The sequence below is a fragment of the Telopea speciosissima genome, chromosome 6, assembly GCF_018873765.1.
Source record: "Telopea speciosissima isolate NSW1024214 ecotype Mountain lineage chromosome 6, Tspe_v1, whole genome shotgun sequence".
In the NCBI taxonomy this organism is placed as follows: Eukaryota; Viridiplantae; Streptophyta; class Magnoliopsida; order Proteales; family Proteaceae; genus Telopea; species Telopea speciosissima.
Window position 1 is genome coordinate 6,275,723 of NC_057921.1, and position 144,179 is coordinate 6,419,901.

The window sequence follows — 144,179 nt, forward strand, 5'->3', positions numbered from 1 at the left end:
TATGGAATAGAATGCATGTTTCCCTAACAGTGGCATCAGAGTCATTAGGGTTTGCGGTTCGCACATGATGAATATTTTTTTTAATGAAGATCACAAAAAAAAATATTTTGAAAGATGCACAATCGGATCTCTTTCTCTCTTCTTTCTTTTTTTCTTTTTTTTTTTTTCCTTCCTTTCTGTTCTTCCCATTCGGTGAAACCCCATGGAAGTCGCGGCCCTTGGAGCACAGCGAGGCAGCAGCACGCGGCTGCTACCACGGCTGTGTGCAAGTGCTCGCAGGAGAGGGGAAAACGAAGGGAAGAAGGGGAGGGCCAGCCGCTTACAGCAGCGGCAGCAGCAGGCCTCGGCCCGTGGCTGCCGCGATTGCGTGCAAGTAGCAGGCTGGGGCAGCAGCCATTCTCGGCAGCACCAAGCACGGCTGCAGCAAGTTTAAAAAAAAAAACAAGAAGAAATGCAGGCTAAGGCAGCATCCATGCTCGGCAGCGCCAAGCATGACGCTACAACAGTTTAAAAGAAAAAGGGGGGAGCTGCAGCCTAGGCAGCAACACGTTTAAACCAAAACAAAGAAAAGAGAAGAAGAAAGAGGAAAAGAAAAAAAATAGTTTTATATTGTTTTTTTTTTTTTTTTTTTGGTTATAAAACAGATTGGATATATGATTGGTATTTTGGAAATATATGCATGATTTGGGGGTTTTTGGTTATAACAATATGCATGTGATATGGTTTTGGTTAGGTACAACTATATGCATATGCTTTATTTTTCTATGCATGCATTGGGATTTGTCAATGATATGTTATTTATGTGGTTCCTTTGTTAAAGAATATCATGTATTTATTGATTTGTTCTTGTGGCCCATAACAAATTTTTGGGATCTCCCCTGTAGGGTTTCTTGTTTTGGGGGTATTTTATTTATGTCATGTACAACCCCCCATTAGTGAGAAATCATTTTGTGAGATCCATGGGAGAAAAATGGGAGATAGGGTTTTACCCCAAATCGTTCCATATTTTTCCCATGTGTATTGGAGATCGCCCAGGGCCACTTTGTTAATAAAGAAACATATGATTCCCCCCATTGCGGTACAGACCTATTTGACGTTGCCATTAGGGTATCGCTGTCAAACACTCCATCCCATGCACACCATGTGTTTTATTATTTGTATATCTTCATGGAATGGATTTGGTACTTGTCAAGTGATGTGTTTTATTTGGATAGATGTGCGTTAGAGCTGGTACCTGGAAGTGATACAAAGTGCAGTGCTCGTCGATAGTTTGTAGTAGGGATCTTGAATGTAAAGAGCCGGTTGTATTTTTAATATTTTTTGAGAAGCCATGTAATGGGAGCTACTGCACTGCGTAGCACAACCACGTACCGACTCAGCATATCACTTCAAGTACCAATTTGGGTCTCTTATGTGAGTCCCTTACGCACCTGTATGTATGGCACATTAAATTGTGGTTAGGAGATGCCATTTTCTCCTATTTTTGTTCCAATCAATTAAAGTTATACGTCCCCAGACCTACACAATGTGAGATTTGATTACTAGCTTAGCGAAGTTTTCGGTCTCACCGTGTGGGGAAGGATACCATTAATTTTAATTAGGGTTTCTTGCACAAATTTTTTGGTTTATGGATGTATACTAAATGTCCTCCCTTACACATTGTAGTGATGGCCTCAAAAAGTGTCGTGCTGACCTTGACCAAGGCAACCAGTTGGATGACACCAACTATGACTTGTGGCACCGAAAGGCCAAGTTCTTGCTTAATGAGCAAGATTACCTTGAACACCTGACCACTGAAATGGCCCCACCCAAAGTGGGTACTACCGCCCGTCACCATCAAGAAAAAGAGGCTTACGACAACTGGTTTAAGAGAGATCATAGTACATGCTTTCTTATGTTAAGCACGATGCACGATGATCTTATCGGCGCATATGAGAAGTGCGAGACTGCCAAGTCCATGTGGGACCAGGTAGGGCTTGACTGTGTCGGTACATCCACGACCAGACTTAGGTCCACAATCTTGAAGTTTTAGATGTACCATAATGACCCCAAGCACACTATGGTTGAACACCTCAAGGTCGTGAAAGACATGATCCAAAAATTGGATGATGCTGGGGTACACCTTATCGATGAGCAGCAAGTACATGCCGTCATCAGGATGTTGCCTGATTCCTAGGGGCAAATGAAGATAGTTCTGACACATAACGACACTGTCAAGACATTTAATGACATTGCCGCTCATGTGGAACTAGAGGCGGAGAGCCTAGAGGCGACCCAATCACATGCCCTTATCGTCCAAGCGGGGTAGTGCAAGAATGGGTCTAAGCGCAAGAGATAGAGAAACACTGGGAATTAGGATCAAGCTCAAAAAGCTACGCCAACTGGGCGTAAGATCACCAAGCGCCGATGTGGCAAGCGAGGTGGAAAGAAAGATATCACCAATGTCAAGTGCTATAATTACCAGAAGATAAGGCACTTTGCTTGTGACTGCACTGAAGCAAAGCAGGTACCATTTCTGCTTGCCTCTCCTAGTACTTTTGTATGTACACACATTTTGGTTGCCCAAACCCAATTTGATTGGATTGTGGATACAGGTGCAACAAACCACATAGCGCAAGATCAAGGAGGGTTCGTAGATTATAGAAAGATTACGGATGGCGCCCAAAGTATCTACATGGGGAATGGCACAAGTGAAGCAGTTCGAGGAGTTGGTACCTACCAACTCACCTTGCGCACTGGGAGCATCTTGCTACTTTATGACGTGATATACGCACCAGAAATCTAGCATAATTTACTTTTCGTTACTGCATTATTGACTTTAGGATATTCCTTTATTTTTTATGGTGACTCTTTTGAGATACGATTGGACGGTAGTAGTTTTGGATATTGTAGACTCGAGAATGGTTTTGTTAAATTAGATTTAATAATTCCTATTGTTCCCTCTTCATCTTTTGTAATTGATTCTAATACTAGTCCTGATTCAATTACATGGCATGCTAGACTAGGACACATAGGTCGAGATAGGATGGGATGGCTAGCTCGAGAAGGCCTTCTTGGCTCACTCGCTAAAGTCAACCTATCAACATATGAGGCATGTTTAGTTGGTAAGGCCCACCGAAAGCCTTTTGGAAAGGCTAAACGGGCAACTCAGACCCTAGAGCTTGTCCATTCGGACATTTGCGGACCAATGAACGTGAAGGCACGTCATGGTGCTTCCTATTTTCTCACCTTTATCGATGATTATTCGCGATATGGTTATGTGTATCTAATCGCTCACGGCTACGAAGCGCTAGATTGCTTCAAAGGTATTGTAGCAGAGGTTGAGAATCAGTAAGGTAAGAGGTTAGAAACTCTGCGCACTGACCGAGGACGCGAGTATTTGTCCGATCAATTTAAAGAGATGTGTAAGAAAAAAGGAATCGCTAGGCAGCTGACTATTCCCCACACTTCACAACAAAATGGTGTAGCAGAGCGGAGGAATAGGACTCTTTTAGATATGGTTAGATCGATGATGGCGCAGGCCAACCTCCCAATATCTTTCTGAGAGGATGCTATGTTGACTCTGCCTACGTCCTTAACCGTGTGCCATCACAGTCAGTTCCCTCCACTCCCTATGAATTGTGGAAAGGCGCAAAGCCCACTTTGGGGCATATGCGACCATGGGGATGTGTAGGATATGTTCGTAGTACCTCCCATAAGTTTTGGAAACTTGGCCCTAGAGCTAAAAAGAGTATCTTTATAAGATATTCCGATACCTCGAAAGGCTATATAGTGTACGATGGACATCAAGATGGAGGAATGACAGAGAGTGAGTCCCACAATGTGGATTTTTTAGAGACCGACTTCCCTAGCATTAGTGACGCTAGCAGAGACCTTGATCTTTTTGAGATAGAGACTGATGAAAGCGTCTCACCTACTCTAGGCGAGGGTGAGGAATTAAACACATCAAGAGATCGCCAGAGAGGGTGAGAGTGATCATTAGCGCAGTGGAAGTGCGCTACCTAATGAAAGCGCATAATCCATGGGTCAAGAACCCTTTGCGCATAAAAGCGCATGTGGACACGTTCCCCGACGTCATTTTGAGATTGAAGGGGATGTTGCCCTTGTCTGTGTCCCAAGGGATGAGGATGAGCCAGCCTCAGTGAGTGAGGCGCTCTCTTCTCTAGCTAAGGAAATGTGGCAAGCTGCTATGGAAGATGAGTTGAGTTCTATGAGCAAGAACCAAGTCTGGGAGTTAGTTGATCTTCCACCTAGGCACAAGGCCATCGGGAACAAGTGGGTCCTGAAAGTCAAGCGAAAGGCAGATGGATCAATTGACAAATATAAGGCACGTCTTGTGGCGAAGGGATATACCCAAAAGGAGGGTATAGACTACGATGAGATGTTCTTTCCTGTGGTGAGAATGGCCTCAATACGCCTCATTCTAGCCATTGTCGCAAAGTTGGATTTGGAACTCTACCAAATGGATGTTAAAACTGCATTTCTCAATGGAGAACTGGACGAGGAGATCTTTATGGCTCAGCTTGTGGGCTTTGAGAAGAAGGGACATGAGCGTAAAGTATGCTGTCTCAAACATTCCATATATGACCTTAAGCAATCGTCCAGGCAGTGGCACATTAGATTTTACTATGCCATTACCACCTCAGGTTTTGACATGATTGAAGAAGACCAATGTGTGTATGTTAAACGGTCTAAGGCAGGGTTTCTTATCCTATCATTGTATATTGACGACATCTTGTTGGCTGGGAATGACATTGAAATGATTGTCGGGCCACTAAAGAGTGGCTGTCTTCCACGTTTGAGATGAAGGGTAGGGGTGTCAATGGGTCGGGTTGGGCCGGGCCTGCCTAAACCCTGACCCTGACCCTAGAGGCCTTAACCTAAACCCTGACCCTGACCCAACCCTGGCAGGGCCAAGAAACCCTCAACCCTGACCCGACCCTGTCAGGGTCGGGTTGGCCCTGATTGACCCTGACCCTGACCCTGATTTTTGTGTTTTAATCCCATGAAATTAATACTTGAAGCTAGATCAAGTAATGGGTTTCTAAGTTCCAACAACAATAATCCGAAAAGAAGAATAGAAGAAAAAATAGACATGGAAAAGAATCGAAACTCGGATAATTTAATAAATTCAGCAAACCAAATCAAATCAAAATGGTATGAAACTTCAATCAATGGGTTTGCGAGTAGGATAAAATTTTGATAACAAAACAGTAGTTTTCTGAGAAATCCTACTGTACAAAATTGAATTAATTGACCAATAGAAAAAGAAATTTATAGAGACTCAAAATGAAATCACAAAATATAGAAGCTGTTGATATGCAAATTAAGAGATAAGAGCAGGTCTTATCAAATGCAATAGAACTTGAGTCTAAGAAAAGTGTTGAAAATTGATTAGAAGATTCAGAGAGAAAAAAATAACTTTAGAGAGAAAAAAATTAGAGACTATTGAAGAAATGAGTTTAACTCTAAATAGCAGAAACAGATAAGCTAAACAAATCTGAAAATTGAAAGAACAGTATAGCCGCAGGGTAGTTGAGTTGAATTGATCTGACCTGATTCTCTGTTAGCAATATAGGTATAAGAATAGATAGGAAAGGAGACAGATACCGCAAGGGGGTTCTATAAACCGCCTTCAAAGCTGCAGATGTTCAACGACTTCAGACTTCAAAGCTCCTTCAAGTTCAACGATTCTTTCCTTTTGTTTTTCGATGTGGGGATAATTTGCAGAAATCGCAAAGTGGGAAGGCCGAAGGGAAAGAGAAGGGGTTTAGGCTGTTTAGGGTTCGACTCTCATTTTCATTTGGATTTGGAAAAGATTTGCAGCAAATAGAAGATGAAGGGAAAGAGATGGGGTTTCGGCCTTTAGGGTTCTCTTGTTCGAGAAGGGAACGAGCTTATGAGAATCGTGTTTGGAGAAGAATTGTAGCAAAGCAGAGCATGAAGGGAAAGAGATGGGGTTTGGAGAAGATTTGAAGCAAACGGCGGATGAAGTTAAAGAGAAGGGGTTGAGCATTTGTGAAATGTGAATCGATTTAGGGTTTTGAGTGTTTTGAGGTGTTTTTTTTTTATTGTCCATTTTTGAGTGTTATTATAATATAAATATCTATATATATATATATACTTATAATTAAAATATAGGGTCGGGCCGGGCCGGGCCGGACTAAGCCCGGGATCTAAACCCTGACCCGACCCGACCCTGCCAGGGCCATGCTATAACTAAACCCAAACCCGCCCTCAGGGTTGAAAAATTAGGGTCGGGTCCGGGCCGGGCTCAGGGCGGGTTCGGGCGGGTTCGGGCCAGCCGGGCTTTATTGACACCCCTAATGAAGGGCATGGGTGATGCCAACTTTGTGTTGGGCGTGAAGATTGTGAGGGATCACACTAGGAAACTTCTTAGTTTGTCTCAAGAGACTTACATAAAGAAAGTCCTAGAGTGGTTCCATATGAGCAACTCAAAACCCATTAACACTCCAATGGACAAAGCATGCATTTTGAGCTTAGACCAATGCCCTAAGAGTGATGAAGAGAGAAACCAAATGTCCAAAATACCCTATGCAGTGGTAGTAGACAGTTTGATGTATGCGATGATGTGCACGCATCCAGATATTTGTTTTACCGTTGGCATGGTGAGCCTTTACCAGAGTAACCCAAGGCCAGTTCATTGGCAGGCAATAAAGAGAATACTTCGATACCTACGTGGCACTGCAGACCTCTTGCTCACCTTCAGTGGTTCAAACTTGAGACTGAGAGGCTATAGTGATGCTGATTGGGCTAGTGATAGAGACGAGCGCAAGTCCACTTCGGGGTATACGTTTGTCCTAGGGGGCGGGGCTGTCACTTGGAGTAGCAAGAAACAGACCTGCATCGCCCTGTCCATGATGGAGCCGGAGTACGTCGCATGTTCGACAGCTGTACAGGAGGCCGTTTGGCTCAGGAGGTTCTTGCAGAGACTTAGCGTTTTGGCCCACTCAGACGATGCTATGCTTATACACTGTGATAACACGACAACGCTTACATTTGCGAAGGATCCCAAGTTCCATGGATGAGCCAAGCACATTGACATACGGTATTACTACATTCGAGATATGGTAGCGCGATGTGAAGTTGTTCTGCAGCATATCTCCATTGGCAATATGTTGGCTGATCCGTTGACTAAGCCCATTGCCATAGATGTTTTCCTAGTTCATGTTAGGAACTTGGGACTTAGGTAGATCTAATATGTATTTGCTTTGGGAACACTTTGTTTGTGATGGACATTTATCCGTATATCTCTTACATTTATTGATGAGCATATATTTGTTTGGGTAATCTTGTGTGTATACATTCATTGTTTGTAAAGATGTCACTAGGCATAGAATCGATCCACTCACACGGATGATTTGCCTTGGCGCTGGGGTGTAGCGAGCGAGATGAGCCCATGAGCATCTGTGCTCTATGGCCCTTTAGTTAGAGCTAAGATGAGACCTTTACTTGGTCCAACTTGGACGACACCACACTTCTAAGTAGCCTGTTAGAAGCCAGATGTGAGGTTCTAGGCAGAAACCATGAGGGTGACTACGCTAGAGACTCAGGTTAGGCGCTTAGAGTAGCGACTAGACTAAGATCTATATGGCATTTATTTATTGCGAGTGACATGCCCACCCTAGTGGGAGTTACGCCATAGCATGCACATCATACTGCATGTGCTCATGACGATGTAAATTCACCTAGAGGGGGGGTAAATAGGTGAAGCTAGTGGAAATAGTGCAAAATAAAATAATTGATAAAACAAAGCAAATAAATTACGAAAGTAACACAATCGTTTTATAGTGGTTCGGCCAAATATGCCTACATCCACTCCTCTCACCTTAGAGAGAATTCCACTAAGAAGAATCTTGAGAATGAGCAAGAGAACTCGTACAATTCTTGATTAGGAGCAAGATGACTCACACCACCAACTACTCTTGATTGACGAGCAAGAGGACTCAACACATTTAACTACTCTTGATTTCGAGCAAGAGGACTCACAACACATAATAAAAAGAACTTTACTAAGTAAGGATTACCTCAACCTTAGTGAATGTGTAGCTAACTTCCACTTTGAAGCTTCAATGCTAAGTGAATATAATTAGCTAGAGAGGGAAGTGAACTTGAATGCTTTGATGAATGAATGCTTCAACACTTTGAATGTTCAAGTTCGAATGCCTTTGTGATGCTTTTGATTAGTCTTAATTGATTGTCATTAGTTCAAATGAGCTTACCTATTTATAGGCAAAGGTGCTCAAAGCATCTAAGGTTCATTGCCATTTTAGGATATAATTCTATCCTAATCAGGTATGTCGTTTCTCAATTCGGTATGTCGGATCATGGAATCTATCCGTTGTCAAACGACTAATTTCCAACAGACATATTGCAATTCGGTATGTTGGATCTGATTCGATATGTCGGATTCTCAATTCAGTATGCCGGATCAGATGTAGCACATTCCAGTTGCTCTCTGTGAGCAAACCCTGAGATTGCAAATAAACAGGTCAAGATGGATTCGGCATGCCGGATTAGGATTCGGTATGCCGGATCAGTTGATTTTGCTGAAAATGGCAAAGTCCATGTTTGGACAAGTGTGGGGCCATTAGCTTAGGTTAGGTCCATGTAAAAACACCTCCTAGGGTCACTCTACATGTATACATGCATGAGTGTGTGCATTACAAATGGACTTAAACTTTAACTACATCTTAATACAAAAAACATTGAACACATGCTTATAAAAACTCTTGTATTTGAGATGCTTGATCATGGTCTTTGAACATAGTCCTTCGCTCAGTCTTTTTCTTCACACCATACTTTGATACTTTGTCTAGGTTCAATAATGTTGTGAAAGCTCCCCCTTACTTGATGCTTATTTCTTGTAAGGTCTCTATGCAGTAAAACACAAGTTAGTTCAACTAACTTATTTGTTATCATCAAAACCATATAAGGTGATGTGTGGATTTTATCCCAACAGACGATCGATAGTGAGAGTGACCGAATGGAGCCCTGCTTCGTCACTGTGTGAGCTACGTGGATTATATTAATCTCACAGTACCCTTATTTCCTGAGACAATGTCATGAAAAAAACACCCAGTGACGCTACTTTGACATTCTCCTTAGGACCATGGATGATGCGGTCCAGCGGGAAGCGATTGGGAAATCTATTGGGGATATTTGGATTGACATGAGGGGCTCATGGAAAACCATTGGACGTCACACCTTTGTTATGTGACTCATTCCCCAAGCGACGTGTCGTATTATGATCGACGCAGTTATGAGTATATTACATACCAAAGATTAACACTGCTCATCATGAGGGGTCGTGAGTGTTAGATCAGGTGTAAGTAGATCGTTTGGGGTATTTTGAGACTTTTGAGAGTGATGTACTATGTTGGCTAGATGGAAGTTTGATATACTACTCCTACCTTGTATCATATCGACAGGTCGCACACCCCATTACTTGTATAGAGGATAACGCAGAATGAGAGAAAATTGAATGCATAATTAAAATTATGCGCTCTATGTGGGCGAGTGGGAGATGTAGAACGATTGGGCCACGGGCCCGGTCTAGACCGCCCACAAGGGGCACTGACTAAACCCGCGCAAAAGGAAGAGAGAGGCGGTCGACTCCTCTTGCCTCTATCTAGCATGGAGAATCCCAGTGGGATTCAAACGTGTGGCTGGCCCAGGGTTTATGGCTTTATAAATAGACAGCCTAAAACCCTGGAGAGATTAGATCAGAAATAGAATCTCTCTTCCTCTCTTTCAAGTTATGTGTTTTTCCTAGGGTTTCCATTCAGTTGCCTATGGTTTTATGGTGTGGAGCGTGGAGAGAAGCATGTCGTGATCGTGAAGTGCTCGTAACTGCAAGCTGTGTTCGATCATCTCTTTCGCTGCGATTCCATTTGGTTCAGGTAATCCCTAAACCTCTTTGTATATGGAATAGAATGCATGTTTCCCTAACATCCCTTAAAAAAAATAAAACAATTGTTGGTGCCGCCTCCTCTACTCCTTGATTTCCCAAAAGAAATATTAGCGGGTGCCACATTGATGTACGGTGTATGGGAAACCATATGTCCTAGACCATGGTTTGAGGATTTGGTATCGGATAGGTCGATTCATATCAGTTTTGATGGAGACCAATACAGATTCTTGGTGGTACGAACAAGGGTAAAATTGTAAAAAAAATATTCTATTTTTCCAAATGAACAAGTGTAAATCTGTCCGATCTAGACTGATACGGACTAATCCGGATCCGAAATACCGATTACTAAAATCCTGACCCAGACACGAATTCTGCTCTCCTTTAGCCATGGCGGGAGCTGGAGGATCCAGCCCAGCCAAAACCCAGGTCCCGAGACACAACCTTCCTCAAATAACCGTGACTACTGAGAACCATTGAGCCGCTTAGGTTGGTTGATCGTGATGGTCCGATCGTTATTCTGTCCGGTCCAGACGGAACACTGATATAGAGTGTCTGCGGCATCCTCGTCTTGGTAGGTGTTCCAGAAATCGTCACCCCTCTCAGCAGTCTTCAGCCCGTTCAGTCAACGACCATCTTCCATTAAAGAAGTACGTAAGTTGCCTCTATCTGATTTCTCACCCTTTTGTGTGTGTATTTGTGTCGGAAAGAGAGAGAGAGAGAGAGAGGTGAGATTTTTTCTGCTTTGATTTTCCTCTCGTAATATGTAACCCAGTTATTTCATTGTCTCAGTTTATCTAATACACCCTGTTGGGTTGTTATTGCGGAGCCAAACCGACATGTCAAGAGGTATCTTTCTCATTTTTCTCTGTAAATTCAGTTTCTACCTTACTTTTCTGCTTATGGGTTATACTCTGAAGTCATTTTTATCCTTGACACTTTCTTTTCCGAGTCTATTTTTCATTTAACCATGGTTGATTCGTTTTTGTGGTTGGTCTAGTGGTAATTGTCCCATCGAAAGATTCATAGATTTACCATCACGAAATTGAGTCGGGGATTAATTTGGATCTCGTAGAGCTTAAATATTATTGTCTGATCTGGTTGTTTAAGTTGTAGGAAAAAATTCTTTTGTTTATTGGTTTGCTTAGACCTACAATGTGTTGGTGGAATATCTATCCATTATAGGGAGAAAGGAATGGTCTATGGGTTTGCTTCGCATTTGATGATATTTGGATTTCCTTAGTGTGTGTTTGTTGGTTTTTGTTTTTTTTTTTTTCCTAAGGGCTGGCTGGATGCATTCGGGCCTTTTTGGTTGTTTGCACTATATTTTATGTGCTCATTTTAGTAAAAATGAAGTCACCAATGAAGGGGCACCCAGGCACTGTAATCTTTTCTGAGATTAAGCAATACTGGAAACACTTTCTGCAATTGATTCCACCTTCCATAATTTGTAAGTCGATATGGATCGTCGAGAGACTATAATAACTATAGCATGCCAGAAACGGGGAGTTGAGGTGGTTAGACCTATACCCCGAAATGCTCCCAGCATAGGAGCCTATGGTTCCATTCTTGCTGGAGGGAGTTGCGCTCTTCTCGCTGTAGAAATTGTAGAAGACTTATAATAGCATTGAGGAGAAAATGTTATGTGAATAAGGCACTAGATAATCCCCATTTCAAGGTGGAATTAAAAATCTTAGACTTGTGTGCATAAGTTGTCAAGGCATCACCTTGGTGATAAGGTAGCACTTAAGACCCAAGGTGACTGCTCGTCATGCTTGTCAAGGTGCCCAGTTAAAAAAGGGTTGGGGGGGGGGGGAGGGTGAGAAAGTAGTAGCAGCAGAGTCAAAGAAGAAGATTGCGGCAGTGACCACACTTATTTGCAGCTGCCACTGTCACTGGGAGAAAGAGAGAAAGAGTTGTAGTTCCTTAACCAGGCTTATTGGAAAAAAAAGGTAACAGATGGATCAGATTACCCAATCTTCAGAAGACATTGTTGCCGGAAATTACTGTTGCTTCTGCAAGTCAGAGGGCTGTCGTCTCCAACTAAATAAAGTTAGTCTGGGGTCCCTGTACCGATTAAATTAGATCTCAAAAGGTGTTGACATTTATAAGCGTATCTCTTTTTTATTTACTCTCGAGTCCTTTTAATGTAATTCTAGATAGCTAGAATACCAATTAGAACCAATAACCAGGATTTGCTAAGGGTTGGAGGAATCGGCTAGGTCAAAATAGGTGATATTCTGAAATTAGGGTTAGGGTTAGATAGAATCTAGGGTTTGATGGTAGGGTTAGGTTAAGTTGGTGAAGGGAAGTCTTCCAGTAAAGGTCTTGAGATGTTTTATGGAGATTGACTATGTAAACAAAGATGAATCTTAAATTAGGGTTTGGGTTTCTGGGTTTTGGAAAGTGGAATGAGGGAAGATCTAGGGTTTAGAATGATCACCTAGGGCTGGGACCAGAATCGAGTTTCCCTTATGGTGAGAGGTAAAGATCGAATCTATAAAGGTGGGATTTTGATGAGTGGATTGGCTTGGACAGGATTTAGGGTATGGGGAATGAAGCTCGGGTATGGGGGAATGTTAGGGTTGGGTTTAGAGGACTAGGAGAAGAAGGGTTGGGGGATGGGGTTATGAACTTACTTGTTAATTTAGGGATCCTTGAACTTTGTAGCAGAAACCAACAACTGAATTGAATCTTCAAACTATTGGCTGTAGCAGAACTGAAGCAGCTTGAAAACTTGAATGCAGATCAATGGAGAGAGAGGCAGTGAAGGCTATCTCAGCCTGGGTATCTCACCCTCACAGCCTATCTCAGGACAATGACAATTGCAAAGCAACTCTCTATTCATTAAATCGTGGGGGGCTCTCAAGAGCTCTTACATATATAAACTCTAACTGTGACTCAAACATAACTAGGACTCATAACTGGACTAGGAATACTAACTAAAACCTCTAACTAGAATTCAAAATTGCACTAGGAATCCCATTTAGAATTACAATTCAATAAAAGACTAACTAAAAAAATAAAAAATAAAAATCCTAACTTCAGCCCACGATTTTGCTGCTGGCGTAGGGATTCCCCTACACCTACCGGATGGCTACTCCTGCTGGTTGAGGGAAGAATTCCTACACCTGCGGCTTGTTTTAGCTAACCAATTTACATCAACTCCCCCCCTCTTAAAAACATTTGTCTCCGACGAATGGATGAAAGACATGTAACGCTCATAGAGATCTGGATCAAGACGCTTGAAGTCGCAGGCGGGAATCCAGGCGCTGTCAGTATTAGTGCGACCCTTCCATTTGACAAGGAAAGAGTAATAACCATGACCACTGCGCATAGTAGTGAACTTGTTGACAAGCACATTTTCAATAATGTCATTCGTAGGAGTAGTGAACTGCGGCAGTCAGAGAGCATGTTCAGTGTCACCTTCGTCAGAATGGTGGCCGACATATAGAGTGAGATCAGCCACATTGAAGACATTACTAATCTTCATAGATGGAGGGAGTTCCAACATGTAGGCATTGGGCCCTATGCATTGCAGTGCTTTGAAAGGACCTAGCTTGCGGGGATGGAGCTTGTGGTTGGCGCCCGGAGGAAGTCGCTCAGGAGAAATGCGAACCATCACCAAATCACTTGGTTGAAATTCCACATACCGACGATGACGATCAGCCGTTGCCTTGTACCCATCATTACTAATAGCAATGCGTCGACAAACATCGACATGTACCTCTATAATGTGCCTAAAAAACTCATCAACTTCCACAGTAACACGAACATGAGGAGGAAGAGGAATCAAGTCCACAGGATGCTTAGGTTGCAAACCGAAAACTATCTCAAAAGGGGTAGGTCCAGTAGTGCGATTAACGGAGCTGTTGTATGCGAACTCTGCAATATCGAGGATAGAAGGCCAACCTCTCTCATGATCACAAACAAGGCATTGGAGGAGATTGCCTAAGCTGCGGTTAACCACCTCGGTCTGACCGTTGGTTTGAGGGTGAAAGGCTGTGGAGAACTTCAATTTTGTATTTGTCTTCATCCACAGGGTCTTCCAAAAATAACTAGTGAATTTCACATCACGATTAGAAACAATAGACTTTGGTAGTCCATGAATACGCACCACCTCTTTTGAAGAAGAGTTTGGCTATATGACTCGCATCAAATGTCTTCCGGCAGGAGATGAAATGAGCCATCTTCGAAAATCTGTCCACCACTACGAATATAGAATCATGGCGCTCCTGTGTAGATGGTGAACCCAGGACAAAGTCCATACTGATATGTAATCAGGGTGCATGTGGTACTGGTAAAGGTGTATAGAGACCTATATTCTGTCTATCGCCCTTAGCAAGCTGGCAAGCATGACAACGTTGGATTACCTGCTGTACATCGCGTTGTAAATGTGGCCAATAATATAAATCAGCAACTGTAGCATATGTTTTGCTAACCCCAAAATGTCCTCCCATTCAACCACCATGTAGTTCCCTAATGCGGTGCTGCCGAAGGGAAGTGTTAGGGATACATAATCGTGTCCCTAAGAAGAGGTATCCATCACGTAAAGAGTACTTCGCATCAGTTCCACCTTGCTGTAACTTGGCATGAACAGGTGAAAAATCAGAATCAGATGGGTATAAATTGTTGTCAAGGCGTCGCCTAGGCGTCCAGGCGGTTTTGTTGGGGCCTAGGTGACCTCCACTGTATTGCAAGGCGCCTTGCACTGGTTTTTATTGATATCGAACCCTGTATTGGCCCTTATTTATGCCAAATATCATTAAGTAAATGTTTTTCCCAGAGACTAGGCTATGATTTTAGCAATGGGATACGAATTAGCTAATCAAGCAATTAGCGTAGTAAAAGATGCTAGTGATTTACCAACAAACTAAAAGGTAGGAACGGCATCCATATTCCAATCTAGTGACACACATGTGAGTCTGAATTCTTCTCAATCATGTGTCGATACTGTGGCTATATTTGGTATTTCATTTACTTAAGATTATTCATAAATAAGCAAATACCCCCCTATTTGAATCCAATAAAAATAGTTAAAAAATCAAATTCTAAAAGGATAAAAAGTCAACCCCCTAGTTCAAGAACAAAAATTGGATTTTCGACGGTAGGTAAAATTTTCAACTTTCTAATGTTGGGGTTTTTCTCAAATCTAAAAATTCTTTAAATCTTAATATGTTAAAACATTGCTAAAAACCAAAAGTGCGGTAAAATATTCATTTGTTTTGATATCTAAAAAATATTTTCTTCAACGCGATTTTGACAGCATTCGAGCATACCAAATAAGGTTTAACTTCTTCCATATAAGCAATTTTGGATTTGTTGGAAAGCTGGTTTTGTGCTCTACCTAATACTAAAAGGCTCATGTAAAAATAAAATCATCTAACTAGTCAAACTTCTTAGAGAACAAGAACATTTCTCTAAATCGTGAACAATTTAATTACTTACAGATAAGATCATATTGTCTAAGAACAGTATAAACCAAATGTATGTTTGATTGTTTCAAACTTCCAATAGCATGCTTTTTCAGTTCTATTGTCTTCTAGTTCTATGTTGATTTTTGATGACTTGATGTGGCTTAATATTGATTTTTTATGACTTAATGTGACTTAATGTGGCTTCATGTTGATTTTTGATGACTTGAGAAGGCTTAATGTTGATTTTTGATGATATTGTAGCATACTAAATAATGTTATAAAAAGGGAAAATAAAAAATAACATTTGGGGGCGCCTTGTCGCCTAAGCGCTTAGACACCCCTCCAACGCCTTGGGTCGCTTTGCCGCCTTGACAACTATAACTCATCTCTAATGTGTTCAATGCTGGCACTGTGAGCAGTGGAGGTGGACATGATGTGTACTTTGCGACTTAATGCATCAGCGACCTGATTCTCTTCGCCTGCTTTGTACTTTAGAGCGAAATGGAACTCCTGGAGATAAGCAATCCATTTAACATGCCGGTTGCTTATGGATCAGTGAATATAAATACTTAAGGGCTTCATAATCAAAGTATAGTATAAATTCCTTGCCCACAAGGTAGTGTCTCCAATGCTTCAGGATCTGGATCATTGCATATAATTCCAGATCATAGGTAGAGTAACGTCACTTGGCTTCGTTTAGTTTTTCATTGTAAAAGGCAATGGGGTGACGATTGCATAAGAACTCTACCAATTCCAACGTGAAATGCATCTGTAGCCACCTCAAATATGATATCGAAGTTGGGTAGCCGTAGAACTGGTGCTTTACTCATCTTTTGCTCAATCAATGCAAAAGCTTTGGTGGCAGCTGGTGTCTAAGAGAATTTACCCTTGCCTTCCTTCATGCATTTAGTAATAGGTGCCATGATGCTACTGAAATTCCGAATGAAACACCGATAGAACGATGCTAAGCCGTGGAAACTCCTGACCTAGGTTAAGGTTTGTGGTACCGACCAATCAACTATGCTTTGTACCTTTGCCTGATCAGCTTCGACCCCTTTGGAAGATATAATAAATCCAAGGAAGATAACCTTAGGCAACATAAAAGAACACTTCTTGAGGTTGATGAAGAGTTTCTCTGTACGTAACACTCTTAACACATGCTTCAGGTGGTCAAGGTGCTCCTTAGTGGTGTGACTCTAGATAAGAATATCATCAAAATAAACTACCAGAAACTTGTCGATGAATGGACGGAGTACCTATGTCATCACCCGCATGGAAGTGCTTGGTGCATTTGTAAGGCTGAAAGGTATCACTTTCCATTCATATAGTCCGTCTTTTGTCTTGAATGTGGTCTTCCATTCATCTCCTGGACGGATCCTAATTTGATGGCATCCACTCTTCAAGTCAATCTTCGAATAGATGCAAGTACCAGTGAGTATGTCTAACATATCATCGAGGCGTGGGATAGGAAACTTGTACTTGACGGTGATCTTGTTGATTGCCCTGCTATCAATACACATCCGCCATGTGCCATCTTTCTTCGGAGTAAGTAGTGCTGCAGCAGCACATAGGCTCATGCTTTCAACAATAAATCCCTTGCGAAGTAGATCATCCACTTGCCTCTTGAGTTCGGCATGTTCAGTGGGGCTGAGGCGATAAGTGGGCAGATTAGGTAACACTGATCCTGGCACTAGGTCAATGGCATGCTGAATATCTCTCATTGGTGGCAGCTCGTCAGGAAGATCATTTGGTACTAGGTCTGAGAAGTCATTAAGTAGCTCCTTTATAGCCTTGGGATGAGTATCAGTAGTGACTGGCGACACTTCTTTCGTGACCAAAGCTAACACTGGTAGTAAGGAATTCTTGATGGGTTAAGGCAAGAAGTCGTGGCTCCATGAGTTTTGCCTTACTAGTACCTATATTAGTACGTGGTACTTTGCTGTTTGCTCCTTCTTTCATTGGCTGCTTCATGTCAATAATCTTCAAAATCTGTTGTCGCTTCAGTTGGGCAGCTCTAAGCCTTGGTTTCATCATTGGTATGTTGAGTGGATTGAGGACCAGTGGTTTCCCATTGAAGTCGAAGAAACACTGATTCTTTGTACCTCCCACCAATACATTGATATCATACAACCATGGCCTCCCAAGTAACACATCAGTCAGAATCATGGGAATTACATCACACCAAACATTTTCTTCATAACCAGAAATCTTAAGTGGTACTGAGCATTGCTGATTATCCTCTAAAGTATCACTATTGGGTAAAGATACCTTGTATGGTTGTGGGCGAGGTTCAGCTTTAAGCTTTCCTTCAATGACAAAGGCCTGAGAAACCACGTTGACACAACTTCCACTGTCCACTATCACTTGTGCTGTTGATGATCCCTTATCCATCAATGTATAGAAAATACAATGTCATCGCCAATCCTCCCCTTTAGATTCAGCAACCAGAATGCGTGTCACTACGTTCACCTCATATGTATAATCCTCAAGGGTATCATCATATTCTTCTCCCTCACGGGCAATATTAACAGCCCAATTGTCATTAAGCTGTGGCTCACATACTTGGACATCTGGATTAGCTTCCTTGGCTGCAATCACTGAGTTGGATTTTCCCCTTTGCGGGCAGAATTTTGCATAATGACCCTCTTGTTGGCAATGGAAACACTTGTTGGTGGACTGATTACCCATGGGTGCCTTACCTCTATCCTCTGTAGTTGGTGGAACTCGGTTAGGGAACCCACTTGGTCTATTAGAAGTAAAAGTCCTCCTAACATCACCAGATTATGGAGTGATCATTTGTGGGGCAGCTTTAATTAAATATCCATGGCTTTCTCAAAACAGTGATTCAAATAGTATATCTCAACCAATCCCATCTTATCCCTGACATCAACTCAATCCCAACTTGAAACGAGATATAAGCTGATCATCATTCTTATCTACACCAGTGCATGAAAGTAAATCATTAAATTTATCAATATATTTCTCAACAGTTAAAGTACCTTGCCGTATAGTATTGAGCTGATCATGCATGCGCCTCTGATAAGAAAGAGGCAGGTACTTCTCTTTGAGAATTTCTTTCATAGCTGCCCAAGTAACTGGTTCTATGTGACGACGGATCAATCTGTCTTCATGTGTATGCCACCAACCTCTAGCTCCTCCAGTTAGCTTGGTACTAGCCAGCTGCATCTTTCGGTCCTCAGACAACCGAAACCACTTGAAGTAATCATCTAAAGCACTAATCAGTCATGGAATGCAATATGGTCATGTTTTCCATTATACTCTTTGTTAGAATAATTAGTTCTACCTGATAGGGGTATACTTGTCCTTTTTTATGTTTATGTTTATTCTCCCTTAGCTGATTCTTGTGTAGGTATTCCTAGTCTGAACTGGCAAGGGTAGTTTTCCTATTCCTAGTAGGATTATTGTAACTCTTTGAATATAAATAAAGGGGCTTGGTGATCCATATTGTTCACTCAAGCATTCAGTTCTACAGGGCTTCTGACATGGTATCAGAGCAAATTCTGATCTAGGAAGGAGTTCTCAAAGTCTTTTTTTTATCTTTTTTTCTTCTTCCCCCCCTCCCACGGTTTCTGGTTTCTCCCTTCTCCACCATTCTCGGCTCCTCTCTTTCACTCAGGGCAGCACCTATGAGGTGATCTGATGGAGATTTAGATGCTGCCCTCAACTTCACCTCATTGAAGACTGAAGATTACAGGTGTGATCTACTGCCGGCAGATTCCCTCCACCATTGGAGATCGTGTTCTCCCAAAAGCTGAAGATCGATTTCTGTTTTTTCCTGGAGATTGGTTCCTGCTATTCCTGGTACACACCCCTTCCTATTTGAAGACTGCAGCATTGGATCAAGTCAAAGATAGATTCAGCTCTGCGATTTCTCTCCAAATAGTTTTTTGGCCCAATTTGCTGAAATTAGGGCTTCTTATTGGCTCATCAGAATCAACTCATATTTTGATGACTTGTTCTCTACTACAAGAGGGAACCTCGACCTCAGTTTCAGCCTAGTCTAACGGCTGGAATTTCTGGAAATTCAAAACCCATTTCTTTGCTCGATTCTGACAACTGCCCTACTAGGGTTTTTTATTTACTCATCAGAAGTTGCTGATTTTTTGAGGACTTATTCCATACTACCTGCAGAGAATTTGATCCAAGTTTGAGCCTATTCTGACAGTTCAATTTGTGGGAATTTCAAAACCCGTGTCTTCTACACTTTCGACATCATGTCTGATCTTACTTTAGCTGACTCAGATGGATCTGCTCGTCCAGAGTACCTTCCTTTTGCTTCTCCCACTAAACTAGATGGGACTAATTATTTGATGTGGTAAAGGTCTACCTCCCTTACTATTGTTGGCCGTGGCTATACAGGACACCTTACAGGTAGCCTTCCCAAACCTGTTGAAGGACCTGCCCTGACTCGGTGGTTATCTAATGACTCTATGGTAATGTCCTATCTTATACATTCTATGCATTCTTCCATTGCACCCGGTTATCTTCTCTTTGACACTGCTGCCCAGATATGGAAGGCCGCAAAGGATACCTATCCGAGGTTGGGAATGATGCTCAGGTATATGAGTTAAGAAAAAAAAATTCATGATACTAAACAAAATAAGTTGACTATCTCTCAATACTATGCTGAACTTCGCAAGTGCTGGCAAGAACTTGATCATTACTCTGATTATCAGCCCACTACTACCAATGACATTGCGGCGTACAGGAAGCATGTCGATAAAATTAGGGTTTATGATTTTTTGGCTGGCCTTAATGTTGAATACGATCCAATTAGGATTCAGATTCTCAGCAAGGATCCCTTCCCTACACTGGATCAGTCCTATGCATTGGTTCATATTGAAGATCGACGACGTGAAGCTATGCTTAATACTACACCTCCGGATCGATCAGCTCTACACACCGGGACTGGTTCTACTCCTATTGCTGGAAATTCTAAGTCCGAAAAGGCAGCAGCCAAATGTGATCATTGTGGTAAGTTGTGGTGCACTAAGGCCACATGTTGGAAGATACATGGAAAACCAGCTGACTTTGAAGCTAAGCATGCTGCCTAGAAATCGAAAAACAAAGCTAATCATACTGAGGCTGTCACTACTATTCCTCCTATTGACACTGGACTATCCAAGGATGAACTTCAGGGTTCCGTCATATGTTACAGGCTTCCGCTACTTCTACTACGACGACTCCTGCCAGTTCTTCTAACCCTCTAGGTTCAAATTTAGCCTACTCAGGTATTTCTTTTGCTGGTCATTGTGCATCGGTAGTCTCCTCCCTAGATCATAGACTCCGGTGTCACTGATCATATGACTGGATCCTCTAGCCTATTTCATCGTTATTCTCCTACTTTTGGTAAAGATAAAGTCCAAGTGGCTGATGGTTCTCTCTCTTCTGTCTCTGGGAAAGGATCTATCAGTTGCTCTCCTTCTCTAAATTTATCATCTGTTTTACATATCCCTAAATTTACCACTAATCTTCTTTCCATCAGTAGTCTTACATGTGATTTAAATTGCAAAGTAACTTTTTTCCCTTCACATTGTGTTTTTTAGGATCTGGTAACGGGGGCGACGATTGGATGTGGTAAGATGCATGGTGGATTGTACCTGCTTGATAATGGGAGTCCTACTTCACCACTACCACTTCCTTCTCCTCTTCATCAAAGCTCATTAGTCTCTTTTGAACTTCAACAATGGCTTAAAAGACTAGGTCATCCCCCTTTAGGCACATTGTCTTTTTTATTTCCAGCTTTAGTTAAAGAGTGTAATAATGACAAATTTTTTTGTGAGGCCTCTGTTTTGGCCAAACAACATCGTTCCACTTTTTCTATTTCTAATAAAAGAAATTCTTCTCCTTTTAATCTTGTTTATTCTGATGTTTGGGGACCTAGCCGAAAACCTTCCCTTAAAGGCCATCATTGGTTTGTTTCTTTTATTGATTGTTATTCTAGGAGTACTTGGGTTTATTTAATGCATAACAAAAGTGATGTCTTCTCCTGTTTTCAAAATTTTCATAAGATGGTTCAGACCCAATACAATGCCACTCTCAAGATATTACGGAGTGACAATGGCAAAGAATATATGGATGGTCGGTTCCAACACTATTTTGCTGCCCATGGAATCCTCCATCATACCAGTTGTGTCGATACCCCAGCCCAAATGGTGTGGCTAAAAGGAAAAACTGCCACCTCCTTGAGGTGTCTCGGGCTATTCTATTTGCCCATTCTATTCCTTCCCAATATTGGGGAGATGCTGTCCTTACTGCAACCTATCTCATTAATAGGCTGCCTACCTGAGTCCTTGACTCACAAACCCTTGCTACTTTATTACATGGATATTCCTCCTTTGTCGTTCCACTTAAGGTTTTTGGTTGTGTCTGTTATGCTAGGGATACCTGATGAACAAAGATAATGTAGCTCTAAATAGGAGAAGGATCCTATTAGAGGCCAAGCAACAGGATCTAAATACAGCTGCTAGTTTAGCTAGGCAGTTTGGGGCTGTTTAGGGCAAATTTAGGGTTTAGGCTAGGGTTAGGGATGAATGTGATACATGGTAATGATCAGCAGGCCTAGGGGATTAATTTGATATAAAAAAAATAGGATTTGATTAGGTTTTATAATTCTGCAGATTTAGGGTTAGGGTTTTGGGTTTTAGAACTTAGGGAAACTACCAAAACTAGGGTTTCAAATGGGCTGTGAGGGCTGGGCTTGGGATCGAATGTACTAAACAGCAGGGGAGACTCGATAGTAATTTGGGCTGAATTGGATGGCTAATTAGGTCTGAACAGGTTTTTGACTATTTAGGGTTTAGTGGAGATGAAGGGGAATTAGGGTTTAGCTATTGAAGATGTGGCAGCAGGCTAGGTCGAGTGGAGACAATGGTGTGGGGAGGCTATGGCCTAAGTTTGATTGATTTCTGATGGAGAAACAGATCTGGACAGAATTCAGACTAACTAGGGTTTATGGGAATTCAAATTAAAAATAAAGGGATCGAATGGGGAAGGAGAAGGAATGAAAAAACAGAATTAAACTTCAAACTCACCATTGGAATCCACCGGCAGCAGCTTGACAATTGAAGGAACCTCCCGATCGTCTCGATGTAAGGAGTCGCAGGAATCCACCCACCCTATCCACCTTGAAATCCACAAGGATGCACACTCAAAGGAGCAGGAACACAGCAGCAGCAGAAACAATCTTTTTTTTTCAAATTTCAATGTGTGGGAGCCTCCCACGATTTAATATATTTATAATATGGCTTTATGCCAAGTCCTAATGCAAATTAAAGTCTTCTCCTTAAAAAATCGTGGAAGGAAAGGAATTAAAACTAAAACTAATAACTTAAAACCCTGAAAAGACCTAATTAACCCTACTAACTTAACTTAAAAGACATCTAACTTAAAACAACTAATTTAAAAGAAGATTCCATACTAGCCAATAGGATATAAGGACCTATTAACCAATAGGAACACTTCACTTAAATTAGACCAATTGAACCAATTGGGTGCAATCAATTCTAAACCGGTTCAATCTAAAAATAGGAAAATAAACTAAGTATTGGGCTAATCCCGTATGCAACTTATATACCCCTAGTTTAGGCTCATTAAAGTGGCCTAATACATAAAAAACCCTTGGGAACAAAGGCCCAACATGTATATAACCCAACCCTAGGCCTATTTCTAAAGAAATAAGCCCTATTTGGTGATGATTCTATATCAATACCAGATCCCCATGCAAACTTGAACCCCGTTGCATCCGTTGTATTTTCTTGGGATATTTTCCATCCCAAAAGGGTTATAAATGTTACCACCCCTCCACCCGTCGTACCTTGGTCAGTCTGGATGTTATCTTTCATGAAGCTCTCTCCTATTATCCATCTAAACCTCTTCAGGGAAGATGTGTTGGTTAAGCTTCCTGTACAGAACCAACCGAATATTGACCCCACCCCTCTTGAGCCTTCTGCTCCTCCCCTCCCTCCTACTGAAGACAGAGAGGATTTTCCCTAGGGGGAGAACTTAGATGATGCCGAAAATCCAATTGCTGAAAATCCCCTTCAGGGTGAGTTGACCCAATAAACCATTAGGGAATTTCAGAAGAAAATTAATGATTCTAATCTCAAAACCTACCACAGGTGACATTCCAAAAACACGCAGCTACCATCTACTGCAGCACCAGTACCAATCCAGTTGCCGGCCCTAGAACCAGATCGTTCTCCAGGTAACATCTCTTCTGCTTCTTCTCCTGACTTACCTATTGCTCATCGCATAGGTATTCGGGCCTCTACTCGGCATCCTATTTCTCATGTAGTCTCTTATGATTCCCTTTCTCCATCCTTCCGTACGTTTGTCTCTTCTCTTTCTTCTGTTCGTATTCTCCAAAATTGGCAGGAAGCTTTTACAGATGGAAAGTGGAAGGTAGCAATGATGGAAGAAATGAAAGCCTTACAAAAGAATGATACATGGGAGCTTGTGGTTCTTCCTCCAGGAAAGAAACCAGTTGGATGTAAGTGGGTGTTTGTGGTGAAACAGAAGGTAGATGGCACTGTGGATCGATACAAAGCACGATTGGTGGCAAAGGGATTTACTCAGACTTATGGGATCGACTATCAGGAGACCTTTGCACCAGTTGCAAAGCCGAACACTGTCAGAATACTACTATCTTGTGCAGTAAATCAAGGATGGGAATTGCAGCAGTTAGATGTGAAGAATGCCTTCCTCCATGGAGAGCTTGAGGAGGAAGTGTATATGGATATTCCATCGGGTTTCTCATGTGATATAACCAGCGGGAAAGTGTGTATATTGAAGCATGCTTTATATGGGTTGAAGCAGTCACCCTGTGCATGGTTTGGACGGTTTCACAAGGCTAAGGTTTCTGTGGGTTATAAGCAGAGTGTTGAGATGGACTACTTACCCGATAGGGGTAATTTAGTCTTCATTATTTTAGTGATTTATTTTAGTTATTTTATGCTGTAGTTCTATTTATTCTGTAATTTCTGTTCTCTCCTCTCTATCCGATCTCTATTTTGGGATTCCTAGTTGTAGTAGGAATTCCTAATAGGAATAGGACTGGGGAAGGACTCCTACTTTGATTATGATTTGAGATTAATATAAATAAGGGGCTGGGTGATCGATTAGATCATTCAAGCTTTCCCCAATTCTGGTTTTGATAACATGGTATCAGAGCTCTCTTCTTTGGTCTAGGGTTTTCAAGACCTTCCCCCCTTCCATCGATTCTCCTCTTCTATCCCCTTTCATCGATTTCTTCTCTCTCTCTTCTTTCTCTTTCTTTGGTTCTCTCAACCCTTCAAGGGCAGCACTAATGAGGTGATCCAATTATGGTTTGAGTGCTGCCCTCCATTCCACCTCAGTTTTAATGCCCTAAAAACAGATCGATAGCTGCTGGAATTTTTCTCTCTGCGATTTGGACTGCTTCAACTCTTTTGGAAATCGATCTCATAACAGTTGGGAGATCGATTGCTTATTTTGGAGCATCACTGCAGGACTTCAGACAACATCTATCTTACCTGAATTCTCATTGATTGAAGACCTCAAAGCTGCAGCCTGTTTCCTCTTATTATCGATCTCAATTGTCAGGGTTTTGAAAAACCCTGACACCTTATCGATTTGGTTTTTCTGGGCTGCTGTTTGGGGAGATTTTTTGGGGGGTAATTCCCTGAATATACTGCTGCAATCGACCTTTGTTTCAACACCAATTGCTGCAGTTTTTTGAAGATCAGAATTTTTTTCAATTCAAGCTCGATTTCTGCCTGGCAGTGTTTTGAAGATCAGATTTTTCTTTCAACTCAAGGATCGATATCTGCCTTGCTGAATTATGGGTGACTCAGAGATAACCTCAGCTACTTCTGGAGGAGATCAGACCAGGAATGATTTCCTTCCCTATGCTGCTGCCATCAAGCTTGATGGTACCAACTATCTAATTTGGGCTAGATCATTATCCCTGGCTGTGGCTGGTAGGGGACTCACTGGCCATCTTACTGGTACCATCAAACAGCTTACTGAAGAAGGTGCTTCCCGTATTAAATGGGCTGTCAATGATGCAATGGTGATGTCCTTTATTCTGAACTCCATGACCACTGACCTCTCTAGTTAGTATCTTCTCCTTGACACTGCTACTCAGATATGGACTGCTGTCAAGGGTACTTATGGTCGTTCAGGGAATGGTGCTCAGGTTTATGAGATCAGGAAAACTCTTCAAAACACTACTCAGAAGGAGATGACAGTCACTAAGTACTATGTTGCCCATCAAGTGCTTATGGCAGCAACTGGATCACTATGCTCGGTTTCAGCCTACCACTGCTGCTGATATTACTGCCTACCACACCTATGTAGATCAATTTCGGGTCTATGACTTTCTGGCTGGACTCAATGATGAGTATGACCCTATTCGGGTGCAGGTTCTTGGTCAGGTTCCTTTCCCCACTTTGGAGGAAACTTTTTCCTATGTACACAGTGAAGAGACAAGGAGGGCTGCTATGATGATTACTCCTAAGGTTGACAGATCAGCCTTACAGACTGCTGGTTCCACTACTGACACTTCTGCTGATAATATTGCTGCTACTGTTATTGCTAAAGAGCCTGTGAAGTGTGATCATTGCCACAAACCATATCACACTAAGGCTCAGTATTGGAAACTCCATGGGAAGCCTGCTGATTTTGAGAGCAAACGTGGTCGTGCTAAGTCTAAAAACAAAGCCAATCACACTGAAAGTGTAGCTCCAGCTTCCATTACTGACATCGGTTTCTCCCAGGACGAACTTGAAGCTCTCCGGCGTCTGTTGAACACATCTGCTGCCCCTACTACATCTGCTGCCAATTCAGGTTCCTTCTTTGCCCATACAAGTATTTCCTTTGCTGGTCATTGTGCATCAGTAGTTTCCACTCCTTGGATCATAGACTCCGGAGCTACTGATCACATGACAGGTTCCTCCAGTCTTTTTAACACATACTTTCCTGCTTCTGGTAAGGACAAAGTTAAAATTGCTGATGGATCCCTCTCCTCCATATCTGGGAAAGGATCCATTGGCTGTTCCCCTTCGTTGACATTATCTTCTGTGTTATATATTCCCAAGTTTACCACTAACCTTCTCTCCATTAGTAGTATCACCAAATCTTTAAACTGTAAAGTGACCTTCTTTCCTACTCATTGTGTTTTTCAGGAACTGGACTCGGGGAAGACGATTGGATCGGGTAAAGTGCATGACGGATTATACCTGCTTGATGGAGATCCTGCATCTACTCAGGCTTTACCTTCTAGGCTTTGTTCCCCCGCATCGTTCTCTTCTGAACTACACGTATGGCACTCTAGACTAGGACATCCACCTTTAGGTACTTTATCTACTTTATTTCCTGCATTAAGTAATACTTGTAATAAAGAAGACTTTTTTTGTGAGCCTTGTGTCTTGGCCAAACAGATACGTTCCACCTATCCAATTTCTAATAACAGGTCATCTTCTTTATTTCATGTTGTTCATACTGATGTGTGGGGTCCTAGTAGAAAGGTTTCACTTTCTGGTTATCGGTGGTATATCACCTTTATTGATTGCTATTCTAGGTTCACTTGGGTCTATCTTATGCACAATAAAAGTGAGGTTTTCTCATGTTTTTAGCACTTTCACCAGCTGGTTAAAACTCAATTTAATGCCACTATTCAGATTTTAAGGGGTGATAATGGGAGAGAGTTTATGGAAGGTCAGTTCCAAAAATACCTGGCTGCCCATGGAATCCTCCATCAGACCAGCTGTGTGGATACTCCAGCCCAAAATGGTGTGGCTGAGAGAAAGAATCGCCACCTCTTGGAGGTAGCTCGTGCCCTTTTGTTTGCCCATAATGTCCCTTCCGTTTATTGAGGGGATGCTGTCCTTAGTGCAACCTATTTAATTAATAGGCTGCCCAGTCGGGTCCTTAATTCTAGACCCCCTGTTGAGCTATTATTTGGCTCTTCCTCATTTGTTGTTCCCCCTAAGGTTTTTGGCTGCGTTTGCTATGCCAAGGATACTAGGTCCCCGGGCAAACTTGACCCACGTAGTCTTCGGTGCATTTTCTTAGGGTACTTTGCTACACAGAAGGGGTACAAGTGCTATCATCCTCCATCCCATCGGACTTTTGTCAGCATGGATGTCGTGTTTCATGAGAGTATCTCTTACTATGTGTCCCCACCTCTTCAGGGGGAGAGTGTTAGCGAAGATGTGTTGACCATAGACTCTCCACCTCCACTCCAGTCTGTTTATAATGAGTCTGAATCTGTTCAGCCTACTTTTAGTCCTCCTCCTCGTCCCCCCGAGTCAGGGGGAGAGGTTCCTGTACAGGGGGAGATCACCTCCATTTAGGGGGAGCAAACCACTCCAGCCCAGACTCCTGTCCAGAGGACCATTAGTGAATTTCAGAGGATGATTGATGCTAGAATACGAAGACCTATGCAAGGAAACATAAGCAGGTTCAATCAACTATTGCTCCCGTACCCATCCAATTGCCGAACCTGGATCCAGAACCTGCCTCTCCACCCGGTAATGTTCCTTCTCCTGAGTTACCTATTGCCCTTCGTAAAGGTGTCAGGATTTGCACTTGGCATCCCATATCTCATGTTGTTTCTTATGACTCCCTTTCCCCATCATTTCGTGCGTTTATTTCTTCTCTTTCTTCTGTTCGTGTTCCTAACAATTGGCAGGAAGCTCTATCAGATGGAAAGTGGAAGGCAGCCATGATAGAAGAAATGGGGGCTTTGAAGAAAAATAATACATGAGAGCTTGTGGTTCTTCCACCTGGGAAGAAAACCGTTGGATGTAAATGGGTGTTTGTGGTGAAACAGAAGGTGGATGGCATTATGGATAGGTATAAGGCACGACTCGTGGCCAAGGGTTTTACTCAGACATATGACATTGATTACCAGGAGACCTTTGCACCTGTTGCAAGTTGAATACAGTTCGTGTGTTGTTATCATGTGTAGTCAACCTTGGTTGGGATTTGCAGCAGCTAGATGTTAAAAATGCCTTCCTAAATGGAGCACTGGAGGAGGAGGTATATATGGACATTCCACCAAGGTTATCTTGTGGCAGAAATAAAGGAAAAGTGTGCAGGCTGAAGCGTGCACTGTATGGGCTGAAACAGTCACCCCGAGCTTGGTTTGGTCGATTCCACAAGGCCATGATTTCTGTGGGCTATAAGCAGAGTAATGCTGATCACATACTCTTTATCAAGAGGGTTGGTGAAAAATCAGGGTTCTTATAGTCTACGTTGATGACATAGTGATTACTGGCAATGATGGTGATGAGATAAGGCAGTTGAAGACCTTCCTTGGCCAGGAATTTGAGATTAAGAATCTAGGAAAATTAAGATACTTTCTTGGGATTGAAGCGGCCAGATCTTCAAAAGGCATATTTCTCTCCCAAAGAAAGTATGTCCTAGACTTGTTGGCTGAAACAGGTTTGCTAGGCTGCCACCCTTCAGATACTCCTATGGATCCCATTGTTCGGCTAAAGGAAAATGTGGGTGAGCCTGTTGATAAAGGCCGGTACCAAAGGCTTGTAGGGAAGCTGATTTACCTTTCACACACTCGTCCAGACATTGCTGTTGCTGTGAGTGTTGTGAGTCAATTTATGCATGATCCCTACACTTCTCATATGGAGGCTGTTCTTCGCATTCTACACTATTTGAAGTCAGCTCTTGGAAAGGGTATTCTTTTGTCTTCACATGGTCACTTAGGGATAAAGGCATATACCGATGCTGATTGGGCTGGTTTTGCAGATCGCAAGTCTATTTCTGGATATTGCTCCTTTGTAGGTGGGAATCTTGTCACATGGTGTAGCAAGAAGATATTCGTTCTAGTGCCGAAGCTGAGTTTCGAGCTATGGCACAAGATATTTGTGAGTTACTCTGGCTTAAAGGTTTGCTACAAGATCTTGGTGTTCCTATTCGTCTTCCTATGATGTTGTACTGCGACAACAAGGCTGCAATCAGCATAGCACACAACCCAGTACAGCATGATCGTACCAAGCATGTTGAGGTGGATAGGCATTTCATCAAAGAGAAGTTAGAAGATGGACAGATCTGCATTCCCTTTGTGACATCTACTGATCAACTTGCTGATATCTTCACCAAGAGATTGTCCGGGAAATTGTTTCATCCCAATCTAGTCAAGTTGGGCATGATCGATATCTTTGCTCCAACTTGAGGGGGAGTGTTGAGATGGACTACTTACCCGATAGGGGTAATTTAGTCCTCATTATTTTAGTGATTTATTTTAGTTATTTTATGCTGTATTTCTATTTATTCTGTAATTTCTGTTCTCTCCCCTCTATCTGATCTCTATTTTGGGATTCCTAGTTGTAGTAGGAATTCCTAATAGGAATAGGACTGGGGAAGGACTCCTACTTTGATTATGATTTGAGATTAATATAAATAAGGGGCTGGGTGATCGATTAGATCATTTAAGATTTCCCCAATTCTGGTTTTGATAACACAGAGTAATGCTGATCATACCCTGATTATAAAAAGGAATGGTGAAAAAATAACCATTCTCATAGTCTATGTGGATGACATTGTGGTCACCGGAAATGATAATAATGAGATCAGCAAATTGAAGACTTTCCTTGGCCAAGAATTTGAAATAAAAGATCTGGGAAACCTTAAGTACTTTCTAGGGATAGAAGTTGCTCGATCTTCTAAGGGCATCGTTTTTTCTCAAAGGAAGTACATCCTAGAATTGTTGACCGAGACTGGAATGCTAGGGTGTCATCCTTCTGATACACCTTTGGAAGCTACTACACGGCTTAAAGAAAAGGAGGGTGAACCTGTTGACAAAGATCCTTATAGGAGATTGGTCGGCAAACTTATTTATCTATCTCATACACGATCAGATATAGCCGTCGTTGTGTATAGTAAGTCAATTCATGCATGATCTTCATTCTTCCCATATGGATGCTGTTCTTCGAATTCTCTGTTACTTGAAGTCAGCCCTGGGAAAAGGAATTCTTCTGTCTCCGAATGGCCATCTTCGTATCGAAGCATATATTGATGCTGATTGGGCTGGATCCTCTGGTAGGAAGTCCATCTCTAGCTGTTGCTCGTTTGTTGGTGGAAACCTTGTTACATGGCGTAGTAAAAAGCAGAACGTAGTGGCAAGGTCTAGTGCCAAGGCAGAATTTCGTGTTATGGCACAGGGTATTTGTGAATTGCTATGGCTCAAAGGCTTATTGCAAGATCTTGGTGTTCCTGTCTGTCTTCCCATGATGTTGTATTGTGACAACAAGGCTGCCATTAGTATTGCTCAATATCCTGTTCAGCATGATCGTACAAAGCATGTGGAGGTTGATAGATACTTTATCAAAGAGAAGTTGGAAGAAGGGTTGATCTATGTTCCTTTTGTGCAGTTTGATAAATTTAGGTTGACACTGAGAGGGGGGGGGTGAATTAGGGTCACCAAAAACTTTCTTCCAATCTCTATCAGATACCACACTGGTGATGTGTTCTCAAGTACAATTCAAGATTGGCCGGGGTAGTCCAGTAATTACCAATCACACACAGACACGTCCACCGCACACCACAGCGTGGTTGGGTCTACCAGACAGTGTCCCTCTACTATGCACAACACATACTTCAAATATATGTTGAAAAATAAGTGCAAGACAGAACACCAGATATACGTGGTTTGGCCAGAGTGCCTACGTTCACGGAGGAATACCCGTATAGGGTTTCGTATTCCCTCAATACACTACTCAAATTTTGATGGCTACAACCACCCAGGAACTCCCAATCCCTGCTTCAGTTTGTGCAACCACACAAACAAGGGCAACTACCCCAATCTCTGTGCAAGCCCCCACTTGACAGAGTTACAATAATTAATTGCAAATAACAGAACTAAATCCCCCAATACAATGGCCAATATTGGCTTACAATCAAACTAGGTTTTTTCAACTAAACATGCAACCTAGAAACTCACAATGGGGATTTACAATCGAAGATTACCTCTTGTAGAGTAATCCAACAATCATGAAGCCTTTGACGCATAGAAATCAAGTTTGTGTACGCTCCACTGCTCAAATCATCTTCAATACGGAGCCATCGAGCATAAACCAGTGATGTCGTCGATTTTCTGTGCTCAAACGGTTCTGCAACTCATTCCAATGGATTCCTCTCGAAAAATCACCCAATTTCAAAAAAAATTTCGTCCCATTTGGACTTCGGATGACCAAGATATGGCTTTCCAAAGTTGGATGCTCCAAAACGGGTAACCAGTGGCAGAATCGTCAATAACTAGATTCTTCGTGACAAAACCATGCGTAACGAGGACACATGTCAAAGAAATTCACAAAGCTATCAACGTTAAAAATAGGAGGTGATGTCTTGCTGATGTCACACTCCACTACCAAATCCCTTATTTCCTTTCTCTTTCCCTTCTTTTTTAAAAAGAATCTTGCATCAATCCGCGGCGTCCAAGAGGAATCTTGCACTAGATGCCGATCCGACGCCCGTGGTGATTCTGGAACTTTAGCAGAACAATGGGAAACCTCTGTCTCCAGTAGCACTTAAAAAAAGCGACAAAAAAATTTGGCTAAGTATAAAACTTTTTGCCTATTCCAGATTTGCTCCGTTTTTGCGCATCAACACGGAAACAACTGTAACTTTCTCGTCTGACACTGAAATGATGCGAGACCAGCTGCGTTGGAACCATGACTCGACGAACTTCATTTCTCATGAAGACTTCTTCGCCCAGTTCAGCCCTTAAGGCTTCCAAAAATAGCTTCAAAGTGGACCCCACTGCGCGATCCTATGAAATCGCAGCTTTTGATGTACAAAACCTTCACCTGCTGCTTCAAGCCTTTGCCAAACACTTTTAGGGACCCAAAATACTGTCAATATACATCCTCCATGCTTGGATGTCACTATAACCCTGCCAAACGACCAAATTGCCCTTGACGCTGTGTAGAAGCCTGTTTGATCAGTTCAACTCTTCCAACTCACCAAAAACCATTGCCGCATCATCAAAATGTCTAGAAACATTGCCAACAATGACAACACAACTCCAAAATGCTGCAATTGCCCAACAATCTCCCCCTTTGGAATTGTTGGCAACCCACATCCATATAACACCAAATAGCTGACATACTCTGAGTTGTAGAGTTGTACACACGGATTGTTATTCTTCTCCCCCTTTGACAACAAATACAAAGGGTGACTCCTCCTGCATGGCATCTCCCCCTATGCCCGTACATACACTCCCCCTGCACCTATACCACTTACTGTGCCTGTGGATTGCAAATTCCAAGTTTTTCTCGCAACCTGTCAAATGTCTCCTTAGGGAGCGGTTTGGTGAATATGTCGGCTACCTGATTCTCAGTAGGAACAAACTCAAGTCTCACCTCATTAGTGCCGACCTTCTCCTTCAAAAAATGATACCTGATGTCAATGTGTTTGGTCCTAGAATGCTGCACAGGGTTCTTTGAAATGTTGATGGCGCTTATGTTGTTGCACATAATAGCAACTGGCTCATCACTTTCAATGCCAAAATCAGCTATTTGCCTCTTCATCCATATAACCCGAGCGCAACCGGCTTTGCTATATATTCGCCTCTCGCTGCCGATAATGAAACAGGACTCTTGTTTCTTACTATGCCATGCCACCAAGCTTTTCCCAAATAAAGCACCGCCACTAGTGCTTTTTCGTCATCAATACCGCCGCTCAATCTGACTCAAAACGCAGTAAATGTGAAGTGGTCGTCCCTGGGTACCATAACCTATAATCCATTGTACCTTTCAAGTACCTAAAAATCCGTTTCAGTGCCAACAAGTGTGTCTCATTGGGATTTGCCTGAAACCTGGCCACTAAACAAACTGATTGCAAGATATCTGGTCTCGATGCCATCAAATACGATGTGAGACGCCTATCATTGACTGTATAAAGTCTGATCCACCAGAGGTGATTCATCCGTCGAACTCAGCTTGCATCCTACAACCATTGGGGTACCCACCGGTTTATTGACCTCCATGTTGAATTTTTTCAACATCTCCTTTACATATTTCACCTGTGAAATGAAGATGCCATTTTTCTTCTGGTTCACCTGCAAACCCAAAAAGTAGGATAGCTCTCCTAACATGGACATCTCAAATTCGGTCTTCATCCTCTTTGCAAATTGCTTACACACCTCATCACTATGTCCACTAAAAATTATGTCATCGACATAAACCACAACCACCAGTTGACGACTATGCTCTGTCATAACATATAGGTTGCTATCAACCATGCCTTTCCGCAGTCCCAACTGATGTAAGTAGGTGTCAAGTCTGGAGTACCAGGCTCTTGGAGCTTGTTTCAAGCCATAGAGAGCCTTTTTCAATCTACAAATCATATTTGGATCCTCTCCAATCTGAAAGCCATCTGGTTGCTCGATGTACACCTCTTCTTCAAGATTGCCATTTAAGAACGCTGACTTTACGTCCATCTGATAAACCTTGAACCCCTTGTGCACTGCCAACGCCAAGAACATCCGTATGGATTCCAATCTTGCTACCGGTGCAAATGTCTCATCGAAGTCTATCCCCTCTACCTGAGCGTAACCCTTGCACACAAGTCTGGCTTTGTTTCTAACCACCTGGCCATCTTCATTCAACTTGTTTCTGAAGACCTACTTGGTACCGATGATGTTTTTATCTGTCGGTCTGGGGACTAGCTCCCATGTATTGTTCTTCTCTATTTGGTCCAGTTCTTCATTCATTGCCTTGACCCAATTCTCATCTCTACTTGCCTCATCAACTGTCTTGGGCTCAACTTGTGACAACAAAGAAAACATCTGCTTGGGCTTCTTTATTTTCCTTGTTTGAATTCCAGCACTTGGGTCACCAATGATTTGTTGGGGAGGATGGTTCTTCTGTATTAAGGTGTCTTTAGGTCTGCCATCTCTCTCTGTCACTGTTTCAGTATCATGAATATATGTATCTGCATCATCATCATTCTTCTGAGCTTCCACAACTTCATCATCCACAACTGTATCATCATCAAACTCTTCAAAAGCTTGCTCTTCTGACTCTACTGGTTTAGAGTGGGGAAATTGTTCGTCAACTCTTACATTTGAACTCTCTACAACCTTCCCCAATCTTTTATTGAAGCATCTATAGGCCTTGCTTTTTGAAGAATACCCCAAGAAAATTTCTTCGTCCGCTCTATCGTCGAACTTTCCAAGATTATCTTCCTTTCTCTTGATGAAGCATCTAGACCCAAATATCCTAAGGTATTTCACTGTGGCTCTCCTTCCATACCATAGCTCATAGGGCGTCTTGGATTCATTGGGTCTACGCAGGCACCTGTTCTGGATGTGTACTGCAGAAAAAACTGCTTCTTTCCAAAATCTCCTAGCAACATTGTTTTCAGTCAACATTGCCCTTGCCATTTCTTGAACGGTCCTGTTCTTCCTTTCCACTACCCCATTTTGTTGAGGGGTACGAGCTGCAGAATGCTGAATCCTGATCCCATGTTCATGACAGAAATTGGAAAATAAATTCCAAGTAAACTCCTTGCCTTGGTCAGATCTGAGGCACTTAATTGTCCTTCCTGTTTCATTTTCCACTCTATTCTTGAAAATCTTGAAACACTCTAAGGCCTCTGTTTTGTCCTTTAGAAACATGAAACAACTCATCCTTGTACATTCATCTATGAATAGAATGAAGTACCTTTCACCTCCAATTGCTTCAGTTCTCATGGGTCTACATAGATCCGTATGGATCAAGTCCAAAGGCTTACTTGTATGATGCTCCTTTGACTTGTATGTGGCCCTAGTCTGCTTTCCTTTCTGACATGGTGCACAAATATGGTTTGTTGGAGACTTGATTTTGGGTAGATGTCTGATTGCCTTTTTCTTACTCAATTTAGCTAAATTCTTGAAGCTGATGTGTCCCAATCTCCTATGCCATAACAAGTTTTCATCTTCATGTCCTAACATACATCTATCTTCATGTGCTTCTGAAAGTGTATATAGATTGCTTGCTGTTCTTGTTCCTCGTGCCACAGTCTTTCCATTTTTTATCTTCTTGATCACACAACCCTCCTTGGTGAACAAGACTTGATTTCCACTGTCACAAATTTGGCTCACACTGAGCAGGTTGTGCTTCAGACCGCTAACATATAGGACATTGTTTGTCTTGACATTTCCTGTATCCAGCTTCACTATGCCTCTGCCTTCTATCTTTGCCCCATCATTGTTTCCAAACCTGATAGAACCACCCTCAACTGAATCAAGACTTAGAAATATTCCCTTGTCACCTGTCATGTGAGTTGAGCAACCACTGTCAAGAATCCACGGTGATGGTCTGCCATGTGCCTTGAAAGCTGTCTGAACAATCAATGATTCACAAGTCCCTTTCTGTCTCTTCTCAACCCATACTGCCTTGTCTGCTACGGTAATAGGTTCTCTTACCTTTTGTTTTTGACCTTGCTTGGGTGGATGATTATCATTATGTATTCTTCTTGGCTGCCTTTGGGATGAAAGTATAGTCATGCAGTTTCTGGCAATGTGTCCCATCCTGTGACATCTGTAACACTCCACCCTCTGTTCTGCCAAGGGAGCAAACCTGTTCCTACTTGTGAACTCTGTAAGCTTGGACTGTCTTTTACAATCTGTTACTTTGTGCCCATAACTATTGCATCCATAGCAGTACCCTCTGAAGCTATATCGCTGCCAAGAACCTCTTGCCTTCTGATAACTGACTGAAGTAAACCCATCTTTGTCAACTGTCCTCTTAGCAACCTTTTTAACCTGTGAGCCCCTCTGTTTCTCCTTAACAAATCTCACCGGGTTTTCTGCAGTTCCTGTGCCTTTGGTCTTCACTGCTCCAGAAGATCCTTCTTTCACATATCCTAAGCCAGTCTTCAAATTTAAAGGTCTCTGAAGGTTAAGGATCTCATCTAACACATTTTCATTTGACTTTCTAGATGATGAAATATCCACTCTAGTTGGTTGAGACACAACTTCCTTGCCTTTGGATTTCAAAATGTTAACTGGAGGAGATGATGTAATTTCTTCTTGTAAGTTCATCTTCTGTATCTCTTCCAATTCAATCTTCAATATCTTCAATTTTTCTTAAAGGACAGTGTACTCCTCTGCTTTGGATGATAGATTGATACTCAGCTCATTAGTGATCTTGGTCATCTCTTCAACAGTAATGTTTAATTGGCTGACCTGCTCCTCCTTCTCCACAAGCTGACTCTATAAGGTTTTTATCTTCTTTTTGGCACCCTTGAGATTAGTTAAAGCAGAATACAACTCTGCTTGCAGGTCATACTCAGCTTCATGTTCTTCCTCTTTTTCAGACTCATAAGTAGTCTTGTGTTGCACCTTGTCTTCAAGTGTCATAAATAAAGTCTCAAATGACTCATCAATTGACTCATCATCATCTTTTGATGACTCATCTGAAGAAGACTTGCGTTTCTTTGAGATGAGACTTTTCTTCTTGAAATTCCCTTTTCTAGGAATGAACTTCTTTTTCCCTTTCTTGAACTTGCTCTCTTGAGTATCTTCATCATCAGAATCTATAACCTTGCCTTTCTTGGGACACTTTGAAGCAAAGTGCCCAATTCCACCACAGTCAAAACATTTCAAGGGAAGTTTTCCCTTGTATTTGCCTCCGCCTCTCTTGAGTTTTCTAGCCAAGTAGGCTATTAACTCATCATTAGAATCCTCATCTTCACTATCTTCCTTGATTTTTAGTTTCTTCATGGCTTTAAATGCGGCTTCCTTCTCTGTTGGTTTGAACTTAACCATTCTCATCTCATAAGCTGTTAAAGTTCCATGCAACTCATCCATGCTCAAGGTGTTCAAATTTTTTGACTCTTCTATTGCAGACACCTTCGGGTTGTATAATTCAGGTAAAGATCTCAATATTTTCTTCACTACTATTGCATCCTTCAATTCTTCACCCAACCCTCTAATGGAGTTGATGATTTCGTTTACCCTGCTCATGAATTGTTCAACTTTCTCTGCCTCAGACATCTTCAACCCTTCAAACAAGTTCCTGTGGTGTTGCGGCTTTGCCTCTCTAATGTTATCATCTCCCTCATGGATATTTTTAAGTTTATCCCAAATCTCCTTTGATGTTGTGCAACCGACCACTTTAGCAAATTCGTTGTTCACCAGGGAGCCTAGAAGTGCATTTACTGCCTTAGCATCGTCTTCGCACTTCTTCATCTCTGCTGTCTCTGTGATGTCTGTAGTAGGGGGTGTGTAACCGTTCTTCACTGCTAGCCAGACTCCATAACCTAAAAACTTCAGATAAGCCTCCATTCTGATCTTCCAAAAATTGTAATTTGACCCATCAAAAATTGGAATTTTTCCATGCATGCTTCTTCCTTCACTGGATGCCATTGTCAACCAAGCTTAGATCGAACCCGAAACTGTTAAGCTTCCTCTCTAAGGTAACCAACCTCTGATACCAATTGATAAACTCAAGTTGACACTGAGAGGGGGGGGTGAATCAGGATCACCAAAAACTTTCTTCCAATCTCTAACAGATACCACACTGGTGATGTGTTCTCAAGTACAATTCAAGATTGGCCGGGGCAGTCCCGTAATTACCAATCACACACAGACACGTCCACCACACACCACAACGTGGTTGGGTCTACCAGACAGTGTCCCTCCACTCTGCACAACACACACTTCAAATATATGTTGAAAAATAAGTGCAAGACAGAACACCAGATATACGTGGTTCGGCCAGAGTGCCTACGTCCACGGAGGAATGCCTGTATAGGGTTTCGTATTCCCTCAATACACTACTCAAATTTTGATGGCTACAACCACCCAGGAACTCCCAATCCCTGCTTCAGTTTGTGCAACCACACAAACGAGGGCAACTACCCCAATCTCTGTGCAAGCCCCCACTTGACAAAGTTACAATAATTAATTGCAAATAACAGAACTAAATCCCCCAATACAATGGCCAATATTGGCTTACAATCAAACTAGGTTTTTTCAACTAAACATGCAACCTAGAAACTCACAATGGGGATTTACAATCGAAGATTACCTCTTGTAGAGTAATCCAACAATCATGAAGCCTCTGACGCATAGAAATCAAGTCTGTGTACGCTCTACTGCTCAAATCATCTTCAATATGGGGCCATCGAGCATAAACTAGTGATGTCGTGGATTTTTTGTGCTCAAACGGTTTTGCAACTCATTCCAATGGATTCCTCTCGAAAAATCACCCAATTTCAAAAAAAATTTCGTCCCATTTGGACTTCGGATGACCAAGATATGGCTTTCCAAAGTTGGATGCTCCAAAACGGGTAACCAGTGGCAGAATCGTCAATAACTAGATTCTTCGTGACAAAACCATGCGTAACGAGGACACATGTCAAAGAAATTCACAACGCTATCAACGTTAAAAATGGGAGGTGATGTCATGCTGATGTCACACTCCACTACCAAATCCCTTATTTCCTTTCTCTCTCCCTTCTTTTTTAAAAAGAATCTTGCATCAATCCGCGGCGTCCAAGAGGAATCTTGCACTAGATGCCGATCCGACGCCCGTGGTGATTCTGGAACTTTAACAAAACAATGGGAAACCTCTGTCTCCAGTAGCACTTAAAAAAAAGCGACCAAAAAATTTGGCTAAGTATAAAACTTTTTGCCTATTCCAGATTTGCTCCGTTTTTGAGCATCAACACAGAAACAACTGTAACTTTCTCGTCCGACACTGAAATGATGCGAGACCAGTTGCGTTGGAACCATGACTCGACGAACTTCATTTCTCATGAAGAATTTTTCGCCCAGTTAAGCCATTAAGGCTTCCAAAATAGCTTCAAAGTGGACCCCACTGCGCGATCCTATGAAATCGCAGCTTTTGATGTACAAAACCTTCACCTGCTGCTTCGAGCCTTTGCCAAACACTTTTAGGGACCCAAAATACTGTCAATATACATCCTCCATGCTTGGATGTCACTATAACCCTGCCAAATGACCAAATTGCCCTTGACGCTGTGTAGAAGCCTGTTTGACCAGTTCAACTCTTCCAACTCACCAAAAACCATTGCCGCATCATCAAAATGTCTAGAAACATTGCCAACAGTGACAACACAACTCCAAAATGCTCCAATTGCCCAACACAGTCTATTGATCAACTAGCTGATGTGTTCACTAAAGGATTAAGTGGAAAAGTTTTTCATCCTATTCTTGTCAAGTTGGGCATGTTTGATATTTGTGCTCCAACTTGAGGGGGAGTGTTAGAATAATTAGTTCTACCCGATAGGGGTATACTTGTCCTTTTTTATGTTTATGTTTATTCTCCCTTAGTTGATTCTTATTTAGGTATTCCTAGTATGAATTGGCAAGGGTAGTTTTCCTATTCCTTTTAGGATTAGGAAAACTTTCCTATTCCTAGTAGGATTATTGTAACTCTTTGAATATAAATAAAGGGGCTTGGTGATCCATATTGATCACTCAAGCATTCAGTTCTACAGGGCTTCTAACACTCTTTAAGATCTAGCTTCACCTTATGCTTGTCATCACGGTAATTCTGATGTCCATCAGAGTCTTCATCTTCTTCAAAAGCAGGATTATGAATGGTTCTATGAGTCTGCTGTGTTGGAACTCTATGCGGTAACCTTCGTGGATAACGATTGTCAGTGTGAGAAGCAGCAGCTTCAATTTGTGGCATCTGAAGTGGAGGTGCAGTAGGGCCTTGTTGTAACAGTTGCTTTATGTTCTTCATTTCTTCAGTTAACCCTTTTACTGCCTTCATATCTTCTGATAATCCTCTAACTATTTCAGCTAGTTGTTGAAGAGTGATTGGAGCACCTGTACTTGGAGTACCCATAGCTCCGATACCAAATAATGTAATTCTAGATGACTAGAATATTAACTAGAACTAATAACCTGGATCTGCTAAGGGTTGGAGGAATTGGCTAGGTCAAAATAGGTGAGATTCTGAAATTAGGGTTATGGTTAGATGGAATCTAGGGTTTGATGGTAGGGTTAAGTTATGTTGGTGAAGGGAAGTCTTCCAGTGAAGGTCCTGAGATGTTTTATGGAGATCGAGTATGTAAACAAAAATGAATATTAAATTAGGGTTTGGGTTTCTGGATTTTGGAAAGTAGAATGTGGTAAGACCTAGGGTTTAGAATGATCACCTAGGGATGGGATCAGAATCGAGTTTCCCTTATGCTGAGAGGGAAAGATCGAATCTATAAAGGTGGGATTTTGATGAGTGGATTGGCCTGGACAGGATTTAGGGTATGGGGGAATGTTAGGGTTGGGTTTAGAGGACTGGGAGAAGAAGGGTTTGGGGATGGGGTTATGAACTTACTTGTTAATTTAGGGATTCTTGAACTTTGTAGCAGAAACCAACAAATGAATTGAATCTTCAAACTATCGGCTGTAGCAGAACTGAAGCAGCTTGAAAACTTTAATGCAGATCAATGGACTATCTCAGCCTGGGTATCTCACTCTCACAGCCTATCTCATGACAGTGACAATTGTAAAGCAAATTTCTATTCATTAAATTGTGGGGGGGTCTCAAGAGCTCTTACATATTTATAGCCTTATGGCTGGAAAAGAAAATAAACTCTAACTATGACTCAAAACATAATTAGGACTCGTAATTGGACTAGGAATACTAACTAGGACTTCTAACTAGGATTCAAACTTGCACTAGGAATCCCAATTTGATTTATAATTCAATAAAAGACAAATTATAAAAATAATAAATTAAAATCCTAACTTCAGCCCACGATTTTGCTGCTGGTGTAGGGATTCCCCTACACCTACCTGATGGCTACTGCTGGTGTAGGGAAGAATCCTTACACCTGCGGCTGGTTTTAGACAGCCAATTTACATCACCTTTATACCTTTTACATCATAAACCTTTACAGCCTCCTATTATACATTAATACAACATTGTGCAATAAGGCTATGCCTAATTGCACCATGACCACTATGGCTTTATTTTTTATTTTTTTTGTCTGTATTTGGTTAACCAATTTAAGAAGAACCAGGAAGACCCCTAGGTACAACTGTAACATTTAGTGCTCCAAGAAACCTAAAGCCAGTAAGAAAGAACAAGATGATCCAGAAACACCAGACCCACAAAGGATTCAACTATAACATACTCCATGGTAACACAGCCAGCAGTATCTCTTCTACCTTGCCAAACTGAGGAAACCAAACTTCACCCACCCTACATTGCACCCGCCAAAAATAAAAAATAAAGAAAAAGGCGACAAAGAAAATAGCAACCTCTGCAAGCTGTCCATACATACAATGCAGAGGGAAAAAAAAAAGCATGTGCGAACAACACCAAAAAGTTGTAAGATCCGCTATCTCCTAATTTGAACCTATGGACCAAACTGTACAACATCCATAACCTTTCAAGAGGATAAACAAGAAACACTACAGCTCTCAGAAGGTCACCTCCCTCAAAAAATCACTGTTGGGCATGTGGAGTCAGAAGGGGTTCAGACCAAGCAGTAGATGGCTTGGTGACGTTTGATGGTTGTCATTGTTGGCAACATTCTTGGTTGCAGTTGAGCCAAGACATGATGATGATGTGTGTATAATGGTGCTGGAGAGTTGTGAGTGAAGGCAAGGCTAGTGTAGTGTGTTGTGTTAGAGAAGTATAGCAGCAGCCCACAATTGTCGTTGATAGAACATTGCTCGATGTCGAAGAATCAGTTTTGATGGTGATCCCACATTGGTTGATGTCGAGTGAAGCACATGTAGTGTTGACTGATACACCTAATGTGTTTGACATTTTTCATATTCTGTAAGACACTTTCATGGGTATGATCGATGTCGACATCACCAAGATTGATGTTAAGTGAGACAGGAAAGTGGCGAAGGGCAAATCTGATGTTCTCAACAGAATCAAAATTCTGTTCGAAGTTAAGCTAGGACAATTGATGTCAACACGAGGCCTTTTGATGTTGACGCCGACGGATAAAAATGACTTTTCACTTTAAATCGTACTTGTCTATAAAATGAGGCAACTAGGGCATTCCTAGTGTGCGTGAGAAAGAGAAGAGAAACCCTAAAAATTGAGGAGAGTGAGAGAAAGGTCATCCTATGCTACACGGTTGAATGTATGATGCCAACATCTCTTAGAGAAATACGGGAAGAGTGAGTTTCCACTGCCCACTGCTGTAAGGAGGTGAATCTGAGAGGAGAACTGAGCCTGCAAGTTCTTCTTGGTTGTGGTTACTTCTAGGAAGGTAATACGGCATCTAGCAAACCATATTTTATATTGTTCTAGACTTCTAGGATTGTTGATAGCTTAAATCCCCAGTTCATTGATGTGTTGAGGGTTAGGTTTGCAATCTTTATTATAATTGTAATCTCTATCAAGTGGGTGCTTGATAGTTTGTTGGGTTGTAGCCCTCAGGGTTCCTTGTGGTTGCAAGAACCATTGTAACAGGGGTCGGTGCTCTTGGGTTGTCGCGATTGAAATTGTGGTAGCGTATTGTGCAGTATACAAAGCCCTGATTTAGGCATTGCTCCGTGGACGTAGGCACATTGCCAAACCTTGTAAACTCTTATCTTCTGTGGTTGTGTGGTATTTGTGTGCTTGGATACATTGGAGTGTGTTTGTTGCAGGATGGGTATGCACATTGGGTAGACCTTGCTAAATGTGCTTGATTGCATGTAGTTGAGAGGCAAGGTGTTGCATACGAGTGCATGCTTGTGATTGGTAAAACGGTCAGCACCAACCAATCTGTTTGTCTGCAACTTGAGTAAGGACCATTGCAAGGGAGAATTTTGAGGGTCATTGATTCACCCCCCTTTCAGTGACATACTAGGACCATCAATTCGTATCAGAGCGACCAGGTTCCCGACGTGCAGAGCTTAACCGCCAATGGTAGATCAGATAAGCTTCAAAGAAATGGCTTCAAGTGAGTATCGCTACTACCATAAGAGGTGCTGCGTTTGATGATACCAACTACGTGTTTTGGCGTATCCGAATGGAGACTATCTAAAGGCCTTTGATCAGGATATCTAGTTATTAATGAAAGATGGATACACTCCTGCCACAAATCGAGTCACTGATCCAACAACTGAAAGGAAGAAATCAGAGAATGATTCAAAGGCTAAGAATGTACTTTTGGGAGCATTGGTTGACGTGAATTCGTCAAAGTTATTGGCTAATTTGGCTGTGCTGTGTAATGGCAAAGGAAGTTTATATCCATGAGGAAGATTCCAGAATCAAGGAGGCCAAGCTGCAACACCATAGAACCCGGTTTGAAGAACTAAAGATGGGTGCTGACAACGAGACTGTTGAAGCACAGATGCTAAGACTCAACGAAATACTCAATGCAATCAGAACTCTCGATGAGACACTGAAAGACGCTAGTGTGGTAAAGAAGGTACTGAGATATATACTAGCCAGTTACAATGCCAAGGTGTCAGAAATTGAGGAAGCTAAGAATCTTGACACACTTAAGCTTGGATGAGGTGAATGGGTTGCTGACAGCCGATGAAATGAGGATTAGAAGTGAAAATACCTCGAAGAAAGAAGCTGCATTCTGAGCCATGAAAAATCTGAAAATTAAGCAAGAATCTGATGTTGATGACTTTGAAGATGAACTAATTGCCAATCTTGCAAGAAGACTGAAGAAAGGAAAAGGCACTCAAAGGTAAGCTTCCCTTAAAATGTTTTGACTCTGGTAATGTAGAAAACCTAGGACCTATAACCAGTAACTTTAGAGTGGAGAAAAGAGAAGAAAAGATGGAAGAAGACTCCGCAATAGATTGTAATGATTGAGTGATCTGATCGATCAGGCAAGCTCTTTATTTATAATAAAGAGAAAAATATAAAGGGGACAGAATTACCCCTACACTAGCTGATTCTATAAGAGGAGTAGGCAATACCTAATGAAATAACAAATAAACAACCTAAAGGGACCTGAATACCCCCACGGTATTCTGGTGTACATATTCAACACTCCCCCTCAAGCTGGAGTATACATGTATAAAAGGAAGCTCCAGCTTGGACTAATAAGAAAAAAATAAATGCTACACCAGTCTTGAATAGTAGTCATAGACTTTAGTGAGCACAGAGGAAAACTCCAATCAGCCAGAATAAAACCAGCAGAAATATCAGCCCAAGCACATCAACATCAGCAGCATTAGTAGATAAAACGTTGTGTCGAACCATCAACAACGAACAAAAGTGGACGATAGATAACATCAACTGCAATCCAAAAACAACAGATAGGTAACGATGACAGATGTTCTCCTATAATTGCGGAACTTGATTTCTAATAAGGGAAGACTCGATCTTCAATATAAGGGAAGAACTCGATCTTCAAAGGAAGAATCAATTCAATCGCACAAAGTGGAATTTTCCTGTCGATCTTCAAAAACACCATATCATGCTTAAAAGATGGAGGGTAGCAACTTTGGACGTTACTAAAGACATGAACTGATAATAAATCTTCACTGAAATAATCTTGAGAAAGGTAAGACTCTCCAATTGATGACTTGTGCAGAATAGATATGCAAATAGTAATATATCCAATTCCAATCTCCCCCTCACGTGTAGCATTACACGTGAACAAATAACGGCCAATAATCAACATCTCAAAGCATGGGCATGACAATAAATCCCATAAACAAGAGCACTGCAATTCGCAAATAACAGCTATAGATAAAAGAATCCCAATATCAGTTTCTAACCTCCCCTCATTGGCGCCAACAACCGCCATGCAAGGTCCAACCTTCAAAGAAGTATAAATCCCACATGTGTTCAGGGCCCACCTAGGCAACCATACTTCAAGAATTTTGAAGAAATGTTGGAAAAAGGGCAATGGCAGTTTGGTATATAACCAACATCAAATGACCAACATCTCAATAGTTTCCAATCTCCCCCTTAAAACAAACTCCAACCTCAATGTCATGTAAGTACCAATTTGCCAAAAAACAAATTGTTGTGATCTGGGCCACCAAAGCAATAATATGGCACATATGTATACCCAATGGCAATTTTTTTAATTACATTATGCAATCTCCAATTGATCTGGAACCCGGGTCAAAATACCCAATTTTGTTCGGGATGGACCCATCCAAGTATACAATGGGCAATAGCAAGAGGTAAGGGCAGAACCGTAATTTAAGTGGAATCCATATATATGCATATGCAAGGCCAAATTTAAGGGAGGAGTGGCAATCTGGTAATAAACCAGAATTTGCAAGGGGTCAATTTGGTATTCAAATAGATTAATGGAACATAATGAGAATTAGAATTATTGCAAGGGGAATGGCAGAATTGCAAATAACACAAAGTTGAATAAGGGATGGCATAGCTGTAATTTAGATGAAATCTAATTACAAATATCACCTAAGTCAAAAGGGTAATCTTGGAATGAGAAGTAAAATAAGGACATGAGTGACTTGGTGCTAATGAGGGTCATAAATGGAAAACTCAAATAAGGAAATAAAGGAAAGGAATATGGAAAGCACTCATCGTATTCCAGCAATTCAAGCAATTTGTAGAGGAAGGTTTCTTCCTCACAACACCATCTGGATAAAAAACCAGGGAGTTTGAGACCTTCATGCAACGAGAAGAAAACCACGGCTACTGCAACGGTGCAACCGAGAACCAGGGAGAGGAGGCGGTAACCAAGGACCCATTGATGAAGGATGCTATCTTCTTCCTTACGACCCAACAGAACCAGCAAATCCAGCGGAAAAGGAAACCTGAGATTCGAAGAACAAAGCAGCAACTTCATGGCCATTCAAAAGCACCAAGCTGCGATTTCCAGAAGAAAAAGAGACTTGATTGATCTTCAAAAAGGAAGAACCAGTAGAAACTCCAATCTACAATCACCCAGATGCTGGACAGAACTGATTCAAAAGACTGGGCAGAATCGATGCAGCCACCGACCAATCCTTCGATCCAGTAAATACCAGAACCATAGCAGCGGCAGCCAGAGGTGGAAAAGAGGTGGATTCGAAGAATCAGCAGCGGTAAAAGCATCGACTTGAGGTAGCAATCAGCAAATCGAGGAGATAACACCAATCTTTGATTCAGCAGAACCAGAGCCCTATGAGTAAAATCGAAGGAAATAATACCAAGTAACCTAGAATTTCAGAAGCAAATTGATATTCCTCAACTATCGACTCCAAGTATGATCGGAACTAGTGAATCAAATCAGTAATCTTCGACTCAGAAGTAAACAATATGTATATCATATAGGAGCTCTATTACGGCTGACTATCCAAAGGGGGACACGGTAGATAAATAATTTCAACACCTGCCTTCTCCCAGGGGGACTTGATACCATGACCCCTGCCTGCTCTGATACCATGTAGAAAACCTAGGACTTGTAACCAGTAACTTTAGAGTGGAGAAAAGAGAGGAGAAGATGGAAGAAGACTCTGCAATAGATTGTAATGCTTGAGTGATCTGATCGATCAGGCAAGCTCTTTATTTATAATAAAGAGAAAAATACAAAGGGGACAGAATTACCCCTACACTAGCTGACTCTATAAGAAGAGCAGGCAATACCTAATGAAATAACAAATAAACAACCTAAAAGGACCAGAATACCCCCATGGTATTCTGGTGTACATTATTCAACAGGTAAAATTGGCCACTTTGCTCGCCAATGTCCAGAAAAGGAGAAGCATGAGGATGAAGATGAAGACACAGGAGAGTAGCAAAAATAAGAAGAGCAAGAAAAAAATTCTGTTTCAAAAAGGGGAAGTCTAACATAAGAAGCTTGATTTCCAGGACAGACTATACTTCCTCAAATGAATCGGACAATGACAGTGGTGATGAGGCCCTATTCATGGTTTTTGAAGACAAATCATAGAAAAGAAGAGGAGGTAGAAGCTGAAATAGACCTGGAAAAAGAGTTGATATTTGCCAGGGAAGACTCAAAGAAGAGAAAAGGAAAAACAAAAAACTGTCCAAACAACTTAGTGAAGCAGGCGAGATGATCATCAAACTTAAAGTCATTGTTGAAGAAACTAAGAAAATGTCTGAAGATCTTGAAACCAGCCTATCTTCAAAGAGAGACAAGTGCGATAAGCTTGAAGAGCATACCATGAGACTTAGTGCTTTATGGTCCGAAAGTTGATGAGACGAAGATTCTGCAAAGTGATTATTTTAGGTATTTGGGCTCAGTCATAAATTAAGAAGGTGATATAGAGGATGATATTTCACAGAGAATTAAAATAGGATGGATGAAGTGGAGAGGTGCATCCGGAGTGTTGTGTGATTGACGTAATTCTTTAAAACTTAAAGGAAAGTTTTATAGGACAGTCATACGACCGGCAATTATGTATGGTGCGGAATGTTGGGTAGTTAAGAAGCATCGTGTAGATAAACTCAATGTAGTGGAGATGAGGATGTTGAGATGGATGTGTGGTAAAAGCCGCAAAACTATGAAGGATAAAGTTAGGAATGATCATATTAGAGCTGATTTGGGAGGCACGGCCATGTTTGATGGAGGCCTTTGGATGCTCCAGTATGGAGGAGTGATTTGATTCAGATTGAAGGAACTAAAATAGCCAGGGGCAGACTTAAAATGACCCTAGGAGAAGTGGTGAGGAAAGATATGCATAGCTTAGGTCTAGTATCAAGTATGACCACGAATAGAGCTGATTGGAGGGCAAGGATCCATTTAGCTGACCCCATTTAGTTGGGATAAAGCTGAGTTGTTATTGTTATTGTTAGTTATTTCTATTGTTGGAAGAAAGCTTTGATTTGTGGGTTTGCTTAGATTGAAATTGTGTGTTGGGGAGTCTATCCATTTTAGGAAGAAAGGAATGGTGTATGGGTTTCTATTCGTTTGATACTATTGGGTTATCCAAAGATTGTATCTGTTTGCAAGGGCTTGATGCATTTGGGTCTTTTTTGATTGTTTGCACCATATATTCTGTGCTCATTTTAGTAAAACTAGAAATGCGCACAAAAAGAAAAAGCTATTGATTTATTTTTATTTTCATTAAGTGGTCTTCATTGTTGTATTTTTTCGAATCTTACCTTCAATGGTGGTGTACCTCTAGATGACAATGGATCGGCTGAGAAGCAACATACTGTTTCTCCTTATGACCAAGCCTTGGATGCTCTGTCATCTTTGATTACTAAAAAGACCCGTGCAGACAAGAGCAACAAGGGTGACCGATTTGATGTCATGTTTGATTATCTTAAGGTGATTTTCTTGCCATTGAACAAATAAATTTGTTTTATATTTTAGCTGAGACGGTTTCCTTCAAATATTTGCTTGTAGATGCTGGAGTTGGATGGGCCGATTTCCCAGATGAAGGTTATCCATGTTGCTGGAACCAAAGGAAAGGTGGCAATTGTACTTTATTTCTTATATTTTTGATATAGCCAGTAGAACAAAGGGCTCAAATGAGTCTCTCACTTGCATAGTTGCTTTCCTTGCTGCCTAAGCAGTGGCGGTCAAGTCGGGTTGTATAAAGTGGAGTTGGGGGTTTGTTTAAAGCACTAAATTTATGTCCCATTAGTTTTAATTTTACAAGGGGATGTGTCAAATAATGAATTCTTTCTTTTTACAAATAATATTTGAAGGTCTTCTTCTTATTCTTGATGTCGTTGGATGGTGGTGGCAGTGGATACTGCTGCAACCTTTCTGATGGTAGTGACAGCTGCTACTGCTTCTTTTTTCCTTTTTCTTTTCTCTGTTTTTTCTCCCCATTCCCCGTCTTTTAAAAAAAGTTTCCCTCATTTTCTCGTTTCTTCCCCTATCTTTTCCCCCTATTTTCTATCTGAGTGCCTTGAACAATGTGGTGATCGGTTGCCTAGGCATTCAAGACCCGCCTTGTCGTCTAGGTGACACCTTGACAACTATACTCACTTATGAGTCAATAGCTGCTTCGAAGTAAGTTCCTTGTTAGTATCTGCTTTTTGGACGTATGACAATGCATTGACATTTTTCTCAATGCCAAAAAGGGATCTACATGCACTTTTACAGAGTCTATACTGCGGAACTGTGGATTTCACACAGGACTTTTCACATCTCCTCACCTCATTGATGTCCGAGAAAGATTTCGGTTAGATGGGTGAGTTTTCAAAATTTGTCTGTCAGTATCTTAACTGCTGGGTCATTGCTGTTAAGCTACATGTTTTGAGCTTGTCTTTTTTGAATATGATTCTTCCATGTAATAACGCTGAAACCGTAGTACAAAGCATAGAAATGATTTTATGTGCTTTGTTTTCAACAACTGAACCAAGCTTTAGGATTTTGATTAAAAAACTTCTTGCTTTTAAGAATTGACAAGGGATTGCATTGGTATAAGGCTGAACAAAAGCAACCTGTACAGTCTGGATGCTGTATAATTGCCATCAGTCCATATCGGGGCACTGGACAGAAAAATCCATTCACTGTTGATGTCCAAAAATCCCCATCCCCTACACAAAAATGATCCAAAAATATTCCCCTCCCATTTATAAACCCATTCCAATTATCTCAAACCCCAAAAGTATTAACATCACAGTTGAACCTAATAGATTTCTAGTGTTTGGTCTCAAAGAAATTTTCAAGTGCTTTGTTGAAGCTCGGACTTAAGGCATGTGTCTAATTGTGGTAATCAATACAGCTAAACCATCTCATCCTTGGTAAATTTTTTTGGCTCTGCTGATTCTTTTCAGTTCTACTGGATTAAGTCTCAGGTTCAATATTAATCAATCAATTTTTTTTTCAATGTATTTTTTTCCAATCTCATAATTTTGAATCTATAGAACTTCAAAACCCTTGTCTCAAAAACAAATCCTGAAGTGTTTGTAAGCTGACACATGAGGGAATTTTACTGCATTTATTAAGTTAGAACTGTGGCATCCGCTCATCTTTACTGGATCTTTTTTCTATTTGAATTTTTTTTAGGAAAAAGGATTATATTAGACTGAAAACTATTAGGGGATTATACATATGGGCGGGGTGAGGGCCGGGAAGGCGGGGGGACTCCAAAAAAATAATAAAAACAAAAAAAAAAGAAAAGAAAAATGAAACAACCCAATGGACAACAGAAAAGCCTTTACCTGAAAAGTACCTAACACTCCTACCTGAAAAGAGAAGTTTCATATCTCCCACTATCAAGTATCAATGACAACAGACAGAGTGCTCTTGGCTCTAGGTTAGATTGGGTGGTTAATCTTCTTTTTGAATCATCATTGCAATTGCTATCTCTGAGCATCTTTCCAGCCTGTTAATTTATTCTTTCTTCTTCGGGCATAATATCTTTTACCTGGTTGAAGAGTCATGAAATTCCAAAAGTCCACTTTTTGCATCTTATTGTTTGGTTGCCTTGTTAGTTTTCTAAATTTCTAACTGGCTATGCAGAATGGACATATCTCAAGAGAAGTTTTTGGCATACTTTTGGTCGTGTTGGGATAGATTGAAGGTATTATCCCATCCTTGATTTTCCAACACAACTCAAACTTTAAATTCTATTGGCCTGTTACCATATCAGGTTTCATTCAATTATAGAACTTTGGAACTCTTCAACAATTTCAGTTGATCATTTCATGCAATTTGCATTATTTTTACAAATTTTCATTTTTCTTTGTATATGCTGTATGCCATGTGAGCAGGGTTGCATGATCTTAGCCCTTATGATATTGCATATTACATTGAGAAAGTCAGAAAACTTGTACCAGGAAAGAAATTTAGTCTTGGCATGAACTAAGTCTCTAGTAACCTTGGCATTCATGGTGTTTATACTGTGCTTTGGTAGAAAATTTAGGCTTAACATGAATTAAAGCTCCGGCACCCCTAATGATCTTTGGTGTTTGTAAACATAGTTGGACTTCAATCATCTGGTTCTTGCTTTTGTTACGGCTTTTCTTCTAGGACAACAGGGCATACTCCTTTTGAGATATTGCTTGGAGTTCAGCCAAGCGACCTATTGATCTTGTTTCACTTCCAACCCAAGCTCGAGTCAGTCTTGAGGCTGATGAATTCTTGTGCCACATTACAGAAGTGCATGCAGACATTCAACGACGTATCGCTCTATGCAATGATGTATACAAAGCTACAGCCAATCGTCATTGACGTTATGTAGAGTTTAAAACAAGAGACATGGTGATGGTTCATGTCAACTCCGAGAGTTTCCAATCTGGTCTCAATATTAAGCTCCACCCAAGGAGGATGGATCCCTACCATAGTTAGTAAGTTCGCGTATTAATTGCCGTACCCGACCGTATAAATCAATATCCCAACTCTTACCGTATTTTATGAGGGAGCTTAATTCCGTACGCGACTCTTAAGAACAGGCATATTAATTGCCGTATTAAGTGCCGTATTGTTCAAATATGTACACCAGAATACCATGGGCGTATTCTGGCCCTTTTAGGTTGTTTATTTTGTTATGTTATTAGGTTTAGCCTGCTCCTCTTATAGAGTCGGCTAGTGTAGGGGTAATTATGTCCCCTTTGTATTTTTCTCTTTATTATAAATAAAGATCTTGCCTGATCGATCAGATCACTCAAGCATTACAATCTATTCTTCTTCCATCTTCTCTTCTCTCTTGTCTCCTCTCTAAAGTTACTGGTTATAGGTCCTAGGTTTTCTACATGGTATTAGAGCTAGGCAACTAGTGACTGATTCTCTCCAAGATTGCCGGTTTTAGGGTCGTTTCAAGGTTCTCCAATTTATGGAGAAACCCTAGTTCATAAAAGAAGGAGAACTAGGGTTTCGTTTTGGTTTATTCTTCTGGTTGTTTCAGCACCGCAGGCTATCATTCTTGGTCTGCATCTGCTGCTACTGCTACTGCTATCGACATGCTATTAGGGAATATTGTCGATTGAACCAGGTATATTGAACTGGGGTTTTTTGGAGCTTCGAATCTGCTATCGTTTTCCGCTTCTGCTATGTTCGGATTTTTCATGGGTATCGTAAACTGCTGCTCGAGTTTACTTCTGAGTTGAAGATTACTGATTTGATTCACTGGTTCCGATCATATTTGCAGTCGATAGTTGAGGAATACAAATTTGCTGCCGAAATTCTAGGTTGCTTGGTATTATTTCCTTCGATTTTACTGATTGGGTTCTGGTTCTGCTGAATCGACGATTGGTGTTATCTCTTCGATTTAATGATTGCTACCTCAAGTCGATGCTTTTGCTACTGCTGATTCTTCGAATCCCCTTCTTTTCTGCCTCTGGCTGCCGCTGCTATGGTTCTGGTATTTACTGGATCAAAGGATTGGTCGATGGCTGTATCGATTCTGCCCAGTTTTTTGAATCAGTTCTGTCCAGCATCTGAGAGATTGTAGATTGGACTCTCTACTGGTTCTTCCTTTTTGAAGATGGATCAAGCCAATTCTTCTTTTGGAAATCGCAGCTTGGTTCTTTTGAATGGCCATGAAGTTACTGCTTTGTTCTTCGAATCTCAGGTTTCCTTTTCCGCTGGATTTGCTGGTTCTATTGGGTTGCAAGGAAGAAGATAGCATCCTTCATCAATGGGTCTTTGGTTACCACCTCCTCTCCCTGGTTCACTCCCTGGTTTTTGCTCCAGGTGGTGTCGTGAGGAAGAAGACCTCGTCTACAAATTGCTGGAATACGATGAGTACTTTCCATATTCCTTTCCTTTATTTCCTTATTTGAGTTTTTTCCATTTATTACCCTCTCATTAGCATTAAGTCACTCATGTCCATATTTTACTTCTCATTCCAAGATTACCCGTTTGCCTTAGGTGATATTTGTAATTAGATTTCATCTAATTACAGCTATGCCATCCCTTGTGTTATTTGCAATTCTGCCAGTCCCCTTGCAATAATTCTAATTTCCATTATGTCCCACTGCTTCTTCAATTACCCATTGCCCTCTTGAAAATTCTGATTATTTACCAGATTGCCACTACTTAAATTTGATCTATTTGTTGATTGGGTGGGCTCCTAAGCGATCTGAGTCGGTTTTTCGGAACCTCAGATCTACATTGCTTGTTATTTACCTGTAACACCTTTGGAAATTTTTGATAAATTATAATTTTGCCATTCCTTTTTAATTACCCATAACACCTTTGGAAAATTCTGGAGAATTACACTTTTTGCCATTATCCCTTACATCATCTCCATTATTTGTCCACGTGTATTACTACACGTGAGGGGGAGATTGTGTATAATTCCATTGCAGAAACTTGCAGAAACTTGCAGACATTGTAGAACTTGAAAAAACTTACAGACATTGCAGAACTTGCAGAACCTTGCAGACATTGTAGAACATTTGTGCAAAACATTGAAGACCAATTTTTTCTACCATTGCCATTAGGTAGCTCTTGTTCTTGGGTTGAATTTGTCGTGAGGGGGAGATTGAAGTATTGAAGATATTTTGGGATCATGTTTGGTTGCCTATTTGAGGATTTATAGTTGGGTTTAGGTTTTTTCGATGTTTGCTGCCCTATTTATTTATCTTCAAGATTATATGTTATTGTGAAGATCCGAGATTCATCACTGTACAGCTATTGAAGATTGATGAAAGCTACCTTTTTTGGAAGATTGTGTCTGCCCTTTTTTTCTGCCTTTATTAAGATCGGTGCTTCTCCCTCTATTTGGAAGAACGATTCTTCTCAGGCTTTGTAGAACAATCCTGTCTTGGTTTGCTGATCAAGTCTGTCCAGGTTTTGAAGATCAATTATCTCCAGTTCTTGAAGATTTATTATGTCCAAGATTATTTGGGAGCTTCATCCATCTGCCAGTGTGTCAAGCTGGATTCTGCTGCTCTCTGTTTCTTCCTATTTTGTTCAAGTTGGGCATTAGTGCTTTATATGCGCCAACTTGAGGGGGAGTGTTAGCCAAGGATTTAAGTCTCGGTATCGGGTATCGTATCGGTCAGGCGATTTTAAGAGACGTATCGTATCGTATCGTATCGGAGATACATATCGATCGGTGCAGAAACGCATGAAAATGATCAAAATACACATGGAAATACACTTTTGGACACAAAAAACAATATAAACAAGCAATTTGTGTCATATATCATGCATATATACTAAGAATTGTGAATAATCAATAACCAGACAAATGAAGCACTTTGAAATTGTTATAAAAGATTAAAAGATGAAATTCTTTACATGTAGAGTCACTCTATTGCCATGAAGAATGTCGGGGTGGATCAAAGTCATGTCTGTAAGGGTCTTTAACAATAGGAGCGACTAGGATGATGTTGTGTATTGTCCGAACATAAGCACAATACTGAGCCTAGTCAAAATACTGATGGTAGTGACTCTTCCACTCATAGTAGAATCGTGTGTACTGCTCTGGAGTGGCTAATGTCACGACAAAGACTAGGTGTGCTTGTGCTTGATTCTCTCCGTATCCATAACTTCCATACCCTACGAAGCCCCATGTCCATACAAGAAGAACTCGATGCATAATGCCCATGGCCCGATGAAGCACCAAAGATAATCGAACTAATGCTAAGTGACTCCACGCCACTCATAAGCACATCACTATCATATGGATTGTGGGAGCGCTGCGATTTGCCCTTATGCAAGCTTCCGCGAGTAAGTCTTATGGCCAGCAGGCTCAGCACCATGATCTATATCTTGGGTAGTATGTGTGTATCCTGCCTCACATGTGAATTGAACCCCAACATGATGTTGTGAAGCCTCATGGCCACCACCACTACCTCCAGCACCATGGTCACCACCACCACCACCACCACTACCATGATCATCATCGTCATCATCATCATCATCATCATCAGCAGCAGCAACAAAACCACCACCACCGTCACCATCACCATCACCATCGTCGTCTTCATCCTCATCATCAACATGTTGTTGAGTTCCTCCATACGGATGACCTGACCTCGTCCTCCTGACTAAACCTTCTTCAGAGCTACTTTCATTTTCTTCGACATTAGGACAAGGATCTTGTGATGGTGGCTGTGTTGCATCCTCATCCATCTGTTGAATGATGCTCTCTATCACTTGATCAGGTTTGGTTGTCTGGCGATCCTCACTTAATTGATCCATCACCAATACCTTATCGGTATCTTCTATCCATGCTCTAACTGGATCTTCATCGTCAAGTAGGTGGTTGATGTCGATTGAGTTGACATCTACATCATCTCCTTCTCTTTCCAGCTCTAAATATTTAAGCTTCAGCTTCATGTTGTAATGGACATACACTAGCTTCTCCAACTTTGAATAACTGAGACGATTCCGGGGTTTGGTGTGTATCAACCCGAATGTACTCCAGTTACGTTCGCAGCCACTAGAGGATGCCGTCAGGGATAATACTCGAATTGCAATTCGGGTTAAGTGTGGAGCACTAATACCCCCATAATTGAGCCACCAATCAGCTGCACAATAATAAATGAAATATTAAAAGACAAAACCTTAAAACAAATTTTAAATGATATAATAAATTAGGTAAACCTAACTTACCTGGGCGTTGTGTGCTCCTAGCATGGATAGCCATTCTATCAAGAAACCACGAGTGGCCTCCCGAAAATACTTAGCCTAGAGAGGTATTAAAAAAATATATATATTAGTTCCACTTCCACCAATCACTCTATTCTTGGTTTCAATCATTTATATAACTAATTTAGTTCTAACCTCATCCATGGCAAGTGTGGCCTTCGCTACATCTGGCTCCATTCTGTTCACAACATTCCTTAGGGCATGCAATAGATCCGGTCTACACCCTATATCATTGGAGTATTGGATATCCGGATTCAAATAATATGCTGCACATGGTTTGTAATGGATGGTTAGAAACCTAGAAATTCTAATAATAAATAAATAAATAGTAACTTACTAACTACTAAGTGTTTAAAATGAAACCAAAGTCATATACTTATAAGATTACCTGCCCAATGAACATCTTGAACCAACATATTTTCCCATCGATCGGATATAATCTTCAAATACTTCTTGTTTGATGTTGGGTTATTCTCATGTATTTTTCTCTTCACACATCCCATGGCCTCTACCATCTTACCCATGGTCGCTCTTTATCCCCATCAACCTCTCAAGGCATAAAAGAGTGGCATCATAGCATTATAAAGTCGGCCCATTGCAGCCCAAAACTTTGAGGAGGTGACAAGATCTTGAACAAATCTCCCAATTTCAGACCTTGCATAATTGCTAGTCAACCACTCAGTAGAGGTGAACATCTGTAGCAGCCCATGCTTTCGGGAAATGAGGCTATCAATTGCAATGTAATTTGTTGCAAATCTTGTTGTTGCAGGCCTCACTAAATCCCCTTGTGTATAACTCCTCATCAATGCCAAAACCCAACTATGGTTGTAAATAAAGTTGGTGATTTTCCTTGCATTACCAACCAACTTTTGGACCTTGGGCAATTCTCCTATGTCCTTAAACATCAAATCTATGCAATGAGCTGCACATGGTGTCCAAAATAAATGTTGCCTCTTTAATATAAGCAACTGACCAGCTTTCTTGAAATTTGCTGCATTGTCAGTTACTACTTGGACAACATTTTCTTCTCCTATGTCCTCCACAACTTCATCCATTAACTTGTACAAGTAGTTGGCATCTTTGATTTCACTAGATGCATTGACCGACTTGTGGAAGATCGTCCTTCCATCACAGTAGATAAGAAAATTGATGATGGATAATCTTGTTGGTCCACTCCATCCATCACACATGATGGTCACTCCATATAGTGGCCACTTCTCCTGAACCTCTCTACATACTCATGCACCTCTTGGACAATATCATCCAAGTAAGGCCCAAGAATCTCATGAGGTGTGGGTGGCTTAACATTTTTCCCACACCGCTGAATCTCCTTTACCATGGCCTTGAAGTGGGGATCTTTGGCCTTATGTGGTGGAATCATAGAATCGTGGAACCATCCTGGAGATTGCTCGCCTATCCTTTTACTAAGTGTTTTGGGTTGAAAGCTTTCTTCAATCCTCTCGTTGGCTAGCATCCTTGCTCTATAGACATTAGGATCCATGTCTCGATATCCGGGCTCTTCTTTCTCTTACCCTTACCACTCTTTGTAAACCGGTCAAACATCCCCTTCACACTGGTTGCTCTACTAAGGCCAACAGGCTGCTTACCCTTACTTAGAGATGGACGACAAGAGGAGCCAACACCAATATCTACAGGGCCCTGGCTGGGTCGAGCTGATTGACTTCTAATCAATTGCTCAGCTCTCCATTGTTGCTCTTTTGCTTCATGTCTTGATTGTTTCATCGCTAATGCCAACTCTGGGTCCTCCTCTGCTTCCATATCCGATCCTTCATAATCTTCAAAATCTTCCATCAAATTTTTCACCAATGCATCAACATCATCATGTGCTTGCTTGGATTTTTTTTTGGAATCTCTAAGGTATTTTTGCATTGCCCTCGCTTAACTCTACAGGGCACTCGTGTACACTTGGAAACATTTCCATATCCTCCTGCCATGTGCTCTTTTTGCCGAGTTACCCCACCTCCAAGATGTTGGGTGTCACAGAAGTTGCACTGTGTATGCAATCTATTATTGTTTATTTTGGTACAATAAGACCACCCAATGTCTTGTTATCGCGGCATCGTCCTAAATACCAAACAAAAGTAGATAACTATATAAGATATGTATTAAACAATATTCAAATCCACACATCAATAATTTATTATTTATACAAGTATAGACACACATTATGATGCATGTCATGCATTGCATCATCTTCTTTTATTTACTACCTAGCAAAGTTGCCTTAAACAATATTTAAACATTTTTATATTTTCTACAACTAGTTACACATTATTTAATTTTTTAAATAATTAAAAAAAATGACATAATGTACTACATATATGAATCTAAGTCTTTGATTCTATTTCAGCCAATTATACATTTTATCAAACTATAATGAAAGAGTATAGATGGAAAAATCAGATTTTTTACATTTTTTTAAGTATTTTATAAATTCAGAAAATACCCCAAAAAAAAAAAAAAAAATACAGATTTTAGGGTAAATGTATAATCTTCTTGGGATGTCATACATCTATACATAATGTACTCCATATCTTATAAACATTACCATTTGTTTTAAAGTTAAGAAGAAAAAAAAATAAAATTTCATTTTAAAGAAGGAATTTTCGGTTTTGGGTAAAAATGGTCAAAGAAACATGGATTTGAAACCAAATCTTTGTAAATGCATACAAAGAATGCAATTTCTATGTTTGTTTAACATATTCTCTTTGATTCATACCAAAAAACATACCAATAATCAAAGATTAAAGCAAAAGATTCAAGTTTTTTTCAAAAAACTTACCTAACCCTTCAAGAACAGCTTTTGAATTCGAATGTAGGCTGTTAGATCCACCAAATGATGTGATTTCAGCTCCTCTAAGTTCGTTTTTGGCAAAGAATTGAAAGCCCTCAAGAAATCTTACCCAAAAAGCAAGTTTAAATGTGTTTTTGGAAGGGTTTCTCAAAGCTGGGAAGACCTTTTTTCCGCTAGGACTGCTAGAAATCAAGTTTTAGGTGAAAACAATGACATGGCCATGTGTTTTTTAAGTTAACGATACGTATCGAGTCGTCTCGATATGTATCGGTATGTATCGGTCGATACATATCGATACATATCGAGACGACTCGATACGTCTCGATACATATCGATACATATCGAGACGACTCGATACGTCTCGATACATATCGTTTTTTAAATATAATAAAATAATCTTTTTTAAAAACTCTCGACTGTATCGATACGTATCGATCGTATCGTATCGTATCGGTCGTCTCGGTCGATTGAGACATTTACATTTAAAAAAGATATCGTCTCGGCAGATCGTATCGACCACGACCGATATGAGACGTATCGGCCGAGACGATACGATACGGACCGAGACTTAAATCCTTGGTGTTAGCATTTATTTTTTTCTTATTAGTTCAAGCTGGAGTTGCCTTTTGATACATGTATACTCTAGCTTGAGGGGGAGTGTTGAAATATGTACACCAGAATACCGTGGGGGTATTCTGGTCCTTTTAGGTTGTTTATTTTGTTATGTTATTAGGTTTAGCCTGCTCCTCTTATAGAGTCGGCTAGTGTAGGGGTAATTCTGTCCCCTAACCCTTTGTATTTTTCTCTTTATTATAAATAAAGAGCTTGCCTGATCAATCAGATCACTCAAGCATTACAATCTATTCTTCTTCCATCTTCTCTTCTCTCTCTCTCCTCTCTAAAGTTACTGGTTACAGGTCCTAGGTTTTCTACACGTATTAATTGCCGTATTAATACATATTTATGTGTTTTAATTTAATTAACCAAAATAAAAAACTAAAACCTAAAATCTAAAACCTAAAATCCCAAAAACCAGTGAGAACACGCCCAACACCCGAAGACTCTCGTTCTATTGCACCAAAACAAAGAAGACTCTCAAGTACTTTCATTCTAGGCGTCTAGCAAACCATCTACTCTCAAGCACTCTGGTTCTAATTCATATCAATCAATTCCAGGTATCTGTAATCTATCTTTCTTTCTCTCTCTCTATGTTTGTGTTGAAAAGATTTATATAGATTTGCAATTCTTCACAAACTAGTTTTTTTTTTATTATTTGTGTTAATTGTTTTCGATTCATGGTGCAGGATAATTCCTTCTTTTTTTTTTTCTCTTTTGCTTCATTGCTTGTGAGTTGTGACCTTTAATATAACTCTGATCGACCTAGAACTTTGCCTGAAGGTTCTTCACTAAGGGGCGATTCAAGCTCTAGAGTCTACATCTAGTATTTTGATTTGTTAAATGGTTGTGTACTTATTATTATTATTTTTTTGACTGATACGTGCTATTATTTTCTATGATAGATTGTGGTTGATGGATTACCTATCAACATTTGTTTTGATAGACATGGTTAAACTTAATTAATATTGGATGTAGAGATCCAAATGAATAAGAAATGATTTCAAATTGGAAAGCCATAATTGGAGTGTTCTTGAATGCAAGAGAAGATTAGAATTTAGTTGCAAAAAAATCAGTTTGCTCCTTGATTTTTACTAGGATAAACCTGTATTTTTGCTCCCGTACTAATTCAGAGCACCCGTATTAAAACATGTATTAAACACGTACCGTATCATTGCCGTACACATTTTATTGCGCCAGATTTTTGAAAACGAACTATTATTGTGTGGGGCGATTAATTGCCGTACGTATCCGTTCCCATATTATTGCCGTACCCGAACTTACTAACTATGGTCCCTACAAGGTGTTGAAATGAGTAGAACCAGACACTTATGTGCTCCGCTTTCTTTGATGTCTAGATTGATGGCTTATGAACCGGCGGAACTGCCTGATGATATGACCACAAGCAACGTTGTCAATGTGGATCATCAACATCCTTATGTGGGACATCCCTCAGATGATGGTGATACGGAACAAATGCTGAGGTTGCCCCAACTCAACCTACCCACTGATGATATTATTGAAGAGGTTTTGGATGACACCTACAAAACTACCCGTTGTGGCACTAGATACCATGCATTTCTTGTCAAATGGATAGGCTTTCCACAACACGACAGTACTTGGATTCCTGCTGATGACTGCAAGCGGCTTGATCCTGACATGTATGAGCACTACATGTCTTTCACCCATTCATTAGAGATGAATGTTTTAAAGCCGGGGAGAGCTGATGCAGAGCAGAAGACCTACTCACGTAGGAAGAAGACTAAGGGAGGACAAACCATGGCCTAGTTGCTGTTTACTTAGTTTATTTTATGTCGTTGTTTTTGGTTAAGTTCATTGAACCTAGTCCATATTAGTTAATGGAGTTCACATTAGCATAGTCTAAGTGCAGTTGTAGGGTTTTCTTATTCCAACTCAAAGTCAAATTGTTTTTTTTAGCTAACTTAAAGGCAGAGGCATGTTAGGACTTTAAGTCTAATTAGGATGTTGCAAGCTAGAAACAGTTGGGGGTTTCCTAATCCCATTCTAACTCTTTTTTTATTGTTAATTGTTAACGAGAGAGTTGTATAACTCTCAGTATTAGTGCTTAGTGCTAATACCGAGAGGAGAGTAGTGAGGAGGGTAGTTTAGGTAGCTTATTTTGTTTTATTTTTTAGTTGTTTCCCTGTTTTATCCTTATTATTATTATTTAGTAAAGGTAAGAGGGAGATCACGATTGTATTGTGACTCCCAAATCTGCATATCGTCTTTCTCCCTTTCTCTCTCGATTTCTCTGCTTTCCTCTTCTTTTTCTTCCATTAATTTACATGGTATCAGAGCTATAGGCACTGTTACAGCTCTTTGAGGTTCTCATCTTCCCTTTTCTTACATCTACAACTGGGATTGAAATGTTCGTACACATTTGTAAACTTGCGGCTTCTCCAAGTTTCTGGTTGAAGGGGTGCAGCAACCTATGTTGTGTTTTGCTGTGGTTTAGAGACTAGTTCATGTCTTAAATTAAGAACTAGGTCTCTCTTTTTGGTTGAGGATGGTTGATGGAGTGAAGTTTGTATTGGATTTTGAAGAATAAAAATCGGCAGCAGTGTTAGGGTTTTGGAATCGATTTTTCCAGGTGAGAGAAATCGATTTTTTGATTAATTTGTAGGACTCCTTTGATTGAATTATTGGAGTGTGCTGCCCCTCTTTGGAAGCCACTGTGGTAGCAGAATTTTACTCGAGTTATTGTTTATCTTGAAGATCGATTTTGTCAGGGTCTCTGTCAAATCGATTTTTTGTCAGGGTTTTGAAGATTGAATTTTCAGAATATTTTTCACACTTTTTTTCCTGCAATTTCAGTCCATCTATTGGTCTGTGAATTATGGGTGATACTTCGAAGGCTGTGATGACCGAGGTTTTCTCTTCTTCCTCCAACTGTAATACTGAGGAAGTTGGAGGGAATCACCAACTTTCAACAATGGAAGAAAATTGTTAAGTTGGTTCTGATCGGACGTGATCAGCAGGATCACTTGTTTAAAATTAAACCTGATGATGACCCACTGTGGGATGTTGTTGATGCTAGGATCTTGGGACAGATGCTAAATTTTATGGAGCATCAAGTTGTTGACTTGGTGACACACATTGATACTGTTAAGGAGTTGTGGGAGTACCTTAATGTTTTGTATTCTGGACAAAACAATCTTTCCCGCATTTATGAGTTGTCCCAGGAGTTCTGTCGAGTTAATCGAAAGGAGGAGTGTAATTCACTTCTTCCAATTACTTCTAATGTGGAAGAAATGCAAAGTCAGCGGGACCAGCTTGCAGTTATGGGATTTTTGGGAGGACTTGGGAAGGAGTTTGATTCAGTCCGTTCCCAAATTCTTGGTGGTGACAAGGTAGCCACATTGTGTGAAACTTTTTCTAGAGTTTTGCGTGTTTCTCGTGAGAACACTACTGCTGTTGATACATCAGCTTTGGCATCTTTTCCACCCAAACGTGGGCCTAATAGTGGGGCTGGTACTGGTGGTAGTGGTAATAGTGGTGGTGGTCGTGGACGTGGGGCTGGTTCTGGAAAACCACCCACTTTGGGTACTCAGGGTGCTTCTGATGGTTCGAATTTGCTGAGGACTTGTCACCATTGTGGTCGCCCAGGTCATATCTAGCGTTTTTGTTGGAAACTTCATGGCAAACCATCTCAGCAACAGTTTGCCAATTTTGCTACCACTACTGAGTCTACAGTTTCTGCATCTCCACAGCCTGAGGGTAAGACCGTGAAGATGTCTGATGATGAATATGCCCGTTTCACTCAGTTTAAGATTTCTCAGTCAGCCCAGCCTCTAACCGCCACCTTTGTTCAGACAGGTAATGCAACTGCCTGTATTTCCCCTGGATCATTGATTTAGGGGCTTCGGATCATATGACTGGTGTTTCAGGTATTCTTTCTTCCTTCCAAAAATCTTCTTCTAGTGTTACTTTAGCTAATGGTTCCTTAGCTAATGTGACTGGTACTGGTATTGTTCATGTTACACCTTCTTTATCTTTGTCTTCCATTCTTTATTTACCGGATTTCCCTTTCAATCTTTTTTCTGTTAACCGGTTTACCAAATCCCATAACTGTTCTGTAACCTTTTTCTCCGACTCTTGTGTATTTCAGGATCTTACGATGAAGAAGATGATTGGTAGAGGTCGTGAGTCGGGGGGGGGGGGCTTTACATACTTGAGGATACTTCATCTATGGCGTGTACCGGTGTGGCGTCACCCCACCAGATTCATTGTTGTTTGGGTCATCCTTCGTTGGCGAGTTTAAAGTTTCTGGATAGTCCTTTTCGGTCACTTTCTAGTTTAAATTGGGAGTCCTGTCAGTTTGGGAAACTCCATCGTGTGAGTTACCCTCCTAGAGTCAATAAACGGTCTGGCCAACCTTTTTATTTAGTTCATTCAGATGTATGGGGTCCATGTCCTGTTACTTCTACTTTGGGTTTTCATTACTTTGTTACTTTTGTTGATGACTATTCCAGGGTTACCTGGGCTTTATTTAATGAAAGATCGTTCCGAGTTATTTTCCATCTTTTGTGCTTTTGTGAATGAAATAAATATTCAATTTCAGACTCCTTTGTGTATTCTTCGTAGTGAATTAGTGATAATGCTAAGGAATATTTTTCTGCCCCTTTTGTTGAATTTATGGTTCAACATAGCATTGTTCATCAGTCCTCTTGCACACCCCACAACAAAATGGTGTAGTTAAGAGGAAGAATAGACATTTAATGGAAGTTACTCGTTCTCTTTTATTTGAGATGAAAGTGGCTAAATTCTTTTGGGCTGATGCTGTTTTGACTTCATGTTACCTTATTAATCGCATGTCTTCCTCTGTTTTGGGTGGTGGTATTCCCTTTTCTTTATTGTTTCCTTCTATGCCATTGTTTGTTTTACCCCCACGAGTATTTGAGAGTGTTTGTTTTATTCGTGATCATTGTCCAAGTATTTCCAAGTTGGATCCTAAGGCTCTCAAGTTTATCTTTGTTAGTTATTCTCGCACTCAAAAAGGTTATCGTTGTTATTCTTTTGAGTTGTGCAAATTGTTACAACTGATGTTTCTTTCCTTGAGTCTACTCCTTATGATAGTTCGTCTTTTACTGTATCTGACTTGGATGATGATCTCCCTGTTTCCGTTGTTTAGTCTATTGTTCACCATGTTCCGCAGGATGCCTCATCACCAGCACCTCCACCTATTGTGTTCCAACGGAACCAATGGAAAGTATGGGCTCCCCCCCTCCTATGAAGTCTGCCCCATCTACTTCTTTGCCGGCAAATCCTGCAATAGATAATACTCCTCCTTTGGAACCTCCTTCTGATCTTGATATTCCTATGGCTCATCTTAAGGGTGTTCGGGCTTGTACCCAACACCCCATTTCTAACTTTGTTTCCTATGCTGGTTTGTCTTCCACCTTTCATTCTTGTTTACAAACTATTGAAAATCACCCTATTCCTAAGTTTGTCGCAGAGACATTTTCCAGTCCTGGTTGGAAGGCTGCTATGAATGAGGAATTGTTGGCATTGGAGGAAAATCAGACTTGGGATCTTGTTCCCTTATCCTCAGGTAAATCGGCTATTGGTTGTCGTTGGGTGTATGTGGTAAAAGTAAAACCTTGATGGATCCTTGGCTCGTTTGAAGGCCCGCCTTGTGGCAAAGGACTATGCCCAAGTATATGGTGTAGATTACCTGGATACTTTTTCTCCTGTGGCAAAGCTTACTTCTATTCGTATTTTGATTTCCCTAGCTACTACTTATCATTGGCTTTTGTATCAACTAGATGTTAAGAATGCATTTTTGCATGGGGATTTGCATGCAGAGGTTTATATGGAGCAACCTCTTGGGTTTGTTGCTCAGGGGGAGTCTGGTTTGGTTTGTAAGCTCAAGAAGTCGTTGTATGGGCTGAAACAGTCCCCTTGGGCTTGGTTTGGCCGGTTCATTGAAGTTGTGTTAGAGTTTGGGTTGACACGGTGTGGTAGTGATCATTCTGTATTTTTCTGCCAGTCTGATGCTTGAAAGATATTCCTTGTTGTTTATGTTGATGATATAGTTATTACATGAGATGATGTTTCTAGTATTGAGAACTTGAAGGTATATTTGCAGTAGAAGTTTTAGACCAAGGATCTAGGAAAGTTGAAGTATTTCTTGGGTATGGAGGTGGCTTAGTCAAAGAAAGGGATTCACAGTGCAAGTATGTTTTGGATCTTCTTTCAGAGATAGGCATGTTGGGTTCTAAACCTTTAGATACTCCTATGGATCCCAATGTAAAGCTTATGGCTGATGATGGTGATGGTTTGGGTGATCCTAAGAAGTATTGAAGGTTAGTTGGCAAATTGAACTATCTAACAGTGACTTGGCCAGACATTGCCTTTCCTGGTAGTGTGGTGAGCCAATTTTTGTTTGCTCCTCGAACATCTCATTGGGAGGCAGTTGTGCGTATCTTGCGGTACCTAAAAAAGGCTCCTAAACGTAGTCTTCTCTATAGTGATCATGGTCATGGACGGATAAAGGGTTTTTCGGATGCTGATTGGGCAGGGTCTCCGATTGATAGGAGGTCAACCACAGGTTATTGTACATTTGTTGGAGGAAACCTAGTGTCTTGGAAGAGCGAGAAATAGACACTAGTTACTCGTTCCAGTGCAGAGTCAGAGTATAGGGCCGTGACACATGCTACCTGTGAACTAATGTGGGTGAAACAATTATTGGCTGCACTTGGATTCATTGATCATTCTCCAATGCAACTGTGGTGTGATAAGCAAGCTGCTGTTCATATAGCTTCAAATCCAGTGTTTCATGAAAGGACGAAACACATTGAGGTGGACTATCATTTTATTCGAGAAAAGCTGCAACAGGGACTGATTTCTCCTTGTCATGTTCGTACAGGAGAACAACTTGCTGATATATTCACAAAGTCTTTGGGGAGTATTAGAGTGGAATACATTTGTAACAAGCTGGCATTATCAACATCTATGCTCCAACTTGAGGGGGAGTGTTAATGAGAGAGTTGTATAACTCTCGGTATTAGTGCCTAGCGCTAATACCGAGAGGAGAATAGTGAGGAGGGCAGTTTAGGTAGCTTATTTTATTTTATTTTTAAGTTGTTTCCCTGTTTTACCCTTATTATTATTATTTAGTAAAGGAAAGAGGGAGATCATGATTGTATTGTGACTCCCAAGTCTGCACATCGTCTTTGTCCCTTTCTCCCTCGATTTCTCTGATTTTCCTCTTCTTTTTCTTCCATTAATTTACATTAATAAAAGCAACTCTTGGGCTAAGTCATAGCTTCGATTTTAGAAAATAAAAGTTTGTTGTTGCCGCTGCATGTCTTCTTTATTGAAGAGCCTTGTGTATGATCAAGGGGAAGGGATTGGTGTTTAATTCAATTGACACCTTGTGATGAGAAGGCTGGGTGGATCATCTTATACTCTATGTTCTTTTGCTGCTAATGTGTTACTCAGTTTATTCTTCTTCTTCTTCTTTAATCATTGCCATTAACAAATAAGTTCAGTTCTGAGAACTTTTCCTGCAACTAGAATCCTTGTTTCTAGAAGGTCACATACTATATATTTTTTGAGATTAAGCAATCCAACTATTAGATCATGCTCAAATTTTGGTCGAATCTCAGAAACTTTGATCGGAGAACTCGATCCAAAATTCAGGCTGTTCTGACCAGCTAATTGGCTGTTATGGCGAAATTCCTGTTTTGACCTTTTCTCCATTAAAACCCTGTCTCATGCTTGAATTGGATTCTGGATTTTTGAATCAGATTAACTGCTGGTTATCTGTCTATGTGCTTGATTAAATCCAGTAACCTTTCTTAATTTTTGAACCCTAATTTCATTAGCTAAATTCCTGTTTACCCTTTTTTTTTGGATTAATAAAATATCTAATACCAAAATCCCAAAAAAAGGGGGGGGGGAGGGGAGAGAATATACAAGGGGGAGAAGAGAGAGAGAGCCAAGAAAGAGCCTCCCCTAAGAAGAGAGGAGAGGCTGAATCAAGGACTCAGGTAAACCTCAGGAGACAGCAATGAGCCTGTTCCTTGGGGTATCTAATACATTGCACTGTGGCAAACAGAAAGCTTGGAGCTAACGTCAATAAAGATGGCTTTCCAAATCTTATCGTATGGTCGACAGTTGGAAGTCCATGTGTAAAGGTTACGCTCCATCTAAATGTGGGAAATAGTAGCGCCAAAAGCAGGCTTACCCGCAGTGTCACAAATCGTGGCACCTGAAAAAATCTTATTGACTCAGAGACAATCCCTATCGAAGGCTAGAGTTATTCTACGGCGAGGCCAGCACATGCCTAAAACCTTTTGCCAAATGAAGGAAGAGAAGGGGCATGAGAAAAAAAGGTGGTCAATGTCTTTAGAGCCATTCAAGAGGAGGGGGGGGACATGGATATGTCTGTGGATAAGGAAGTCTTGGGTTGGGAGACAGTGGGTGAAGGATCTCCCCAGAGGGTAAAACTATGGCAGGGAATGTGGCCTTTGAACCAAACAAGATTGAACCAAGGGACAGTAGGGGCTCTATCTCTAAGGAAGTTCCAGGCGGAAAGGGAAATAAATAGGCCGTTAGGGAAAGGGAGCCAGGTAACAATGTTAGCGGGGGGGGGGGGGGATTGGGTAACCGGGATGGTGGGGTAGGGAAGACCAGAAAGGGGAAAGAGCTGGGGGTGCAGCTTTTGGAGGAGATTGCCCTGATAGCGAGGGGTTTGAGGGCAAGAATTTTGTGCCTAACCCAAGAAGAGTTAAGGGAAGGGGAGACCGACCAGAGAGAGTCATGCTTTAGAGGGCCCGAGTAGATACACTTGACCCAAATACTATCATGCTTGGACAAAATTTTCCATATAAGCTTGAGGATGCCCGCAGAGTTAGAATCTTTGATTCTCCTCAAACCAAGGCCTCCTTCCTTTTTGGGAAGATAGATAGAAGCCCATTTAAGGGGATGGAGGAATTTGGTTGAGTCTGATCCTTTCCAGAGAAAACACATAAGGGATTCAAGGGCCTTGATGGTTGATTTAGGAAGGCCAAAGGACACCTCACCAATAGATATCAGAGGATTGGAGGACAGATCTGATCAGCTCAGGGCGGCCTGCATAGGAGAGGAGCTTGCCTTTCCAAAGTTGGAGCCTTTTACGAATCGAGTCAAGCATGGGGGTACAATGATGGCTCGACAATCTGGTTGGGATCAGTGGGAGACCCAAGTATTTAACGGGAAGCTGGCCGAGGGAGAAGCCAGTGAGCTCCAGGATGGAATTTTTGGCTGCATCCGATAAGCTAGCAAGGAAAACCTGGGACTTGAGCAGATTGATGCGAAGGCCAGAGGGACTCTCAAAGAGCTACAAGTAAGAAAGGATGGAAGAGATGGAGGAGGGGTGGGTTAGGCTTAAAGAAGATCATGAGGTCATTGGCAAAAGCAAGATGGGTGAGCCTTAAGGATTTGAACTTAGGGAGGGGGGAGATTAGGAACTGATCAGTTTTGGATTGAAGGCTATGAGATAAAAGCTCAAGGGCGAGGGAAAAAAGCGGAGGAGAAAGGGGGCAACCTTGACGGATACCCACGGAGGAGGGAAAGTAACCGAATGGGCTACCATTGACAAGGACTGAGAAGCAGGGGGAGGAGATACAAGAGTGGATCCAGTGGACAAAGATAGGGGGAAAATACATTTTCAGGAGGATTTTGGCAATGAAATCCCATCTGATGGAATCAAAAGCTTTGTGAATATCGATTTTGAGAAGAGCAGCAGGAGGGTGGGATTTGCGATCAAACCCTATGACAATTTCAGAGCAAAAGTGAACGTTGTTAGCAACACTCCTACCAGAGATAATGCCGATTGGTTAGCACTAACTAAGGAGTCAGTTACCAAATGAAGGCGGTTGGCAAGAATCTTGGCAATGAATTTATAGAGGAGGTTGCACAAGGAGATTGGTCTGAAATGAGGCATGGAAGAGGCACCATTCTTTTTCGGGATAAGATAGAGGAATGTCTGGTTAATCCCTCTAATATGATTTGGACAAAAGAAGAAACTTTTGATAGCCTTGAACAGATCAGGTTTGACAATGTCCCAATAAGAAAGGAAGAAACCCATACTAAACCCGTTCGGTCTAGGGGCCTTATTAGACTTATGAGAGAGGATAGCAGCCTTGATTTCCTCATTGGTGGGGATAGCTTGAAGAGAGCTTAGAAGGTGGGGAGCACAAACTTGTTGATAAGATCGTCAGGGAGGGGAAGGGAGGAGGGAAAGGAAGGGGAGAGGAAGAGATTTGAGAAGTAAGAGACAGCTTCAGCTTTGATAGCTTGATGGGTGAGGAGGGTAGAACCATTTCCAGAAAAGAGACAAGAAATGGAATTAGTATTGACTTGAGCTTTCATGGAGCGGTGGAAATAGGCGGAGTCGGAATCACCGAGCTCTAACTACTTGATCCTAGACTTCTGATGAAGAAAGCTTTCTTCTTGAGAGATGAGGGAAGAGAGCTCAAGAGAAAGTGATTAGGATGACCTCATTATTTGCTGATTTGACCACCCGATTGGGTTCAAACTTTCAGCAACTATTCCTTTACCCTTATCGTGAAACTTGTTAGAAGTTATAGGACCATTCAACCATCTGATGTGTTAGATAATCTCCCCAAATCTGGATTTATTTATTTGTGAAAAGATCTTGTTTGACTACTGTTTTGATCATTCAAATTCAGTACTAAATTACTGGGATTTCGACCTTGGTCGAAACTGAATTATACCAATGAAATGGCTGGAATGGCTCCAAAATGGCTGAAACTAACCATCGAAATATGGTCCATTTCGGAGAAAAAACTGAAAAATTGAAGACCCCTCAATTCGCATGTCATATCATTCCGACCAATATTGAAACCGAAATAGGTCGTCGAAATTTTGACCCATGTCTAGTGAATGTTTTCTTGGTGCAAGCTCGATCTTGTGACAAGGTTTCTTCATCTCCTAGTTGGGGGTTTATAAGCTTATTCAGGCATCCGTCCTGCTGCAGAAGCTACATGATCGGCATTTCTGCTAATTCAGATTGGGAGAAAGAATGCTGTCCAGCTGCGTAGCATACGCTAACGCCTCCTTGTGTCTATGTCTCTCCTCCCTCCTATGAAATGACATATCTGCCCCTACTGTGGGAGGAGAGAGAGACACAGGAGGTGCTAGTATACACTACACAGCCAGACAGCGTTCTTTCTCCCTTTCAAATTATAGAGTTTCTTTCCTGTTTCTCATCATGGCTGCCAGTGGCTTCAGAAGCCCCATTGAGGAGTTGAATGAGGTGAAGGCAAGGGGAGCTGGAGAAGGGAGATAGCTGTCTGCAGAACTGAACCTGCTAGACCTTAATCTAAGCCTTAATCGCCTTTGACTTGCTGCTGCCATAAGCTTAGTAAAGCTTTTAAGAAATGAAGGCAAGGGGTTTTCTTGGTGTATGTTCCACTGGCAATCAATGCCCTTAAGGTTGCCCATTTCAAAATTGAAGTTTACAATACTACTTCAGCGAAGATTACCCCATTCATTTTTAATTTTATAGCAGGGGTTATGTTGAGTTTGGACTAAATTGCACCGATTAGATATGGTCGAAAGCTATGCAGTCTACGTAGAAGGTACATTTCTATGTTTAGGATTGTTTAGTGTGCAAAAAGGGAAATATTTGGAATTTAAGATTCCAACTTTAATGTCTTTCTCATGTCTGTCCCATTATGTGTAGAAAAGATGAAATTTCTGAAATCCAGCACTTTTTCACCATTTGTCTGAATTGGTGGTGGAATTTAGATATTTTTCTTTAAGTTTGAATATTGATGATATTTTCCCTGAATTATTTTTCAATATATATAAAAGAATAGGAAAACATTTCCATGCAATAATGAATACTATTGATCTTTAAGTCTGGTAATTTCTACCCTTGTTTGTACAGGAGAAAACTAATGATGATGTCCCAATGCCTACCTATTTTCGATTCCTTGCTTTGCTAGCCTTCAAAATTTTTTCAGCTGAACAGGTTTGCCATGTGATTTCCTTTCTTATTTCTGTTTTCATTTTCCTTATTATTTTTTACTTGTACTTTCAGGATATAACTTTTGCACTTCTAAAGCCTCTGGCTCTGTGGATCATGCATGCATATATTCAATGATCACAAACACAGTAACTTTCCACTGATGTTATAATTTTTACACAGGTAGACGTTGCTATTTTGGAGGTTGGATTAGGAGGAAAATTTGATGCAACAAATGTGGTATGTATTATTTTTGTTTATGCTAAAAAATAAAAAAATATTAACCTAATCTTAAAACCAAAGTTTGGTGATTCTTTGCCTTGTTAATGGCAAAAGAAACTACCTAATAGAGTAGAATAGAACAACTTGTCGCTGGGTTACAGTTGTAGTTATTATGGAATCTCTTGGATGTGTTTTGTGCTTCCTTTTTCAGGTACAGGCACCAATCGTGTGTGGAATATCTTCCCTTGGGTATGATCACACAGAAATTCTTGGTTAGTGACTCTACCTCTAATATTTAGATCATTTTAGTGTGAGTGACTGGAAAATATGATGGCTATGATATCTAAGCAGCAGCTGTTAAAAGACAATCTGGTATACTACTATACCATAATGTATCATTTTAAAGTGTTCTATTGTATACTATTAGTGATAAACATTATTTATTGCAATGCAAGATTTGCTGAACCCATCATCGCTATCTTTGAAGATAAAGCTAATTTGTGAATCATGATTTTATAATTCTGTAACAATGTTTAGAACAAAGTAGATTTTGCTCATGGAATTTCAGATGTCAGGTCTTGAGTTGCATAAGTTAAGTTGACGATGATAACCAAATTACTAGCTTACAGATAAAATGGTTATGATCTTTCTTTGTCATTTCTTTGAATGTTTAGCTGTAAGGATTAATATTTGGATTCTGAAAGACTAGTTTGTGTATCATGTTGTTTTGAGAGCAATGGGATCTGACAATTACTGAGGTTTATTCTTTGTTGAGTGCTTTGAATAGGGCATACACTTGGAGAAATTTCTGGGGAGAAGGCTGGTATCTTCAAGGTGTGCATGAATCATATTTACTAAAAGAACGTGTCTCTTATTGGAAATGTTCTTAACAATAGCATTCTCCATGTTTCTTTCTTTCTTCCCACTTCCTGGTACAGCATGGAGTTCCTGCCTTTACTGTGCCACAACCTGATGAAGCAATGACTGTACTAAAGAAGGCGGCTTCTGAGTTGGATGTAAGTTCTGGTTCATTTCTGGTTTTGGTGCACCTCTAAAAAGTTTGAGATCTTAATAGTCAAACTCTGAATTCTACCAAGCCCTAAAAAGTGGAACTTGGCATAAGTAAACTTGGTGATTCAAACTGCCCATTAGTTTATTTTATCTTTGATAAAGATAAATAATGGTTATCTAATTTGAAAGATATAATATATTGTTTGTCATTCCTTCATTTTCAATGTCAAATCATGAATAAATTGGCAAAACTTGGGCAAAGTGGTAACCTTCTCTAAAACCTTCCGTACTGCAATCTAAACCAGCAGGAGAGAAGATGGTTTCGAGCAACAATACTCCCTCATGCAAGATAGATTTGTACTTAAATTTCAGGGGAGGATTTCTCACCCTCTAACCTTTTAAACCAACTTAACAGTCACTCGAATCTGCCACTAGAAACTAGGTAATGAATCTCTGAAACAAGGCCTGGAGGTTACAGTAGTTCTGGGCCTGAAACTTAACTTCAGTCTCTGGTTGGAGGAAGGCCTAGGAATTGAAACTTGGGAAGTTGGTTGGCCCAAGGGAAAGGAGCCTACGATTAGAATCTTGGGCCAATTGACTTGGTTTAGTGATTCAGGGAGGCTTTATCCCGAATCTGGTGATACCGTCCAGCAAGGAGTAATTCAAGAGAGGGAAAATAAAGGGGAAGAACTTGAGGAGGAGAGAGGTTCAGAATAGAAGAAAAGAGAAGAATATTGAGGCGAGAGAGATAGGGAGAAGAGGTCTCACAACCTGATTCGTACCATTCTGGTAACAAACCATTCATTCCAAAATCTACTCCCATCGTTGGTTTACACATATTTATAAGACCCAGAAAATAAAGACTCCCAATTACTTCCTAAAACTTAGAGTAAATAAAATAGAAACTCAATAAAACTCAAATTGGAAATTTTCCAAATAGCTACCCAAAATAAAAGATTACATATATTTCTCAAATAAAATAATTCCTAAATATCCTACTGAACCTAAAAACCCACTTGGACCTGGTTTGTCTTCATATGGGTTCCCCAATGGGTTTAGCCCTGTCCAAGAAATTGCTCCTGCATCAAATCTATTGAGGTGGATAAACTGCCTAGTTTAAACTGACAGAACCTGGTCTATTGCTGGACTTGGAGGAGTTATTCCCCCTGCGATACGTTGCAAGAGACATGCTGACATGGCACTTATATTATGCTAATTAACAGTTTATACTGTTGGCTTTGGGTAAGAGAAGCTGTTCGATGCGATCCCGGGTTCAAAAACCTTGCTTATAAGTTGCTATGGGCCCACCCAAGTGAATAAAATTCCTAAAATAAAAAGCAGTGTCAATTCTGAAAATCCCATAACAATTAAGGACCCTTTAATAAGAAAACAGTACTTGAGACAAATCTGGAATTAAAATTAAATATCAAAGGCAATTCTGGAATAGAATAAGGGTGGGATAACTTAAGGGCGTGTTTGGTTGCGTAAATCTTTTGGATGTGGTTTGATTGTGGATGGTCATCCACTTGAGTTACCATCAGTTGAATCGTAATTCCAGAAAATAAATTGTTTGGTTATCATGATTCTATGACGTGATTCTTCTTGAAAAACTGTTTGCTTACCCCGAGTCTGTCAGTTGGATTTATCCTGAATCTATCTGAAAAACTATTTGGTTACCTTGAGTCTGTCAGTTACTAAACCTTACATTTAAAAGTAAAAAACACATTAACAAAAAAATAAAAAATAATAATACGGTTACCATATTAATGTTCCCAAATAATTAATTAAATCCAATTACCACCCAACCTTATATAACCTAAAATTACTAATATACCATTGCTATGTGCGAGTGTGTGAGTGAGCAAAGGGTGGGGGTGAGTGTGTGCTTTGGTGTAGGGGCAGCAAAGGGTGGGGGTGAGTGTGTGCTCAGGTGTAGGGACAGCAAGGGGTGGGGGTGAGTGTGTGAGTGTTGTGTTAAGGTGTAGCGATAGCAAGGGGTGGGGGTGAATTTGTGCTCAGGTGCTAGCATAGAGGGTATGACTCAATATGTCTCAATAGCTTTCATTTAAGTCGATTGAAGGAATCTCCCATGCATAATTCCCTTCCCTAAACTGTAATAAGTGGAAAATAAGAGATGCGTTAAAAGTTTACATTTTCAATTTTTACTACCCGATGTAGAGCAAACTAAAAAGTGAGTCATCTCAAATAAGAAGCTACTGCTACATGAGAGTCGTGATGGAGTCGAACCATCATCTCCTGGGAACAAACCCAGGTGCTCTTCCTTTTCAGCTAAAGACTCACCTACCTACATAAACCATGTCACAAAAACATATATCAACTGAACAAGAACGAAAAAAACATTTGAAGCCAACCCACAGTGGAACTATTAAAAGCAATCAACTAAAAGAAGGGAATTTTCTAGCAACATCACTTGAACTTGCATTAGAAAAGAAGAGAATTTTCCAGCTGGGAACACACTCTAATTTAATATGGATTCTAAGCTTAAAGATGGTCCAATTAATCCATGCTGCAAGCTCTAATCCTTAATCCATGCTGCAAGCTCTGACCTACTACTAACTGGAAACAAGCAAGGTTATGACAAAAACAAGATGGCTTAAAAAGAATAGCAGAAAAAAAAAGGCAAGATAAAAGAGAGGAGGGGGGAAAAGCTGAGTTCAAGAAAATGACTGTTCATAAATGGGAGCAGGAATAGTCCAATCTGAAGGATTGACATTGCTGCTGCTATGAATCAGCCAATTCCTCAGATGGTGAAGCCACCGGTGTAATGGAAAATCTACTGTTAACATCCCATTATTTGGGTTTTGGATGGGATTTCTGATTTTATAGAAGTATGGGAACAGTCTTCAAAACCCATCTTCAGCTACTAACAAGTAACCAAGAAAGGCCCTTGAGAGTTGAGAATAATAGGACAAAATATTCAGAATAACTGGAAGGAGTTAAGCATATTGAAGTATCATAGGTAAAGGCTGAAAAAGCAATATATGATCAGAAAGTAAAGATGAAAAGAACATAGAGAACCATTGACAATATGACCTTTTAAAGAGTGGCCTTAAATATTGACTAGAGGTTTTGCAAAATAAAACGTATCTGGTGATGAGCTCAGCAGATTTCAAAATCACAGCATTCTTAAGTGGAAAAGATGGAGTAGAAGTTGACATTGTTGCATTAATAGAATTAGATATACAAACTTGTGAATTTGAAGTACCCTTGCTGTGCTTGATCTTTAGCCAACAAATCAAGGTAGTCTCCATATGGTTGCAATTATAATGGTAAAGAAACAGAGCAAGCACCAGAACTCAAGTTCTAAATAGACCTTAAAACACACATCATATAAATTAAGAACTGGCTCCTAGTATCAATAATAGGAAATGAAGAACAATGGAACTCTGATTAGTTTGAATTTATAGAACCAAAAGAACAAAAAGTAGAGACTTGAATAAGCAACTAATGCTAGAATTTCGTCTGTGTAGATGTCAACCCTTGAAAGAGCATAAGACATCAATATGGCCTGGTAACAAACTCAAGTGTTGCAAGTACTTTAAGGTTCATTTCATATTGTAGGGAAGAATGGAAAACAGAGAAGGGGAGGGGGGACGGATTAGACGGAATACACAATTTCAAGAATGGGACCTCTCAAAGCTTGGGTTTGGGAAACTGTGTCAGACAAGATATGATATGAGCATTAGATGTTACAACCATAGTTCAAAATCTCGAGATTTCGAGAATTTCGACCCCCTCGAAACGAAATCACCCCTCGAATAAAAAAAATACTAAATTTCGATCGAAATTCTCGAGATTTCGAGATATTTTGAGATTTTTTCAAAATCTCGAGAAAATGCTTTATATAAAATACCATGTTTCGATAGTCTCGGTCGAAATTTCGACCGAGACTGAGAAACAGAGCATTTTTCCTCTTTTGCTTGGTTTTTGAAGGTTTTTGCTTATTTCTTCTTCAATCTTCCACTTCCCACTTGAATCCTTGCCACATCTACGCCGGAATCACTTGGAGAACAAACTTCTTAGCACATCTGTGAAGCCTTTCCACTATTTCAGGTAAAACCATATTCTCAAAATTGATTTTTTTTAGGGAAATGCTTGATCAACATGTTTGTTTGTGATGAAATAAATATATGTTAGACACCGGAAGCCGATCTACGACTTCACGGTGTCGAAATTTTGTTTTGGTATATATATTATTTATTTATTTTTCTACTTCAAAAATTGGATTTATTTACAACAAAAATCAAAAAATAATAGGGGTTATGTATATTGTATGATGATGAATTAAATATATGTTAGACACCATTGGCCGATCTATGGCCTCATGGTGTCAAAAATATTTTTCTGCCAATACTTAATTATTTTAATTTTTGAAAATTATAAAAAATATTTAAAAAATTCAAAAAAATAGCAAAAAATAAGAAATAAGATGAGGTTTTTGTTTTAAAATTACTGAAAAATATAAAAGTAAATTGTACATACTTCTTATTTGTTGCCCATTTACATATCTTTTCGATTTTGTTGTGCTACGCCAATATTTATTTGAAAAATATTTTTAAAAATTGTTTTTAAATATGAGAAAAATATGAGGGTTAGGGGAAAAATACTAAATAGTTATATACTTATATACTTGTGTTAGTGCTCTTAAATCTTAATTCTTAAACATTTAAAATTTTAAACTAAAAGAATTCATGTGCTTCAGTGATTAATGAATTGTCTTTTATTCATGCAACAGTAAACTAGTCTGATTATGACGAACCGTGGTAAATGACAGAGCCAGAGGCAAAAGGGGCAGAGGCAGCTAGCCCAGACCCAGGAGGGGAGCACACCCACGCGCACTAGGGGTGACATTGCATGGTTGCATGGCACTCCAATTGATGGGGATAAAAGAAAATCCCAATGCAACTATTGTCACATGCAGTTTTTGGGAGGTGGTGCCACTAGACTCAAACAACATCTAGCTGGGAATTCTCCTTAAGTGGTCGCATGTCATATGGTATCTGTGGAGATATCTAGGGCTGTCATTGATTACATGAAGGGAGGGAGTAAGAGGAAGGCTCAGAGGGAGAAGGCAAAAGTAGATCTTGAGGAAGCAGTGAGGTGTACAGCGGGAGGCCAATCAAGCCATCGTGATGATGATGATGATGACAATGATGATGTCTATGTTCCCGATGATATAGAGACCGAGCAAGAGGCTAGGGATTGGAGACGAGCACGATGATGAGCAGAGCCGCATTATCATGAGGATCGGGAGAGAGTCGAGAGACAGAGAGTAGGTGGTAGTGGAGGAGCTAGTACCTCTAGAGCTGGTGCTAGTGGTAGTGGAGGAGCAGGTACAAGTGGAGGAGGTGGGTTGCCTAATCCCTTTAGGAGATCACAGTGTACGAGGGCAACTCCCCCTCCGCCTCCACTACCACAAGATGACCCAGCACTTCACCAAGCACTTGTTGTTTATAGAAAGAAAGGCAACAAACAACCAAAAATAAAGGGAGCATGGAAAAGTCTGAAGGGGATGGTGAAGGAATCTATAGCTAAGTGGATGTTATACCATACCATCCCAGCAAACACAGCACAAGGCCCCTTTTATCAGACTATGATAGATTCCATTGCTGAGGCTGGCCCAGGGTATAAGGGGCCCACCCCATATAAGATTATGAATGTGTATTTGCCCCAACAGAAGAGAGAGCTTGAAGACTACATCAATGAAATGAGGGGGCTGTGGGAGAACTATGGGGTAACCATAATGTGTGATGGTTGGACTGGTCCTATAAGAAAGTCCATCATCAACTTTATGGTGTATTGTGATGGGAGGACAGTCTTTCTGAAGTCTGTTGATGCATCCAAGGAGAAAAAGGATGCAAAGTATATTTACAAATTGCTGAAGGAAGTGGTAGAAGATGTAGGAGTGGGGAACGTTGTCCAAATTGTAACGGACAACGGAAGCAACTACAAGAGTGCCGGTGAGAGGTTGATGCAAAACAATAAGTACCGGTTGTTTTGGACTCCATGTGTTGCCCATTGTATAGACCTCATGTTGAAGGACATGGGAAAGATCAAATTGGTACAACATGTCGTGGAAAAGGCAAGGCAAATGACCAACTTTGTCTACAACCATGGGTTTGCACTAAACCTCTTGAGGGAAAAGTGTGGGGGTGACTTAGTGAGGCCAGGCATAACTAGATTCGCCACCAACTACATTGCACTCAAGAGTATAGAAACTAAGAAGTCTAGACTGAGATCAATGTTTGCTTCTGAAGACTGGTTCAACTGGAATGGGTCCAATACCCATACTGGTAGGGAAGCACAAGCTACAATTTCATCAGATGACTTTTGGTCTAAGTTGCATAAAGTGGTACAACTTCTGGACCCAGTGGTCAAGGTTTTGCATATAGTTGATTCTGCTATCAAGGGACTAACCATGCCACATCTATATGCTGCCATAGACTTGATGAATGAAGGTGTTTACAATGCAAATCCACGAGGTAGCAAACACTTTCTCAAAATTATCAAGGAGCGCTGGAAAAATCAACTTATGCATCCACTGCATAAGGCTGGTGAGTGTACACTCTTTGTTTTTTATGCAATTATGTCTTTTAAAGTTAATTTGAAGGATATATTACTAACTAGTCAATATGTAATGTCAATTTCAGTATATTATTTGAACCCCAAGTACCAATACAGTCATAGGCTTGGGTTGAATAATAGTCTTATTGACGCAGTCAAAGAAGTAGTTGCCAAGTTGGAGCCGAATAGTAAATTACAGGCGATATGCAACAATGAGGTGAGTCTTATAAGTTATAATTCATTTGGAATTACTCAATTCAATACTAAATAGTAACGAGTCATTACTCATTACTAATTTTAAATATTTTCCAAATGATTATAGTTGAAGACTTTTAGGGATGCATTGGGAAGTTTTGGAACCGAAGTGCAAGGAGGCGGACAGCGGTGATGCCGGTACTCATTAGTCATTACTTCATTAGTCATTACTCAATTCAATATCTTATTCTTTTGAAATGAAGGTGACATGTTTCTTTTGTTGTAATGCAGCTGAATGGTGGGTGTTGTATGGGGGTTCGGCAAACAATTTAAGAAAAATAGCAATCAAGGTTCTCTCCCGACATGTTCAAGCATCTGCGTGTGAACGGAATTGGAGTACATTTTCTCTCATCCACTCCAAGAGGAGAAATAGATTGGGTTCTGAACGTCTCTCTGACTTAGTGTATGTGCATTATAATTTGAGGTTGAAGATGCAACACATACGCATGGGACAAGAGGGTATCAAGGAAAATATCGATCTCGCCGACATTTTCCAGGTGGAGTCAGATGATGAAGATCCTATTGTTGATTGGGTAAGGGATAGAGGTGAGCCAGTGTTAGATCGGCCGGAGGTAGACGACCCCATGATAGCGAACACATAGAAGCTGATGTGGATGACTTCATGGCTGCAGAGGGTGAGGTACATGCACGGGGACGCGTCACCCATACCGTTCGATCTCTTGGTGGTGTTGATGAGGAGGATGAAGATTGGTCTATGTCATCTGGTGGAGATGGTGGTGGTGGAGATGGTGATGGTGGAGATGGTGGTGGTGGTCCTGATGGAGATGGTGATGATGGAGGTGATGATGAAGGTAATGATGGACGTGATGATGATGGTGATCAAGCATATAAGGGAACTCGAGTCCCGTTTGTGGTACAAGAGCAGCAAGAGGCAATCCGTGCCCCCACCGGCCCCACACCAGCCACACGGCCCACATCGTCCACCTCGACCTACTCGAGAAAGCAGCGTGGCCAGTCCCGTCCTGGTGGTCGTGGTAGTGGTACTAGTAGGTAGGCTGAGCCTATGGACATTGATGCCCTATCTAGCTCTGTTGGTGGACTGAGTATTGGCGATAGAGACAGTAGATCGAGTGGGCATTTCCGTGCCCCATCTTTTCATGTAGACAGCAGTCCATCTCCAGCACAATCAGAGCATGGTTCATCTCACTCACATCCATGTGGCGAAGGGCATTATGGGCAGTACCCTTGGGGGCAGCAACCTATATCTTCTCCATCCATTCCCAGTTTTGAGTATGACTCCCACTCACAAGGATATAGTGGATCGTCTTTTGTGCATGACTTCTTTTCCTACACTGGCTACCCAACCCACCAGCCGCAGCCGTACAACCCGTACATCCTCCCAGAGCCGTCATATGACTCATATCATAGTGGATCAGTGGGTAGTACTTCTTCACAGTTTGGTGACCTATATCCTAGGATAGGTTACCTTCAGCATGTTGATGATGCAGTTTACATGGCCACTGTGGATGACTACACTCGCTTCTTCTCCCAGACTATGACGTGGCATGCATTTGTCCTACAGTCGGAGAACAATACACGTCGGCTCCAGCGAACCATGAGTGGGGTTGATCCTGGACGGCGGAGTAGTTATTATTAGCAAATTTGTAAACATTTGAGATGAATGATGACTAGTTGACTACTTGACTTGTAGCCTTGTAGGGGACAATTGGGGATATTGACATATTGTGATTTGGAATGTTTGATATCATCTTCTTAAATCTTAACTCTTAAGTTGTTATTTGTTAACTTGTTATTGACTTGATGTCTTATGTACTTAATATTATGATTTATGACTTAACTTATGAGTCATTATGTTTCCAACTTAGTTCCAAGTCAATTTACTTGTTTAATGTACAATGTGTATGTGTAAATGTGTAATTAAGTAAGTTATACACTTATACATTAGGGTTCGACCGTACGTTGCCAATCAATGGTGCACATCCAAAACACCATTTTGGGTGACTATTTTTGCAATTTGAACATTTAAATGTGTTTATATAGCCTAAAATAGGGTTTCCATGAAGTTTCAGGCCTTAACTTGGCCTAAAACCCACCGAAATGACCTATCGAAACATACCAGAAAAAATACAATATTTCGACCGAAATATCCGAAATTTCGAATATTTCGGATATTTCGGTCAGCTCGAAATACCGAAACGAAACGAGTTCTCGAACTATGGTTACAACTAAACAAAAAAGAGGTCATATTTGAGGAATTGAGGTTCCACCACACGAACAGAATCGAAGTACATCCTTATTCGTCTTGGGTTACTCCCAAATATTGCAACAGGAGGCTTGAAAATTACAAAATATTTTTCAGAGTTCAAACAACTAAAATCTTTCTTCATGGTTAACATCCTATGAGTAGGCACTCTGATCAATCTCACTAAAATAAAATGAAGACAATCAAATAAGAAGAAGAAATATACATAAGGAGAAAATTGAATGATGCAGTTCACATAGGTTTCCAGATTGTTTCCACTGTAGCAGCAAGTCAAGCTGCTGGCCGAGCCTGCTACAAGTCAGTAGCAACCCTTCTTGCTGCTCCTCAAATCCTCTTCCTCCTCCTCCTACTATTTCTCTGATCATTCCAGATTTTAAGTTCTGAAAACAAGAATCAAAACCCCAAATAGAGAAACAGACAACCCAAACTCAAACCCAAATAGATACAAATCCATAAAACCCCTTCATCTTGGTGCTTTCTATCTCAAATGAACTCCAAAATAAAGCTAAAACAGAGAATACATGATCCAAACGTCATTTGAGAACAAGAACAATACCTCTTGAAGAATCACAACCCTATTTGGTTCGATTTTTCTTCTAATCTCAAACCAGTCCCAGCCTTTCATGTTGTTCACCGACTAGAATCAGGTGCTACTACCCATATCTTCCTCTTTTCCATTCCACGATCTCTCAACTCCTCCCCCTTCTCCTTGGTACGATCTTTCTCTCTCTCTCTTCTCCCTCAAGCTCCCACAGAAAGAGACCACTGCCTTCTGAGATTCATTTCTTCTCAGACCGTTCAGTTCTTCCAAGAAGGAGATGGAGAGAAGGGCGTGATAGAGGATGGTCCAGAGAGCCAACGCTTGCAAGATCCGTTTCTTCAGAGACGGAGATGGAGAGAAGGGCATCACCAGAGAAAGGTCGAGAGATGGCCTGGGTCAGACAGGGTCGGCAGAGTGAGAGAGCAGAGAGTGAGTGAGAGAGAGAGAGAACACAGGTTCAGGCCATGGAAGAGAGAGTGAGAGAACGCAGGTTCAGGCCATGGAAGACGATGATCGTTTTTCCCTAGTTGAAGAAAAAATCGCGTTTTTCAGATCATTTTTCGATTTAGGGCAAGAAGCTTATGATTCAAAGTTGGATGATGTTATTTATACTAAGCCTAGAATTTGTAATTCATATCTGAGTTCACCTAAAGAGGTGAACTCAGATATGGATCAAGTTTAGTGTAAAAATCAGAATTATGCAATTCTTGTAATCCATTGGAATTAGGCAACCAAACGGTTTTATTAATTTAGAATTATGGTCCGACAGAACACCGTTCTGTTGACGCCCTACAAAAGTTCAAAAAAAAGGGGGTTTGTGTAAACAGAGGTATGTACTTAAAATCAAATAGTAGGACTGGATGTCTTGTTCTTCCTCTTTATAAGAAAGAGGGAGGTGGAGAACAGGTTCGACTCCAATTGAGAGATGTCTCTCAAGTAAAGTTCGATCAACCTGAGATTGTTGGGTAAGATTCTGCACTCAATAATCTTTTACTCTTCTAGAAACAATCAACAATAAGGAAAATCCCTGTAACTGAATCTCGCAGAAGTTACAGGTAAGGTTTCAATTGAAGGTCAGTATCTCCTGGTAAAGGGGAAATCTGGGAATGAAATTCCAGGGCTTGAATGTCGCCCAAAGGCATGTGATCTGCACTCTAAATTTAGGAAGAACAGAAAGGGATTGTTAGAGTTCGATTCAGATCTGGTTGGATGCAGGTACCGCCCAGAACAGAATATCAGCAGTAACAAATGGAGAATAGGAAAATAAAAGAGGAGGATAAGGAGCAATTAAGAAGAATGGAAAGAAGATTAATGGAGAGATTAACCTGAAACAAGAGGGTGGAACTGAGAAGAGGAAGTTGCAGAACTTGCACACATGCAGCTCTTGGCAGCAACACCAACAAAACTTTCATTTAATTTGTCAAAAAAAGAAACTGATTCCAATCGCAAGGATTGGTTACATATATAAACTAGTCCTAATCCCATCCATAACCTGAGACAAACTTTGGCACCGATTCAAACTCCTAACGTTATCGAAACCTACGAATTAAAATTCAAAAACAAATTGGACCCTTCTCCTACGTATGACTATCTCCAATAAGAAATAAATAAACTGAAAAATTGCAATAATAACCCAACAAACTAAAAAACTTCCTACTTGCCCCTATCAGATATAACTGCATCACTGTTTATTTTATAATGTTGAAATAACAAGAATCAAAAGGTTGTGGCTTTTGCCACCTAGTTGTTTATGTTTTGCTGGTGGCAGGTACCACTTCAAATAGCATTGCCATTGGACAGAAACTTTCTGCATGGTCTAGATCTTGGGCTTGTTGGTGAGCATCAATACATAAATGCAGGGCTCGCCATTGCTTTATGTCGTACCTGGCTTCGGAAGACTGGCCATCTAGAAGGCACATACCTTGACCAGCCTGTAAGTTCTATAGTTAGTTTGAGGTTGTCTGCTTTTTCGTAGCAACATGTTGGAACTTGGAAATCTGAAATTTCTATCTCTTAACTATCCATGCTGCATGGAAATAGAGCTCTCTGCCGGAACAGTTTGTTAGAGGGCTTACAACAGCCAGTTTGCAAGGGCGAGCACAAATCATCTCTGACCCATATGTAGGATCAGGGAATCTGGTTTTTTATTTGGATGGAGCCCATAGCCCAGAAAGCATGGAAGTGTGTGCAAGGTGGTTTTGTCTTGCCATCAAGGACAATGTCCAACAGCAGAATTTCTTGGAGGAGAAGCCCCAAAATGTCGCCTCTGTGAAAAACTCCACACCAGTAAGAGCACTTGGCTTTCAACTTCGTGCTATTTGTATGTTAAAATTTTTTATGCTCCTTCCATTTTTATTGAAGCAGAACATATAAATTTGAAAAAGGAAAAGTAATTTACAACTGACAATGAAGTGGCTTTGGATAGGCTAGATAATTATGATAGATTGTGAAAGCCAAAGCTTTCACAATCTAATTAGCTCAACTTTAGTCCCATATAGGGGCCCAATGTAGTAGTTGTTAGGATGGGCCTTTTATTTATGTCAGGGGTAATTTTGTATGTAAAAAAATAGCTGTTAGTAGCTGTCATGGGGTCCAAGTTAAGTTTATCGCAAGTCAATTGAGTTAATAGGATGTTTCTATTTTTTTAATATGTTGATTTGGAAATTAAGAGTTGTTTTCTTTATTCTGAGTTTTAAATAGATGTAACCCCTTCTGTCACATCCCACTCCCCAAACATTGGCAGTGTGACTGGAATACCCCCGGTATTCTACACCAATCCCAAGGATCTGCACTTTGTAGTACCATGTTCACTAATCCCGACACTATAATCAAAATCAGAGCCGCAACGGAAGCATATAATTACATAGTTAGACTAACAGAATTCAGAAACTAAAGAGGTGATACTATATATGTAAGTGCCATCTTATTCCATTATTCACAGTGTTCATCGATCATATCATAAGTATAGTAAGTAAATGTATACAGCAACCAAAACCACAAGTATCATCATACTTAATTACATTTCCGAAACAAAATAAAGGAAAACATAAATCCCATGGGCCTCTAGCCCCACTCTACTGTCCTTAGTAAGCACATGCATCACAGGTACAGCCTGCACCGTGCTCCTCCTCGCCAGGAACACCCCAAGCCTCATATCCATCGCCACACTGATAGTCATGCTCAGCCTCGACTGGGTCCATCATGCCTGCATCCACATCTAAAAAGTGAGGACCCTCGAGGGATGAGCTTCCTCCAAGCCCAGTGAGCGATTAAACCACACAAGCAAGCGCAATAACATATATGATACACAGTATACGTGATGCATGAATGCATTCGTTGATTTTCCCCCTAACAACAAGTCTAAGGCTGGTCAAGTACTACCATGGCACTCAAGTAGCATCCTCGACATTCGGTGTCATAAACCAAATGGCAGTCCGACGATGTCAAACCCGTGCCATTGTTGAAGCCTACGGTACCGGACTCCTCACTGAGTTGTCTGCAAACCCCCGATACAAACGCCGTCCTGGTGTTCAGCCCGAAATACCAGTTGGCACCTGAACTTCATGGTGGACTACCCCGAAAACATGGTCGGGACCCATGGGTATGCCTGACACCTATACCCTTGTCGGTAAGGGTTGTAGTACTGGGTGTATCATAGCTTAACCAATCAAACATCTAATGCAATGCGATAGTATGCCGATGTGTAGCCTAGAGGTCGAGTCCATAGTGCCAAATCACGGTGGCTCGGCTATCCTCTTGCCCCCTCTAGCTTACACATGGCGGGTGTGATACCTAAGTCACGGTCGGCCAGTCACCACCCTATCTCATTCCCTATCCTCTTGCCCCCTCTAGCTGAGATGAGGAATGGAGCTCTAGAGTTACTCCAATGGGGTTGAGGCTTCTCCTTCTCTTCCTCCTTCTTCCTATCTCATCTTCTCTCCTCTATCTTAGCTCTCCATGTTTTCTCTCTATTCTCAGGTGTTGGAAAGGAGAGAAATGAGGAGGCGACTAGGGTTTTGCCTAATTTAGCTAAGGATTCAAGGGTTTGCTTGGTTGGGATTGGTTTTAAGGCTTAAAGTGTGCTTACAACACATTAGATTCTAAATAGGTCTTAGGTCAATCATCCTAGGGGTTTGGTTAGGTCATTTAGGTATTAAGTAGCTTAGGTTAGCTTGGGGTTGAGCCCTAGGCTCGAGCATGAGTGAACCAATAGCATGAATTGAATTTCTGGCCTGTTTTAGCCTCTGCGGACAATCCTGCGGATCATGTGCTGCATCGTCTGCAAACTGCCCAACCATCGTCCGTAGAGGGCATTTTGGACAGGTTTCAACTCCAAATGGAGTGGGATCTTCTCGAGGGTAGTTATACATGCAAGAGGGGTCTTAATGGCTAATAATAACACATACCAAATATAATAAAAGGGATTGGTTGATTAGATACTAAAATGCATACTAATCAAGGAATTTTAAGATCGATGCCTACCTAGTCAAAGTCCTCCTCCGGGACCCCGAAGAATTTCCTCATTTTGATGCACACTTCATAGAGGCACCAAGTATCAATGTTGCATGATACCGGATTCCTTCTTCGGTATTCCTCACTCCTGGGGCTAGTGCTTGGAGGATAATCTACAAACTTACGGTCAACGAATTTTTCCCACTCTTGGTTGAGGAATCTCTCTTCTACCGGCTTTCCCGTTCTTGGGTCCATGATCTTATATGTCGGTTTGATCGTCAGTTTAAGTAATTCGCCGGCGTAGGGAGCTTCCCAAACTGCGCTACAATACATACACAAGTTTAAATTAGTATGGATTTGGGTGCGGATGTAACATCTTCTATGTTTGGAATGGGATAGAATTATTGTTAAAGAATTTGTTTGAGTGAAGTTCTTCTTTTCCCTCCCCCTCATCGATCTCTTCTCTCTCTTCTCCCTTGCAGCGCTTCTCCTTTCTCTCCTTTTCTCTTCGTTTGATCTCCCATATTTTTTCTCTTCTTCTTCCCCTATAGGTAACTCTTTTCCTTCTCTCTCTCTCTCTCTCTAATAATCCATCTCATGTGTTGTCTTCACAAGGTCCAGAAGCTTAAATCAACACATCTACATACCTGTTTTTCATCTTATTTTCTGTTATTTCTGCTACTAGTTCTTTCTTTCTTTAACCTTTTATCATCCTGTTACTTCTGTTTTCCTTTATTCTGTTCTCTTTATTTACATCAGTCTCTTCTCACAGACTGTCCTTTATTAAATATATTGAATCCTCGCAACTCGTTTGTTTCTGTATTTATCTTTTCGTTGTCTAAAATCTACATATTCTGGCCATCTTTTCGGCATATTTATGTCTTTGATTCTGTCCTAAGACTTTTTACTTAACCTTTTACTGTGAAACAAAGTTAAATATTTATTTCTGTCCTATCCCTTCAGCTGTTTACCTATTACCTAGGTCTGGCCAGAAGCTGTTAAATCCTAAATTCTTAATTTAGTAATCAGGGATTTGGGTCATTTGGTACACCACAAATTGGATCTTGGCTTGGTAGTGGAACCTTCACTATCCTTGCCTCGTAGTGATGTGGAGGCTTTGGTAGTTCTAGAGGATCCTGTGGAGACTCCACTAGCAGCAAGTTTGATTACTATCTTCCCAGGATAAGAAGATAAAAAAAGGACCATCATTCTGTGAAACAATGTCATACCTCCTTTTTCCTAGTTGTCTCAGGTGCTCCTCAATCTGGCCAGCTACTTGGATAGCATTATACATATTGCCAGCAACCTACTGTAGTCTGTAAGCCAATCCAGAAACTACGTGAGGTTGTAATCCGTTTCTGAACTGGGCAATCATGACATTTTTGTACCACTCAAAATCTGACCTTGCTAAGTAATAAAATTTAGCTACGTATTTCTCCACTGACACATATTTCCTTGCCTCAGATGTGCAAACTGAACCTGCATTCATTGCTTGTAGTCTGTGGGCAGGAATCTTCTATTCATGGCCTCCTGCATTTCAACCCATGTGTTGACAATTCCAAGTCCTTGGAATCTGGTTCTGTTGATACCTGATCCTCCATACGTTCACTGTCCCCTTCAATTTCGCTTCAGCAAATATAATCTCTTGCCTCACTCATGGAGGGAGGTCATAATAACCATGAGAGTGGTGATGCAATTTGTAAGGCAGCAAACTCAGGTTTGGTTTCTTCTTTGAAGGAATTGTGTTCCTGGATCCAAGTCAGTATTTGCAACCATGATGGAGGATTCAACAAAACCAGAATGCAGACATGACTAGTTAGGGTTCAAAGACTTAGGTGCTTACTTAGGTCTTCATTCTCTGGAAGAGGGATCTGACAAGGTGAAGACATTTGGAATTAATCTCACCATTGGATCCCATAGTACCTAAGTTCTACCTTAGATTCACAGTTATTGAAACAAGCTGTCAATGTCACAGCCATTAAAAGATTACTCCACACATGTTAAATCAGCAGCCATGGTGAAGTGGCATGAGAATTGATAGCTATTGGCAACAAATTTTGTGAGCACCGGCACTGCCACCTTATGCTTCAAAAAATGTCTCTTTTACTTTTCTACTGCCTCCGTGATCTAATGGGTGATGTTGTACTGAAAGTTGTGGAAGAATTGTGCAGATACTGTTGTTCAATTGCATGTCAGTGCGGGATCCCCAGCTACTTCTTCCACGCCTTATAAAGACTTGTGCTCATCATGGTAAGTTCTGTGAACGGGACATGGAATTAGTATTTTATATAAGTACCGTTGATATTATACTGTAAATTATTGCAATATCAGAACAATTGGGTCATGCGCATGAGGTCAGTTGCTCCTGCAGTTGTGCTATGAGCCGCATTTAGATATCTACATCCATCTGTATGGTCAAGATTCAGTCCCAATTCCTAAAAGTGGTTTAATTTTAGAAAGAGATTTAAAAGTAAGGATGAGGGTTCCCATGCCACACCAATCGGGGCGCGAGAGATGGTTTCGTCAATAGGACGAGCCCACATGATCGGGAGGAGAGTGTCAGTGAGGGGCCCACATGGTTAGGATGTGAGAGGGTATGTGAGAGGGCACAGGTAAGCATTCCCACACTGTTGGCGTGGGGATCTTTTTCCCAAATAGTAATTAGGTGGCAATATGGCATCATCCTATTTGTATTTGAAATTTCTAGCATTTAATAAACAACTCAGCCTTATCCCAACTAAATGGGCTCGGCAAATTTCTTGCATTTAATGTGAATCTAATTTGATATTTCAGGAGTACACTTCCAGAAGGCCCTTTTTGTACCCAATATGTCAGTATATAACAAGGTTGGAACCTATGCTTTACCATCAGCTGAACCTGATGTTGATTTATCATGGCAGCTGATATTACAGAGGGTGTGGGATAGTCTTATCCATGGTGACAAAGGTAAAACTCTTGCAAATTAGTGCATATTTCATGGCCATCTGAGCAAGTGCATTACAGTTTATCTTCTTATGGATGGTGATATATTTTAAGAACACCACCCCCTTTTTACTAAATTGTTGCATATGCACATGTATGCCAACTTCTTGTTCAGCTTATCCATATGTTTTGATGGTTTTATTTTCTTACTAGGTGCAGATGACCAATCCACAGGCTCTATCCATGAAGAAGTTAGAGATAATACAAAAAAGGATCCCACAAGTTATGAGGGCAGTTTGGTATTTCCTTCACTACCATTGGCTATTAGATGGCTAAGGGATAGCGTTCAACAGAATCAATCCATTCGCTTTCAGGTATTTCTAGCTTTCTTATGGAAGGAAATAACTGAATTTATCTATTGGGGCTAGTAACTTGATAGGGAAATATTCTAGTTTGGCAGGTCTAGAGAGTGTCTCTAGACTGGTACAAATATATGCCGCATGACAGATCAGATAGGGAAGAATTTTTAGACAGGTAGTCCTTCAAGGTTCCCTGCTTATATATCAAGAGCAGAAAAGTTGTCCAAGTTTTATATAAAGCTCTGAAAATCCAGTGAAAAAAAAGAAACTTCTTAAAAGAATTGGATGACTGAAAACACAAGGGTTTACGCCAATACATGGGAGGTATATATTGAAACAATACCATAGATAGAAAACCAGAACTAGAAATTTAGAAGAAGAAAGAAGAAGAAGAAGTGAGAGAGAAAAAAGAGAAGAGACTGACACAAGAAAGAACAGTCCATACTTGTGGCAGTCTTCTCAGCACATTATATTAGGGTAAACAAATTACAATACCGCAAGGACAAGAATCTCCTTCAGTCTTTGTAGTAGAAGACTAATTAGTACGTGAACAATAGAAACTAAAAACAACTAAAATATATGATGCAGGTGCACTGCCTTGGGCCGACCCAAACCCAATTGGGTATCCATGTGAAGATGAACCAGGTCCAACTGGGTCTTTGGGTTCAGTACGATTTAATTTATTTATTTATTAGGGTTTTCTTAATTGGGATTTTTTCTTGTAATCTTTTATTTTAATTGGGGTACTTAGTGGTAGAGTCCTTTCCATACTTCAGTTTTTAAGTTAAATAAAGATAGAGTTGATTTAGGATTTTATTTCAATTAGGAGTCTTTATGTTTAATCTCAGTTTTAGATTAGTGATCTTTATTTTCTCTTTAAATACAAGCTTGTAACTGTCGTTTTAGGCAGATTTGATTAATGAAATTTTGAATTGTTTGTTACAGTATGGTAAGAATGAATCAGGTTGTGTGACCTCTTCTCCCCTCTGATATTTTCTTCTTCTTCGTCGTCTTCATTATTTCCGTTTTCTTTTAAACCAACACTGTTACTCTGTTTTCTGGGTAACCCTGACAGCCCCACAAAGCTGAATTGATCTCCCTTGATCTTTCTTCTTTTCGCCTTAGATTTTGGGGGTTGAGGCCTTACCTTAGGGCGACCTTTGCTACTGAACCTGAGCTCCAAAGCTGGCTGGAATCGTGAGTTTCAGACTCACCTTCAAGTCTGAATCTAGATCTTCTGCCAGATCTGTTTCAGCCATTCCTTGAAATATATTGTTTGCATAGGTTTGATATTACCTCAGAAGAGTTATTGGTTATGATTCTTCGATTGAGATCTCAAGGTAAGTAGAAGCCAATCGAGTGAGTTTTCCTCCTAAAACGAAATCTGTTTTTTCTCCTCTGGTTTGTGTTAGAGGTAGGAGATGGTACTGTATTTCCCATTTCCCACAATTCCTTTTATGCTTTTATTTTATTTATCCACTTTCCATAAATACCCCTTCCTTCCATTCCTGTTTGTCCCTTTTTTCTTTTAATTCCAAATCTGCCCCTCCTCATATTGTACATTACCTTTCCCTTTTGTTCTTTTCTCTTATGTTTAAACTTCCATCTATTTACAGAATTGCCACCCTCCTTTTGGGCATTGAATTATTTACTATTCTGCCACTAAACCTTGCATTTGAGTGTTTCCTTGCTTGGGTGGGCCCACAAGCAACTCGATATAAGGATTATTCCAACCCGGGTTTTCAATTGGCTAGAATCCCTTACTTGAACGAAAATAGATCTTGTGGAATCATATTGAATATTTGACGATACATTCCGTACCTTGCTAAAAAAAAACCGATCCTTGCTTACCAACCACACATTGTCTAACCAAATCCAATTCTCTCTGGATACGCATTAATATATTATTGTAAGGTAGGACAAGTATACCCCTGGGGTACAATATATACATCTTAATACTCCTCAAGTTGGAGCATATAAATTCACCCATGCCCAACTTGGCATAAATCTTCCAGAAAGCGGGACTAAACAAAGGCTTAGTAAAACATATCACACAACTGATCTGTAGAGGAAACAACGTAGTGACAATCAACTTTGATGTAGACAAGTTCTTTGGCAAGCAATACTTCAGCCATAAGAAGTGCAGGTCTGGTCCATCACAACAATCGATGGACCAGCCCACAGGGCCATAGGGCCAACCAGCTTTAAGCTGGGCCAGCCCACATGGCCTGAGAGTTGTTTGGGTCTCTCAAACCCAAAATTGTGGGGCATTTTTGTCATTTTTCTTGAGTTCTTCTAGGATGGCCTCAGATAGAACCTATTGGAGGGCAAGGATACATGCACCAGATCCCATTTAGCTAATTCTCCTGATGTGTTGGGCTGGGCCTCTTCCCTCTTAATATCTATTTCCTTTTTTCAGTTTGCGTGTTCCTTTCTCATTGCTATTCTCTTCCCCCACCCCGCTTTTTCCATCTTTTCCTTCCCTTTTTGGTTATAACTCAGTTTTCCTACTTTGTTTTGTTTGGATCCATGTAGCCGACCCCATTAAGTTGGGATAAGGCTGAGTTTGTTGTTGTTGTTTTGTCATTTTTCTTAAGTTCTTCCAGGACCTCAGCTAGGCCGATGGTCACAATTAATAGACTGGGGACCACAAGCTTTGGGGGTCGGCTGCAACACTTGAAGACCTCTAGAAGATTGAGATTCTACTTAGTTTTTATTTTTTATTAGATTCAGCTTCTATTTTGTTGGTTATTACTTTCCAACTTAGAGTTTCTATTCAGGAACCTAGAGTTTTTATTTTATTTACTTTCTATTTTGTCCAACTACTTGTAATCCAAGTCTCAACTGTATGTGGGACTTTCTATTTTATTTGTTGCTATTTTTGGGGATCAACACTTGAGCTTATAAATATGTACTGCCCATAGAGGCGCCTTCATGATTTGATGATGAATAAAGAACTTGCTTTTGTGCAACTTGTGTCCTGGTGAGAGGATGAAAGGCTGAGAGAGCTGACCCTATCCCCCTTCTATCCCTATCTTCTTATCTTCTTCTTCTTCCAATCGAACCTCCACAGTTACTGTGAGAGTGTATTCAATTGCTGCTGCTACCTTGTGAAGACCAGAATCCATCATTATTCACCAACAAAGACTGCTGCTGCAACACAGAGGCATTAGGAGAGATTCTGCTCACCTGCAAATCAGATTTCCAGGCCATAACCTGCTGCAACTCAGGTCTCAATTTCTCTACAACTACAGCTCAGATTCAACTGAGTTTTGGAGGGCTAATCCCTGTCAAAGAGACCTACCTTCAATCCCAGTTTGGAGCCAACACTGCTGCTGATTTGCAAGATACAGCCTTACCTTCTAATTTTCATTCTACTTTCTAAACTTGTAACCAACCTCCATCTCTTGATCTGACCATCAGAATTGGTTCTAATTTGGAGGGATAGTTTTCCTTGTCTGAACCTTCATTCAACCCAAGTTTCAGGCCCATCACAGGGCTGGACATTAAGGTTCTGTTATAGACTTAAACTGACCTGCGGCTAGGTTTTGGTTGCTGCTTTGTTACACTGTATTGTGGATAATTCTGGGGTTAGTTTACTTGTAAATTAGCTCTACATTAAACTTCTTTATTTTTGCATTTCTTACAATGTGACAATCAACTTCAATGTGTTTGGTCCTTCCGTGAAACATCGGGTTGCTTGCAATATAGATAGCAGATTGATTATCATAGAGCATCTTCATAGGTTTAGTAACCGGAAGCCCCAACTCCTGAATTAATGATTTCTGCCACTGTGCCACATTAACTCGGCTGCTATATGAGACATGGCTCTATAGTTACCCTCAACATTGGACCGAGCCACAATTGCCTGTTTCTTGCTTCTCCAGGTGACAAAATTGCCACCAATGAATGTACAATAACTTGTGGTAGATCTTCGATCACCATCAGCACTAGCCCAGTCTGCATTAGAGTATCCAACCACATCAATATGTTGATTAGGTCAATAAATGAGCCCCTTTCCTGGAGCACCATCAAGATACTTTAATATTTGACATGCCACCTCCCAGCGAGCCTTCTTAGGTGACTCTATAAATTGACTATTAACCATAACAACAAATGATATGTCTAATCTCCTAACAGTAAGATGAATGAGTTTTCCTACTAATCTCTTGTACTGGTGCTTATCATCATGTTCTTGGCCATCATTTGTCCCAAACTTCTAGGGTGGGTCCATAGGTGTATCAATAGGTTTGAAGCATACCAGTTTCACACAAAAGATCCAAAACATCTTTTATCTATGAGAGACTAACCCCTTTTTTATCCTGAAGGACTTCAATACCAAGAAAATACCTGAGAGCACCCAAGTCCCTCATCTGAAAATGCTACTACAAATAAGATTTCACCTCTGTAATCCCAAATACATCATCCCCAGATATGATAATATCATCAACTACACAACCAAGACAATTACCCAAGAATCCCGGCGACAAACAAACACTGAATGGTTAGAATACCACTGTGATAACCTACACCAAGTAACAATAGAATATCAAACCAGGCTCTAGGTGACTGTTTTAGGCCATAAATCACCTTACGTAACTTACAAACTCTACGAGCATTTTCCCCTTGAGCAACATACCCTGGAGGTTGCTCTATATACACTTCCACATGTAAATGATGTTAGAGTTACTAGTAGTTTTGTTCTAAGGGTAGTTTGATATCTCTCTCACAACCTAACATTACAACCGAAATATTGTTCCTTCGTTCTCTTGCTCTCTTCTTCTTCTCTTCCTCTCCTCCCATCTTCTTCCTCTTCCCTTACCTACATTCTTAACCTAAAATCCAACTTGGTATCAGAGCTTTAGGTTTGAGAGTCGTATCACCACTCTTTTCACATTTTTTCCCTCTCTTTGAGATCTTAGAACTCAAAGGATTTTAAAGAAGAGGTTCCTATGTAAATCCTTTGCTAAAGTAAAATGAAATAGGTTCTCTACAACCTATTTAGATGATTGAAGATGGACCTTGAGCTACTGTGGAGCTCTATAGAAGTTATTTTGAAGTGAATCAAGCAGAAACCTGGGTTTCCGGCAGCTCAAGATTGCAGGCCAGGTCAGTCCCTTTCTCGGCATGTCTTTGGAGCTTGGAATAGCTCAATAGCATCGTACAGAGGTCCTTTCCATGCTTCAAATGTGTCTCCTTGATGGATGAAGGAACTGTTTAAGCATAGCCCATTTCGTTGGTCTGCTTTTACGCCGATTTCCGCTAGTTGCGGTTTAATCCATGGCTCAGTTACATTTCAGCTTGGGTTTGGCTGTTGGACCAGCCCACTAGGATCGTATAAGAGTCCTATTTATTGTCCTTGTGTTCTCCTTTGATGGATGAGACCATTCTTTGAGCCTTACTCAGTTTCGTGGTGACAGATTTTCTGCCCAGGTAAACCCGATGGTGCTGTATTTTTCTTGTGCTTGCATTTAGGGTATATTGGGCTTCTGGTTTGGTTAAGAAGTGATTATGAACATCTGTATTTGAATATTGGAGCTTGTTTAAGCTGTTTTACTTCTTGAAGAGTGTGTTGAGATAATTTCTTTGGGTTGAGTGTGCATTCCCCTTGCTGGTTGTTGTCTGTTTATGGTCAAGTGCTCTTTCCCATACACTATGGGTGATACGTTTGCTTCTGAACTTGGTTCAGCTACCTCACAGCCTCTCCCCACAGCATCTCCAGTTTTTTATGAGAGTGTACCTACACAGATTTCCTTTGTGAAACTTGATGGCACTAACTATTTGGATTGGTCACACTCTGTGAAGCTTTCACCAAGAAGCAAACGGAAACTTGGGTACATTATAGGTACCATTACGGCTCCTGAGCCTAGTTCACCTGCTTATGACCAATAGGAGGCCGACAATTCTACAGTCATGACATGGCTAATCTTCTCTATGACTCCTGAGATTGGATGAAGGTTTATAAGAAAGGAGACTGCCAAGGCCATCTGGGACAATGTTTCACAAACATTTGATCGAGTGGGTGACTCTGCCAAGGTCTACCAGCTTCACCAAAAGATCAACTCCATGAGGCAGGGTGATAGGACCATTTCTGAGTACTACAATGCCTTCCTTGGCCTCTTGGAAGAATATGATCACTACAGGGATCTCCACTTGAAGGACCCAGAGGATGAGGCTAAGGTATATAGGACTCTTGAAAAAGAGCGTCTTTACCTTACTTGGTGGCCTGAACCCTGATTATGAGCCCATCAGGCTTCAGATTTTAGGCCGGTCTCCCTTCCCATCTCTTAGTGAGGTCTGTAGTTACTTACAGAGTGAGGAGACTCGGCGTGTTGCTATGGAGCCAGCTCCTGTATCTTCTCTTGAGAGGTCAGCCCTCAACTCTAGTTCTTCCCAGGACACCCGTGGAGGTGGTCGAGGCCCGGGGCCTAACTGGGAGGTAGCCAATACAGTGGAGACAGTAGGTGCCAATGCAGTAGGTCGGGACCGGTTTAAATGTGATCATTGTGGGAGAACTAGACACACCAAGGATAGGTGTTGGTCTCTTTATGGCCCTCCTCCTGGCACACGTGGTCATAGTGGCCGTAGAGGGGGAGCTCGAGCTCACTCTGTGATGACTGAGGCAGATGCTATACAGGATGACCCCACCTTTATAGAGACAGTTGTTCGACGGGTCATGTCACAGCTTAGCATATCTTCTACACCTTCTGTAGCCAGCTCCTCATCATCATCAGCCTTACAGGTCTCTACTTCAGCCTCTACTGCAGCCCAGTCTTGGGTCATTAACTCTGGTGCTACTGACCATATGACTGGTACGTCCCATAATTATGATACCTATACCATTTGCTCTGGTAAGGATAAGGTTAGAATAGCTGATGGCTCCCTATCCTCCATATCTGGTAAGGGTAGTATTCCTGTCACCTCCTCCATTTCTCTTACTTCTGTTCTTCATGTTCCTAACCTTACAGTTAATCTTTTATCTGTGAGTCACTTGACAAAATCTTTGAATTGTTGCGTCATATTTTTCCCTTCTCACTGTCTTTTTCAAGATTTGGTGACGAAGAGGATTATTGGTAATGGACGTGAAGAGCAAGGCCTTTACCTTTTTTACCCTTTTTTGCCCACTGCTCAGTCTTATGTGTGTGGTCATACTGAGAGTAGTTCTGTGGAGTCTGTTATGTTATGGCATCGGCGTCTTGGCCATCCATCTTTTATTGTAATGAGGAAACAGTTGCCTCACTTATTTTCCTCTGTTGCTTCTTCTCATGTTTTTCACTGTGAACCATGTATGTTTGCTAAACATTGTCGTTCCTCTTATCCATATCATGGTAATAGAACTGCTGCTCCTTTTCATCTTGTGCACACTGATGTTTGGGGACCTTCTCCTACTACCTCTTTATTTGGTTATCGTTATTTTGTGTCCTTTGTTGATGATTTCTCTCGTGCTACTTGGACTGTTCTTATGAAACATAAAAGTGATGCTTTTAAAACCTTCTATCAGATTATTCTTACTCAGTTTGACACTCGGATCAAAGTTGTTCGATCTGATAAAGGGGGGGAATACATGTTTGGTGGCCTCCAAACATTCTGATAATGGCATTCTCCATCAGCTAGCGTGTATTGACACCCCCCCAACAAAATGGGGTTGCTGAGAGGAAGAATCGCCATTTATTGGAGGTCACCCGTAGTCTCTTGTTTGGTATGCATGTCCCCAAGACTTTTTGGTCTGCTGCTCTTCTCACTGCCTCTTTTCTCATCAATCGCATGCCTACCAAACTTCTTGACTACAAATCTCCCTTGGATCTCTTATCTCCCAAGGTTTCTGCTTTCTCTCTTCCCCCTAAGGTCTTTGGTTGCGTTTGTTATGTACATGTTAACAAATCTGCCCGCACTAAACTTGATCCCAAGGCTCTTAAGTGTCTCTTTCTTGGGTACTCTTCTACTACCAAGCATAGTTGTCATGGCGTCCTGGCGCTGGAGAGGGCTGCATGGCGACCTACGCCATGGCGACCCTCTTTGATTTCTTCTTCCTGACTCTCTTTCCCTCTTCGATTTCTTCTTCCTGTCTTCGATTTCTTCTTCCCTCTTCGATTTCTTCTTTCCCTCTTCAATTTCTTCTTCGATTTCTTCTTCCTGTCTTCTTTCCCTCTTCGATTTCTTCTTCCTGTCTTCTTTCCCTCTTCGATTTCTTTCGATTTCTTCTTTCCCTCTTCGATTTCTTCTTCGATTCTGAATTTTCTTCTTAAAACTTGAGAAACAATAGAGAAAAAATAAAACATGGCTTGAGTATACATCTATTAACACATTAAAAATAGAGAAAATAAAAAATAAAACATGGTCGACATGCTCGCCATGGCAACGCCATGGCGGGCGACATGCCGATATATCGACGTGACACCCCTCCACCGACTTGGATCGCCGTGACGCCGTGACAACTATGCTACCAAGGGTTACAAGTGCTACCATCCTTCCTCTCGCCGGTGTCTTATCTCCAAGGATGTCACCTTCCTTGAATCTATTCCTTTCTTTGTCCCTTCTCAGCATCCTCTTCAGGGGGAGAAGTGTGGAAGTGAACAGGCTGCTGATTTCCTTCATTCTCCTCTTCCTATCTCCCCTTTTATGTTTGGCATTGGTACACACAAGACTGTGGATGTGGTTAATACAGAATTGGTGGTTGAAAGTGGTCCTAGTAAGGAGAAGGATTACCATATTACATACAAAAAGGGTGAAGGCATACATAATCAACGAAAGCAGACCTACCAAGAGTCCTCTTTGGATCCAGATCCACATCTTGAGATTCATCACTCTCAGTCAGGTGACATCCCTTCTCCTCCATGTGATTTAGACCTTCCTATTGCTATTAGAAAAGGGAAAAGAGCTTGCACTAATCCTATAGCCCAGTTTATTTCTTATGATGCTCTTTCTCCTACAAGTATGGCCTTTATTACTGCTCTTTCTACAGCCTCTATTCTCAGGAATGTCACTGATGCTATGTTTGACCCAAAGTGGAGACAAGCTATGTCTGAGGAGATGATGGCCCTTGAGAAGAATGGTACTTGGCAATTGATGGACCTTCCCAAGGGACGTGTCCCAGTTGGATGCAGATGGGTCTATACAATCAAGTATAAATCTGATGGCAGTGTTGAAAGATACAAAGCAAGGTTGGTTGCCAAGGGGTACAGTCAAGTTTATGGGATTGACTATCAGGAGACATTTGCTCCTGTGGCCAAGCACAATTCTATAAGAGTCCTCTTATCTTTGGCTGCCAATAATGATTGGCCATTATACCAGTTAGATGTGAAGAATGCCTTTCTTCATGGTGATTTGGAAGAAGAAGTGTACATGCAAACCCCTCCAAGCTTCAAAATGCCTTCAGCTACAGGGAAAGTATGCCTTCTCAAGAAGGCACTATATGGTCTCAAACAATCACCCAAGGCATGGTTTGAGCGCTTCCGACAGGCTATTCTGAAGAATGGGTACTCCCAGAGTCAAGCTGATCACACTCTCTTTACCAAGTGGGGCAATGGTACTATTACAGCCCTCAGTGTATATGTTGATGATATTGTGGTCACAGGAGATGATATAACTGAGATAGGAAAGCTGAAAAACTACCTAGCACAGCAGTTTGAGATCAAAGATCTGGGCCCCTTGAGGTACTTCTTAGGAATTGAAGTATCAAGAACCAAGAAAGGAATCAACATATGTCAACAGAAGTTTGTTCTTAATTTGTTGACAGAGACAGGGATGTTAGGCTGCAAACCAGCCAATTCTCCCATTGAGCAGAATCGTAAACTGGGAGAAGATTGTGGTTCTCCTTTGGTCGATGCGGGAAAGTACCAAAGGCTAGTGGGGAAGCTTATATATCTTGCTATGACTCGTCCAGATATCTCCTATGCAGTGGGGGTGGTGAGCCAATTCATGCATGCTCCTAAGAGTGGCCACTTAGATGCTGTGTATCGCATTCTTAGATATTTGAAGTCTTCTCCAGGGAAAGGACTGTTGTATGCCAGACACAATCACTTGAGAGTGGAAGGCTTCACTGATGCTGATTGGGCAGGCTCCATTACAGACAGGAGATCTACCTCCGGCTATTGTACCTTTGTGGGAGGTAATTTAGTTACTTGGAGAAGCAAAAAACAACATGTTGCCAGATCCAGTGCAGAGGCAGAATTTCGAGCTATGGCTCATGGTGTTTGTGAACTCATATGGTTGAGAAGGCTTGTTCAGGAACTGGGTTTTGATACTGAAGGCCCTATGAGACTCTACTGTGACAACAAGGCTGCCATCAGTATTGCCCACAATCCAGTCCAACATGACCGAACTAAGCACATTGAGGTTGATAGGCATTTCATCAAAGAGAAGATAGACTCTGGCTGCATTTGTACTCCTTTTGTGCAGACTGGTGATCAGCTGGCAGACATCTTCACCAAGGCTCTTGCTTTTCCTCAGTTTAGTACTCTCTTAAGCAAGCTGGGAATGCATGATATGTATTCTCCAACTTGAGGGGGAGTGTTAGAGTTACTAGTAGTTTTGTTCTAAGAGTAGTTTGGGAACTAGCCTGTTGACTAGTTGCCTTAATATGTAATTTCTATCTTTTTACCTTTTTTACTGTTTACCTCCTTAGGGAGGTGTATGTAATTCTACTACTTCTACTAATGAATCAATATAGGTGTGGAGAGATCTCTCTCTCACAACCTAACATTACAACCGAAATATTGTTCCTTCGTTCTCTTGCTCTCTTCTTCTTCTCTTCCTCTCTTCCTCTCCTCCATCTTCTTCCTCTTCCCTTACCTACATTCTTAACCTAAAATCCAACTACCATATAATACACATTCTTTATGTCCAACTGATATAATTGTCAATCATAATTCACAACTAAAGAAATAAGCACATGAACTGAATTAAGCCAAGCAACAAGAGAGTGTCTCAAAGTAATACTCACCATAGGTTTGAGTATAACCCTTTGCAACCAAATAGGCTTTTAGGCTTTCAACAGAGCCATCTAGAAAGTACTTATCGGGAGGTGAATCCACCAGTGTCCATGTTTGTCGAGAATAAGGCATCCATTTCCGCCGCCATAGCTACTTTCCACCCATGATGAGACAGCCACATGATGTTTTTAGGAATAGTGTGAGTAGATAACGACAATGTAAAACTATATAGGGAGATGTAAGATGAGATAGAGAAACAATTTTCAATAGTATAAGTAGACATAGATTTTTGAGTGCAGGAGTGGGTATCTTTGCAAAGGGTAACTATTAAGTCGTAAGGAGACAAGAAGCAGGAACTTCAGTTAGAGGATCAGACTGTGTGGTGGGCTATGAAGCAGGAAGAACCGAATCAGGTTAAACTGGTTTCTTACACTGCTGATACACTTTCATTGGTGCAGGCAAAATGGTAGTTGGAACTCTGCCAAAGGCACTAGAGCAGGAATAGGAGGGGAGCTAAGAACCTCTGTGTCAAGAGAATGACTAACAACAGGAAAGTATGGAGTATTCTTAACGGCACTAGAAAACTGTCGTTGAGTAATAAGATCATAACATTTATACCCTTTCTGAGTTATAGAGTAATAAGAAATACACACTTGACATCTCGAAGAGATAGCTTATCAACTTGAGGTTGCAATTACGAACAAAGTACATGCATCTAAAAATCCGAACCGATAAAGAAAACAAAGGTGAATTTGGAAACACAATAGAGAGGGGATTGGTTATTGAGAACAAAAGAGAACATCCGGTTAATCAAATAACATGTTAAAACTACATCACAGCAGAAACGTTTTGGAACATGCATATGAATCATAAGACCGAGCAATTTCCAATAAATCTTTATTTTTCTTTCAACGATTCCGTTTTGTTGAGGGGTATAAAAACAACTTGTTTGATGAATCATACCTTGTTCAGACCAGAAAGCAAAAATCTCACACTAAGTGTATTCAAGTGCATTATTAGATTTAAAAACTTTAATGGAAACATCAAAATAATTCTTTATTTCATTATTAAAATTTTAAAAAACAGAAAGAAATTAGAAACGAACTTTCAACAAATATGACCATGTCAGACGGGAATGATTGTCCAAACAAAAGTGACAAAATAAGAAAAACCTGAACTAAATTTGACATGACATGGACCCCAAATATCTGAATGCACTAAAGAAAATAAATATAGACTCCTAAACAAGCTACGAGAAGGAAAGAGGACCGATGATGCTTCCCAATTGTTAAGAGTAGTCGTTTTATATTTTCTAGTAGCTATGGGTATTTTTGTCTTATTTATATTTCTGGTTTATTATTTCTGGGTTTATTCTATTGTGAGGGTATTTTGGGTAGTTCACTTGTAATCACTTAAATGCTATGTTTATAAATATGATTGCTCTCTCACGATTTGCCCTTAACCAAATCGTGAGAGATTTGACCCTCTCAATCGATCTCTCTCTTTCTTCTCTTCTCCTCTTCTCTACTTCTTCTTCTTCTTCTTCTTCTTCTTCTTCTTCTCTGTTATTACTTTGCTGCTGATCAGACTTAGGGCTCTTATCTGTTACATGGTATCAGAGCACTAATTCTGATCGATTGTTTGCTCCTTTATCGTGGTTCACAACAACCAGATGCTGTACTTCTTGTTCTGAATCTTAGTCGTATCCTAATGAAAGACTAAGATTCCCTGATATGCTGAAGATATTTTTTATGTGTGCCTATGCCTGATGCTACTCGAGGGTTTTCTGCTGATCAAAGTGAGGCTTGCTTACATCTGAAAAATCGATTTTCCAATACCCTGTGAAATCGATTTTTCCCTTTTCTCTTGGGATTTCTTCTCAACATCGACTGCTGGTTTGGGGTTTTCTTTTCCCTCAATGTTTACTGATTGGATTGTCCAGCCTCCTTCATCTCAAGTTCATCGATTTTGCCCTTGTCAGGGTTTTGGGCTGAAATCAATCTCTGCCTGATCTGCTGTTTTTGGCTGCCTCTACACTATCTATATCCAAGGGGTTCTTTGGCAATTTTTTATTTGATCTTATGGCTGATTCTAAGCCCTCTACGGATAACTTCAATGTACAGATTACCACCATCAAACTGAATGGTGCCTCCAACTACCTTCTTTGGTCTCAAGCTTTTGAAGTTTACGTTACTGCTCGCCGGAAGATGACTTATCTTACCATGACAGCACCAGATTCTACAGAAGAAAAATATGATGATTGGAAGGCAGAAAATGCAACTCTTCTTTGTTGGCTTTGGAATAGCATGGAACCTTCCATAGCCTCTAATGTTATGTTTCATAAAACTGCCAAGGGAGTTTGGGAAGAACTCAAGGAGAGCTATTCTCAAGACACCAATTTATCTCGAATTTATGACCTATATGAAAGGTTTTTCTCTTTCAAGCAAGAAGGAAAGTCTCTTGGTGAATATTACAGTGCTCTGAAGGGGATGTGGGAAGAACTCAATGTATACCAGCCTATATCTACTGATGCCTCTTAAATCCCAACGTTCAGAATTTTTGGTTGCGAAGTTTCTCTCTGGATTGGATCTTGATCTTCAATCCGTCAAAGGCCAATTATTGGCTGGTGAGAAGATCCCATCTATGAATGAAGCATATTGTCGAATCCAGAGAGTTGTTTCTCCTTCAGTGGTGAAATCTGATCCAGCGCCTGTCTCCAAAGATAATTCTGCTCTCATTGTTTCTACTGGAGGACATGGTCGTGGTGGTGGTACCTCTTCTCGAGGTCGTGGTTCTGGATCTGGCCGTAGTCGTGGGGCTGGTTCTGGTGGTCGTGGGGCTGTTTCCAACCCTGCTGGTTCATCTTTTGGTGATGGTGCCTCTCGGTGGTGTTCTCATTGTGGTCGCCCTAATCATACTATTGACAAATGTTGGCTAAAACATGGCAAACCACAATGGGCACGAGAGCAATTTGCAAACGCTGCAGTTTCTGATGGGGTGGCTGATCCTGTGCATCCTCTTGACACTACTCATAGTTCTTCTACTGATGGTGGTAGTTCCTCTAATGACCTGGTTTCTCAGTTGTTACAACGAGTTCAGCAACTTGAGGCATCACCCTCTTCGTCTACAACTGTCCTTGCCTACTCAGGTACATCTACTGCATGTTTCGCCTCCTCATCTTCTCCGTGGGTTATTGACTCCGGAGCCTCTTCTCACATGACTGGTAAACCCAATTTATTTACATCCTTTACGCAGTCCGCTGTTCCATCTCGGATTTCTATTGTCGATGGCTCTTCTATACCCGTTATTGTTCATGGGGACATCCCCTTAACTTCTGATTTTTCTTTGACTAATGTCCTTCATGTACCTAAGCTTCCTTTAAATCTTCTTTCTGTTAGTCAATTAACTAAGACTTTGAATTGTTCTATAACCTTTCATCCTTCTCATTGTGTCATACAGGATCTTGCAACAAAGACGACAGTTGGTAGCAGGTATGAGAAGGGTGGCCTCTACTATTTTGATTTGGCATCTACTGCTACGGCAGCGGTTGCGACCTCTACTGGCGTGTCCCCGTTGCATTGGCACTATCATTTTGGCCATCCTTCATTATCCAAGCTGTGCCATCTTGTTCCTAGCTGCAAATCTATCTCCCGCATTGAGTGTGAAGCTTGTGAGCTTGGCAAGAATCATCGTACTGTTTTTCCTTTGAGTCCAGAGTCTAGGAGTACTTCTTTGTTTCAGTTAGTTCATTCTGATATTTGGGGCCCCTGTCGGGTCAAGAGTAGGTTAGGTTTTTCTTATTTTGTTAGTTTTGTTGATGATCATTCTCGTGTGACATGGTTATACCTCTTGAAGGATCGATCTGAATTTGTTTCTATTTTCAAGCAATTTTATAATGAAATTCGTGTTCAATTTGGTATTCCTTTAAAAATTCTGCGTATTGATAATGCCCTAGAGATGATACAACGTGAGGTTTCTTCTTTTTGTTCTGACAATGGCATCCTTCACCAAACTAGTTGCTCTTACACACCACAGCAAAATGGTGTGGCAGAGCGCAAAAATCGCCATTTGTTAGATATTACTAGGTCATTGATGTTTCATATGAATGTCCTTAAGGTCTATTGGGCTGATGCAGTATTAACCACTTGTTTCTTGATTAACCGTATGCTTTCCACGGTTCTTAATAATCAAATCCCCTTTAATGTTGTTTTTCCTGATCAGCTTGTTTTCTCTCTTCCCCCTCGTTTCTTTATTGTCAATGTTTTGTTCATGTGCTTCGTCCTGGCCTTGATAAACTATCTCCTAGGGCTGTCAAGTGTTTGTTTCTTGGCTATTCTCATACCCAGAAGGGTTATAGGTGTTTTGATCCCGTCTCTCGTCAGCAATTTGTTTCCGTTGATGTTACATTCTTCGAAAACTCTCCTTATTTTGCTGGTTCTCCCATTGATGTTGATCTGGGTATTGATGATGGTGGTGTTGATGGTATTATTGCTGAACCTGTCCCTCCTCTTGTCCCGTTAGTTGCACATCCTGGTTCCACCGCAATAAAGGTCTACACGCGCCGTGCTCAATCTCAGCCGTTGCCACTGCTACCTCCACCTATTGATGCTGCTCCTCCTCCGCCACCAGCTGCTGCCTTGCCTGCAGATCCCACTTTAGACATTGATGATCTCCCTATTGCAAAGCGGAAAGGTACTCGCACTTGCACTCAAACTCCCCTTTATCCCTTGGCCAATTATGTTTCTGTTTCTCATCTTCCTCTCCATTATCGTGCTTTTGCTGCTGCCTTACATTCTACCTTTATTCCCAATTCTTATACAATTGCCTTATCCCATCCTGGGTGGAAAAATGCTATGGATGTGGAGATGGATGCCTTGGTCTCTCATAAGACTTAGTCGTTGGTTGATCTACCGCCTGGTAAGGATCTTGTTCAGTGTCGTTGGGTGTACACGGTTAAGTACAATCCGGATGGCACTGTGGAACGGCTCAAGGCCGGTTTGGTTGCCAAGGGGTTTACATAGACCTATGGGGTGGACTACTTTGAGACTTTTTCTCCTGTTGCGAGATTGAATTCTGTCCGTATTTTGCTTTCCTTGGCGGTCAATCTTGATTGGCCTCTCTATCAGATGGATGTAAAAAATGCCTTCCTTTATGGTGATCTACAAGAGGAGGTTTACATGGAGCAACCTCCTGGTTATGTTGCTCAGGGGGAGGATAGTGTCCGGGTTTGTCGCCTTCATAAGGCAATTTATGGACTGAAACAGTCTCCCCGTGCATGGTTTGATAAATTCAGCAATGTTGTGGGTTCTCTCAATGCTACTCTGATCATTCTATATTTGTTAGACATTAGGGGTCTAACGTGGTTGTCTTAGCAGTCTATATCGATGACATTATTGTTACTGGTAATGATGCTTCTGGGATTGCATAGGTAAAGACGTATTTGCATGACAGTTTCCAGATCAAGGATTTGGGTAGCCTCAGGTACTTTCTTGGCATTGAGGTTGTTCTCAGCTCTCGAGGTCTTTACCTATCCCAGCGGAAGTATATTCTTGATTTGCTTGATGAGACAGGAATGTTGGGTTGCAAACCTATTGATACTCCTATGGATCCCCATGTCAAGTTTGGCTCTTCTGATGACAAGGAATTTAATGACCCACATCAGTATCGACATCTGGTCGGTAGACTTATCTACCTTACAGTTACTCGACCCGATATTTCCTTTGCTGTGGGGGTTGTTAGTCAGTTCATGCAGACACCTAAGCAAGTGCATTGGGATGATGCTTGTCGTATTTTACGCTATCTCAAGGGTGCTCCAGGTAAGGGGCTCGTTTATCGTCGCCATGGTCATACCAGCATTGTTGGGTTCTCTGATGCTGATTGGGCTGGTTCTGATGGCGATAGAAGATCCACTACAGGCTATTGCACTTTCTTTGGAGGTAATTTGGTTACTTGGAAGAGCAAGAAACAGACCACTGTTGCTCGTTCCAATGCAAAGGCAGAATACAGAGCTATGGCTCATACAGCTGCAGAATTAATGTGGGTTCGTTCTTTTGCTCGTGAGCTTGGTTATTTTAGTGATCAACCCATGGAGATGTATTGTGATAACCAAGCTGCCATCTATATTGCCAACAACCCTGTTTTTCATGAACGAACCAAGCACATTGAAGTTGACTGTCACTTTGTTGGAGAAGCTGTTCAGAAAAAGCTGATTGTTACTCCTTTTGTTCGTTCCCAGTTTCAGCTTGGAGATATGTTTACGAAGGCTTTGTTTCGACCTCAGTTCTTGAGTGGTTGTTCCAATCTGGATCTTGGTGATGTCTACGCTCCAGCTTGAGGGGGAGTGTTAAGAGTAGTCGTTTTATATTTTCTAGTTGCTGTGGGTATTTTTGTCTTATTTATATTTCTGGTTTATTATTTCTGGGTTTATTCTATTGTGAGGGTATTTTGGGTAGTTCAATTGTAATCACTTAAGTGCTATGTTTATAAATATGATTGCTCTCTCACGATTTGCCCTCAACCAAATCGTGAGAGATTTGACCCTCTCAATCTATCTCTCTCTTTCTTCTCTTCTCTTCTCTTCTCTACTTCTTCTTCTTCGTCTTCTTCTTCTTCTCTGTTATTACTTTGCTGCTGATCAGACTTAGGGCTCTAATCTGTTACACCAATCTCACATGCTTCACACTCGAGACGAGAAACAGACTTGCAGCTTGGAACCATATGCTGGAGTTTTTACAAGGATAGATATCCCAATCGAAAGTGCTACTGAATAGGAGCAGCAGTTGGAGGCACAACACAATCAAGTTAAATTAACTCATCCTGCTCTAGTCCTCCACCAATTGTCTTCATTGTCTGAAAATCCTGAAAAGCACAATAATAGGGATAGAAGGTATAGAACAATTTAGAGATTTTGTAAGTTGACTAACAGATAAAGACTTAAAGGTAATTGTGGCACATGAAGATAGAAGATAGAAGATAGTTATGGATGAGGTAGGTGAAACTGGAAAACTAGAACCATGGCCACAAACAACAAAAAAAATAGAATTTTGCTTAGAAAAAATGATAAATCAGATCTAGAGGGAGAAATAAGGCTCTAGGACGAGAGAAGGTCTCCCCAGCAATCATCTGGCTCTTCACCGACTGAAAATCAGAATTTAATCTGGCCATGAACTTTGCAACCTGAAGCTCAACCCGCTGAATCTTTGACTGTTCCAGATCATTAGTAAGATGCTAATAAACATTCCCACATTCCCTTAAAGGCATGTAGTACTCATTCAAAGATTTGTCCCCCTGCTTAAAGTTAAACATTTTGTCGTAAAGATCATAAATACGAGACAAATTCTTTTCCTGGAAGAAGTTTTCCTTCAAGTCATCCCAAACTCCTTTGTCAGTGGTGTGGAACAGAACATTAACAGCAATAGCTGGGTCCATACTGTTCCACAACTAGATAAGAAGTGTATCGTTCTCACGCATCTCGTCATAATCTTTTGACTCAGAAGAATGTAGGTCAGATTTGAGATACTTCATCTTGCCCTTAGCATTGATATAGACTTTAACTACTTGGTCCCATAAAAAATAAGTAGACACTCCATTGAGTTTGATAGTAGTATTCTGAAAAATAACGTTGTCTACAGGAGGTTAGGGATCAGCCTCAAATTGGGATCAAAGAATGTTGGAGCCTTGGCCATTGGGGTTATCATTGTTGTCAACAAGGTTAGTTGGTCAACACACTGACATAGTGGTTCTAGTATTGCTATGGAAGGTCATTGGCAAATGACACGAGTGGAAGGGTAGAGAGTTGATTGTATGGGCTGGTACGGTGAGTCGTAGTATGCAGACATGGCTGAGGAAGGCAGAAATGCCAATCGGCACATGGATGATGTGTTATGTGAAGCTGAGAAGAGATGGGCTTACATGGTTAAGCCCATGGTACTAAATCTCGTTTCACTTCGGTGTTTCAGTCTGACTATAATTTTCGAGATAGTCGAAATATGGTATTTTTCTGTGGGTGTAAAATGCCAAAAATGACCAAGATTTCCGAAATTTTCGAAACGAGATGATCGAAATTACCGAGATTTACGAAATTTCAGAAACGAGATGACCAAAATTTTTGAAATATTCGAAATATTGCATTTTTTCATATCAGACTTGTGTTTCGCTTCGGACAGGTCGAGATACTCGAAATATTCGATATCTCGACCGAAATTTCGCGAGTTTTAGTACTATGGTTAAGCCTGGTTGACAGATGAGTCATGTATAGACAACATGCAATATAGCAGTAGCAATGTCAGTGAGATGGTATCAAAGACGTCATGTACAATTGTTAATGTCAAATAAGATGGTTCAAATGGCACAATTGGCATAGCTGCAGAGTTGATTGATAGCTGTGAGTTGAGCTAGTATAGTACAATTGGCATGGCATCAACATAGCTTGTAGTTGGCTGGCAGTTGGTAGTAGGGCTAATACAATTAGCATCATTATCATGAGTTAGAAGTGGAAAAATGTATGTGGCATGATGAGGAGGGAGAATCATGTCCTACTGTTCATGAGATAATGTTTCCAAAGGTGAAAAGGTGAAGCCGAAAGTGAAGGATGCTCTTATGTGTTGAAAACGGCATGTTCATCATAGTTTAAAATCTCGCGATATCTTGCCATTTCGGGCTGGTCGAGATATCCGAAATATACCGAAATTTCGCTGAAATATGGTATTTTTTCTGCCAAATTTTGGCACTTCATCTCGATGGGTTTTTGGCCATATTAAGGCCTGATACTTCATGTACACCCTTATTTAAGCTAAATAAACACATTTAAACCTTCATATTGCAAAAAAAGTGAATTCAAAGTGGTGTTTTGGGTTTGCACCCTTGATTGACAGTATACGGTCGGACCCTGATGTATAAATAGTTAAATACACATTGTATAAGTACTCAAAAACATAATAACAAATTGAAACAAAGTAATGAATAAAAAATAAAGTCAAATGTAGTCTTTAGTTTAAACTTTAAACTAAAAAATTGATAAGTGCATAAAGTCATTAGTTCAATACTCAATAGTCAATACACAGAGTCATAAGTTCACAACTCAAGTCACAGCTCACAACTCACAAGACTCACAACTGTCATGAAACAAATCCTAATAATAATTTCTATGCCTTCCTGGATCGACCCCACTCATGCTCCGCTGGAGTCGACGTCCATTGCTCTCTGTTTGAAGGACATACGTGGACCACGGTACAGTTTCGGAGAAGAAACAAGTGTAGTCATCCACAATTGCCATGTAAATGGAGTCATCAACATACTGAAGGTAGCCTATCCTAGGATATTGGTGACCAATCTATGACTGTGAAGAAGAACCATGACTACCCACTGATCCAATATGATGTAATGTCAACGCTGGTAGCATGTATGGCTGGTGAGTTGGGTAGCTAGGGTATGAAAAGATGTTGTCCACAAAAGATGATCCAGTACATCCTTGGGGCTGTTACTAGCACTGGGAGTCATAGTCCCCAACGAACTGCCCATATCTATATCTATATCCATGATGGAGTGGTATGTGCGTCAAAAGATGGAGCACGCCAATGCCCACTCGATCCTCCCTCCCTATCACCCATACTCAATCCGTCGACAGAGCTAGATAACTCATCAATATCCATATAATCAGCAGACTGTGTCTGCCAACCCCTACGCTTCCTGGTAAATGATAAGGGGGTACGTGAGGGTGTGGGTGCGGCCTCACGTGCACCATGGTCCGTATCTTGTGTGGCATGATCAAATTGTGTTTCTCCGGTGAATCGGACTAGCTCTACAGGCGCCGTCTGCTCGTCTACCCATTAATGCTCTCGCATTCCATCAAATGCTTTACCACCACCACCATCATCATCACTGCCATCATCATTACCATTACCATCAGTTCCAGTTTGATTCCTACCAGTACCACCTGAGGACCTGGACCAGTCATCATCCTCATCAGCATTGCCACCTGTGGGCTGGAATGGTATGGGTGATGCTTCCCGTACGTGTATCTAACCCTTGTCAGCCATATAGTCATCCACATTAGCACCCATCTCAGAAGCTATTACGGGGTCTGGCCTACCTCCCTCCTGATCCAACATCGGCTCACCTCTATCCCTCACCCAATTCACAATAGGGTCCTCATCATCTGAGTCAACCTGAAAGATGTCGGCGAGGTCAATATTGCCCCTTTGTCCCTCATGTCCCATGCGTATGTGTTGTAGTTTCAGCCTCAAGTTGTAGTGCACATACACCATGTCAGATAGACGTTCATAACCCAATCTGTTGCACCTCTTGGAGTGGATGAGCAAAAACGTACTCAAGTTCCTCTCACAGCCAGATGCGGAACATTTTTGAGCAAAGACCTTAATTGCTATTCTCCTTAAATTCTTAGCCGATTCCCCATACAACACCCACCATTTAGCTGCATTACAAGTTTACAACAAAAAAAGATGTGTCAAAATTTTCACAACTTTCAACTTTTAATACATATATGTAAATTAAAAGAATAAGATATTGAATTGAGTACCAGCATCACCGCGTGCTCTGCCTTGTACTGCAGCATCGGTTCCAAAACTCCCCAATGCATCCCTAAAAATCTTCATCTATACCCATGTGGAAAATTAGTAATGACTCATTAACTAATTACTACTTACTAATTATATTCCAAATGAATTATAAGACCCTCCTCATTGTTGCATATAGATTGCAGTCTACCATCTGGCTCCAACTTTTTTTACTAATTGTTTCACAGCATAAATAAGTTGACTATCCAACCCAAGCCTATTATTATATTGATACTTGGGGTTCAAGTAGTATGCTGAAATTGACATATAGAATTGAGATATTGTCAAATGTATAGGTAATTAGTAATATAACTAAGATATGAATTAGTTACATAAACAAAATTACTCACTAGCCTTGTGCAGTGGATGCATAAGTTGATTCTCCCAGTGAGCATTGATAATATCCAAGAAGTACTTGCTACTACGAGGAGCTACATTGTAGACACTATCCTTCATCAAGTCAATGGCAGCATATAGGATTGACATGGTGGGGCCCTTGAAAGTGGAGTCCGCTATATATAGAACTTTAACTACTGGCTCCAAAACTTTCACCACTTTGCCTAGCTTTGTCCAGAATTCCTCAGAGGACATGGTTGCCTGTGCTTCCCTCCCACTTGCGGTATTGGAACCCTTCCATCCAAACCACTCCTGAGAAGCAAACATAGATCTTAGCCTGACCTTCTTTGTCTCAAAGCTTTTTAGGGTAATGTAGTTTGTGGCGAATCTAGTGATGCCTAGCCCCACCAAGTCACCCCTACATTTTTCCCTCGATAGATTTAGCACAAAGGAGTGGTTGTATACAAAGTTGGTGACTTGTCTTGCACTTTGCACCAGTCTTCACCAACTTTAACTTCCCCATATCCTTCAGCATTAGATCAATGCAATGGGCCGCACAAGGAGTCCAAAAGAGCTGGTACTTACTGTTATTCATCATCTTCTCACCAACCTTCTTGAAGTTGCTTTCGTTATCCGTTATAATCTAGACAACATTCTTCTCTATTCCTACATCTTTTTCAACCACTTCCTTTAACAATCTATAAATGTATTTTGCATCTTTTATGTCTTTGCATGCATCCATAGATTTGAGGAAAACTGTCCTCCCATCACAATAGACCATAAAATTGATGATTGACTTTCTTGTAGGCCCAGTCCAACCATCTGCCATTATAGTCACCCCATATGTCTCCCACAAACTCCTTATTTCACCAATGTACTCATCAATCTCAGACTTCTGTTAAGGTAAATAAACATTCATTACCTCATATGGGTAGGCCCCTTAAACCTTGGGCCAGCCTCTACAATTGTATCAATCATGGTATCATAATGGGGGCCTTGTGCGGTGTTTGTTGGGATGGTATGATATAGCATCCACTTAGCTATTGACTCTTTCACTAACCCCTTCATATTTTTCCGTGCTCCTTTGATTTTTGGTTGAGTGCTTCCCTTCTTCCTATGCAGTTTAGGATCTAATGCTGATAGTAGTACTGGTACCGATAGAGGTGTTGGAGTTGCCTTCATACTTTATGATCTTTTAAAAGAATTCAACAACCCACCAACTCTAGAACTTCCAAATGTGCCAGTTCCTCCACTTACCCCCTACTCTCTGTCTCTGCTGATCATCTCGAAAACTAACTTTACTCTTCGAAACAAGCTGTCGAAAGTCCCTAGCCTCTTGTGGTATTTGTATATCATCAGGCACATAGATTGGGTCATCACTGTCATCATCATCAGAGTCATCACCATCATCATCATGGTATTCTCCTTCTCCTCCCATTGAACTCCTCATTGCCTCCTCAAGTTGTTCCCTTACCCTCTGCTTGTCAGCCTTCCTCTTATTCTTTCTCCTCAAACTGTCACCAACTTCCCTTGCTACTTGAGTAGAGACCATATGGCAACCTACAACATCTTTAGATCCTCCAGTCAGATGTTGTTTAAGTCTATTGGACCCACCTCCCAAAAACTTCAAGTGACAATAGTTACATTGTGATTTTCTCTAATCCCCGTCAATTGGAGTACCATATAACCATGCAATGTTACCCCCTAGGTTGCCTGGCTGGCCTCTGCTCTCTCTGTTGACTACTTTCCCCTACCTTCTGCTTTCCTTTCGCACGTTGTCTTTCACGATCCGCCATAATAATGCTTGTTTACTGCAATGTAAATAAAATAAATGATTAAAAACTTAATGTAGAAGTGCTTCAATTGAGACTTTGAGAATACTAAAACAATTGTATAGCTATTTAATATTTTTCCCCTAACCCTTATATTTTCTCATAATTAAAAACAATTTCTTATAAATAATTTTCATATAAATATTGACCTAACACAACAAAACCGAAATGATTAAACATAATATATATCTAATGCACTTAAAAAACATGTAGAAATTACTGTCATATTTTTTTATGAATTTTCAAATCAAAACCTAATATTTTTCCTTATTTATTTCTGTTTTATTTTTTTTTTGAATTTTTAAATAATTTTCTTAATTTGCAAAAATAAAAATAATTATTTATGGATAGAAAATATTTTTGGCACCGTGAAGCCATAGATCGGCCATTGGTGTCTAACATATATTTAATTGATCCCCATCCAATTTATATTACCCCTAATTTATAACTATTTTTGTTGTAGGAAAATCAATTTTTTAAATCAGAAAATTAAAAAAATAAAATACATATGGAAAAAAAATTTGGACACCGTGAGGTTGTAAATTGGCCTCCGGTGCCTAACATATATTAATATCATCACCATCCAACAACTCTTGAACATAGTATTTTCAAAAAAATAGTTTTAGAAGAAAAAAAAAATTACCTTAAACAGTGAAAAATTCTTCACAATCTTGCTAGGAGGTGTTTTCGACGTGTTTTCGGTGATGATCCGTCGACAAAGACAAAGAACAAGGTGGAAGATGCTTAGAATCCAAGTTGGAAGAGTGGAAAACAAGAAAAAACACCCAAATAGAGCCTCTGCCCAGATCTCGGTCGAAATATCGACCGTTAGCAGTGAAATATGGGTTTTATAGGGGCCTTTAATGAGTCACGTGGTGGGGGGGTTTGTAACATTTCGGCGATAATTCGGTATATGATCGAAATATGCCGAAATGGCCCGAAATTTCAACGATATTTAATACTTTTCATTTCATCTCGGACATGTCGAAATATCCGAAATTAACCGATATATCGCCGAAATATCGCGAAATCTTGTACCATGATGTTCATGATATAGCAATAACTTCGTCAATTTTTGGAGCTGCCCTCTAGTAAGAATTTGGAGGAGCTAAAACATGTAAGGTGAAGATCTATGAGTTAGATCTCCAGGAAAAATTTGAATCAGGTCAATCTGATACTGGAGTGAAAAGTTATGGCATGATCTTAAGGTATGGCGCGTTAAGCTAGATGTAGCAATGTCTGAGCTTCTGTCAGGTTCAAGCCTATTTTTGGGATCTGTGCAGTGATTCTAGATTGTTGGTGTGTTCATGAAAAATGCAGCCCTTCGAGTCTTTTGTGTGTAGGAAAAAGAATGGGGTCAATCGGAGTTTGGATGAGGAAGTTATGGCCATTTCCGTGGAAGGATAGGCTTTCTGCCTGTTTTGACATGACGGACTTCCGTGAATCATATGATGGTCGTCCGCGGGATCTTCCGTGGCATCTTCCATGCAAGTCAGTAGCTAATGTGTCCATAGTTGTCATGGCGTTGCCATGGCGTCCTGGCGCTGGAGAGGGTTGCATGGCGACCCTCTTTGATTTCTTCTTCCTGTCTCTCTTTCCCTCTTCGATTTCTTCTTCCTGCCTTCGATTTCTTCTTCCCTCTTCGATTTCTTCTTTCCCTCTTCGATTTCTTCTTCCTGTCTTCTTTCCCTCTTCGATTTCTTTCGATTTCTTCTTTCCCTCTTCGATTTCTGAATTTTCTTCTTAAAACTTGAGAAACAATAGAGAAAAAATAAAACATGGCTTGAGTATACATCTATTAACACATTAAAAATAGAGAAAATAAAAAATAAAACATGGTCGACATGCTCGCCATGGCAACGCCATGGCGGGCGACATGTCGATATATCGACGTGACACCCCTCCACCGACTTGGATCGCCGTGACGCCGTGACAACTATGAATGTGTCTAAGATGCATTTACCACAGACTTACATGGGTTTAGGACGGACTTTCATCCCTGGAGCAATCTGTGGTAATGGTTTCAACACTTGACTGTTCAGTTCACCTGACTTTGGAATGATTTTTGGACATCTTCCAAGCAAAATTTGAAGATGCAAAAGGAATGAGCCCAATCAGAGTTATATTGAGGGAGTTATGCCTTCCGGATTGAGCGAAGGGCATTCTGCTAGACTTGCACCAGTCTGAACCAAGTAGTTGAACCATGCACGGGATTAGGGCTATTGTGAGCCTATTTAAGGAAGTTTTTTGGACTTCATGGTTAGTTCTTTCTTGCACAAGAAGAGAGATCCATCTCAAGGGAGAGAAGAGACAGAGAAGAGAGTCTCCAAGAGAAGAAACCCGAGAAAACTACCTTCAAGTGGACATCGATTTTGCTTTGTTGAAAGGATTCTTCAAGTGCATCAACCCCCATCAAGGGTTTGGGTTTGAGAGAAGAAGAGAAGAGAAGGAGAAGGAGAAGAAGAACAAACCTAGATTTTGTGTGAAAGAAAAGAAAGAGGAAGAGGAAGGAAGAGAAGAGTGCAACGGTAATTGGAGAAGTCTGGTCTACAACATCTCCAGAGGTTACCCAGCAACATAGGTAACCCGTTTGACAAATCCCTGTTTTATTGTATTTTACTGTAAGCTAGATATTTGGAAAATTTCTTGAGTCAGTACTTGTATGCATTGGGAGGGATTCGTATTTGTATTGAGCTTGTAACAGGGACAAATTTTATAAGCCCACTCCTTTGTTTTGAGAGGCTGTCGAGTGGGTGCTTGATAGCAGGGGTATGTGCTCCCTTGCAGTTTTAGTTGCATAAACTAGGGGTTGTAGCTCCTGTGTCGTGGGTGTGACACGAATTGGGAGTTGGTGAATCCCGACCGTGGGTGTGGTCAAAAGAATTGTATTGAGGAATATACAAAAGCCCAAGTTGGGCATTGCTCTGTAGACGTAGCCACATTGCTGAACCACGTAAGTCTTGTATTGTGGTGTGTGCCTGTGGATATATTCTTGGAGTATGTTTTCTCAGAGAGAGTGTAGTACCAGGTAGGCCTGGCCACATTGTGGTAGCGAGGTGGGTGTGCATACGAACTTGTGTGATTAATAAAAAGGCCAACGACAACTAATCCGTTATTGACAAACGTGTCTGCCTGTGTGGTTGAGTAACTGTGATGCTGGTGAGTGAGTTGAGAAACAAGGAGTTGGTTCTATTTTGAGGGTCACTGAGTCCCCCCCTCTCCCCAACTTTATGTGACACTTTGGGACCAACAAAGAAGCTTAACAGGCTAATAATGCTAAAAAAACCCAGATAAAGCTAATAGCCAGATTATAAATATGAGGGAAAATTTATTCAGCCAACAAAACCCATAAAACAGGGTACTGCCAGGATAGGAAAGCAATTAACTTGATGTAGTTTGATTCTTGTAGAAGAATAGATCCATGAAATCTCTTTTGCAGGAAATATCCTTCATGTAGATAGCATAACCGAAGAAAACACTAGTTATGCAAGAGGGAATTCTAAATAGGGTCTCTCAAAACAGAGAAGAAGGTTGCAAGCACTGATTAAACCAGCTCTAATACCATGAAACAATACTGGAGCTAGGAAACCAGAACTAGCAATGTAGAAGAGAGAAGAAGAAGTGAGGGAAAAGAGGCTGCTGCAAGAAAGAAGAACAGTCCATACTTGTGGCAGTCCTCTCAGTGCATTATATTAGGGTAAACAAATTACAATACCACATGAACAATAATGCCCTTCAGTCCTTGCATTAGAAGACTAATTAGTACTTAAATAAAAACTAAAAATAACTAAAACAGATTACCGCAGGGTATGACTAGTATACCCCTGTGGTACAATAAACACATTAACATCTATTATTGACTCCGAGTCTGAAATTTAACATGTGGCCAATCTAGCTCTTTTTCTACATATCCATGGGTCAAAATTACCCCACCATCTTTCCATGGGGCAAAATTTGGTGCTGTCTAGATAAACTTTTGCCTTTTTCAGAAGAGAAGTAAATACTAGGATATGGTATAAGAATCATCAAAACCAATTTGTTTGAGTGTTGTTAACCCATAAATTTTGTTATTTTTGAACTCAGGTTCCAAAATGAAAGATAAAATGCTAATAATGATTTTAATGAAATTTATAAGCAAATTTGCAGAAGCACCTGTTACCAAGGAACCTGTAATTTGAGTAGTTTTAACTGTTTGAACTTTAACACGTCTCTGGTTGATCTTGCAACAGGTACTCGTAACAGGTTCTTTACACTTGGTGGGAGATGTATTGAGATTGGTCAGACAGTGAGGAATTTCTTCCCCTTTATGGTAGTGGTGTATCCAACAGTGATGGATCACTTTTTGTTGCCAGAGAATTCTTGCTTGTGAAGTTCTGTTTCAGTCGAAGCATACTCATTTACAAGGTTGAAGGTTTTAAGCAACTCCTGGTGATATGATTTATACCTTTATAACATGGTCAGAGAAAACATTTTTTTTTTGGTAAACGGTCAAAGAAACAGTATGTGTTCATGGTCTATACAAATGGTTAACATTATCATTGTTTTATCGGGGTGCATAGCAAATGCTGATGTTATATTTTGCCTCTTCTCCATTTACTTTTGTTTTTGAAGAAATAATTGTAGCACAAAAATATTCATAAATTTTTTGGATTTTGAAGAAAATATTGCAGCCCATTGATTGATGCCTAAATTTCCTGTTTGAATGTTTTAAAAAAATAAACATGTCAGATACTCCCCAAATCTTAAATTTAATCAGGTTTGATCATTTCACTCTTTCTTTTTATTCTTTTCTTTCTTCTTTGTTCTAGCACTAGTTGGAATCTTTTGTTTTTCTTTCAATTTTCATTTAATTTGATCTGTTCATATCTTTTTCAATATTAGTTAGATTAGCCCAAAATTTGGTAGATAACTTTTGTCAGTAATTATTCTTCAATTCTGATTCCGATTTTTAACTTGTACAACTATTTTCTTTCATCTTACATATCTGCTCTTTTCTCTAAACAAAAACAACCATAACTTTATCCCAACTAAATGGGGTCGGTTACATGGATCCGATAGAGGTTATGACAATAAAAGAAATAACAGAAGTAAAAAGAAGTAAAAAGAATAATAGAAAATAAGTAGCAGAAAGAGTCAGCGCATTAGTCCTCTACACGGGGTCGACTACATGGGTCTTTGTCCTCCAAACCACTCTATTTGCGGTCAATTTACTAGCACCAGACTTTCTCTCAATTATTTGTTTTTTGATTTTTCCCCTTAAATTTTGGGTTTCGATCAATCTACTAGCGCCAAGGTACAACATAGTTTAGAATTAAAGTTCAGTTTTCTCAATTCCTTGTTGGCTTGTTTAGTGTTTAGTTTCTCTTTTACCTTCTGGAATTTTTAAATTATTAACAAATAATTACACCGATTATGTGTATCTTTTGGTAATTTTACTGTTTGCCTCCCCCAACCCTAATATTTCATGCCAGACAAAGTTTTATTTAATTTCATTCACATCTTACTTCCATCGAAAGTTTTCTATCAAAGTCCTTTCCCAAATCTGGCCACCTCTTTCTTCCAAATTACAAAATTAAAAATTGTAAGATTTCCATAAGGTGGATTGGCATAGTCCCACTTTTATTTTATTAAAATCGGGTTAGTTGTGTTGATGGGAACTGCCTTAATGGTATAAGTCCAGTTTCTATGTGTGGACCTAAAGTATTGTTTCCTTAATGGGAAGGAAACCCTAGTTTTTATGCAGGGTTGGTCCCTGCCTTCACCATTATAAATAGTTTTCACTGGCCCATTAAGTGGCTAACCTAAAAAAACCTAAGGTTGTGTGGAAGAGGGCAGACCCGACCAATAGTTCATGTGCGACAGGGATCGTCAGAAATTCGGCTGCCACAACCACAGATCAAGGTATGCCAATTACACCTCTGTAATTCTTGTATGCTCATTGATCTCCATGAGTATTCCGCATAATATTACTATCAATGGTATCAAAGCCTGATCATGGTTGATCAATGTGGCTACGGTTATTTTTATTGCTGTGTGTGAATTGATCTAGCCGATAACAACAAAGAAATTCCTTCTTCTTTTTTTTTTAGGTTTTGGCATCGGCAATGATCGAAACCATTGCTGAGACCATGGCTGAATGTTTTTTTTTTGTTTTCTTTGGTTTCAAACCTGTTTTTGGGCAGCCGTATAAATAAATAAAAAAATCTGCCGCAGCCATGGCCGAAACCATGGCTGCAGCTTGCAGTAATTACACCTTTTTTTTACTTGGTGGTTCTTGGTCGCCGGTAGTTTTGACGCCATCGGCCTCTGTTTTGGCCGCCGCAAGTGGAGTCGATGGTATTTTTTGAAACCCTAAACATTTTGGCCGTGGGGTTTTTTTATCGCCCATTGAGGCCGGGGTTTTGGCCGCCGCAAGTGGAGTCTTTGTTGGTATTTTTCCTGGTCGCCGAACCTTGTCTCGGGCACCGGCAGTGGTGGATTTTCGTTTTTCCTTAAAACCCAAAAAAACCCAGTTTCTGTGTTCTCTGTTTTCGTTTTAGGGAAGAAGATGGGGGAATATTCCCCATTGATTCCCCCATTTAGAATTTAAAAAAAAAAAAAAAAAAAAACCAAAAGTCAAAGTAAAAAAGGTATAAAATAAATAAAGGTAATAAAGATGGGTTGTGCTATTGTGCACCGAATGGGTTTTGCTAACGTGTACCCGGTCGGTTCAACCCGACAACCCGACCCGGTAACCCGGACGGGAGACCCAAGTTTGACCCGACACGGGTGGGGAGTTGACCGGTCAACGGGTTGACCAATGACCAAGACCAGTTTGACCTATTTTGGCCTGGTCCATGGTTTGCCCGGTTCGGTTCTGGTTCACCCAGACAGAATTTAAAAATAAATAAAAAAAAAAGGGGAAGAAAGAGAAACCAGTTTGGTTTTGTTTTTGTTTTATAAACAGAAATAGAAATATAAGAAACAGAAATTGTTTTGTTGTGGGTTGGTTTTTGTTTTAGAAACAGAAAAACAGGTTAAATAGAAATAGAAAAATAGGTTTTTTGTTTTTTGTAAACATAAACAAATAAAAAAAAAAAAGTTTTGGTTTACTTTTCTGTTTTTTGTTTATATTCTGTGCTGTTCTGATCTGTCACAATAGAGACCATATAACTTCTAATACTTAGAAATTTTTGATATGTTCCCAATTTTCACATAATGTGATTTTATGATTACCATTATGATAGAAAATTATTTACTTGTTGGATCTAGTAATGGCATGATGGAACACCTTGCATATATATTAATTGTTTCATGCTCTTGTGTTCCATAATACAGTACGAATCATTGATGATATACATTGTAATAATAGGACATATGTGATGTATATCTCTTGACTCCTTGTTATTATCACCATGAGGCAATGCTTGTACATTGTGGTGTTCCAACAGGAACATGGTTATGTGTTATGATTTGTACTTCGTTATGTTTCAAGTTGGTACGATAGGGAACTAGTATGTATGGTAACACTTGGAATTTTTTCTATTGTTCTTGCTACATGCTTAAAGAAGACTTTTAACAGAAACAAAATGAGCCCATTCGGTTTTTTGGTGGCTTATTATTATTATAAAGTCCATTAAATTTGAAAATGTGTAATAAGTATATAAATCTATATTAATTTTCTTTATTAAAGGCTTATCATCGTTTCATGCCATGTTTATCATATTGTCATATTGACTGGTCGAATCGGTGGGAGGATGGAATTATGTACTCCGAATCGGTTATATGGTTCGACCAGTGAGACAATGTAATTATGAATTTTGTTCAATTTTTTTGCTAAGTTTGTCTGTTTTGGTACAATTCAGACTATGGATTATTTGTAGAAAATGATTTGGTTCATTCCATTTACAGAAGTAATTTTTTATTGATATAATTCATGGAAACATTTCAGAGAAATTTTCATTGGTTGAATTATTTCTATTATGGAAACAGTTTTAGTAAAATTGATTTCTAAATTAATTTTAAGCCATTTTTGAACCGTTTTGCCCATGAATTTTAAGAGTACCTTGAATCGGTGGGAGTATAAACTTTAAGTCAAGGGTAATTTAATGTTCCATACAGTGTCAGGAACGTGTTAAAGTATACTCTCAATTTGAGAGGCATTAAATTAAACTCCCACATAAGGGTCTATTTGACTGCATTAAGTATCCTTTTGGCCTTTTAGGTATTGTTTGGATACGTAAAGTAAATTTTGGTGCATATTGGTTGTTTAAATGGTTAATCGCTTTGTTTTCCCTTATGCTATGTCACACACATGTACAATATGCAGTATCACATTTTGGATTATTCTGTGTGTGGATTCAGTGCCATTAAGGTTGTGACATTTAAGTAAGTCACAAGGCGGTAAGTAAAACCACATGTGTATTATAATACATAAGGAACTCGTGACATTTTGTACTGTCATGAGGTATTATAATTAGTGATGTACGTTTTTTGTTATTTGTGACATTTAGAAAAACGTAATCTTTAATGTCTGGTATTTATAAGTTTGCCATTGAGGGGATATTGTTGTCACATGTTCCATTTTTTTAATATCTCATAAAGTTATTTTAGGCAATCTTATAAATATCTGAAGGTTTTGAAATTTTAATTTTTTGTAACTCCTGTACAAGATGGACATGATGATACCCGTATATAATTGATGTTTTGGATCATTTAAGTAGTAAGCTTGGACTTATAAAGTTACGGATTAAATATTTCCATCATAGTTTTAATGAAAACTACTTGAAGAGTTTATAAATGGATTGACCATAAATTACTTATGGAAGTAAATCAGATATCCTACGGTTTTAAGTTTGACATAATTTTTAAATTCCAAATATGACCTTATGATCATCGTGTTTGGCTTCATTTCTAGAAATCGTTTCTGTTGATTGGTTCTAATATCATTTCTGATCTTGAAAATCATTTATCAAGAAACATTTGTGGATTACTTTCTGTGCTTACAGTCATTATTTTGGAACCTCTACGATGTCATAATTATGAATCTATTGACTTTTTAGTCCTACTGTTGTATATTGGTATTTCTGTCATCGTATTCCACTAGGTTGGGTCGACTCAATAATTAGGCCCGTCGACTTGTTTTGGGCCAATAGACTCGTTGTCAGTATGGTCTTTTAATTTTGACCGGTTTTGATCTTTTGGTTTAAGAAATAGATTTGAACAAGGTTGTTTAGTTCAAAAGTGAACAAGTTTTAGATCTTATATGAAGTTTTATTATGGTGTCACAATGGGAAGATAGAATTCTATCCTACTATGAGTGATGGATGCATTACACTGGCCTTTCATGAATTTTTTAGCCAATTTGATGTATTTTGACTTGCTCATCGGTGTTATACAGTCTGTGACATTCGATTTTGTCACGAGGAATTGCATGTAACCTATTCATGATATTGACATTCTGTGATAATTCTTAACGTCACGAAAAGGTTAATTTAGGTGACATTTCTGTAAATATACTGACTATGTGTGTTTTTTTTTGACAAAAGCAATATTGATGGAAATTATTGAAATAAAATGGGCATTCAGTAACAATCCAAGTCTATGAGGTTCATGATTTAAGTGACTATGCTTCCACTCAGTGGGCTAGTTACTTGGATTGTGAGATCATCATTGACTATTCGGATGGATTGCAATCAAGGAAATCATATGACGAATGATGTGCTTTTGCCACCACAGGTGAGTCATTGTTTGGTCGATTTCGCTTGATGGTTTGAGGATGACATTTTGGACTTCGCTACTTTAGAGGTTCTTGTCTTGCCACCACAGGTGACGGAATCTTTAGAGTGGTGTTGTTGTAAGCGTCTCGCCTTGCATGTGAGAGATTCCATTGCGTGTTGGGCGATCTTGCCACCACAAGTGTGACCCCGATGACGCCGGATCTTTCCCCAGTTTATGTTTTTCTACAGTTACTGAAAATAAAACTATGATAAATCTGATTAATAAACCCTAATTAATCAGTTTCAGTTATATTATTGGGATATTGATATGCCTTCAGTTATTGCATATTGTATATTTTGATAAATTTTTGTGTGATCATGTTTACCAGCTTTAACTTCCCAGTTATCTTCCATCAAAATCCTGAATGGTTCCAATTTAAGGAATGGAACGAATTCTTTAATATTTTTGTAGCTATAATGAGAATGGATTTTGCCATTTTAAAGTTGACAAACCTCCCAAGCCATTGGCTGACAGCTCCATTGAACATAAAGGTCTTTATGAACAGTGGGAGGAATCAAATCAGTTATGTCTGATAGACATAATATACATTATGAATATGACCATCAAGAAAAGTTTCACTTTGATTGAGAGTAGTAAAGAACAGAAGACTCATTGTTCATAATGAGCTTTAAAGACACTTACATGGATTTTGTGTTGTTTACACCCAATTCTTATAATAGTGTGAGTGTGTTTATGAATATATTGTAAATTACTAATTATGTCATGCAAGTTGGGTTAAATGGAGATAAAATACTTGATATGTTTTTTTGTATGGTATATTATTACGTTATTCTTGTCTTTGCTTGACAACATTTATTTGAGGATAGTGATATTATTCTTGTTGCAAGTAATATTGTTATCCTTCTATTTGAGACAGAATAATAATAATCATTTTGATAAGCAAATCTTGGTGAAGCCTCTTATGTTTTAGGCATTAAGATTCACCGTAATAGAACTATATGTATCTTTGATTTGTCTCAAAAGAATTCTTAAGAAAGAAAACAGATTTACCAGTACTCAGTGAACTCAGGTGAATAATTCTCTTTGTGCATCTAATGTTGGTAATTTAATACATATGGAGTGATATTGATTATCTTGGAGTAGCACATTAGGTAACTACTAAGATAACCTAAAAGACCATATGTGGATATCTGTTTGTGATGACAGATGGTGCTATATGTTAAGAGAGTGTCTTACAGACACCGACTGCTTTTCTCTATGCAAGCAGGGTTTTGTGATTTATTGTGATGTCACTGTTTAGACTCTATGGCTGAGGAATTTTTTAACTCAGGGAATTTGATATTCATGCTTCCTTGTTAGAGAGAAAGTATGTGAGTCACAAAAAAAAAAAAAAAACTCATCAGGGTATATTACTACAGATTGTATGATTGTTGATCCTCTCACTAAGGACTTAACTCCAAAAATTTTCAGGAGTATGTTAGTAATGTGGAACTTGTTAGTTCTTTTGATGCATTTTATTAATGGGAGTTTTGCTTATGCATACACTTGCAACTGATTTCAGATTTTTGTTTTTTTTTTTTTGTGACATTCTCGAGAATATACATACATCTTTATTATGGCCATTTGTTTATGCGTATACGTACACTTGATTAATTGCCTCATAGAGAATTAATTGAGGTCATATGTGGTGTATTTACCTCATTTGGTATATGAGGTTCCAGTCAATACACGCACATCCAGTTGTTAAGTAAAGGCATGCAGATTCTATTGTGTACACTTGTTTTGCCTCCTTCAGATATTTAAGGCTATGTGGTGTATTTGTCTCCTTTGGTATCTGAGGCCTTCAGTAAATACACGCACATTTTGTTCACTAGAAGAGCCTCATTCGGACTCAAGGACGTGAACTAGTATGTTGGGACATTCGGACCCAGTCCCAATGAGCTTCCTTATGTGAAGTGTTTGCGTTTGGGCGACGCTTATGGTAAATGAGACCTCCAGTATTTATCTCATGGGGCTCATTCGATTATCGAGCCCGGACCAATTTGGAAATTGGCTTGTTGATCATTGTATCATGCATTTTTCATACCACACTCTCATATTGTACAATCCAAGTCGGTGAGGCCATAAGCACTTTGACATATTAGGTCCCATGTCTCTTTAGATGTGACGATCTGCACTGTTGGGTGTTTGTAGTTTCATTCGGACTAAGACATCAGTTTTAAGATGTATCCCATTCAACACTATCTTTTGTGGCCACAATCAGTTTGTCTAAACCGGAGAGTCATTTTAAAATATTTTCAAAATCAAAATTTGTGACATATGCAGCCCAAGTGGGAGATTGTAAGATTTTCATAAGGTGGGTTGGCATAGTCCCACTTTTATTTTATTAAAATCGATTTAGTTGTGTTGATGGGAGCTGCCTTAATAGTTGTCACTGGCCCATTAAGTAACTAACTTAAGAAAACCTAAGGTTGTGTGGAAGAGGGCAGACCAGACCAACAGTTAATGTGCGACAGGGATCGTCAAGAATTCGGCTGCCACAACCACGGATCCAGGTATGTCAATTACACCTCTGTAATTCTTGTATACTCATTGATCTCCATGAGTGTTCCGCATAATATTTCTATCAAAAACCACCTACATGTGGATTCCAAATTTTCTTAATACGCTTGGAGGTTAGAGTTAGCTAGGCATCCATATTGTTCCCCCCCTACACCCATTTAATAAACTGGTGTTTGAGTTATGCATAAACCTCGAACACCCTAATTCAAACCTGCTTTAGAATTTTGTGCAGTAAATTATACTCACCAAAGTTATCTTTGTAATGTTTTGAGAGTGAGAGAGAGAGAGAGAATAAATGATGTGATGTCACCATTCTCTAATTGGCAAGACCATTAATCCATTGTCTCCTCAAGCATAACGTAGTTATTAACATAAAAGTCCAGATTTGACTCCTCTCTAGCGCACCCCTGAGTTGGAGATCATCCCGTGCAGCTGGACGTGGTGAACATGCGATGGAGAGATGGATTGAAATTCTTACTTCCAGTTTGATCTGTGCCGTTCAAATGGCACCTAGGCCACGTGTTAATGCCTGCTGCTGTGCTGGACGATCTCCAGCTTGGGGGTGCGCTGGAGAGGGGCCCCATCTAGTCCATCCCACAGTATAGAACCCTAGAAGACCGTAATTAAGTGATGTCATCATTTTGTCTACCTAACACATTATCTTCGTCCTCCAATTTTAATCTCTAATAAAAAAATATTACTACATGAGCAAAGGCAAAAAATGAAATTCAAGTATGTATACTAAGGGGTTTGTTAAGATATTGGGATTGACCCAATATGAGCCCAATAGGGGGCCGTGTGTGGGCCCACCAATTAAGGTTGGGATTCAAGTCCTCGGCTCGAGTTTATCACATACGCATTAGCTTTGAGGATGACTAGATCGGGTGGGAATAAACTCCTTGTCCTGGAGAATAAGAGGTGGAAAGTCATGTATCTAATCCGAATAGTCCATGCTATCCCCCCCTATTTATAACATTAGCCTCCCCACCCTACCCAATGGTGGCCGTGTGGGACTTGTGACTGTAATCCTCTCTCTTCCTAACACACTGTGAGTGTGGAAGTACCTCCTAAGGTCTCTGTCTTTGCCTCTAGGCGTGGAGCGTGGAGAATTGAGTTGTCCCGATCGCCTATCGAGAACTGTGTAAAAGATCTTCAAGGTTGATTCACACAAGAGTTGTTGGTGTGACTTGTAATCAATACCATTGTGATCCGTCTTTGCTGTGTTTTCACCATCGTTTCAAGTAATACCCTAATGATGTCTTTGTTCTACATTGGTATCACCACTTTTAAGGTTTTTTTATTTGTGTTTGTTTTGTGTATGTGCTACGGGTGTCTGAAATTTTTTTTCCATGGGAAAGAAGAGAAGACCTACGCAATCTTTGACTGTGGATACCCTGTATGCACGGCTTTTAGCTTTACGTTGCAGGTGTCACTTGCGGCATAGCCACCATTGTTGCATCGCATGCGGGCTACAAGCCGCGAGTGTTGCAACATGCGTGGCCTCTAGCCGCAGGACTGTAGGTCTCCATGGCCGCAAAAAACCCATGTCCACGCCTGTCACACCCCAAACCACCCCTAAGAGGATTGGGCAAGTGACCCGGATGTCTTACATCATCCACTAATTCACCAGGATCAGAAGGAATAAATAAACCTCACAAACCACACATCCATAAGGTAATGAGAAGTAAAGAAACATAGAGTGCAGCAGAAAGCTAAAGATTAATCCCATGGGGATCAAATATTAACATATATCCACATTTTTGTTCTACATTGTTCTTGTTTTATACCACAACATGGTTAAAGCTTTACATATATACATTGGGCTGGTTGAACAAAAGAAACCGAGTAAGCTTTAGAAAAGAAAGGGAGGTTAGTAGAACCTATCTACTCAAAAAGAATATCAACACGTCAAAAGAAAATAATGTCCATCACTCAAGGCTCATCCCGAAGAGACACCCTGATCACCCGCATAAGAGGGATCACATCCCTCGGAGTCCACACCAAGATGGTCACGTTCACCATCAACCTCTGCCGCGAAATAACTCTCCCAGTCATAGACACACATCCACCTGCAATATCATCTAAAAAGAAATTTCCACAGGAATGAGCTCTTCTAAGCCCAATGAATGAAAAATAAACCATGCATGTAGATGCAACACAAACATGATCCTATATGCATGAGATTCAGTTTTATTATTTAATCTATCTAACAATACAACTAAGTCCAGGTAAGAAGGTACTACTACAATCCCCAATACCTACAATTTGGGTACAGAATTGTATTTCGTACCCGGTAGCAACCATATTGAGTTGTCGGAGAAGACTAACCGGCTCCAACAATCCCCTTCAATGGTCAGCTCGACCTACACTCTAAGACTAACCTGTGATACCATCCCCCTTTTGGAAGATGGATCCCAGACCAAAAAATGTCCCGTGGATATTAGTACTCACACAAGCATCCAACACCTTAACCCCCGTTTGCAAGGGTTCGTAGTATGGGTGGTGAAATTCCTAACCATATGCTTTCTATATGACATCGTATGAGTCTAGTGGTGCCATCCACATCCCATAACTATGCGCCACCAACTGCCTCATTTACTAGCCAGCTACGGCATTTAATCTATCAATTCATATGCATACAATCCAACAAAATATAGTATCTCGACAGTTCCCATTTAAGTTCCATACAACAACATGAATAAAGAAAGAAATGTAACATAATTAATCACCACTTCACAACATAACACTAGTGTTACACCTACATGAATGGCATATTCCCACTTACTTTGATTAAGTCTTAGTTGTTCACTAGCTTTTCGGGTCCCAGTTGGCCTTTGATTTGCTTCATCACACACGGGATTATGACCTATGTTAAACACATCATTAGTAGGTGTTAATTAGGGTTTAAGTGAGGTTAGTGTCCTAGAGTACCCTTAGTCCAGACCCAAAACAAGGTAGACAACAAAACTGGCCGATTGGACTGGCCCATCCAGATTGGCCAGAGTTGATCGTCTAGTCATGGTAGTTGCAACACCGACTGATTCAAGGTGAAGGAATTTTGGGGGTTTCCATTTGGTTCTACTCCAATGGTATTAGGGAATAGAGATGGGGGTCCCCAACTGATTGATTCAAGGTTTGGTTCTGAAGTCCAACTCTGGTTGATTGGACTGGTTCATCCAGATGGGCCAGAGTGGATCAAGCAAACACAGAGATTGCAGCAAGGCTGAAGGGATCATGGGGGATTTATATGGTTTTATCCTAATTATCCTCAGAGACAATTCCTATGGTCTAAAATCAGATACAGGCTTCAAAGACCAACTCTGGTTGATTGGACTGGTCCATCAAAATGGACCAGAATGGATCGGCTAGTGCATGTTCAACACGAAAATTTTAATGTTTTCATGGGGTTTCTGCAAGATTCTTCCCAAATTGGACTAGGATGAAGATAAACAAGCACGAACACATTCCAATGATGACAAATTGATGGACTTCCATAAATCTAATATGGAAATCACCATGCATGATGGATTGGGTCCAAATTCCATTAAAACAACCATGCATGGTTGAAGCTTAGCTTCCAACATGCAACAATTACAGATTACATAAGAAAAGGGTTTGGATTATATCTATACAATTCTTGTTTTATGCAGTTTACCTTGGATTGATCATGCATGCAAGGAATTTAATTTATACCTTGCAAAACCATAGCCCAGATTTACTAGTTGGCATGATAGGTAGCCATTCTTGTGGCTGGAATTGAGATTTATAACTAATCAGAGTTCAGGAAAATTAAATGAAAATTTAAAGAGAGGATTTAGGCATGCATGTAAGGAATTTAGTTCCTAGCTAGCTATTTCATTGAATTCGAAGCATGAAAGCATGGAAGGCTATGATTATAGGGATTATATTCAGGAATTTCTCACAGCAGAATTTGTAGAAAGGTTATAGGAGATGGGGAGAACAATTTAGGTAGGGGTTTACCTTGCGGTTTGATAGCAAGGAGGGTGAAGGCAAGCTCCTTCTTCTTCTTCCTTCTCTTCTCTTCTTTTCTAACGTTTAGAACAGTGCTAATTTCTGACTTTTAGTTGGTTTATATAGTAAAGGGGTCCTACGTTCTGTTTGGCTAGGGACAGCCCTATGGAAAAATGCTTTATTTCTCCAGTTTTTTTGTACACGAGATGATACTCGGGCCCTGCTTGGTCTTATTGTCGGGGGATTACCTCTACTAGGTATTTTGGACGTGGCGAAGGGATTCTCGATGCAAGACACTGGGCCCCACACTTTTGGAATGCAATTTACTCAGTACAGTAACTCTGGTCGATTCAGATCGACCAGAGTGACTTTTCATGCTGTTTTTGTGCCAGATCATCCCAAAGGCCAAGACCTTCGCGTGACCATACTCTCACATGTTTCTTAGGTCAATGCAACATGTATTTGGGTAGGATCTTAGATGTATATTAGGAAAGTGCCTACCTTAGGCTATACATCTAGTGATGTACTGTACAGGTGCAAGATGGTGGTATATGCCTCCTTATTAGTGTGTAGGATACCATCAGTGGGGTTAGATCATTAAGCTCAACCACTTGGTCAATGCACCATAAGGTACTAGTGGCTATGACCTCAGGCTCTTGACCTATAACCAAGGATCCAATTAGAAATGGGGTAGGTATAACATTCCCCCTTCTTAATAGAAATTTTATCCTCAAAATTGGGGTACCTTGTAGCCCAAACTTTTGGAATGCAATTTACTCGATAAGTAACTCCGGTCGATTCAGATCGACCGCAGTGACTTTTCATCTTTGTTTTTGTGCCGAGATCATCCCAAAGGCCAAGACCTTCGCGTGACCATACTCTCACATGTTTCTTAGGTCAATGCAACATGTATTTGGGTAGGATCTTAGATGTATATTAGGAAAGTGCCTACCTTAGGCTATACATCTAGTGATGTACTGTACAGGTGCAAGATGGTGGTATATGCCTCCTTATTAGTGTGTAGGATACCATCAGTGGGGTTAGATCATTAAGCTCAACCACTTGGTCAATGCACCATAAGGTACTAGTGGCTATGACCTCAGGCTCTTGACCTATAACCAAGGATCCAATTAGAAATGGGGTAGGTATAACATTCCCCCTTCTTAATAGAAATTTTATCCTCAAAATTGGGGTACCTTGTAGCCCAAACTTTTGGAATGCAATTTACTCAGTACAGTAACTCTGGTCGATTCAGATCGACCAGAGTGACTTTTCATGCTGTTTTTGTGCCAGATCATCCCAAAGGCCAAGACCTTCGCGTGACCATACTCTCACATGTTTCTTAGGTCAATGCAACATGTATTTGGGTAGGATCTTAGATGTATATTAGGAAAGTGCCTACCTTAGGCTATACATCTAGTGATGTACTGTACAGGTGCAAGATGGTGGTATATGCCTCCTTATTAGTGTGTAGGATACCATCAGTGGGGTTAGATCATTAAGCTCAACCACTTGGTCAATGCACCATAAGGTACTAGTGGCTATGACCTCAGGCTCTTGACCTATAACCAAGGATCCAATTAGAAATGGGGTAGGTATAACATTCCCCCTTCTTAATAGAAATTTTATCCTCAAAATTGGGGTACCTTGTAGCCCAAAGAGATGGGGATATTTCTCGTGCATCTCCTCCGTACGCTCCTAAGATGCTTCCTCAGGTGGGTGGTTTCCCCATCGCTCCTTGACATATGCAATGGTATAGTTATGGAGGTTATGCTGCTTTCAATTCAAAATTTCTTCAGGTTGCCCCTCTTATGTCATATCAGTCTCAAGGTGTTTCGGTTCGTTAGAAAGCACGTGTGTCGGGTTGGTTATGTACTTCTTTAGCATCGACACATGGAATAGATTATGGACGCCCTCTAAGGATGGGGGCGGGCCAACCGGTACGCCACTAGTCTAACTCTTGCTAAAATCTCATATGGTCCAATGTATCTGGGGCTAAGGTTCCCTTCTTGCTGAAACACATGAGGCCTTTGGTCGGAGATACTCAAAGAAATACCTTCTCACCGACCATAAATTCAATGTCCTTCCTTCTATTGTCAGCATAACTCTTTTGCCTGGACTGAGCCATTTTGATATTTTCCTCTATTACTTCTACCTTCTCACAGGTAGCCTGTATCATCTCAGGGCCTAGGTAGTGTCGCTCTCTAACCTCATCCCAATATAGTGGCATGCGGCATCTTCTGCTATACAGGGCTTCATATGGTGCCATGCCAATGGTGGAATGATAACTGTGGACCTATTACAAAGTCCATGGTGATCCTTTCCCATTTCCAGTCCGGCATAGGCAGTGGTTGTAGCAAGCCATAAGGTCTATGTCTTTCCACCTTTATCTGTTGGTAGGTAAGGCATTTCGAAACATACAAAGCTATAGTCTCCTTCATCCCAATCCACCAATAGTATCCCTTTAGGTCTTTGCACATCTTCTATCACACCCCAAACCACCCCCTAGGAGGATTAGGTAGGTGACCCGAATTACGTAACGGCAATCCGCCAAATCCCACGGATCTAGAAGCAGTTATTACATTCACGGTTCCACATTCATCACTTTACCATAAGCAAGATCAGAGTGCTGCAGACATACTACAATTATAATAACAAAAGAGAAAGCGTAGCGATACGGGAATGATGGTAATATGTATATATACAAGTGTTCTGAAACATTCCCACCCAGATACAACCCACAAAGAGAAACTAAGCTGACAAAAGCTAAAAGAAAGAAAGAAATACATACATATATATACAGGGTGAGATAACTCAACCCCAAAAAGAAAGTAAGAAAAACTACAGTAGAACCACAAGCAGAACGGGGATAAACTCCTAACAAAAGCAAAAAGGAGTCCCCAAGATAAAAAACATCAAGTGCACTCCTCAATAGTCTTCATCAATGACCACCGAGAATGCACGCATCATCGGCACGACCTCCGTCGGGGTCCACACCAATATCATCATAATAACCAGGGCTCTCCTCCTCGTAATGAGCCTCCATGCCACAACGGCATCGATCTGTAAAATCATCTAAAGAAAAACATATATAATAGAGTGTGAGCCCCACTGAGCTCGTGAGCAAAACATATCATCATGCATGCACATGCAACCACATTTCACATGATCCTACATGATATGCAAGTCCAGATTATTTATTAGCCACCTAACAATATAGCTAAGTCAAGTCAGTGCTACTACAATCCCCAATACATGTATCCCTGGTGCGGGCTTGGTTACCCCTTCCCGCGATACACCCATTGAGTTGTCAGAGAGGACCAGTCAACTCCCGCATTCGTTCACCAAGGTCAGCCCGACCAGTCCTCTGTGATTAACCTGTAGGACAATCCATCACTTTTCTCTTTTCTTTTCTTTCCTGGCTTATAGCCCATAATCACCATTCTGGTGCAAACACATTTCTTTTCATTTCTTTTCTCATATACACATATGGTTACCCTCACAGACATCCAACACCTTAACCCTTGTTGGCAAGGGTGCGTAGCACGGGTGATGAAACTCTAACTGTCACACCCCCATCCCTGAACCACGGGAAATGCAACCGGAGCATACAACTACGCTCTCCAACCACCAGAATCACTGATGCAGTACCCAAGACTAACTCATTCACAACAACAAATGATAGGTAAAAGGAAAGGATTAATATTAATAACATCAGAGTTAGCAGAAGCTAGGTGATAGCATATAAAATATTGTCTATTCAAGTTTACCCCTTCAAGTACAATTTGTTCTAATCAGGATCTATGTATTATCACTGTATAATAAATACACCTATCAAGAAAGGAATAAAAAGAATACACCTTTTAAACAAAAGATAGTTTATCAAAGTGTAACAAAAGATGGCCACCAGCCAAGAATCACTGTTCCCTCGTGGAACACATCTCACAGTAGCACTCTGATCCATGATCCTCATACTCCGGAGTCCACCACTCTTCATGACCTTCTTCAGGAGTCTTGAACTCCGCACTGTCCTGCTCGAATGTACCTGCATCAACTAAAAATATGTTTCCCCGAGGAGTGAGCTCCAACTGAGCCCAATGAGTGGCTAAGCCACACAAGCATACATAATAATAATAATGAATGGGGTTGACTGCAAACCATACATAATGGACGGATACCAAGGTGTCCCATACCACCAAGGTAGACCGTACATCACATACAATTTGCAATCATGCTAGATGAATGAATGATGATGTATAGTTTTATTGTTATCCACCTAACACACAACTAAGTCAGGTATAGTACTATAGCAACACCTTAGGTAGCATCCCTGACATCGATACCATAAACGGATGATATACCAGCGATGACAAACCCGAGTCGCGCTAGAAGCATGCCGTACCGGTCTCCACCAAGAGATATACGCAAACCCCCAAGTCAAATCCCATCCTGGTGTTCGGCCCAAAATACAGTTGGTGCCCGAACTTCCCGGGTGGGTATACCCGAATAACGGTCGGAACCCACGGATTTGACCGACACCTAACCCCCTGTCGGTAAGGGTCATAGTACTGGGTAAACATTTATCCTAGCCAGCATTCATCTATTGTATGAGTGAGGTACGCATGTGCATAGGCCAGAGGCCGAGTCCATAGATACCGAAATATGATCGGCCGGCTATCCTCTCGCCCCTCTAGCCCATACGTACGTATACAAGTACGAGATGTGAATACCGAAGGCAGTCGATCGGTCACCATCCCGTTTCCACCTAATGCAATGGACAACTCTAATGCAATTTCAAGTACGACAATCTCAAGCCCAGCACCCACCGGCACTTGGATCCCGCTTCCGAAGCCCTAGATCTACATGCCATGAGTGAGTCCATATTATGGAATCCCTAGGTCCAGCACCAACCGGCACCCGAGTCCCATAACTAAATCCAATACCATTCGCACCATAGTGCAATAAAATAAATAATATCGCAAGACAAGAATGTAAAGTCCTATCAACATCTAAACATTTATATTGTCCTATATCTTACTAATAATTATATATTATAGCACACATGCATGAATGGCATTCGTAAGACACGACACACAAACATTCCATAAATTAAGATGTTTGCTTAACTCACTCACTTTGATTCTCAGTCAATCGTCAGTACGGAGTTCTTTAAATCGACGTTCGATGCCAAGTATACTGTCTCACGTACTAATATGCCCCCGAGCCGGGTCAGTCAACCTAAAGAGAGTGTACAACGTGGGGAGAGATTAGTGCCTTAGGGATAGAAGAGTTGGGCCCCATAAATTATCAAACAAGGCTAAAATAGGGGACCGGCACATACAGCAAGGCTATATCATGTGCCTGTCTATGTGCCTGTCCCTCTCGGACTTTCCCACCGGCAGATCTAGGTTCTCAAGGACTGGCATTTGCATGTGCCTGTCCATGTGCCTGTCCCTCTCGGACCTCCCACCGACAGATCTTTCTCAGGGACTGGCACTTGCATGTGCTTGTCCATGTGCCTGTCCCTCTCGGACCTCCCACCGGCAGATCTTTCTCAGGGACTGGCACTTGCATGTGCCTGTCCATGTGCTTGTCCCTCTCGAACTTCCCACCGGCAGATCTAGTTTCTCAGGGACAGGCACTTGCATGTGCCTGTCCATGTGCCAGTCTTGCTGTTCCTGCCATTCTGAGAATGGTTTTACCTTGGGGTAAAATGGGGTATTCTTAGGGGTTTTTGGAGATCTCTTTGGCCATGAAAACAATTCAATCAAGGTGCCATAGCACACCTCTAACATGGGTTTGTAAACCCAATGATCGATTGATTGGGTTTTCCTCCATTAAAATACACATGGGAAGGGAACTCATGGGTTTGGGTATTGGGGTTTTGAAGTGTCTTTAATCAATGTTATTTAACACCCCTCAAACCACACATCTACGGTCTTCCATGAGGGTTGGTGAAACCCATAAATGGAGGTAAATCCCCAACTTAGGGTCCATAAATGGAGAAGGGTGAATGGGTTTAAGGTAGGGTTAGGTGCTTCATAGTTAAGCATCAAGGATTTGCCATTAATGGCTCTTCTAATTGAGTAGATGGAGCACTCAAGGTGTGCTCAACCGATTCAAACCCTAGGTAATAAAATTAGGGAAAGAGAGATGGAGAGAGAGAGAAAGAGAGAGAGAGAAAGAGACTCACCAAGGGTTGATGATGATAGCTTGTGCTCCACCATACTTCTCCCTTCTTCTTTCTTCTTCTTTCTTCTTCTTCTTTCTTCTTCTTTCTTCTTCTTCTTTCTTCTTCTCCTCTTCTTCTTTCTTTTTCTCCTCTCCTCTCCACGATTTAGGATTGTAATGTGAGGTGAATAGTAGTTTTGGGTCTTTAATAACCCATTTAGGCATTAGGTCTTGTTTGGTTAGTCTCAAGCCCTTAGGTCCATTTTCTTAGGAGCTTGTTTGGTTAGGTATAAGCCCAAGGTCTAGTTTAAGTCATTGGGCCATTGGATCCACTTGGGCCCATGGCCCATGGCCCATGTCCTAAGTTCTAGTTACAAATAGAAAGAGACTAAGCTCCTAAGCCTAAGCCCATTCTAGTTCTTATGCTTATTAATGGTCATGCATAGGCATGAATTATTCGGATAGTGACTTACTCCCAGTCATCGCTAAGTGGATAAGGGCGATTCAGGTGTGGGCCCCGCGGATCCCTATCATAAGGGAATTCCAAGAATATGCTTTCGTGGATGATTTTTCCCCTGTCTCTGACGGTGGATCTTTCCTCGAGGACTTCCCCTGTTTCGCGGTCGACAATCTTGTGTGATGGCTTGAGTATTATGACCCACAGTTCACGAGCGTACTCCACTCCTGGTTCTACACAAAAGGTTCAAACCAGACCGATGGTCAGATCGCGTTTCAAATCGGGTTTTGGGCACGGATTTAACACTAACCCCATGTCTATATGGCATCGTATGAGTCGGGTGGTGTCAATCGTATCCCATACTACGGGCTACCACATGCCTCATTTCCAAGCCGACTACGGCATCTAGTCTAACATTCACAATCATCAGATAAAAATCACAGTGTTGATCAACAGACAATCATTATGTAGTAATTTGAATAACTGAATAGAATTTAAATAACACAGCATTAATAATTAAAGAATTTAATTTCCTGCATAACATTACAGTTACACGTACACATATGATAATACTTCACTCACCTGGGTCTGGTTCTAAGAACTCAGATGCAAATTCAGTTTCAACTGCAGTCTGGTTGTAGGCCTCGAGCGCGGGATTAAATCCTAGATATAAATAAAAAATTATCATTTTAATATTCCAATCTATCTCTGGTGGTCCTAGGGTTAACCTAAGCTCACTGGGTTGACCCGGTGTTCAGTTGGTTTTCACTTGGAATTCTCTGGGCCTTGCACTGGGCCTTAAGCCTATGTCCTGGTGCATCATCCAGAGATGGTGGCATAGGGGTAAAATGGTTATTTATAGTATTAGTACCTGACCCTAGGTCATAATAGACTTACAGTGTTGTCCTTAACTTGAAAGTGCTGCAGGACCAAACACAGGCAGGGTTTCCAAGTCTTGTGGGGCCCACTTAGTTCCCAAGCATTCTTTCATATGGACAGATGTGTGGAGGGGCATTTAGGTCATTTCCCACCTTCCCACACAGTACCATGACCAATGGGTGAGGTCCCCTAAATCAGAACATCAAAACAGCAGCAAATCACTCATTGGGCGATGGCTCTGGGCGTTGGGTGCATCGCCCAGAGTCTTCAAACCGAGATTTGGCTGAGTTTCCAAGGCTGCTGGTTATGGGTAGTGGCCAAATCTTCTTCCCATGCATGTTAGGGTGTTAGGTACCCCCAGGGGTGATCTTCATTTTGGTCCATGTGGATTTTCCACTGGGCCCACTACTTGGCTGCCAGAAGCTGCCCAGACAACCCAGTGAATAGTATCACAGGGTTTTCTTCAATAGAAGATCTGGATTTGGCCACATGCAAGGCTGTATATACATATCAAATGGTAATCTAGGGCTGCTACCACCTAGGGCTAGGTCCTATGCAGCCAAGGCTTGCATCCAGGACTCCAAACAGCCAAATAACAGTGCATCCGGCAGTGCTGCCATGCACAACCAGATTTTGGCTCCAAGAATAGCATAATAGATCTGTTAAATTACTTAAAATTCTCAGATCTTCCATGCTCCATACTTGCATGGCAGATCTGGTGTAGTTCTAGGCAGTTCCCAGCTGTTTTGGGCTGCCAGAGAGCAGAAAATCATCCAAAACACAGGCATTCAAAGGGAGCAACAGGTAGGGGCAGTGATTATATACCTGAGCTGAGCTTGGGTGCCACGAAATCTGAGCTTAGATGTGTGAGCTGCTCCTCCCCTCCTTCCTTCTTCCCTTTCTTCTTCTTCTCCCTCTCTTTTCCTCTCTTTTCTTTCTTCTCCCTTCCCCACGATTTGAACAGTAGCCAAGGGGTTTAAATGAACCCATGGCACTGCTATTTATAGGCCTAGCCCATACTAGGGTCTGTTTGGCTGCTAAGGCCCTTTTTCAAAATGAGTTTTTGGACTGTTTCTCAGTGATTTTGGGCACACTGGTGGGGTCCACAGTGAACCAAGGGTATGAGGTGGTCCTTCAGACTCCCCTCTACCTATGGAGGGTGCCCATGTCCAATATGAGTGGTCCCCATAATTTAAAATCAATTTAATATGCTGTTTTGCACTCTGGGCAATGTCTATGGACCTTGTCTGCATCGCCCAGAGATTTCAGCAAGGCTGAATCTCAGTGGGGCTTGCACAGGGGTTTGACCCATGGTTAGGGCATTGTCCCCACATGCCAATTAGAGTTTTTTACACACTTTTCTAGAGGTGGGTCCCATAGTTATGGAGAGGAGAGAGATTACCTGGGGTCCAAGCCATACATAATGCTGTGAGCTGTGCAGTCGCAGGGGTCAGCTGTCCATCTTCTGACAGGCATGTAGGATGATCCACATAGGGTTTCTTCATCAATCCAAATCACTGGAGTGATACTCCATAGTGTTCATGGTTGCCTGCTCAGGGGTTCCTGTCCTTCAATCAAAATTCCAGCCAGTCAGGAGCAGGGTTTGACATCTTCGTGCTACCTAGATGTACAAAATAAGGTGAATTGCGCGCTTCCCTAAGGATTTGGTCTTATACATAATAATTGGCCGATACACACAGTCAATTTCTGAATTTGAGCACTCTATCATCAGCTAACAAGAAATCTGGATCTTTCTGAGTCCCTCGCTTGATATCCTTAATAATTTTCATCAGCTCAGGATCTCTAGGTTGCTTTTCTATGATCTCCTCTCTAATCGATGGTTGAACATCCATTGCTGCCAATAATATATGCATCCCTTCTACCATGATTTCCAAATCAAGCCTCCTAGCTTCTTCTATCAGCTGCTCAATAATTACTAAGGAGGCAAGGGACAGGGTTTGAAATTTTCTACTGAGTGTATCCGCAACTACGTTGGCCTTGCCCAGGTGATACTGAATATTACAGACGTAGTCCTTCACCAACTCCAACCACCTCCTTAGCCTCATGTTTAATTCCTTCTGTGTGAATAAATACTTCAGGCTTTTATGATCACTGAAGATTTCGATCTTCTTCCCGTACAAGTATTGTAGCTAGATCTTCAAGGCAAAAACTATTGCTGCTAACTCTAGGTCGTGAGTGGGGTAGTTCTTGTGCTCCTTCAACTGTCTCGAGGCATAGGCGACTATTTTGTCCTTTTGCATTAACACGCAACCCAATCCTGTTCAGGACACGTCCATGTATACCATCATGCCACCTGTGCTATTTGGAATGGTCAACACCGGGGCCATCACTAACTGATTCTTTAGTTCTTGAAAGCTTCTTTCACGTGCATCAGACCATTCGAACTTCGCACCCTTCCTTGTTAACTGGGTCATTGGTGCTGATATGCATGAAAAGTTTTCTATAAATCGCCGGTAATAACCAGCCAGACCTAGAAAACTACAGATTTTTGTAGCACTCTTCGGAGTCTCCCACTCAATGACACCCTTTACCTTTCCTAGATCAACTTTAATATCCTTCTTTGTAACTACCTTCCCTAGGAATCTTATCTGATGGAGTCAGAATTCATATTTGCTGAACTTTGCGAATAGTTGGTGTTCTTTTAGGCATTGCAGCACAAACTTCAAGTGTTGAGCATGCTCTTCCTCGTTCTTGGAGTAGTCTATAATGTCCTCTACGAAGACTATGACATACTTGTCTAGTACGTCGTGGAACACCTTGTTCATCATGTCCATGAACGCGGCTGGGGCATTGGTTAAACCAAAGAACAATACTAGAAATTTGTAATGTTCGTATCAGGTTTTGAATGTTTTTGTGTAAATATCACTGCTTTTGATCTTCAACTAGTCATATCCGGATCTAAGATCAATCTTGGAGAAAACATTGGTTCCTTGCAACTGGTCGAATAAGTCATCAATTCATGGAAACGGTTATCAGTTCTTGATTGTAAGTTTATTCAATTCCCAATAATCGATGCACATACACATACTTCCATCCTTTTTCTTCACGAAGAGCACCGGTGCTCCCCAAGGAGATACGCTTGGCCGGATGAAACCTTTCTTCAACAAGCCTTGCAGTTGAGTTTGCAATTCTTTTAACTTTATAGGTGCCATCCTATACGGTGCTTTGGATGCAGGGGCTGCTATAGGAATTAGATCTATTACAAACTCTATTTCCCGATCCCACGGCAGTTGGGTTTGGTCATCTGGGAAAATGTCGAGAAATTTCCTAACTATATCCAACTTCTCTAACGACTTGATCTTCACTTGGGTGTCCATTACCGTGACCAAATACCCTTGGCATCCCTCATCAAGCAATTTCTATGCTTGAAGAGCAGATGTTGTTATCTTCTTGGGCTTCTTCGTCTGTTCACTTTTATAGGTGAATTAAGCTCCATCCGTTGTCTTAAATAAGATTTACTTTTCTGTACACATGATGTTTGCCTCATAGGCAGACAACCAATCCATGCCTAAGATTACGTCAAAATCCATTCTATCGAAGATTAAATGAGCTATCAAGTTCCGCCTGCAAATTTCTACTGGATAGGCTTCATAGATTTCCTTCAGACTTACTACACTCCCAGTTGGAATGCTAACTACTAGCTTGTGTCCTATGTCCTTCAACAGTATATTCATTTTATCAAAAAAAACATTTGAAATGAAGGAATGGGATGCACTAGAGTCAAATAATACACATGCAGGAGTGGAAGATATGAGTAAGGTACCTATGGTTTAAATGAAAGATAATGATGCAATCAAAACGTATTGCATATGATTGAATCATTATATATTGATTGATAGTCGAGTAGGTACCTATCATCACTTCTGGGTTTGCCTCCGCTTCCATATTAGTCAGAGCCTATACTTTTCCTTGAGTTCTATTGCCCTAAGGTTGAAAAGGCCAGGAAGCAGATTGACCTTGTGGAGGTGCACCAAATCTTCAATTGGTATAGTTCTTCACCATGTGTTCGGGTAGGTTGCACACAAAGCATTGGCCAAGTCAAGTAGGTTGTAAAACCGGTGCAGGACGAGTGGACATAGGAGAGGCCTGACTTGCTTAACTCAATGCTAGCCGAGGAGGTTGAACAACTGATGTGGTTGGACTCGTGATAGGACGGGCATATTGAGTAGACTGATTGAAAGCTGGGTGGAAGGACTGAGGTGTTTGGCTTGCTTCCGGCCGTCGATACTGTATCAGACTAGGGCTGATGATAGGCCCCTTGAAGGTCTTGTTGGGCCAACTATAGTTCTGGAAGGTGTTAGGCCTTTTGCCTAGCCCTTGCGATATGGTAGACTTTTACTTCAATCTATCTTCTACGGTCTTTACCTTATCAACCATCTGGGCATAAGTTTGGATGTCCATGAATGAAAGAATGGACCCAACCTCTGGTCTAAACCCCTATTCAAACTTCTTAGACTTACATGCTTTATTCTTCATATGTTCTGGTGCAAAATGGAACAGGTCCTCAAATTGTTGCTCGTAGTCCAATACTGACTTCAACCCTTGGGTGAGGGCAGAAAACTCTGCCTCCTTTTGTCCCTGTAACTCTCTGGGAAGTAGTTCTTGAAAAGGACTTCCTTAAACTGATCCCAAGTAGGGTTGGGATGAGTTGCTTCTAAGTTAGGCCTTGTTGCCTTCCACCATGCTTCGACTTCATTCTGTAACTGATAACCAGTGCATATCAACTTCTGGGTATCGGTACAATCCAGTACTGCAAAGGCTTTCTCCAAAGCACTAATCCACCTTTCAAGTTGTAGTGGATCCGATCCGATCTTGGAAAAGGCGGGCGGTTGAAGTTTCTTGAACCTCTCCATCACTTTTGAAGTGGAGTTATCTGGTGCAACTTGAGGCATAGGTGGTGGAAAAATTGGGGGCCGATTGGGTGGCGGCACTGCTCATTGTTGTATTGAAGCCACAAACTGAGTGGTCACACGGGCCAGCAGCTCTTGTTGTTGCTGCATGGTCTGCATCATATTAGTCATGATGGCCGTCATTTCTCCAAAAGTCATAATCATAAACGGGGCAGGCGTAGGAGCTGGAGGGGCCTCAGGCACACTCGCAAAAGAGACAGAAACTTCAAAGTTTTAAGCCACAGGCTCGTCGGATGGTCCAACTTATGGAACAAAACGAGGGCATGTTCCCGAGGGACACCTCTATTGGATTTTGTTCTAACCATTGTTGTTTTTTGAAAAAGATTTTGGCATGTGTATACATACATTATCTGGTTGAAATAAGAAGATTTAATCAGATTTCATGTATGTTGGGACAACATTATAAACTAGAGTATAATGGAAAGATAATTAATCAAGTCATATACATGAGGAGTATAATCTATGACTTAGAGTTTAATTGGTATACTTGAATGGATTTTCTATGAGGCAGGGTTGAGTGAAACATGTACCTACAACTAGAGAGAAAATTTTTCAAGTCTTTTTTCCAGTTATGTGTAGGTCCAAGTCAAAGTGTTATATGTTACTCCTAACCTTGTCTGCTAGTGCAAAAAAATATTCACGTTGTTCAATCCTACAAATGTCAGCCTAAGCTAAATATCTCCTTAGATATTTCTTTGCTTCGGTTTTGAGTCTTATGAGTCAGGCTAATCTTCTCCTTAGTCTGCTAGGGTTGGTTTAACCTATGATGGGCATACTCACTATTACATGCTTTCGGTCAATGTGTGTGTTAGGGATATGAGATGGAGTAAATCGAGGATGTATACATGTAACAACATAATTTGAGTTTTAGGCCTGACAATTGAGTGTATAAATGGAATACTTGAAGGGTAGGTCTGAACTAAAGTATTTACCTGTATGTCTTATATTAGACACTGTATTTGGTTTAACCATCGGTTTAGTATGCCCTTGACACGGGTGGTTTGGTATTGGAGGAAATCAATTCTCCTTTCAATGACGTAGTGGTCTCTAGCCATCAGTGTTACACCCGTGCCCAAAAACCTGGGCTAATTTGAATTTTTGGTTGTGGGTCCAGAACCCGAATCCATACCCACAGATACCTCCCTCGTGCAACTTCAAAGTTCACTACCAGATGTTCGGATCATGGTAAGTACCACTGACTGGCAAACTATAACCATAAATTTAATGCTTTGAACTTGAGAATTATAATGAGTGAGTGTTGGAATGCAAAGACACCGACACTCGGTTATTCTAGCATAAAAACAACGGGGAAAGTGCACTCTGGCTGATCCCTCTGGTTGACTGCACCTATCGACCAGAGCTGCTGTCATAGCAGATCTCTCTCTCGGGAGTACGGGGTCCAGTGTCTCGAGTGGGGGATCTCGCCTTCGCATCCCAATTAGCTAGTATAAATGTTTCCCCCACAATGTTGGTATGTGGGAGTCGCGTATAGTCCTGTGTACACAAATTCGGCAAAAAAATCAGATTTGGACTAATAAGTTTTAGCCAAACAGGGTCTTAAGCCTATGTCTATATAAATCTAACTAAAACTAAAGCCTAAGCTACTGTTACAATCGTTGGTATAGGAGAGAAGGAGGAGAAGAAGAAATGAGAACTCAAGAGCTCTCACGCTGATCCTATAATTCTGGTAAGGGATTTTAATTCTTTTCTCTTTCACTTAGCTTCTTATGTCTTAGATTTCAACCCAATGCTGAAAATCATATCTATTCTTCCATTATCCAGCCTTGTGAATGAACCATAGTAGGATCTCATCTCCAATTGCAAGGTAACCTCTAAATCCTAGTCAGTTTCCTTTTCTAAATTACTCCTAGACCTAGGGTTGGTTAAAATTCCAAGTTAAGGCTATAAATTTACATTTATCATGCTTTCATATAAGCCATCTTGAATTGATATAGTTAGGAATCCAAACCCCTCCATGCATGATCAACCCTACACAATTTTCACATCAAGGACTCTTCCTAGACCTTGGATTTTTATATAGATTCTAT

General features: G+C 40.7%; 1 protein-coding gene across 3 annotated transcripts; it reads left to right on the top strand.

Moving 5' to 3' along the window:
- The first annotated feature begins 48,364 nt into the window (after positions 1-48,364).
- On the top strand, positions 48,365-117,983 carry LOC122664662 (folylpolyglutamate synthase-like). Of its 3 annotated transcripts, none has more exons than XM_043860588.1 (15): positions 48,365-48,510; positions 48,589-48,654; positions 49,275-49,384; positions 50,662-50,722; positions 71,097-71,180; positions 71,358-71,414; positions 71,608-71,668; positions 72,184-72,230; positions 72,335-72,412; positions 83,802-83,966; positions 84,074-84,319; positions 88,657-88,735; positions 89,279-89,431; positions 89,621-89,781; positions 117,669-117,983. In XM_043860588.1, the coding sequence occupies exons 1-15, from the start codon at positions 48,493-48,495 to the stop codon at positions 117,726-117,728; spliced, it is 1,446 nt and encodes a 481-aa protein (XP_043716523.1). In that variant the 5' UTR covers positions 48,365-48,492; the 3' UTR covers positions 117,729-117,983. The 3 variants fall into 3 exon arrangements, with proteins under 3 accessions (XP_043716523.1, XP_043716524.1, XP_043716526.1); XM_043860589.1 differs by having other exon boundaries at positions 89,627-89,781; XM_043860591.1 differs by lacking the exons at positions 83,802-83,966; positions 84,074-84,319.
- Positions 117,984-144,179: the final 26,196 nt, after the last annotated feature.

Coding starts and splice junctions, on each gene's coding strand:
- LOC122664662 (XM_043860588.1), top strand. Junction 48,655..49,274: donor TTGCTGGAACCAAAGGAAAG/GTGGCAATTGTA, acceptor AATGCCAAAAAG/GGATCTACATGCACTTTTAC. Junction 88,736..89,278: donor AAAGACTTGTGCTCATCATG/GTAAGTTCTGTG, acceptor TTGATATTTCAG/GAGTACACTTCCAGAAGGCC.